Raw genomic sequence first — 125,125 nt, 5'->3', positions numbered from 1 at the left:
ACAAATGGGCATAAAGAATGGGTTGAAAAAAACAACAGAAAGCGGCAAAAAAGTGCCACAAATGGGATCAAGGTGGCAAAAAGGTGTAAAAGTGGTCAAATTTGGCAAAATGACAATAAAGAGCTTTTTGGTCATCAGACCTGACACTAGTTTTGGCACAGCACCACAAAGACACCATCCCCACTGTGTAGCACAGTGGTGCCAGCATCATACTGTGGGGAAGCTTCTCAGCAGCCAGCCCTAGAAGGCTCATAAAGGTAGATAGGAAAGTGAATGCAGCAAAAATGTATTAAGAGTGGAAAAAAGTAGCAAAAATTGGCTAAAAATGTGTCAAAGTGGCAAAATGGGTGAAAAGTGGTACAAATTAACATAAAAAATGGCAAACATGGATTTAAGGTAAAAGAAAGTTGCCAAAAAAAAGTGACCAAGGTTGGGGATAAAAGTGACCAAAAGGTGGCAAAGTGGGCAAACAGTTGTAAAAAAAATTTTTAAAAGGCAGATGGCAGCAAAAATGGATTTAAAGTGGTAAAAATGGGTTCAGAGAGGAAAGATGGGTGAAAAGTGGTGAAAATGTAGCAAAAAAAAGTAGCAAAAATGAGTATAGAACTGCAAGAAAAGGTAAAAAAAATTGGCCAAAGGCACAGAAATAGGGAAACGGTTGAAAAAAAGGGTCATAAATGGGCTGAAAGCAGCACGGTGGGCTCAAGGTGGCAACAAGAAGTGAAACAAATGGCTGGAAAGTAGGGAATTATTTAAAAAAAAAACAGTCTGTGGTGAGCTGGATCAGACCCTGGAAAGTGTGCCAGGTGTTCAAAGAAGCATATGTAGGTGCCACTCGTATCCTTCAGCTGACCCGTCTTGAGGGTGGCATCATTAGACAGACGGTCTAACAGCGACACCCACAAATGTGACCAAGAGAAGTCGTCACAGAGGAGTCCAGTAAGCACTTGAATGTTTTGTGTCAGCCAATTAGAATTAGAATCTTATTTTATTTCTAACTTAAATGAGACATTCTTTATTGAAAAAGCTAACAGAAAGCCAAGATGCTTGCTGAGAAGACCTTTAACTCTGCTTCTTGAAAAATATGAGTCATGACCAAAATTAACTGTTGAGGCAAGAAGTAATTTGAACGTGAAGGGTCTTCATCCTTCGAGATGTTCCGACTGATAAAGCTCTCCTCTGACTCCTACTCCCTCTGCCTCTGGCTTCAGTTTGGCAGAACAAGTATGCATGTCTGCAGGAAAGTGTGGGAGTGTGTCGCAAGTGTAACAGGTTTTAACGGGGAGTCTTAATTCCTGAACAACGAGACCAGACACGAGTAAAGAGACACAGTCAGTGTTTTTGTCAGTAATCGAACAATGACTCAGTCTTGGATCATGTTTTTCTCTTAGGCCTAATAAAACATGTTTATTTCTTATGCTATTCAAAAGAAAACAATATGGCTTATTTTACAAAAGAGATAGAAATATATTTAAATATATTTCTTTTAAATCACTGCACACATTCTTATCCTAGAAATAGTATTGCCTATTGCTCTTTAATAATAATAATAGTTGTTATTATTATTATTATTATCTTCCCCTAAACTGTAGGTCTCTCGCAGAATGAATAAGATTGCCCTCCAGTATTTTTCTATATTTTGCTGCATTCATTTTACTCTCTACCTTTACAGGCCTTCCAGGGCTGGCTGCTGAGAAGCATCCCCACAGCATGATGCTGCCACCACCGTGCTTTTCAGAGAGGATGGTGTCTTGGTGATGTGCCAAACATGACGTCTTGTCTGACGGCCAGAAAGCTCCATTTTGGTCTCATCAGAACATAGAACTTTCTTCCACATGCCATTTCATGATGATGGACTTAACTGGGGGATGTTAAGAGCCTTGAAAATCGTTTTATATCCATCCCGACTTATAATTTTCAGTAACCTTTACTCTGAGTGTTCTTTTGTCTTTATGGTGTAATGGTATCCAGGAATTCAGATTGACCGGTGACTGGACCTTCCAGACACAGGTGTATTTATACTACGACCACTTGAAACACGTTCACACACTCAAGGGATCCCCATTTCACTAAGGCTATGTTCACACTGCAGTTGAAAGTGACCTGAATCTGATTTTTTTTGCTCACATGTGACTCATATCTGATTTTTTTCTGACAGTGTGAACAGTGCAAGTCACATTGAATCTGACCAGTTCAAATCAGATTCAAGCCACTTTCGTATGTGGTTCGAAATCAGACATGTATCTGATCTTTTGGAAGTCAACAAAACTGTGTTTTGTTTGCCTGTTCAAGTGTGAACGGGCAAACAAAAAATTCAGACCTGAAAAAAGATCTGAATTGTGCATTAAGGTCTGCAGTGTGAATGTAGCATAATAATTAGACTGCAAGCACCAAATGGCTGGACCTCTGTTCATTTATATCAGTCATTTTTATTACTATACACTGAAAACTGAACTTCTAAATTAACATTAGCTCTATTTTAGTGTTTTCAGCTACTTTTACTCCGCAAAATCTGGACTGAACACAACATTGAAATACTTTTCAAATGGCATAAAATTAACCCCATGCATGTTTTAAAGAGGGGTATACTGTTTAAAGAAAGTGTACTGTCTCATCTATCCTGAGCACAAGAGTTTAATGAACATCTAAGAAACAGCATGACAACAACTACTACGAACGAAATTTATTGAGACAAATGAGTAAGATCTGAATAAGCATCATACAACATGCTCTGGTATGCATCACATGGCCTCCTGCCTGGAAATATACAGTTTGTTCTCCAGCGACTTTGGAAAAATCTTATAAAAATTGGCGTGTCATCACTTGTTCGACATATCTGCAGTATTAGTTTGAGAGCACGCCCTTTAGACTTCAGACTATTCAGTGCTGCTGCTCTTGTGCATATAATCAAACATTCACACCCACATCTGCCAACACAAACCTGTTTGATATTTCACAGCGACCTGTGCAGTAATTATGGATTACTATAGATTATTACAGAGTAAATCAGAGTGTCATTAGCAGAGAGAGAGAGTTCACACAGGGTGATTTTAGAGCTGTAATCACAGCAGAGATGCAAAGAAAGAATCCTGACAACAAAAACATTTCCTTTTCGTAGGGTTACTCCTACACATGCTGTAACATGCTTTAAGATTACGCTTTAGCTTTATTGTATACAGTTATGCTGGATGGTACGGACGCCCACTGCAGACATGTGCTCCTACAATTTTTTACACTGATTCCCAGTTATAATGATTCAACTGTGACTGTGGTCTGACGATCTTTACTTACTTGTCTTGTATCATTGGATTTGTTCACTGTACCCCCATTTGCCTGTTTTAGTCTGATTATTAGTAAATTAATACATGGAAAACAAGGTTCTTATTTCTAGTTAACGAGCTTAAGGAGTTTATAGCAAGACACAAACAAAGGTAGTTTTGATAGAATAATAGTATGGTATAGAGCTCATAACAATATGCTGATGAATATGACAGGTCAGATGTTCTATAACTACAATTCCAAAAAAGTTGGGGCGCTGTGTAAAATGTCTATAAGACCAGAATGCAATGATTTGCATATCTCATAAACTCATATTTTGTTCACAGTAGAACATAAGCAACATATCAGATGTTGAAATTGAGACATTTTACCATTTCCTGAAAATATTAGCTCGCTTGAATCTGGTGGCGGCAACACTTCTCAAAAAAGTAGGGATGGGGCATTAAAATGCTGTTAAAAGTAAATGCTGCTGGAAAAAAACAGCTGGAGGAGCATTTTGCAATGAAAAAGGTTTAACTGGCAATAGATCAGTAACATGTCTGGGCGTAAGAGAGGCATTTTAGAGAGGCAGAGTCTCTCAGAAGAAAAGATTGGCAGAAGTTCACCAATCCGCAAAAACTGTGTCACAAAAATCGTGGAGAAATTTCAGAAAAATGTTTCTCAACATAAATTTTCAAAGATCTTGGATGTCCAAGATTCTAGACTACATTTTATCAAAGGTTTAGAGAATCAGGAAAAATCTCTTTGCGCAAGGAAAAAGGCCAAAGGTCAACCCTGGGTGCTTGTGATCTTCGGGCCCTCAGGCAGCACTGCATTAAAAACTCTGCTGAGCTCAGGAACACTTCCAGGAATCACTCCGTCAACACAGTTGGTCGTACCATCCATATAGCAAGTTAAAGCTGTTTCATGCAAAGAAGAAGTGGAAATTATCCAGAAACGCTGGCATCTTCTCTGGGCCAAAGCTCATTTAAAATGGACTGACACAAAAATGGAAAACTGTTCTATGGTTAGATGAATCAAAATTTGAAATTCTTCTTGGTAACCATGACACCAGATCATACAGACTAAAAAGGAGGGGGACCATCCAGCTTGTTATCAGTGCACAGTTCTAAAGCCTGCATCTTTGATGGTACGGGTTGCATTAGTGCCTATAGCATGGGCAGCTTACACATCTGCAGGGGCACTACCAACGCTGAAAAGAAGACAGAGGTTTCAGAGCAACATACGTTCCCATCCGGTTGTCTTTTCTAGGGAAGGCCTTACATTTTCCAGCAAGACAATGTTAAACCACATACACAGCCTTTCTTAATGACACCAGCAGCACTTATATAAAAATACTACAGAATTACATTTGTTACTTGCTGATAATTGAATGAGTGCATTATTAGATCCAGAAATATTCTTAAATTAGCACATCCTCTACACTGGTAGCTATCCAGACTCACACAAATTAAGGTAACTTTACTTGATAATCAAGTCGATGTACTTATACTAGGTTGAGTGAATGGGCCCTCCCCACTTGTGATTTACTGATGCTGTCAGTGCATGTGTGTTGGATCAGTAGCCTTGGTGCTAGCATCCTTTATATACTTCATTTAAAAGCTGAAAGTGTGTCAAGCTATAATTGGGTTCTGAATTTCAAATGGTCAATTCATGCCATTTTTAACTCCTTTTTACAACTGTTTCCACCCATGCCACATTTGTTACCAAAATAAACCAGTTTTTGCCATTTTTATCAATTTTTTGCTTCTTTTAACCCTGTTCACCGCTACTACTAGCTTCCTATTTTTGCCACTATTTAACCAATTTTCACCATTTTTACCACCCATTTTGACATCTCTATCCAATTTCTGCCACTTTTAACTCATATTGGCCACCTTTAGAACTACTTTTCATCTTTTTTACTATCTGTTTTTGTCCTTTTTGTTCTTTCTCAACCCATATTTGCTGCATGTCCCTTTTATTTGCTCCTTTTAACCTATTTTACCTACTTTTGACATTTTTGCCACTATTCAACCACCTTTCACCCACTTGTATCTGCCAATTTCTGCCACTTTTGACCCATTATTTTCATTTTTTAACTGCTTTTTACCAATTTTACCACCAATTTTTGCCACTCTAAGCCAAATTTTGCCACTTCTAACCCTCTTCACCACTGTGGCTGTCAATTTAAGCAACTTTAAATTCATTATTTGCCACTTGTAATCCATTTTTGTCACCTTTAAACTGCTTTCACATTTTTTATGCACATTTTGGACACTTCTCCTGTCTTTACCTACATTTCCTGCTTATCCATTTTTTGCCACTTTCAAGCTTTTTTAAGCTACTTTTACCATTTTTGCCACTCTGTAACCACTTTTCACCACTTATATCTGTCCATTTTTGCCACTTGCCACCCATATTTGCCATTATTCAACCACTTTTCACCTTTTCTACTGCCTATGATACTTTTTTCCTTTTCTTAACTCAAATTTTGCCTCTTTAAACCTTTTGTAGCAACCTTTATCAATTCTGCCACTCTTTCATCACTTTTCACCACTTACATCTGCCAATTTTTGCCACTCATGACAATTTTTGTCACCTTTTTAACTGCTTTTCACCAATTTTACCACCCACTTTTGCTACTCCAAGCCATTTTTGCCACTTTTAACCCATTTTCAACATCTTTTAACTGCTTTCACATTTTTTGCTGCACATTTTCAACACTTTTTCCTTTCTAACCCATATTTGCTGCTTAACTAATATTTTGCCTCTTTTAACCTTTTTAGGCCACTTTTACTAATTTTGCCACTCATTAACCACTTCTCACCACTTGATGTATATTTGCCCATTTTTGCCAATTTTAGCCCTTTCTTTGCCACTTTTTAATTGCTTTTCACCTATTACACTCTCTGTTTTTGCCACTTTAAGTCAAGTTTTGCCACTTAAGAACCATTTTTTCACTCTTCACCAGTAATTTCTCCCCAAATTTTGCCACCTTTACCCATGTTTGCCATTTTTTGTTGTTATTCTGCAATTATTTAATCATTTTTTTCCTGTTTCAGCTCCTTAGACTTTATTCTCTAGTATCCTGACATTTGTGCACATCATGGCTTAGCTATGAAGTCTTATATTACTCTCTAAATGGTTTAGTTGAGTGTGCCCATCCACACTGTTAACATTATAAATAAAGGGTAATTCTGTTAAAAGAAAATGGGTACACATTTTGAAAATGCTTTATTGTAGTACATGGTATAAATGAATAAAATTAATTGTTTTTTGCATTAATAGAAGTGGTTATTATTCAGGTTAAATATAAAATAGGTATTACTTGTACTCTTCACTTAGTCTGTGGTGCATCTCACATAATTTATCAACTGTTTATTACAAAGTATCCAAAGTTTTAAAATAGTTTTTGTGAATGTGTCACAAAATATCTAGTTTACATTACTGGGCTCAAAAAGTTATTTTAACATGGCTGTTTTAATGGGACAGGTTTGTGTGATTTTTTTTAAAGTAAGGCTTACTAATGAGGTTTTAAGGGGGAGGTTTCAAACAACACCGCAAACGTGTTTACAGAAAGCCAGTCAAACCACACTGACAGCAGCAGTGTCTGGATAAACTGCCACATTGTGCAATGGCCCTTTAATAAAACAACAGCTCAGCTGTTGTCATTGTCACTATTCATCTTTTCATTGGCTGTTATTTTGTTCTCATAATTTGTGTCAGTAAAAACTGTTCAGTCACTCTTACACAGAGCTCAAAGGTTACTTTCTTCCCTCTTTTTTTGCTTTTATTAGTGCAAACAGAGCTCACTGTAAAAAGTGACCTCAGCTAGGACTAATAAAGCAAACTAGCTTAAAAGGTGTGTTGTGTGGACTGTGTGACTCATGCACATACCTTTTAAAACACACCTAAGCTGCTGAGAATGAAAACCTATACGTACAAAAAGTAAACGACAAAGTGTAGGCTGCACAAATCATTGTAGGTATTAAAATAAATCACTGCAGCCTCATTAACCAGATTATTATGTTAAAAAAATCACCTAAAATATTTGTAAAGCCTATAAGTATACAGATAAAAATTAATAAAAGGAGCTGAAGTTTAACAAAAGTCATAGTTTCTGCTCCAACAGTAGCATTAATTGGTGTTTCCAGTGATTTGTTGGCAGATGTCACCCTGGTGTTGTTACTGGCACCATCACACCCACACATCAAAGAGAGACAGGAAAAGCAACACTCACCTAGATATTGACAGTAAATCCTGAAGGAGTAAAGTAGTAACCAGGAGCTATAAAAGAAGTCCAAATGTGTCTAAAAGCTCATGCTTTCTTCTTTTCTACCCTCCTTTCTCTCTCAGCTTCCCCCCCAACACCTCTCCTTCTCCCTGTCGTCCCATTGATTGATCTGTCATGCCTGCTGTAACATGCACTGTAGTATGAGGGAAAGGTGTGTCCACATTACCTGGCCTGCCTCTGCCCTGGCAGTGTGTCAACATCTTCACATGTCGAGAGAGGAATTCCATCTGTGGAGTGTCGGCTTAAAGGGCTATTCCACCTAAAGTAAGGTACAGATTTCTAATTGTAGCAACAGTCAGCAAGCTTCTGAGCATCCTCATTCTACTAGAATAATAACTGTTTCAGTGAACAGTTCTACTAAATTCATATACATGCATGTTTAAATTACTTTTCCCAATTTAAATGTATTCTTATGGTACATTTTAACTGACCCCTGGACCTGTAGAGCTTGGTAAAGAGATCAGACTTCAGCAGACTGGTTTCAAAGTCCCGGAAAGGACAACCATCACTGCAGTCCTCCACTGATCTGGCAGAGTGGCTTGACGGAAGCCTCTCTTAAGTGCAAAACACATGAAAGCCTGCTTGGAATTTGCAAAGAACCACCTGAAGGACTGTGAGAAACAAGGTTGAACTGTTTGGCCTCAGTTCTAAATGTCCAGTCTGGAGGAAACCAGACGCCAATCATCACCTGCCTGGTACCATCCCAACAGTAAAGCATGGTGATGGCAGCATCATGCTGTGGGGGTGTTTTTCAGCAGCAGGTACTGGGAGACTGGTCACGGTTGAGGGGAAGCTGAACGGAGCAGGTACAGAGATATCCTTAATGAAAACCAGATCAATAGTACTCAGGACCTCGGACTGGGCCAAAGGTAGATCAACCTTTTTCCATGCTGATGACACCTAAGCTCCTGTCAACAGTGTTGTTATACCGATTTATGCCACTCTGTAATAGATATCTGCATTAAACTACAGCAAACAATCCATTATACAGTAGACCAAAGATTCAGACACAAATATGCTTGACATCTCAAAAAAGTAGGGGCAGGGCCCCATTATGTAGCATCCCCACTTCTTTGACGACAGTCTGTAAATGTTTAGGAAGTGAGGAGAACGGTTGCTGGAGTTTTGGTAGAGGAATGTTGTCCCATTCTTGTCTGTTGAAGGATTCTAGCTGCTCAACTGTCCTGGGTCTACTTTGCTGGGTTTTTCGTTTTATGATTCACCAAATTGTTTTCTACTGATAAGGTCTGGACTGTAGGAGTCTTCTATTGTGAAGCCATGCTGTTGTGATGGATGTGTTGGATGGATCGTTTAGCATTGTCTTTCTGAAATAATCAAGACCTTCTCTGAAAGAGACATCATCTGGATGGGAGCATGTGCTGCTCTAAAACCTCAACCTACTTTTTAGCATCGATAGTGTTTTCACAGTTGCGTGAGCTGCCAACGCCATGGGCACTAATTCAACCCCATACCATCCCTTTATGAACTGTGCACTGATAACAAGCTCGATGCTCTCTGTCCTCTTTAGTCTGCAGGACATGGTATGTGTGGTTTCCAAAAAGAATTTCAAATTTTGATATATGTGACCACAGAACAGTTTTCCATTTTCCCTCAGTCCACTTTAAATGAGCTTTGGCCCAGAGAAGACAGGGGTGTTTCTGAAACATGTTCACATATGGCTTCTTCTTTGACAGCATTGTCTTTCATTTGTGGATAGCCCAGCAAACTGTGTTGACAGACCATGATTCCTGGAAGTGTACAGAATGATGCCTGTTTTTAGTGCAGTGCTGAGGCCCCGAAGATCACAAGCATCCAATATTGACCTTCAGCCTTGTCCCTTATACACAAAGATTTCTCCAGATTCTCTAAACCTATTGATATTGTGTACTGTAGATGGTGGGCTATTCAAAGTTTTCACAGTTTTACATTGAGGAACATTTTGTAAAATTGTTGCACATTTTTTAGAAAGTTTTTCAGATTGGTGAACCTCTGTCCATCTTTACTTCTGAGACTCTGTCAATCTAATATGATCCTTTAATACCCAGTCATGATACTGACCTTTTGCAAATTAACTCATTAGTTGCAAAATGCTCCTTCAGCTAATGCTCATTAGTACAACTTACTTCTCCAGCATTTTGTTGCAATGTCCCTACTTTTCTGAGATTGTTGCTGCCATTTAATTCAATATGAGCTGATATATTTCATGAAAAGGTAAAATGTCTCACTTTTAACTTCTAATATCATGTTTATGTCCTTTTGTTAATAAAACATGGGTTTATAAGATTTGCAAATCATAGCATTCTTTATTTAAATTTTAAACAGTGCCCCAACTTGTGTGGAATTGGGGTTGTGCAAGCCCATTTTGGTTTATTACAGTACTTTCTTAAACATCATCAAGGTATTCTAACTTGGCCAAGTATTTCATTAAATCTTATTTTATACCTCATTAACTCAAATGCAGTTTGAACATTTACCAGCAGTCTTCCTCAGCAAGTGGAAAGTTTGTTTTAGGGAGCCCCCTGCTGTTTAAAGTTTGTTACTTCATTGGTAAAATACATAACCCACAGCCTCATATAAAACAGAAGAGAGAATTCAGAAAATTAGTGTTCAGCCAATGATTTTATTGTTGAAATCAGATTCAAATAAATATACAAAAGCCAACAATGAGGCTACAGAGTTCACAAACAACCACATAGATTACGAAATCACCTTCATTAATTATCAAGAAGACATGTTTTGTGCTATATCAATATAAAAAGATGGACTATTCCCAATGATCTTACATATTTCACTCACATATTTTAACAGTTCATTATATTTTGAGATTTCCCTCCACCTTCATTATTGTAATGCATGCCTTTTCTTTGTTCTTCCATTGTTTCTCTCCCCTAAAGCTGTACTTTTCTCTTTCATAAAGTGCATCAAGTCACCATAAATTATGTAAACCTTAATCATAGTGTCAAACATGTGCAGCCTTATCACCAGATTGCAAATATCATCAGCTCAATGATTTTAGCCTCTTGAAGTTTAAAAGTTTTCCTGCCTCATCATGTAGTTTTAATAGAGAAAAACTGTAAGCTACCTGCCCTGCACCAAGTAATAAAAATACATATAAAATAGCCTTTTCACACATGTACGAAACTCCTGAAGAGCTCTCAAAAAACATTTTGGGTGTGGTGTGTGACATGTGTGAATGAAAATGGACACATTTTTCCCTGTTCCCTGCCAGCTTCCTCCAAAAAAATTCTGTGTGAAGTCTGGTTGAGTTGTATGTACAGTAAACACAGCAAAAAATAATCAGAAAAATTCAACACAACTTAGTTTTGAAGGTAATGCGGTTTAAAACGTACCCTTTAAGTAAACATGCGTTATTGTGCAGGTAATGAAGCTGCTTTTTACTCGACAGGACGTTCTTTTGTTTAGCATTTGGTTCAGACCTTGACAGTGATGTTAAAAGGTACTTTATTTCGACAATATGAAGTTTTAGCACAATATATTTGATCAGTATTATTCATATTGAATGTGTTCCCCTTTACAAAATTAAAAGCAATTTCAAGTCAAATTTGTGCATAAAAATTTATAGTATCAGAAATAAAGTTAATTGACGGGACACCCGAGCCCCCAAGACCCTTAACTATAATAATTAAAGTAGCTAATCACATACCATAATCACAAGTAAGAGGCTGATTGTGGGCAGAAGTAATTGTAGCAGATGTTTCATGTTATTTTGCTGGACACTGCATTTGTCGTCTTTTTGTCTCTTCTTATGTGTAGTTGATTTACTTTGCTGTGTACATTTATATCCGGTATAGCGCTTCACTTACACTAGCACTACTGTGACTGCTATATCGAAGTGGGCAACTTACGTGTAGTTGATTTACTTTTCTGTGTCCATTTGTATCCAGTGCAGTGCTTTCTGAAGTTGATACACTCCTTAGCCATGGCATTTTGTTTCTCAATGTCACTTACATGTTCTCCACGCTTTCATATAATCAGAGCCGGCCACTTGCATGTTGCTGATTTACTTTTGCTGTGTCCATTTATATCCAGTACAGTGCTTTCCGTTACATAAACACCAGTGGCAACAGAGCTTAAAACAGATGGCTCTGGATTAAAATCAGCCAAGATGCCAGCCATTAATGCTTCAAGACAGCCTTTCCTTTCTCAAGAACTGCATTGACTGCTCTGGTCATTGCCTCCTTTGGTGTTTTGGCTCCCTCGGCTGCATCACGCCCAATAACCCCACCGATTGCTGCGCCTGCTCCAGTCAAGCCCACTGCAGTCACACCAGCCACCACCCCTACAGTTGTCAGACTTGCCGCCTCCATCCCTGCTACTGCTGTGGCAGCTGTACCTCCGACTGCTGGCATTTTTTTCATGACATTCAGTACGGTTCTAGAGTTTTGCACAGCTGTGATGACTAGTCCGACCATTGCTGCCACACCAAAAAAAGCCCCGATCAACACTCCTGTTGCAGTGCCAGCCAGCTGGATCATAAACTTCTCAGAAAAGATGCTTTTTGCTGCTTTTCTGATCTCTTCCACTGGCATGTCACCCTGAGACTGTTTGATATGCTCTTCCTCTTTCTGAATTTCTTTCTCTACCTCTTGAAACATCTCATTGTCATAAAAGTCTCCATTGTTTTCCATCACCATTGCATCTATTGTCTTGAGCAGCTCCTCCACATGGAGCTGGTTGCTCCTGTAGTTATTCTGCACTTTGTTCTTCCAGTATTTATTATCAATGACGTGGCATCTTCCACTGCACTTCTTCACGAGATCACTCAGATCTTTATTCTGACTGACAAACTCCTTGATTTTCACCCCTTTAGGGAGCTGATCGCCATGTGTGAAGACAATGACAGCATATTTAAGAGCATCTTCAGAGAAATACTGGCATATTTTAGCGATGACAGCCTGCTCGTGCTCAGTGAACTTCTCCACTTTGAGAACAATGAGAAAAGCATGATGCCCAGGAGCACACTCTGTGATGCAGCTCACTATCTCAGGCTTTATCTCCTCCTCAGACCTTTCTGCATCGAAGAAACCAGGAGTGTCGATAAGCGTGATGCTTCTGCCATTGACAGATCTGGTTTCTGCTTGGCACCGTCGTGTTCCAGAGTTGGGGGTATGGTTGGTGGTGAACAACTTCTCTCCAAATATGGTGTTCCCGAGGTTGCTCTTTCCAGATCCTGTTTTTCCCAGCAGCACGATTCTCTTTGTACCAGACACTGTAACAGAATATATACATTTATTTTTAGTATGTTTGTCTCACATTAACTTCTGCACAAATTAAACATTAGGTCCTCTTATCTGACAATAATTTAAATGATAACACTACCTTTGCTAAACAGAGGTGCCAACATCACCGATATTTCATCAGCTCGTACAAAGCATTAGTCAAACTTACGTTCCACAAAAGTTGGGACATTTTATAAAAGGATAAAAAAGAAATGAAAACAGTGATTTGCAAATCCTGTATAGCCTTTATTCAGTTGAATAAATAGTGCAGAAACTACATGTTTAAGGTTTAAACTAATAAAATTTGCTTTTATGAGAAAACATAAACATTCTGAATTTGATGCCTGAAATATATTCCAAAAAAGATGGGACAGGAGTCTAGATTACATTGTCTAGTACCCTCACTTTTCTAATATGAAGCCATGCTGTTGTGCAGAATGTGGTGTGGCATTGTCTTGTGATTTTAAAAAGGGATGTCCCTGAAAAAGATGCTGCAAGTACCTCTCAGTGTTAATGCAGCCTTCACAGCTGTTCAAGTTACCCATGTCATGGACACTACTATACCCCCACACCATCTCAGATACTGGTTCTTGAAATTAACAATCCAGATAATCCTTTTTCTCTTTCCTTCAGAGAACTCAATGGTCTTTATTTCCAAAAACAGTTTGAAGCGTGGAACCATCAGACCAAAGCACACTTTTCCACTTTAGTTCAGTCCATCTCAGATGAGCTCAGGCCCACAGAAGCTGGCTGTGCTTCTGGATGTTTCTGATTGTGGCTTAACTTTGAACTCTCAAAACTCCTTGCAATACCAAATTTAGTAACATTGTTCCTAGACTGTTGGACTATTTACCCATGCCGTCTCACAAAACAGAGAATAACTAAATCTTTGAGGAGTACCTCTTCAGCATGCAATCATGGTACCATCGCCTCTTACCAATTAACGTTCTTACCAGTAGAATGTCCAAGGTAAGTTTTGAGCATTCCACAACTTCCCCCAGTCTTTTCTTGCTGCTGTTCCAACTTTTTTGGAACATGTTACAAAAATCAAAAATAGAGTGTTTTTATTAGAGATGCAGTATTTTATCAGCATGATCTCATCAGATATTAGTTTAAAATAGTGAAATGTCTATATCAACAGTTACAGAAAATTTCTGCTGATATTTACAGCTGATATATGAGCTGTACATATCTGCAGTATAAATTATATAGTGGCCTCAAATATCAGAAAAATGTAAAGTGCAATGTAAAGGTGGTCACCTAAGGTGAAACACACAAGTGAGCACATTATGAACCCTGAACATTTTGAATGAAGCTCCAAATGTAGAAAAAGTACCAAACTATCTACTTCCCCGGAAATCATGTCACATATAGGCAAAAATCCAATATTGTGCATCCCATGGGTGCATTCAGAAAATAACTTAAGTTTATCAGTTTGAGTGTTTAGTATCTTGCCTATTTGCTACATTCAATTGAATATAGGGTTAAAAGGATTTGCAAATGTTTTGTTTTTATTCACTTCTTTCATCACATCCCAACTTGTTTGGAATTTGGGTTTGTCCTGATAGTCTATAAAACATTGAATTTATCATTTAAAAAGGCATCCTGCAACACTGGCACTGTAATGACAGCTTCAAGCAACAAAAAAACATATGCAGTATTTGCATTTTCCACTATTGTTGCAAAATAAATCCTTTGTTGCATTTTAACCATGAATTGATACACTTGAAAATGCTTCTCCAATGCAGGCTTCAGTTAATGCTACGTTAAATAAAAAAAAAAAAAAAAAGTTATACATACATAAATATTGTTGCTAATGAACTGAATTCCAATACTTTGATGCCACCTGAAGTGTACACCCACCTCTGCGTTGTCGAACTTTGCTTTTAATGTCTTTGGGCTGAAAATCTTCTTGGATTGACTTGAAGACCTGCAGAGACATGGCAGTATAAAGATCAACTTAATACAACAAGGATTATTCTGCTTAATTTTGCCTAAAACAAGAAACAGTGCCACTTAAATATAAGGTATAATCTTTTTTTTAGAATATCCAGATTGAATTGAGATAGTTTTTAAAAAGTCATTACAGCTACAGGTGGCTGAGGATCAGTGGTAGGGCTACTCAACTGAAAGGACATGGGCTCAATCCTCAACTCCCTAGTCAGATCTCTTGCTAGAGGTGTCAGTGCATATGAATGTAGGAGTAGGGCTGAACAATTTGCAAAAATAATATAATAGCTATTTTTTTCGCCAATATTGCGATTGTGATATAATATACGATTATTTTTATGTTCTTCATCTTATATATTTTTCCAATAAAGATAAGCAAGAAATCATTCCAAATTATAATGAACACATTATTAGATATAATATACTAGGGAAAACGAGTTAAAACAAATACATAACTGTGATTATTTTGGCACTATTGCAAATTTGATATCAACTGCTATATTGAAGAGGATAATCACTCTCATATCACTTGCATTTCAAATAAGAAAAACATATACATTTAGGAAAGCAGAAATTTTTATTCTTAAAAAAATGTGAATGTTTGCATTATGTGCATAAAATCTCTGCTTCAAAAAGTATTAAAGAAATGGCCTAAAGTGCATCCACATCCACATGGTGTGGGTTTGCTCAAAGAAAATAATTGTTTTGATGCACGTCCGATGGCACTGGTGTGTTTTGGGCTTCATGCCTAATGGTATAAAGGATTTTCTGCACATTTTAAAGGGGTGGGAAACACCAGTGGACCCAGGATACCTCCTCCCGAAATAGAATTTCAAACATTTGGCGATATTCTAAGCATTGCAATTACATATACTGCAATATATTATAAAAAATTTTATACTTGCAATTGACCTATTAATAAATACATGTACATGGCAGACATGAGTAGATGCAGCAATGTCATGCAAAATATCACAATACAAAGCTATATTGATTTTCCCCCCCTACCAAGTTGGAAGCAAGCTTAATTGTGTAATGAAGCCAGGTTAATGGTACTTTAATTGATCATACTTCTTACTAAGATCTCAGAAAAAGATCAGACTTGGACCCTTTTGACTTTTATAGTTAGTATCATAAGTACATATTTTTAAAAATTACCTCAGCCGTCTTTTCCTCACTTGGGTGGATGACGACCCGGACAACAAATGGTGTTCTGCTGCCTCGCTCTTGTTCAAATGTGCGAATCTGCTCCAGTAGAACCCTAGCCACTAAGCTCTCAGGAAAATGCAGAGCAATCCCAGCGCCCAGGACAGGGAGAGCAACAGAACCAAATCCTCTATCGTCACAGGAAGTTAGGATTTGGTTGATGCCCATTCTCAGAACCTGGAAAGATCAAGATTTAGCTTCTTTTTTAGGGAGAAATCTGGAAAAGGACCCTGAAAAGGGCTCTGACTGACACCAAAAGATGAGAGAGGACTGAGAAAACCTCCAGATTTTTACCTGAACTGCAGTTCCTTCCTTGTCATTATCCCAGGGAGCGAGGTTGAGGAAGAACACGGCATGAAATGGAAGTTCAGACAAGTCCTCGACCAGGACTGTGTCACCAGGCATTGTTTCCTCTCCTGCTTGCTTCCTAAATGTTGCTGTCAACTCAGGTCCGGCCATGTTGAACAAAGTGTTACCGATACGTGTGGAGAGAGGATCATGGCCAACCATTGCCGACACCAGAGCATCAACCTGGAGAGAGGAAGGGATGACAGACGTTGGGATGTTATCTTTCTAGGCTTCTGCGGGGATGTGTCACTGCTAACCCAACAGCCAGGTGGACTGGTTCATATATCAACTGCATGAGAAATGTCTAACATCTATCTGGGGAACTGTCAGCATGGTGTTTGGGAATGGCAGAACTTATGAAAAACCTCTTGGAGGGTGACTAGACAAACATTCTGTCTGTCTCATTCATAACTGACCAATCAGAGCAACAAGGCATATGTAATATGCAAGGCTAATGTAACAATGTAGTCCGCATGCACAGCTCTGAAGTGAACTTGCCACTACAGTTGAAGAAAAACTTCCGGCGCAGTTCTTGGCTCTTCTTGTAATAAAGAAATTTAAATTCAGTTCTGATAAAAACTGTCACAATACTACTGCTAATTGCCACACCAATCGCCATTGTATTTACTTCTTTGGTACTTATAAAGAAGCTTGAACTTGTATACAACTAAACCCAACCTCTAGCTACCACCTCCTTCTCCTCAAGCAGTCTAGTGGAATCTCAGATCAGGTACAGCTGTTACAGATTGGAGCTTTGAACAATGGTTTTCCATGACAGACACGGAATCTGGTCAATCCATCAATATTGGAAAGTTGTTTTTCACTGCAACTGATTTCCTACTTTGTTTAACTTTAAATTTATACTAATAGACCTGTCTAAAGGTAATAAACCCATCCATATTAAGCTTTGTTTATTTAAAAAATCTGTGGGGCAATAATGTCAGAATGGTTTGGTAATAGGTCGTTTCCACCAAGTGGTCCTGTTTAGTTTGGTACGGCCCAAAAAAGGGTCCCAGATAACTGATCCACACCAACCCACTTTTCGCACTCCACCTTAGGGGTGCCAAGCTAACCAATCCGTCCCAAAAGGTTGGGGCTACACACACACAGAGGGTTTGCATTGATCTCACTTTCAGTACTCAATTTGACTACTCAGTAGAGCTGAGTGGTCAAACATTACAAAACACTGCTGCCTGCTCAGTTGGCAGCGGCAGAAAACGAGACTAATATCAGTGTTAATTAGGGATATCTGAACTCAACAGAGATCTGTACTGTTTCCTGGACTGTGGACATTGATGTGTGGCCACAAATTGAGTTGCCTGACATTTATATGGACCTGATTTCATGTCCACAAAGCAGAGCCTTAAGGCACACAACAGCCCAGTTCATCAGTGATAGATGTAAAATTGAATTAATGATGCCATACAAAACCATACCAAAGCAAACTCAAAAAAACTGTACCACCAGGTGGATGCGCAACTTAAGTGGGGCTAATATCATCAATGCAAAGAGAAAAGCCTATTAGACAGAGCAACAGCTAGTTAAAGGCTACAGCCCCTGTTACTGAAAGGGGGTTTCATTTATGTTGTTTCCTCGAAGGGCCTGGTTCAGTTTGGTACAGCATGGTACACATTTATTTGCATTTCTATTATCCAAACTTGGAAAGGGTCCCTGATCACCAATCCATACTCTCCTACTTTTTTGGGACCCTTTCATAGGGGTGCCAAGCATTCCTTTCCAGGCCTGAATGGTGGAACCACACACACTGTAGACACACTGCAGTTTGCTGATTGGTTGAAAGAACTGTCACTTTCTGTGTGACAGCAGCAATAAATACAAACACTAACTGTTGTGTCTGGACCACGTGGATGTACAGAGAGAATTGGACAGTGCTTTAAGGAATGAGAAGGTGTGGGATAGCCTTGCCATGGGGGTATACCCTTGGGGTTTACCATACTGAACCATACCAACATGTACTCAATCATACCAGATCACCTGGTGGAAATGCTGCTACGTTTGAGCATCTGACCAGAATCAAGAGCCAACATACAGAAATATAACTAATCATTCAATAACTGGCAATTCTAGTCCTGACATGCCTGAATTATGACTTTTAACCATCAAATCAACTGAATATACACATTCCTAGTTTCTAATTCCCTCAAATTATTCGTGTTGTTTTTGACTCTGAAATTCTTACCTGTTGTGTCTCAATGCATCCCTGAATGATTTCCACATGTACTCCATCTCCAGGATCTCTTGCTTCGTCTGGGGCAGAAGCCTCCCCTAGGAACCCTTTTTCAATTGATGCAATTTTCCCAGTTGACACTCCTAGGAGAAGATTCTCACATGTTTCGTGCAATGCCCTCACTATTTCCTCTCTGTTATCAATCAGGATGATTTTCCTCAGGCTTCGCTCTTCATGACTACCAAACTCTTTAACGGCAGTTACAATCGCCTGAGCGCACACTTTAACAGGGACACCAAATGCCCCTGAGCTGATACAAGGAATGGCTATAGACTGGAACCCCCTGCTTTCTGATAAGTCCAAAGCAGAATGGACAGCTTTCTCTAGTAACGCCCTTTCTTTTCCATCTGATCCTCCACCTAACGGTCCTACAGCATGCACCAAGGCCTTGCATTTCAAGTTCCCCCCAGTGGTGATTGCCACTTCACCTGTGGGTATTTTCCCAAAGGACTTAACTAAGGCACTGCTCTCACGCTGCACTTCAGGACCACCTGCTCTGCTCAGTGCAGCAGCGACTCCACCACAATGGTCTAAATTTTCATTTGCAGCATTCACAAGAGCATCAGCTTCCTGTTTGGTGATGTCTCCCAGACAAACAAGCACCTTCAGCCCTCCTGTAAGACTGTAAGATGCAATAGTTGTGTTTGCTTCACTCAAGCTTACAGGTGCCAGATTCGCTCCCAAACTTGGGGGTTCATATCTCTGAGAGGAGATTTGGAAATATCCAACCGACCCATCATCATTGGTGGTGACCCTGTCCTGATCGAGAGAGTCCAAAAATAAATCCAACCAGGTCCTGACCTCACTTACTTTCCCTGATGGACCTTCCAGCACAACAACAGGCTCAGAGGAGGATGTCAAAGGGCGGATGGTAACCCCTGAATAGTCCAAGTAATGCTGCTGTAGTAGCTCTGGTAACTCCTGTGCTAACTCCGGATATGGCAAATACACTATACTTTGCACACAAGACTGGTCCAAGACAAACTGTTTAACAGTTTCACTGAGCACTTCAACTTCTTTTGTGTGACCAAGTAAGCACACCGTTTGGTCCAAGCTAAACACCACCTGAACTCTACATTGCTCTTGGTTCATCCTTACTGTCTGGCACACAAGCTTTTCCTGAAGCTCGGATGGAACAACAGAGCAGTTAGGAATATTTATACTGGTTTCCTTGAATTTTCCTGCAAGTCGTTTCTCTGTGTCACCCAGTTTATCGTGAGACATAGTGAAGATGCATAGCTCTGTGTCTCTGAACTCTATTTCCACCTCATCTCTGACACCTAAAAACTCAGCTAGCACCCCAGGATCTTCATAGGCCTCCATCAGGAAGGCCACAAGTTGTGGGCTTACACCAGAAACTCTTTCCAAGACCAACTTCTCCACATTTGAGATCAGATCTCTAGCCTTGAGAATTTCCTCTGAGGAACCTTCCAAAACTATTTGACCAACATCATCCTGAGTGGCCTTCACTTTTGGAAAATTTTGTCCCAAACGGTGCACAATCTCTTCCCAGAGGAGCCACACTTTGGCCTTACCAAGCTGACAAATGCTGGTTTCCTTCTCACTCACACTTGACTTGTCCTCTAAATCCATCAAGATGGCGCTCAGGTGCAAACGCCTCCCAACAGCAACAACTATCCCAACCTCTATGTACACCTTTACATCACCTGTGGTCTGAAGGGAGCTGCAGGACTGAAGCAGAGCTTTAACTTTGTGAGTATCAGCCTCATAGTGGCACATGTAGCCATCAAAGACTTTGTCTACCTCAGCTTTCCAATCTCCAACACCATCTGCAGCACCAGGTTGAGCCAATCTTGTGACTAACACCCTTCCCTTCTCTGGGTAAAGCCGGGCAGAGCAGGAAACAGAGGTGAGCTCTTCCTGTAGTTCTTTCCCAGCTTTGGGACATTCCTTCAAGTAACGGAGGATGTAAGCATCAAGTTGTAATTCATAGTTTTCACCTCTTGATGGAGGCAGTGAGGCAGGACTGGCCTGTGGGCTCTGTGAACAGAGATATTTTCAGAGATTTCTATCAACAGATTGCTCAGTTGATGATACAGTTTAAAGCCTCATTAGTATCTGTTGTGCACAGTGGGGTTTATTTGGTAAAAAGTCTGTAAAATACTATATATCTTGATAAAATAAGTAATGTTCTTACCTGTACTGGAGCTGCTGAATCCTGGCTCGGGGCTGTAGCTTTAGCAGCAGAGGTGTAAGGTTCAAGGCAGCTTTGGACAGTGAGCACCACTTGATGATCTGAAAGCTTCACAACATGCTTGGATCTCTGCTTGACAGCCTGCTGATCTACAGCAGAAGAAGTGACAGCAGTTATTAAGACCTTAAGGCAAGAGCAATTACTTTATCACCATACTGTTTTGCATGCTTATGTCATTTTACCTTGCACACAGAAACAAAACTATTTCACAAAAAACTAACAGGATCTAAATGATTAGTATTTTAGAGTTACCTCCAAGCTAATCAACACACAGGAGGCAGCTTTTGCTTTAAGTACAACTAAACCCCACCCATAGGTAGTACCTCAGACGATGATGACTGGTCCAAACAGTGTTTGGTTCAGCACAAAAGCTGATCAGTCATCATTTATTTTCTAATGTCTCTTCTTTATCCCACAACTATTGCCACTGGACAAAAACAAAAGGTGTTTTCACAAAGCATTACAGCAACAACGCTGTCTATGAAGCTTAAATATGGCAAGGCCAGCCATACGCTTATGTGACTCCCTGCTATGCTCTTTCTGGAAGGGTCTCCCAAGGCAAATTGGTCATGTGTGAAGTGGCACTTGGGGAGGCGAGTCACCTTGCCTGGAAGAGGGAAACCAGGGGTCAGTGTATTTTCGGCAGATCCATTTCCTGTGTCAAACTAGACGAAAACATCAGGAAAAATTCTCATTACTCTTTTTGTTGTTTTGACCAAATATGGAAAAAGGGAATAACAAGCCATTTTTCAGTTGTTGCGTTTTTGACCAAAAATGTAAAAAAAAAAAAAAAAAAAAAACGGAAAAACAAGCCGTTTTTTCATTCGCAAAGTCGCAAAAACAGAGAAACAAATAACATGTTTTAAAAAAGGGGTCAAATTTAGTTTTTTTTTTTTTCAAATTTATTTTGTTTTCTTCATATAATGAAATACTTGAGGAAAAGGAAATCATGTGACCATGGGGAAAGATGAACATGTCAAAATAAAAGCCTCCATGTCAAAATAAGAGCTTTTCATTGCATTTTACAGTATTATAATAAGTCAAAATGCTCTACATACAGTGTATGATAAATAATGTAAATTGTATATGTACTGACAATTTAATGGACTGTAATGTAATTACCTTTAATTATCTTACATTCTAATTTCATATATACGAATGGATGGATAATACGATCAGCATACTGTAAAACACAATGGATGGCTCATTTGACATAGAGGCTTTTATTTTGAAATGTTAACCTTACCCAACGGTCATGATTTCCTTTTTCTTAAGTATTTTATTAAATAAAGAAAACAAAAATAACAGAATTGAAAAAATTTGACCCCTATTTCGTTTTGAAATATTATTTGTTTTTCTGTTTTGTGGCCAGAATGAAAAAATATTTTTTTAAAAATTGCTTGTTTTTCTGTTTTTCCATTTTTGGTCAAAAACAGAATAACAAGAGTTTCTCCCAATTTTTGAGTCTGGTTTCAACCAGGAAATGGATCCACCAGAAAATATACTGACCACCTGGGCACCCTTCTGCAGGGGAGCTAGATGGTGAGCGTCTGGTGGCTGAGCCTCTCTACATGCAGCCAACAGAGGAAACATGGAGACACCAACCTTTGGGCCAACCCCTGCAGCATTGAGCAAAGGGGTCTGGTTCATTACAGCATGGGCAGCAGGCAAAAGTGGGGACCTGGGTGCTCTGACACTCAGCAGCTTTAATGGGGCTAATAATATCAATGATAGCAGCTAAAAGTGGTTTGCATTGCTTTGGCAGCTGTTATTTTTAATCAATTCCTCCTCAAAGCTGTGGTTGTTTTCATCTTTGATATATATGTCAAAGGTCACATAAAAGGGGCAATAAGATCTGTAATGGTTTTATCTTAGGATAGGTTCTTTACATTACAAACCTGAGGCAAACCTGAAATAATGGCCAATTTTTGAGATGTTACTTCACTGAAGCACTTATTTTTTTCAAGTGTCATGTGACTAATTTCAGATGTAAATGTTGTACTTTTTAAATCTCTGCATCAGCTAAAATTACTCAACATTTGCCTCATTTAAGCTTCCATAATGCAAAATGAAAAAGTCTGACCATGGAGCAGCTCTTAAGAATGCAGATGAATAATATATTTATATTTATACTTTAAAACCTCTTATAGTCACTGGTGTAATATGGTGAATCATCCAGTGGCATTAAGGCATTAAACTCCATAAATGGAGAATGTTTTGGCCAATTACTGATGCTACTGATTTTAATTATCTTGGCTTCCTTTACTGTTATGGCACCTTATTGTTCTTATTTGTCATTATTTTATCTTTCTTTTATTAGTATTTCTTGCCCCTATCTGTTTAGTTGTATCTGTCTTATTGCCTGTAAGTGTAGCACCTCATGTGTATTAAAATATGATTTACACAGACCTCTAATGAGCATTATCGTCAAACAGTCACCATAGCAGTTTTGCACCTGTTCAAAATCATTTAATACTTTTCTTAAGTTAAATAAATGCAGCACAGTTCTGGAAGTATTGTTAAGGAGTGGTGTTGCTTTGTTTGCAAACGCAAAAATCTGCCTTTTCATTGGCTACTAAACTGGTTTATTTTGCTTTTTTTTAATCTAGAAGCTACTAAAGCAAAGGGAATTAAGTTAGCTGATGTATTTTTACCCTTTAGACATATTTTAATTACATAAGGTAAAGCCTATCAGTATCTGGCCTCTGGCAGCAGTGACTTGAGTTTCGTTTTCCCCGGAAAGTGAAACTTGCGGAGCTCGCATATTTTCTCACCATTCCCTTTGATATCATTGACCGTCACCGTTATATTAAAGCATTTTAAGACCACACGATGTTTACTGAGCAAACAAATCAATTAAATTGTGTTTTAGTTATTCTAGTTCCCCTTAAGTTTACGTTAAGAGTCCCTCGTCGACGGTCTGCAAGATAACTGCCAATAAAACCTAGTCAACATGACTTTATGGATTGTTTTAGCCCTGTTTAAAGTTAGTTAGGCTGTTTAATGGCCTACCTTTCTTATATCTGAAGGCGACGCTGTAGACTGAAGCGGTCTCTCGCCTCAGGGGTCGACACTCCCCTCCGCCTGATCTGCGGCGGACTCGGAAATAAAGCTCTATTTTCTCCTTGTCTTTGTCGAGCAGGTCCTCACACTCAAAGAAAACGGGATATCTGTAAACATCAGCCATTGTTCAGCTCATTTGTAGAGCCAACAGCTACTGAACGTAAGCGGCGTCTGGTTTGAGAAGAAGTGTTTGTATGTTTCACGTGTCTGATTATAAAGGAGCGGAGGCTCCCCCTAGTGGTAGTAGAGAGGATAGGAAAATCTAAGTTAGAGGGCGTGGAGGCGAAGGGGGTTACAGACTACTCAGGAGAAGGAAATACTTCAAAAGACTTCAACCACTTCAACCACAACCACTGTTTCAACCACTCCACGGGGAGAGAGATTAAAAAAACTGAAAGAATCCACACGATACAAGAATGACTGTCCCACATTTATTGCAGTGGCTAAATGTCCCAAAACTATTAATATACATTTATATACATATAGCATAATCGCCTAAGTCCTATTTTAAGGCACTGATCGTCAAACCAGGCCCCTGAAGCTTCCTGTTTGCCCCCAGGAGATCATTAAATTCAGAAAATGTGAGCAGGAAAATAAGAAATTGTAGTTTTTAGGCTATCTTTTGGCTTTAAATGTCTGCAGCTGTTAAATCCACCCCAAAAAGATTAACATTGAAACATTTTACAGAGAATTACTTGTCACTTGACAGCAATTATAGGTGAAAATATTGTTTTTTAAATGAAAAAATGGATTAAGACTGGCAGATATTGCAAAAATGGCTGGATAATGTGGTGAAAAGGGGTAAGAAAGTTGAAAAAAAATGGTGATAAATGAAATGGGTTGTGTAGAGGCAAAATTGTAATTGGTAGGGAAAGTGGTAAAAGAGATTAAAAGATGGGGAAAATGGGTTCAAAGGGCAAAAAGTATCAAAAGTTAGTGCCAAATATTGCAAAAATGGCCTGGTAAAGAAGTCAAAAGTGGTAAAAGAGTGGCAACAATGGGTTTAATGGGACAAAAGGGGCATAAAGTATCAAAAACGGGTTAAAAGTGTCAAAATATTGCAAAAATAGCCTTGTAGAAAAATAAAAAGGGGTTAGAGAGCGGCAAGATTGGCGAAAAATAGCAGAAATTATCAAAAATGTGTTACAGGTGGCAAAAAATGTTGTATAAACGGCTGGATAAAGAGGTGAAAAGGGGTTAGAAAGTGGAAAATGGGTGGTAAGTATTAACGTGGGTTGTGGAGAGGTTAAAAGAGGCAATTATTGGTGGGAAAAGTGGTGGAAAGAGGTTTAAGTATTTCAAAAAATGTGTTCAAATGGCAAGAAAATCTAAAAAATTGGTCAAAAGTGCCAAAATATTGCAAAAATAGTGTTGAAAATTAGTGGAAACAGGTAAATAGTCACACAAAAGGGGAAAAGTTCGCAGCAAAGTGTCAAAAAGGGGTTAGAGTAGAATGATTGGTGAAAAGTGGCAAAAATTGTTTAAAAGTGGCAAAAGTCATTATGAATGTCTTAAGAATGGTAAAAATGGTGCAGAAATGACTGGATAAAATGGTGAAAAGGGGTTAGAAAGTGGCAAAAATGGGTTAATATTGATTCAAAGTCACAATTGGGCCCATCCTCTTTTTTTCAGGGCCCAGCCTTTTCTGTGGGCAAGCCTGTCTCCTTGTGGCCTGCTGCATTATGGGTAATAGGGATAGATACCACTGTTAATACCTAAAAATGATATGTGTTTTGAAAGAAAACACATTAATATGTTAATTAGGCTAAAATATTATTTTAATTTTTGCTTATTTCAAATCCGGCCCCACAGTCTCTGTCCAGACTAAATGGCCTTTGTGCAAATGTACAGTTGAAACCAGAAGTTTACATACACTATATAAAAGGCACATACACTTTTTTTTCTCACCATCTAACATTAAATCAGATTAAACTTTTCCTGTTTTTGGTCAATTAGGATTACCAAAATTATTTCTATTTGCTAAATACCAGAATAATGAGAGAGATCATTTTTTAGACAATTTTTTATTATTTTCTTGAGAGTCAGAAGTTTACATACATTTCATTAGTATTTGGTAGCATTGCCTTTAAACTGCATGACTTGGGTCAAAGTTTTGGATATGCTTCCACAAGCTTCTCACAATAGTTTGCAGGAATTTTGGCCCATTCCTCCTGGCAGAACTGGTGTAACTGAGCCAAGTTTGTAGGCCGCCTTGCTCGCACATGTCTTTTCAGCTCTGCCCATAAATTTTCAGTGGGATTGAGATCAGGGCTTTGTGATGGCCACTCCAAAACATTGACTTTGTTATCCTTAAGCCACTTTGTAAGCAGTTTGGCAGTATGCTTAGGGTCATTGTCCATTTGGAAAACCCATTTGCGCCCAAGCTTTAAGTTCCTGGCTGATGTCTTAAGATGTTGCTTCAGTATTTCCACATAATGTTCTTTCCTCATGATGCCATCTATTTTGTGAAGTGCACCAGTCCCTCCTGCAGCAAAACAATCCCACAACATGATGCTGCCACCCCCATGTTTCACAGTTGGGATGGTGTTCTCAGGCTTGCAAGCTTCCCCCTTTTTTCTCCAAATGTAACGATGGTCATTATGGCCAAAAAGTTCAATTTTAGTTTCGTCAGACCACAGAATATGTCTCCAAAAAGTAAAGTCTTTGTCCCTGTGTGCATTTGCAAACTGTAATCTGGCTTTTTGATGTTTCTTTTGGAGTAATGGCTTCGTCCTGGGAGAGTGGCCTCTCAGCCCATGTCGGTACAGGACTCGTTTGTTGATAATGACACACTCTTACCAGCTTAAGCCAGCATCTTCACAAGGTCTTTTGCTTTAGTTCTTGGGTTGAGATGCACTTTTCGGACCAAAGCACGTTCATCTCTGGGACACAGAACCCGTCTCCTTCCTGAGCGGTATGATGGCTGGACATTCCCATGGTGTTTATACTTGCGTATAATTGTTTAAACAGATGAACATGGCCCCCCTTAGGCATCTGGAAATTGCACCCAAGGATGAACCAGACTTGTACAAGTCCAAAGTTCTCTTCCTGATATCTTGGCTGATTTCTTTTGATTTTCCCATGATGTTACACAAAGAAGCAGTGTGTTTCAGGTGTGCCTTAAAATACATCCACAGGTGTGCCTCTAATTAACTCAAATGTTGTCAAAAAACCTATCAGAGGCTTCCAAAGACATGACATCATCATCATCTGGGCTTTCCCAAATTGTTTAAAGGCATAGTAATCTTAGTGTATGTAAACTTCTGACTTTGAAGAACCTAATAAAAATTGTCTAAAAAAATCCTTTTCTCATTATTCTGGCATTTAGCAAATAGAAATAATTTTGGTAATCCTAATTGACCAAAAACAGGAAAAGTTTAATCTGATTTAATGTTTGACGGTGAGAAAAAAAAGTTTAATCTGCCTTTTTATATAGTGTATGTAAACTTCTGGTTTCAACTGTACTTGATGGACCCTGTTTTAAGGTTTTCAGAAAAATAGGCACAATGAATCAGCAGCATTAGTGAAGTTAGAGCAGATATCACAATTTGGCGAGAAAAATAAGTTACTTTCTACCCCTGTCCACACACCAGGGGATGATTGCGGGCATCATGAAGAGGGGAGCTGGGAGGATACTGGGAGAGATGGGGCATGGGCCTGGATAAAGGCAAGAGCAGTACAGGATGAAGTGCTAAGCCAACACCTGCCCCCATACCTGCCCCGACCTTGGACGCTGTGGCTCAGCAGGTAGTTTGTCATCTTACAATTGGTAGGTCGTGGGTTTGATCCTAAGCTCCTGCAGTCACATTAGTCACCATAGGGAAGACTCTTACCTGCTTTGACATTGTAAAAGTGCATGAATGAAGTAGCTGATACTGATTGACCAATCTTTATCACAACCTCTGCCATTAATGTATGAATGTGGATGTAGGTGGGTAGAGGACCAGCCAGGGGGTGAGCCCATTTCTTAACAGTACAAGGGAGGCAGCAGGAGCCATGATTTTCTTAGGACTTTAGTTTGCTTTCTTGCTTCTTGGAAAATAAACTATCAGAAAGCAGATCTTTTGATGGACATTTGACTTCTTTTACCCGTGTACATTACATCCTCGCAGCACATCAGATACCGTTTGGTTTTGAATAAGTTTATTTTAACGAGTTTTTCTTTCACACAAATAGCCAGTGCACATGACTTGTCCAAAGTTTTTATTATAACATTGATTACACAGTGTAACATTGTAAAACAACAATCTTAACATCCTTAACATCAAATAGGCTTCCTTTTATTTTGACATCATAGGAAAACAAAGAAGTTTTTACAAGGCTCACACACTCACCTAAAATGAAACCTCCTACCAGATCTTGATCAGCTCTGCATAATAAGCTGTGCCTTGCTGAGAGCCATCATCCCTCAGCCCGATGCAAGGGTAGAGAGGCTCAGTGAAGGTGGTTTCAACTTTGTGGAGCAAAGTCATCTCTGAGCCTGAGACATTGTAAAAGTACAGAATACCTTCTGGATAATCAAGGAACACTCCAACTGTGGAGAGCTGAGAGCTCCACACATACTTTGTTCGGTTGTTGTGTCTGAAGATGCAATCACTTGTTAAACACTCCAAACTCCATGACCTGCTATCGTTTCCAAACACAGAGTTAAATGACGACGGTCCACTGTTGTCTTTGTAGGACACCGCCACACACCAAGTGTAACCAGACAAATGGACCTCCCAGTAACACCGCTTCATCAAACCCTCTCTGCACCACATCTGCTCAGTACTAGTAGTCCGTTTTGTTCTAAAATAATAGCCATCCCACATTTGCCCAGTTTTACATGTCATCCGCAGGTTTTCGTTTGAAAGGGACATATTTTGGGAGACCAATTTTTCATCTAGTTTCATAGGACAGCGATCTAAAAGAAGAGACAAGAGGGATTTAAAAATAACATGAACCTTATAAATCTGAAAGTTTTATTATTGTGTAATTTTTTCATTAAATTCCACTGAAATATTCAAAATTTTACTCACAGCGCATGAACTCCTCTCTGGTCTTTGGCTCAGGCTGCAGATAAACTTTAACAGAGGACACTAAAATTAAAGGAAAAACATCTGATTCAACTGGATTGCTATTAAACCACTTCAAACCTCTGGATTTTGATATATATAAATTATTTAGGTACCTTTGGCAGAGATGCTAGGCCATGTGTTCTCCAGGAGTCCCTCCATCTCAGTCTTCAGCTTAGACATGTAGCCAGTCACAGTTTTGAAGCTGTGTTTGGGACGGGCGACAGGACCATTGGGCAAATCTGGAGATTCACACGTGGCTAACAGCGACTGGAAAGTCTGGAGAGGATTAAAGCAATCAGAGAGAAGACTTCCATGATATAGAGATTACAAACCCCATTTTGAAAAAGGAATACAGTGATTTTCAAGTCCTTTTTAGGATGTGAATGTGCAGAATGTACCTGGCATTGTCTTGTTGAAATAAGTACTGACGTTGCTGAAAGAGATGCTGTTTGGTTTAGAGGAGATGTTGCTCCATAATCTGCATGTAGCTTCCAGCATTGATGGTACCATCACTCCCACACCATTACAGATGCTGGCTTTTCAACTCAGTGTTGATAACTGTTGGAATCGGCCTTCGTCTCTTTACCAAGAGGACTTCCTGGCCATCCATCCATCCATCTTCTTCCACTTATCTGAGACTGGGAGGCAGTGGCAGCAGGCTAAACAAGTCAACCCAGACATCCCTCTCCCTAGTGGCATTTTTCAACTCCTTCTGGGGGATCTCGATTATACTCAGACCAGACAAGATACATAATTCTTCCAGCGCATTCTGGATCTTCCTCACACCTGGACTTGCCTGAAAGACCTCCACAGGGAGACACCTAGGAGGCATCCTGATAAGATGCCCGAACCCCCTTTGCTGGCTCCTTTCCATGCAAAGGAGAGGCAGTTCTAGCAGACCGTAGGTGAGGGTTAAGAGGTGGACAGAAAGCATTGCCTTCTAGCTCAGCTTCTTCACCGGCACCACGCGCAGTACAGCTGATGCTGCACCTATCTGCCTGTCAATCTCAAACTCCCTTCTACACTCACTCATGATAAAACCCTGAAACACTTGGAGTCCTTCACCTGACGCAGAGATTCCCCACTCAAAGAAAGCAATTCACTGTTTACCCGCAGAGAGCCATGGCCTTGGACTCATGCTGACCCTTATCCCGACCACTTCCGCTCAGCTGCAAATCGTCCCAATGCCTGCAGGAGATCCCCTGCAAAACCACATCAGATGCAAAAAGCAGACATGAAATTCTGAGGTCCCCATACTGGGAACTCTCCTCCCAAAAATCACAAATAGAGTCAGACATAATGGGCAGCCCTGATGGAGGCCAACACGCATCTGGAGCGTGCTTGACCTTATGCTGAAAAAGCAGACACACCTTACACTTTGGTCAATGATGGCCCACCGGGACATCCTGATATTCCAGCAGTACCCCCTAGATGACCCCCAGAGGGACACAATCATAAGCCTTCTCCAAGTACACAAAACACATGTAGACTGGATGAGCAAACTCCAAAGCTCCGCAAGGGTAAAGAGCTGGTTCACTGTCTGGATGGAATCAGCACTGTTCCTCCCGCACCTGAGGTTCAACAATTAGCCAGAGCCTCCTTTACAGTACCCTAGATTAGACTTTTCTTGGGAGTCTGCCTAATTCAAGCACACTCTCCAGTCCCCCTTTTAAATGGCCAGCATTACAGCTTTTTAAAATTAGAACCACCATCAGGTAAAACTTTGCCGAGGCTGTTCTTTAATTGTGTCTAACTTCATATTGATGAAATTTTACCTATCGTCAGTATTTCACATTTCCTAAAAGTTTGCTCTGTGGCACCATAAAAAAAATCGTTTGCACAAATTTAAATTCTATTAATGGCCATTTGTACTTAAAAACTGCCACGTGGTTAAAACCTACCCCATTAGAAAGCATTCATTTTCATCACCACGTTGGCTTTTAAGAACTTAAAGTGAGCACCTTTGGGAGGCAACCATAAGGAGCTGGGGAATTTCAAATGCTGATGCAACCTGCTTTTGCACCAGTTACACCAAAAATCCTTGACTCAAGTACCTGACCTGATGGATAGTTAATGGTTGAATATCAGTGAATACCTGAATGAAATGGATGTGGTCATCAAAATGGGAAATCTCCTCTAGTTCTGTGTCTCTCTTCCTCAGCTTGGTGATTTCCTCCTCCAGCTGGAGCTGAAGCCCTTCAGCCTGAGCCACTGCTCTCTTCTCCTGGTCTAAGATCAGCTGCTTTGTAAAAGTCTGTTTTTTCTTTATGGAGGACACCAGCTCATCAAAGATCTTATCGCTGGACTTTACTGCAGTCTGGGTACGTTTCTGTTAAAAAAAAAAAAAAAAAAGTTACAAAATGTTAAAACAAAGGGTGTTTCACTAAATTTACTCTGTTCCTGTTGATTCCTAGCCGCTGTTCTTCACCTCCTGCCCCCCATCTAACTTTTGCACACCACTGAGATCATGAAACTACAAAACACCCTTGGAAATGAGTTTCAGTTTTCAACCACTCAAAATTTTGAAAAATCATCCGTTTTTGGAAAGACTCTTAAGTTTGACCAAAAAGTCATGACAGCAGACCTGTCATCAGATTTGGCTAAAAAATAGACCTTTTTCTTAACAAAACAAGATCTGACCAAGAAGTCATGGCTGTGGAGCTGTCGCCAAATTAAAAAAATATATATCACCCTTTTCTAAGATGACCCAAATTTGACCAAAAAGTCCTGATGACCTGTTTCCAAATTTGAGCCCCCAAAAGAAAAAAAAATCTACCATTTTTTAAATTAATCAAAATTAGACCTAAACGTCATGACCATGTACCTATTTTCAGATCTCAGATAAAATGACTCCAAATTTTATTGAAAAGTGATGACCATAGAGTTGCCTTCAACAAGGAAAAAACATCCATTTTTTAAACAACTCAAAAAATGTCCAAAAAGTCATGACTGGGACCTTTCACCAAATTTGAGTGAAAATCAACCTCTGAACAAATGGCTAAAAAATTTGACAAAATCACAACTGGAGACCTACTGCCAAATTTGGCCACAAATCAACCTCATTTGAAACTATAAATCTGTCCAGAAAATCATGACTGCAGACCTGTGATTAGATTTGAGCTGTCTGTTTTCCAGGCAGTAAACACTGAATCGCTGCATGTTCTATGGCTCAACAAAAAGGTCAGTTCTTAAAGGGGGGGGTAATAGTTTTTGCTTTTGTGAAATAATTTTGTTTCTGTGTTCAAAGTAAAACAATATAAGCATCCAAAGAAATAATGTAAAACTAATGTTTTTCTCTTTCGATACTGGCTCAGCAGAATGCTCTTAGGTTTAAGCATCCAAGTGACTGCCCTCTTAAGACAAATCCAGAATAAAAAGTACTGCATGAATTCCAACGTTGCATCTCTTGGATCGGCTGTTACAGTCGCACAGACCACAGCGCTCTTTACCTCTGGGTCCGCCGTGGTTAGGTCCCCAGGAACCAGAGTTTTTGGCCAGTCTTCCATGGGCTTGATAAGAAAGTCCGGCCCCTGTAACCAAGTGTGGTTTTAGATGAACTTCTCTGCTTTGAGTCCCCTGGAAGCGTAGTCGGCAGGGTTCTGTGAAGTATTAACATGCCTCCATTGATGTGGCTCAGAGATCTTCAGGATGGTATCCACGTGGTTAGCAATGAAAGTGCGGAATCTGCATGTTTTAATACAAATGTACTTCAGCACAGTTGTGCTGTCAGACCAGAAAACTGATTCCTGAAGTTGTAGTTGCAGTTCAGATTTCAGTATCTTGTCCATGCGGGCAGCCATTGTTGCTGTGGTACGGAACAGTGGGATAGTAACGGGATTTAGAGGAGCCACCCTGGCTTTCCCCAAGACAAACGCACAGTGGACTTTGTTGCTGCTGTTTTTCTGTAGCAAGTAGCTAACTGTCCTGTAACTGTCTTCACTGCAAAGTGGTGGAGTTGATGGAATACTTTCTCACCAAAGTCTGCAGGCTTGTAACACCGTGGGACACTAAAGCTCTATCTGTTGAAGCTGAGCCTTCCACGTAGACCGCTCATGACTGAGGTCATCAGGTATTAGGACGTCCCAGCCTAGCTTCCTTCTGCAAAGCTCTTGCAGGATTCTCTTTGCTGGGAGCAAAACTGGTGCCAGGATGCCTAACGGGTCATACACAGAGCTCACAATGGATAAGATGTTCCTCTTAGTGAGGTCTTTGTCCGACATTATTATCTTTAATCTGAAGTTGTCAGATTGGATACACCAATGAACTCCCAAAGCTCTCTCTGTGGGAAGCACATCTTGACTCAGATTAAGGTATTTAACCTCTGTTGCTTTCTCTTCTTCTGGGATAACAGACAGCATGACTCTGCTATTACTTATCCATTTGGTGAGTCTGAATCCTCCCTTCTCGCATACAGCTCGGAAGGTGTGGTACAGCCGCACAGCTTTTCCTTCTGACTGGACTGATTTAAGACAGTCGCCCAAATAGACGTTGTTGAGCACTGTGTCAACTAATTGGCTGTTGGACTGATCTCGGTTGTCTTCCGCACATTTGCGTAGGGCAAAGCTGCCAAAGCTCGGAGAAAAGGTTGCACAACAAGTGAACCACCATCTTACACTCCACTGTCTCCTGATTGATGTCACCTGATGTCCACCAGAGAAACCGGAAAAGGGCAGAGTCTTCGTCAGGCACCTTTACCTGGTGGAACATGGCTTCCACATCAGCCATGACCACCACTTCCTCTTGCCTGAACCTGGTGATGACACTGAGGAGGGTGCCGGTCAGATTTGGTGCCTGTAACAACTGATCATTCAGAGAAGTGCCTTTGTATGACGCTCCACAGTCAAATACCACTCTGAGCTTGGGCTTCTTGGGGTGATAAACCCCATGGTGTGGCAGGTACCAAACTTTACCATCATCCTGGCTGAGGTCTTTGTTGGATACTTTTATGGCATAGCCCTTTTCAATCAAGCAATTCATGGAGGCTGTGTACTCCAAAGGGAATGTAGGATTCTTTACAAACTTCCTCCTTAAGTTCAGCATGCGTTGCTCAGCTACTTCACGGTTGTTGGGCATCTTTACATCTTTGTTCCTTAGTGGCAGGGCAATGCTGTAATGTCCATCCACAAGTCTAGCTGACTGTGAGGATATTTCAAGAAACTGAAGATCTTCCCTTGACATCACCAGCTTCTCATCTTGCTCACACTCAGGGAAGTCACATTTGAACTGTTGACTTGTTCTTATAGCATATGGACCGCCATTTACGCTGGTGATGACCTGCCATAGTTCCATAGCTTTGGGAGTGTTAGTCCCAATAAGGAGTCCTATACCTGCATCTACCCCCCACCCCCAGGTGCTGGTCAGGGGGCAGAAGCAGTAGTGCGCACCTGATGCTGCAGGGGACAGAGAGCAATGCAGCTCTAGGAATTACAGGTGGAGAAGCACACAAAGCTACACAGAGTGGGATGTTTTCTGTATTTATTTTTATCTGAATGACCAATCGATTGGTTGGCGCCTGGTAACTGTGTGCACACTTAGCAGCTCATTTTCTGCTTGCATGAGCTATTCATGTGACCCCTTTTTAGGCAACTGAAACACCGACCTTTAGCTCTTAAGAAGTCAATCTTCTCCTTATGAAGAGACCTCTTCATCTTCCTGCACTGTTCCATAGTGTGTTCAACACCATTACAGAAGAGACAGGGTTTTGAAAATGCACACATTTGGTTGCCACTGACTTTATCTTCTGGCTTAGGCTTTGCAGTCACTTCCTGGTTACTGGTGATAATTGCTGCTGTAGTGAAGCTTCTCTTGCTACCACTTCTCCCGTGCAACCTTTCATCCACTTTACCTTTGCTCTTTGAGGCAAAGTCCTGTCACCAAACAGTGGGTGCAAGGCTTTCTTGGCCTGCTTGTTCACAAAATCCACGAGGTCACTGAACTTAGCTCTGCAATTTTCCCTGTCCTGAATTCCACAGACTAGGCTCCTCCACCTTTCTCTCAATTTGTATGGGAGTTTGGCAGTGATAGTGCACATGTTGGCTATATTGTTTAGCTCCTCCATGTCCTCCACATCAGTCATAGCATTACAACATCCTGTGAGATAGAGGGAGAGCTTCTCCATCATCAGACTTGATGGTTGGCCAGTTCAGTACTCTGTCTATATAAATTACTGAAATCTTGTAGGAATTTCCAAAATGTTCCTTCAGAAGTCTTTTGGCTTCATAATATTCACGTTTGGATTCCAAATTAAGACAGCTCCTTATCAGCTCCCTCAGCTGTCCACTGCTCCATATAGTACAATCAGTCCTTATTGCTCTCTGTCTTGTCTTCTACTCCGTGTTCAAAAGCTCTTATGAACAGTTTATACTCCAGGGGGTCTCCTTTGAATACAGGAATGTTCTGAGAAGGCAGGGTCGCAAATCTCTGCTGCTTGGATAGCATTTCAGCAACACCTAGTAGAGCCTCAGGCTGCTGATGATTGGTCAAAGTGGGTGAACTTTGGGCATTTTGTGGAACATCATTATTTTGTGCTGCTTGTCTGTCTGTGGTGAGCAAGAGACTTCTTTGACTAGGAGCTCACAAATCCCGAGCTTTGTTTGAAGTCACGTAGGAGTTCATTCCATCATGACTTGATGTACTGCATGAGAGTCCTTCAAACTCAGTCAAGATCTTAATCTTAGTATCATTTGCTGCTAAAGTAGTTTGTATCCCCAGATCCTCCTTTTCCCTTTTGAGTTTAGCTTCTTTTTCCTCTAACATTTGTTTCTGTTTTGATGCAGATGCTTGGACTAACAATGCAGCACGCGCCAATTCTGCCTTAAGACGAGTAGATGAAGCAGTAGATGATGCTCGAGAGGAATATACAGAAGGTGCCTTTGAACCATGCTTTCAAGGTACTTTAGATGCATTAGAAACACTGTCTGATGGCTGCACCTCTTCATTGCATTTAGCAGCTTCCACAAGACATAGATTAGCCTTATCTATCCAAACCTCAAAACTGTAAATTTCCTGTTAGCTTAGCTAGCTTGGCCCTCCGTGAGCTAACAGTATGCTTCACCGTTTCCTCCATTGCTTTAGCTGTGACTTTCATTGTCCTAGTATCTCCAACTGTAGCTGTTTCATCTTTTTCATGCTCCATGTTTGTTATGAGCGAACTAGATTTAGTTGAAGCGTTTCAGACACTGATACATATTGTCCACAGATTAGCTTGACAAAATATCAAACACCGTTGAAACACCGGGAATGCATAGAGTGGCATGGTGTAATTCAGAGTTACAATTTCCACTTTACCCACGATCTCTGTAACTTGAATCAGTCGAAATCCCTTCCTTGTGCTTCAAATCCATCCATGAATGTCCATTATTCTAGGTAAAGCAGGTTTCTTTACAAATGTGGTGGGTTGAAGATCAGATAGTCTTGGATTTACTAGTCTACGTTCACCTTAAGAGGAAAAAACTCCCACAGGAGTCCAAAGTAAAACTGACAAAACAAATTCCTTTAATTCACAGTTTTGTTAAACAATTTTACTGGATGATTCAAAGTAACTTGGCCCCTACAACTAGGATGTTTGGAGAAGTTGTGTTAAAGATTCCTTGCTCTGTTTAACGGCACTTGGGAAATACTTTTAAAAATGACATTTTCATGGGGGGGTTAATAATTTCATCCTTTTCTGTATTTGAAAAGAATCTGATTCTAATGGCACAACATTGGTGAAGCAAACTGGAAGGCCCAGTCCAACTATTAACCTTCTTGCTGTGAGGTGACAGCTGTACCCATGTAGCCTGGGATGAAAACCACTACCTGAGGCTTCATCTCAATTCTCAAATTATTCAAGATATCATCACACTGGAAACAAACAGAATTAGGGCTGAACGATTTGGGAAAATAATGTAATTGCAATTTCTTTACCCCAGTATTGCAACTGCGATTTGATTTGCGATCATTACTTAAGTTCCTTATATTGTGTTCTGAACCAACAAACACAAGAAATGAATCAGTCTATACTATAACCAGCACAACATTAGCTAAAACTAGAGCTGAACATTTCTGCAAAAAATCTAATTGTGATGATTTTGACTCGTATTGCAAATTGGATAGGAATTGATGTATTGAAGGAAGTTCTAATTATTATGTAATTCTTATATTTAATAAGAAAAGCATGCATTTTTTTTTTATTTTTGTAGACTATTCTAAAAAAACATGCCTGTGGATGATATGAAATGTATAACATCTCTGCTGCAAAAAAGGTTTTTAACTGCTTTTTTGACACAAATTTTAGGTTAAATATTGCAGCAGGCCATATCGTGATTTAATTTAATTTTTGATTAATTGCCCAGCCCTAAACAGAATCATAGGATTCTCCTAAAAGTGCTGCTATTTGCACAGCAACCTGGCCAAACCACCTCACAAGCTCACATAGATGTCTCACCTGGGCTGCTCTTCTGAAATATAAAGAGAAAACAATTAAATTTCCAAACCTTAAAATCCTTCAGAGTTTCTAGCAGCACCATCAGCTCCCTCTCTCTCTGCTTTTGTCTCTCCTGGATTTCCTTTTGGGTCACACTCAGCTGTTTCTATAAGAAATGGTTGAGATCAGACAGTTACGTTTATGACATATGATTTTTAAAAAAAGGGGATCAGAATATTTTTTTCTGCTCTTTCTTTCTACCTGCTGCACGGCCCTCTCTGCTGTGGCAGACACTGTACGATGGCGCTTATGCTCTTCTAGACCACACAAATAGCAGATACACTTCCTGTCCGTCTTACAGTAGACCTCCATCAGCTTGTTGTGCTTTGAGCACATCTCCTCCTGCAGCGGGACTGAGGCAGAGACCAGCTGGTGCTTCTTCAACACAGGAACTTTGGAATGAGACTCAAGGTGCACAGGACAGAAGGATGCCATGCACATCAGACACGACATGGTGGCTTTGTTGGGGTTTGTCCCACAGCAGAAGTCACAGGGGATGTCTGTAGGACCGGCACAGGCCTCAGCAGCAGCCACTGGCTCAGGAATAGAGGAGGAAGTCTGCTGGGTGTTTGTTCTTTTCAACATCTCCACAACCTATGGGTGAAACAAAGTAAGGTGAATACATTATTTAACAGAGACTCAATAGAATATTTTGGCATGTTGGTTTAAAACGTTTGTTTCTAATTTAAAAAAAAAAGTACAATTTCTGCCCAAAAATGTGATGGCTTATGGCATGATAAAGCAATAAAAACTAGGGCTGCAAGCAGCACTGAAGGGCCTTGTACCCCAGTGCAGGGTGGGGTGTGGTGCAAACGCCAGTTTGGGAATAGTAGGGCTGGGTTAAAACAAAACGATTTTCCGATTCAGATCGATTTTTTATTTAGATTTTGGGTATCGATTCATTTTATTCAAAGATCGATCTTTTATTACTGACTGTTAAGTTAGGTATTTTCAGGAAACATGTTTGGGGTCAGTTTTTAGTGTGAACTTTAGTATCTCAAATATTGTGCCTAGTTAGAAAGTTTCTTATAATAATACACAAATCAGTCTGATGTAGAGAGAGAAGAATAAAACGCCCCAAGTCTCTACAAAATGACTTGTATTGATAAACATGTTGAACTCATAAATGGATTTGATAACACAGAATTTCTCTTTTAGGCCATTTTAGATCAGTTTTTTCAACAATAAGTTACAAATTTTCTCTCGTAATTTTGATTTCACTCTCGAAGTGCCCGGCATAATTTCTTTTCTCCACTTGTGTCCCTTTTAAAACCAGCATTTACTTTACATTTTAGTTACCTCTGCCAGCATGTTGTTCCTCCCCGGAACAGGCCTGGGATTGAAGATTTTCCTGCACTGAGGGCAGCTGTAGTTTCCTTTCTCTTCATTCTGGTCCCAGAAAGCCTCAATACAGCCTTTACAGAAACTGTGACCACACTGAATACTGACCGGGTCCTTGGGTAAGTCCAGACACACCAAGCAGATGAACTGAATCGGGTCTAACTTCGCGTCAAGCCCCTGCTCCGCCTCAGCCATTTCAGACTTCTTCTTGGTTAATGAAGCACTGAAACCGTACCACTGAAGAGCCCATCGTCTCCATAGACTCAGGTGTGATTCATTAGCGTGAGGAGTCTTTGAGCAGTGACGCAGCTAGCCCACCTGGGATGCCTCCATGGTAATGGGAATTCTGGCACTTTCAGCAGGAGTGGGAAGGTAACATGCAAGAATTTATGTGTATTTGGATATAACTTAACTTTTAAGATTTGCAGGAAAAAACTGTTTTAATATTTACCTCGAGTACTTTCTTTTGTATCTTGTTATATATTGGGGTTCACTGCCTCCTGTTCATAAGATAGTGCGCCACCTGTTGGCAACAGTCTGATCTTACAGCTGTGTAAGACCCTGCTCCTGCTCAGCCATGGCATTACTATTGGAGTCTTGTCAGAGAGACAATAACAGAGAATCCTGCCTTATGTCTCTGACCAATTATTCTATCCTTCCTTCACTCACGCCGTTTCCTTGTGTTTTAGCTGCACCCAGCGAGGAACTGAAAAAGGAGAAGCGAGGAAGAGACAGAAGAGGCACAACTTAGTAAATGACAAATCCTTAACTTACCAGCCAGTCTGAGTGATGGCAGGTACTAATGATGAGGTGAAAAGGCCAATTCACCTCATAGCCCATTATGCAAGCCGTCAAGTCCCTGTTAAGGGTTTTTTTTTCTCTTAAGTCTGTATTTCAGGTTTGTTGTATGACAGCCCAATACACCATGAACCACCAGGCCACGTTTCAGGGATAAAAACATCTCTAAGTTTATGAAATTAATCTTCAAAATCACAAAAATGAGCCATTAATATTTGCTCTAAGGCAGTGATACTCGACGCCTGACTCTAGAGCCACATGTAGCTCTTTTGTGAAGATTTGTGGCTCTTTTGTGTCTAAATTTGAAGTATTATCCCCCCGTAAAATCTTAAAAAGGGAAACTTTGACCTCAGAATAATTCATTGCAGTTTGTTTTCCACACTTATACAGCAGGCTTTAATTGTCTAACTTAATTGTCAACCTTTATATTTTGTCTGTATATTTCCATTGCCCTTACTTGCAATTTTTTTTTTTGCCCTTTTTCACCAGTTTATGCCTCTTTTATCCTGCTTTTCGCAAATTGCACTTTTTCCCATTTTCCCACCTTTTTGTTGCTTTTTGCCAGTTTTAGTCACTTTTCACTCATTTTTTTGCCACATTTTTGCTGCTTTTTTTTTTACCATTCTAGCCACCTGTTAGTCATCTTTTTGTCACATCTCACCCATTTCTGCCACTTTTTCACTTTTCAACCTGTTTTTGCCATTTTCAGCCTTTTTTTCTCCATCCACCTATTTATGGCCATTTTTTTTTACATATTTTTTCAGCTTTAACTTGTTTTTATTGCCACTCTTACCCACTCTTCACCACATAGATTGTGGCTCTTTCAAAGGTATTTTTCAACAATTTGGCTCTTTGGTTGAGCAGGGTTGAGTAACACTGCTCTAAGGTGGTGTGGGAAAGTCGGTTGAATAAGCCAAAGCCACAACCACTCAATAGAAATACAATCCTCTCAGATTTAAAAAGAAATGCTTCAACCTGACAGGAGGAATCATCTCTACTGAATGTTGCAGCTCGATTTAAAGCACTAGAGAAACAGTCACATTTGTTATTATCTATTATTTGTCCTGACAGTTTTGTGATTAAAAGAGTCTCATCCAGTGTTTAACACTTCTGGTTTTCGTCATGTCTTAATGACTGAGTTAAAGTTGTATTTCTCTCTTGCTCTGAGTTCATAAATTCCTGATGAAAACGCTCCATTTCATGATGATGCTCTTCAAAATAAAGGTCTTCAGGGATGATTTGCATTGGAGACTTCTATTGTGACAGACTTGGCAGGAATACAGCATGTCTATCATCAGATATTTTACTGATATTTAGCTAACAGACAGGACGGATTGAACTGTGGCTGTTTGTCACAGTCTGCTCCTTTTAATCATCTAGGATTGAAGACAAGTGAAATATGGATTAAAACACACCTTCAGCAGGTAAGATGCTTGTTCCTGCTGCATCTAGTTCAAGCAAAAAATTAACAAGCACCTCAGCAATGAGCCTGCTCCAAGCCTCAATCTGATCAAAGTCCAGCTGCCTGGCTCTATGACAGCATAATTTTCAGTCGGTTTTTATTCATTGTTACTTTTGCCAGTTTCAAGTTAATTCAGTGACCATTGTGGGTTTTTCTTTAACAGAACAATTTTGCAAAGTGTGTTTGCCTTGTTCAGATTAAGGCCAAGCCAGGACAGAGGTGGAAAACTTTCCAGCAGTCTACAGCAGTGGTTCTCAACCTTTTCAGCCCACGACCCTCAAAATAAAGGTGCCAGAGACCGGGGACCCCCGCTGTACCTGAAGGTGGCTGAACACAATCATGCATGTTCAAGAATTAGGGAGGAAAAATGCCAAACTGGGGGCCAGCAAAATCATGGTCCACTGTAAAGTTAAGCTGTGGTATTTTATATTTAACCTAAATAATAACCACTCTTATCAAAGAAAAAAAAATAATTTGTGTAGTAAGTAGCCCTCTTAAAAATGTAAATCCTTTAGTTAAAAACAGAATTAAAATATGTTAAAAATAGATTAAATGGGTTAATAATGGCAAAAAATGGTGGGAAAGGTAGTGAAATTGGATTTTAAAAGCAGCAGAAATGGGTTAGAAATGCCAAAAAATAGATAAAAATGGCAAAAAAATAACCAAATAAATGGCAAAAAAAGGGGTTCAAGTGGCAAAAATTGGCATATTGAATGGTAAAAGGGGATTAAAAGTGACTGAAATTGCATTGAATAGGCAAAAATGGGTGGAAATTTGGTGAAATGAGATGAAAATTGATATAAACTGGCAAAAAAAGGCTTAGCTGATGCAGAAATAGTGAGAAACTGGCAAAAATGGGCATATCAAATTGTGAAATGTGGCTTAAAAAGTGGTAAAGGGGGTTAAGAGTGGCAATAATGGATCAACAGAGCCAATAATAGGCAGAGAGTTGCAAGATTTGGTTTAGAAGTAGCAAAAACAGGCAGAAAAAAAGTGGTGGAAAGGGTTTAAAATTGTCCAAAAATGGGTTTTTAAGTCGCAAAAATCGGTTAAAATTGGTGGGAAAAAGTGATAAAACGAGTTAAAATTTGGTAAAATTGGTGCAAGTAGCAATAGTGTAATTAAAAAAATGTTCTTAGTTTTTTTAAGGCATCTGGAGACCTCCTCTCAGTGTCTCGTGACCCCAAATGGGACCCCTCACATATCAGCAACCATTTTATTATATCTTCTCAAGGGACAATACTATGGAAATGAAACTTGGATATAACTGACAGTAGTCAGTGTACAGTTTATACAGCAGTACAGATTTACTAAACACTGAGAATTACTCAACACACACAGCCATTATTGTCTAAATAGCTGACAACACAAGTGTTTACACCCCAGTGGCCAAGGTCATTCAGCGTCTTCCAAGACAGGTTCAGAGGTTAAAGAAACGGAAGGTCAGCATGTCAGGGCTCAGACCATACACCACACACTGCATCAAGTTGGTCTGCGTGGCCATGGTCCCAGAAGGAAGCCTCTTCTGAAGCTGGCTCACAAGAAAGCCCCAAAGAGTTTGCTACAGACAAGCAGTCCAAAAGCATGAATTACTGGAACCATGTCCTGTGGTCTGACGACACCAAGATAAACTTGTTTGGCTCAGATGGCGTCCAGCATGTGTGACGGCGCTTTGTATACATATATACAAAGAGAGAGAGAGATACATACACACTAATTTTATTATTCATGGACTGGTCCAGACCAGAGGTGGAAAAAGTATGGGACTATTGTACTCAAGTAAAAGTGCAATTACTCTTGTTAAAATTTACTTGATTAGAAGTATAAGCACTGGTATATAATTTATATATGACTCTTAACTGCTTTGGCAGTGCTGTGTTTGTGTATGAATGAAGTCGCTGATACTGATGGCCAAGCTTCATAGCAACCTCTGCCATTAATGAATGAATGTGGATGTAGGTGGGTAGAGGACCAGCCAGGGTGTGAGCCCATTTCTTAACAGTACAAGAGAGGCAGCAGGAGCCATGATTTTCTTAGTACTTTAGTTTGCTTTCTTGCTTCTTGGAAAATAAACCATCAGAAAGCAGATCTTTTGAATGGACAATGGACTTCTTTTACCCATGTACATTACATCCTCACAGTGCATCTGATACTGTTTGATTTTGTCTAAGTTTCTTTAGCTAGTTTTTCTTTCAGAAAAATAGCCAGTGGATGTCTTGTCCAAAGTTTTTATTGTAACATTGATAACACAGAAAACAAGATTTTAAAACAACAATTTTACCTTTTTAATACAAGAACAGTCACTGAAATAAAGCAGAAATGTTACTAAAAAGTCAGCATATTCAGTGATGTAGGTGCTCTAAGTAAGAAATAACATAAGGTGACAAACACAAACTCAAACCATCTGTTTCAGAAATCAACAATTTAAAGCAAAATAATGAGTTGAGATATATTTCTTTTAATTGGAACAACAGTTAAATCTTTGGCAAAAAGCCTTATCCGTTGGAGTCTATAGTTTGAACTTTGTCCACAGTGACAAATGACAGTAGCTTTCTCAGAATAATCCAACCTTGGTATTCAAGCTTGGAAAACAAACATTTTTATTTGCAGCCTGATCAACTGCGAAGCTCACACACCCAAAATGAAACCTCCTACCAGATCTTGATCAGCTCTGCATAATAAGCTAAATTTGGGTCAGACAGGTCATCCCTCAGCCCGATGCAAGGGTAGAGAGGCTCAGTGAAGGTGGTTTCTATTTTGTGGAGCAAAGTCATCTTTGAGCCGGAGACACAGTAAAAGGACAGAATACCTTCTGGATAATCAAGGAACACTCCAACTGTGGAGAGCTGAGAGCTCAACACGTTCTTGGTTTGGTTGTTGTGTCTGAAGCAGCAATTATATTTGGAGCACTCCAAACTCCATGACCTGCTGTCGTTACCAAACACAGAGTTAAACGACGGTGGCGAGCTGTTGTTTTTGTAGGAAACTGCCACACACCAAGTGTAACCAGACAGACTGACCTCCCAGTAACACCGCTTCATCAAACCCTCTCTGCACCACATCTGCTCGGTACTGGATAGCCTTTTTATTATATAACCTCTGTAACTATCCCAAGTCTGCCCAGTTTTACATGTCATCCGCAGGTTTTCATTTGAAAGGGACATATTTTGGGAGACCGATTTTTCATCCAGTTTCAGAGGACAGCGATCTAAAAGAAGAGACAAGAGGGATTAAAAAATAACATGAACCTTATAAATCTGAAAGTTTTATGATTGTGTCTATTTTTCATCAAATTCCACTGAAATATTCAAAATTTTACTCACAGCGCATGAACTCCTCCCTGGTCTTTGGCACAGGTTGCAGATAAACTTTAACACAGGACACTAAAAATAAAGGAAAAACATCTGATTCAACTGGAATGCTATTAAACCACTTCAAACCTCTGGATTTTGATATATATAAATTATTTAGGTACCTTTGGCAGAGATGCTAGGCCATGTGTTCTCCAGGAGGCCCTCCATGTCAGCCTTCAGCTTAGACATGCAGTCGGTCACAGTTTTGAAGCTGTGTTTGGAACGGACGACAGGACAATTGGGCAAATCTGGAGATTCACACGAGGCTGACAGCGACTGGAAAGTCTGGAGAGAATTAAAGCAAATAGAGAGAAGACTTGCATGATATACAGTAATGGACCAAAGTATTGGCACCCCTGAAATTTTTCCAGAAAAATAAAACATTTCTCCCAAAAATTGTTTCAATTACAAATTCTTTTAAATACACGTTTACTTCCTTTATGTGCATTTGAACAACACAAAAAAACAGAGAAAAAAGCCAAAATTGACATAATTTTGCACAAAACAAAAAAAAGGCCGGACAAAATTATTGGCACCCTTTTAAAACTGTGGGTAAATCATTTTATTTCAAGCATGTGATGCTCATTTAAACTCACCTGTGGCAGTAACGGGTGCTGGCAATCTAGAAATCACACCTGAAGCCAGTTAGAATGTCTAAAAGTTGACTCAACCCTTGGGTTGTGTGCCTGTGTGTGTCACACCAAGCATGGAGAAAAGAAAGAAGAGCCAAGAATTGTCTGAGGACTTAAGAAGCAAAATTGTGGTAAAATATGAGCAATCTCAAGGTTACAAGACCATCTCCAGAAATCTTGAAATTTCTTTGTCCACTGTGCGTAATATAATCAAGAAGTTTATAACCCATGGAACTGTGGCTAATCTCCCTGGACATGGAAAATTGACAAAAGACAGCTCGGACCATAGGTCGTAATCTGAATGAGATGAAGCGCTATGGCAGGAAAGAAGCGAAGATTATTTTTGTTTTGACCTGGCAAAAAGTCCATTCTGCAGCCATGGATTATTAAAACCACTTTTAAGATGCCAGCAACTTCGCTCTTCGTATCTGCACATCTACTGCAGCTCAGAGGATTAAATAAGCTTGCGCTGCACAGATACAGCGGTTTATGAGTTGACAGGAGACTCTGAATGCCTTTGCACCTCCTCTCACTGATACTCACTTGTGTTCATCTGTAAGGTGAGTCACAACAGATGGTTTATTGGGTGAATTCTGATGATTTCCACCCTTTATTGAGGAAAAAGGTGAACAAACTGCCGCGCTGTGGAAAGAAATTTTGTTTTTACGATACAACGCTCTGTCCCGTATCCATGCGCAGTTGTATTCACATCTCATCCGAACCGTGCCAAAGTCCACTTGAATCGCGCCCGAGACCACCTCCCCAAGTAGGCCCAGGCGCGGTTCATTTGCATTCACACTACCAAAACGAACCGGACTTTGGGCTCAAGTGCACTTGGATCCGGGGCCGGACGCCTAGTGGGAAAGCCACTTAAATGGCCAGTATTACAGCTTTTTAAAATTAGAACCGCCATCGGGTAAAATTTACCCAAGGCTGTTCTTTAATTGTGTCTAACTTCATATTGATGAAATTTTACCAACTGTCAGTCTTTGACTTTTCCTAAAAGGTTGTTGTGTAGCACCTGGTGACATAAAAAAACTTGCTTCATAATTTCAAATTCTATTAATAGCCATTTATACTTAAAACCACCACGTGGATAAAATTTACCCCATTAGAAAGCATTCGTTTTCCCTCTGTTTTATTTCACACCAGCAGATAAGCAACTCCACGTTAGCTTTTAAGAGCTTAAAGTGAGCACCTTTGGGAGGCAACCATAAGGAGCTGGGGGATTTCAAATGCTAGTGTAGCCTGGTTTTGCACAAGATACACCAAAAATCCTTGACTCAAGTACCTGACCTGATGGATAGTTAATGGCTAAATATCAGTGAATACCTGAATGAAATGGATGTGGTCATCAAAATGGGAAATCTCCTCTAGTTCTGTGTCTCTCTTCCTCAGCTTGGCGATTTCCTCCTCCAGCTGGAGCTGAAGCCCTTCAGCCTGAGCCACTGCTGCCTTCTCCTGGTTTAAGATCAGCCGCTTTGCCAAAGTCTGTTTTTTCTTGATGGAGGACACCAGCTCATCAAAGACCTTATCGCTGGACTTCACTGCAGTCTGGGTACGTTTCTGTAAAAAAAAAAAAAAAAAACAAATGTTACAAATTTTTTAAACAAAGGGTGTTTTGCTGAGTTTCAGTTTTTGATCACAAGAATGTCTAAACAGATGAGGACAAAATTGTTAGGCCCCCTATGAAAATGTCATTCCTTTTCTAGTATTTCCAAAGTTCTGTTTAACAGAGCAAGGATTTTTTACTGTGTACTCTACCCACAACTGCTAGGATGTTTGGAGAAGTCGTGTTAAAGATTCCTTGCTCTGTTTAACAGCACTTGGGAAATACTTAAAAACTGAATTTTCATGGAAGGGGAATAAAAATTTCATCGTTATCTGTAAAAGAAGTTGATTCCAATGGCACAATAAGAGGAAGATTGTGCATTGGTAAAGCAAACTGGGCACAGAAACGGCCCAGTCCAACCATGAACCTTCTTGCTGTGAGGAGAAAGCTGTACCCGTGTAGCCTTGGATAAAAACCACTACCTGAGGCTTCATAAAGATCTCAATTCTTAATTTATTCAAAATATCACCACCTGGAAACAAACAGAATCATAGGATTCTCCTAAAAATGCTGCTATTTGCACAACAACCTGGCCAAACCACCTCATAAGCTCACCTGGTAGATGTCTCACCTGGGCTGCTCTTCTGAAATATAAAGAAAAAACTACTGAATTTCCAAACCTTGAAATCCTTCAGAGTTTCTAGCAGCACCGTCAGCTCCCTCTCTCTCTGCTTTTGTCTCTCCTGGACTTCCTTTTGGTTCACACTCAGCTGTTTCTGTAAGAAACAGTCAGGATCAGACGTTAAGATGAAACACATCTAATGAGAGTAAAATAGTAAATGTTTCTGTTGGTTTCTCTCTACCTGCTGCTCATCACTCTCTGTTGCAGCAGACACCGTACAGTGGCTCTTATGCTCATCTATAACGCACAGATAGCAGATACACTTCCTGTCTGTCTTACAGTAGACCTCCATCAGCTTGTTGTGCTTTGAGCACATCTTCTCCTGCAGCGGGACTGAGGCAGAGACCAGCTGGTGCTTCTTCAAAGCCGGGACACTGTAGTGAGGCTTGAGGTGAACTGGACAGTAAGATACCACGCACGTCAGACACGACATGGTGGCTTTGTTGGGGTTTGTCCCACAGCAGAAGTCACAGGGGATGTCTGTAGGACCGGCACAGGCCTCAGCAGCAGCCGCTGGCTCAGGAATAGAGGAAGAAGTCTGCTGGATGTTTGTTCTTTTAAATATCTCCACAGCCTACAGGTGATAAAAAGGAAGGTAAAGGTTATTTAATGAGGATTAAAATGTGTTGGTATGCTGGTTTAAAAATGCTGCAGAATGTGCCTCAGTTCAGAACCTGACCAAATCACAGATGTTATTGTATCCTGAACAACATAACTCCCTATTTTTAAATATTGCTTCATTAGCAGTATTTTGAAGACAGTGGTTAACTGACACTGGTTTCTCAGGAAATTCTGTGCTATCAATAGAGTGCAGTAAATCTGGAACAATATTATCACCTGCAATATGAGAACGCCCTTTCTATATCAGCTTTAAAACACACCTCATGTGAACACGATCCAGAAATGGATTTTTGTAATTCTCTGGGCCAAAGCTCGTTAAAAATGGGAAAACTGTTCTGTGGTCAGACAAATACTTCACCCGGCTGAGCCTGGAGCTTCTCAACTCCCAGAACAATAGAGAGTATTTTCAATTTGATGTCAAATTTCACAAAACTGTAAATATTAACAATCACCAACATCAATTTCCCACCTCAAAATTCCTGAAAGGTAGTTTATTAATGAAATGGTGCCCCAAAGTCTTTAAAAACTCTCCATCACTGCTGTGAAGCTTCAGATATTTCAGTCCAGAGGCTGAACTCACAAATATTGTAGATGATAAATGACCAGGTCACAAAAACTACATGTTTTAAATCAGGGGTTCTCAGCGTTTGGGACCCTATTGGGGGAGACACTGAGAGGGGGTCGCCAGATGCCTTAAAACAGGGGTGTCAAACTCAAGGCCCAGGAGCCAAATCCGGCCCGTGGTACAGTTACACCCAGCCCACCATATCAGATCATATTTTCATTATAACTGGCCCACTGGTTTGAGGTCTGCAGATTTCCTCCAGCTTAAAAATATAAACATAAACTTAACCTAAAATATCCTTGTTAGGTTATAAAAAAAGGGAAAAATTAAAAGTTAATATAAAATAAAAAGTCAAGAATGTGGAAAAAATATATTTCTGTTTTCATTTCATATTCTTAAGTTTGCTTCTTACAGTTATGACGCACAGTTATGGTTTTGACTTTCTATTCATTATTATTCACAATTTGGACTTTTATCTTACATTCTGACCTTTTGAACTCGTGATTTTTTAATTTTTTTTCTCATGTTTTGACCTTTTCAGCTCCCTACCTTGACTTTTATCTCACAATTTGACCTTTTAGAGTATCAATTTTAAATTTGAAGAAATATTCTGACCTTTAAAACTCAAACTTTATTTGTTTTTTTTTTTGTTGTTTTTTTCACGCTTTGATGGTTTTAACCATAGATTCTCAAAGTGCTGCCCGCAAGCCAATGGCGGCCAGCAGAAACATTTCTGGTGGCCCGCAATTGTTAGTTTTAATCCAACTGTACATTGCTTTGAAAGGATGAATCTCTGTTTCGTGGTCTTTAGTGGCATCTATAGGGATAAGCGGTAATTACAGGTGTGGTTTAGACCTCACTAGCAGCATCTATAGGGATAAGCGGTAATTACAGGTGTGGTTTAGACCTCACTCCCAGAGGTCCATGGTGCCAGGTTGAGCCTCATTTATTATTTAAATGTGTTTATTGCACATTACTGGATGCAGACCAATAAATGTAAACTGTAGAGATGCAACCTGGTCATTAAAATGATTACAAATGGGATTTTTTTTCTGTCTTTTTCCAATTTTTTTTTTCCTACGGCAGCCCTGGTTTAAACCAAAGATTTTGAATTTTATGTCATAACTGACTGTAAAACTCATGATTTCAAATTTTATCTCATATATTTGCCTTTTACAAACATTAAATGCCATGCTTTTCCCGCTAGTTGCATATACTAGCTTTCTTGAGCACAAAGTGCAGAAGCAGGCACCTGCTTCTCTTAACTTCTCACACCAGCTACCAAAAGGCTTAACTTTTGTTCCTATGTCTTCTATCCATGCCCAGTGCCATTTATTTTTTAATCCTTTATCAACTGGGAGGGCATCTTCCCCAGGATTCATAAATTTACTCTCCATCCTACTCTCCTTCGACATGACATCTCTCTACTCGGGCATCTATGCAGCATAGGAGTCGGTTAACACAAATTTTTCCATGACCCGCCCATCCTACTTCTGATTGGTTAATAATGCTAGTTTGAGAGCAGGAGAGTTGTGCTTCTCTCATATCATTGGCAGACAAACTCATAAACTCGAGAGTGATGGTGATGATATCAAGACTTTTTTTTTTTTTAAATATAAGACATTTTTATTATGTAGCCAAACGCTGCATGCCCGAAATCCGGCACAGTGCCGGAATACTTTAAGCCCTCTGGGGGTTGCAGGCTGAAAAGGTTGAGAATCCCTGCTTTAGATGTTAAAATGTGATTATCTAGCTACCAGATGATCACTCTTATTTTCACTTCACAAACATTTTCATCACTCAATATTTCAATTCAGACATTTTCATGCCAAATCAGTCAAATCACATATTTTCATCGCCTTAACTTTGATCAATTTTTGTGACTTAAACCATTGGGGCCTCTTTCCTTTAATGATGAATTTAAATGTTTGAGCTGTTATTGATAAATGATGAATGAAAAACAATCCAAATGCTATAAAACTGCCACTATTTCCATCAAATTGCAACAATTTTTAAACAAATCAAATCAGTTCATAATTTAACACCTCATTTTTTTAATTCAAGTGAATTTTTATTACTTCATTATTCATATAAGTTTTGGGCAGAATTCCAATTCTCCCCTTAACCCTCAATCTTAACCCTCAATCTTAACCCTCAGTCTTGTTCCGGCGAAGTGCGAGGGCTGTCCCAATTCTCCTGAAAGTTGAGTTGAGGGGTGAGATTGAGGGCGTCATTTCCCTCAATTTTGAGATTTTCCTGGACCTCCCTTGGTATTGAGGGTTATCAATCAAAGAAAGATGGCGATTTTGGAGATCTGTGCCATCCGTGATCAATAAAGTGCACACAGTGTCCGCTCGCTCTCCCTCCCTCTTTCTCTCCTGACACTCGCTGCACGGAAACTTGTCCAGGAAATTCCCCCGTTATTCTGCAACCTCTCTTGTCAAACGTCCACTTCTATCATTGTTTAGTTTGTGAATTTATGATAAGACTCCGTGAAGTTCCAGCACTGGTTCTGATCAGGAATTAGTTGACATTGTCAAACTTCCTTGCGCAGATCAGCTGTTTTGAAATCAGATAGCAGGTGAAATTAAGTAAAGACAACGAATATTTTAAGGTGATTCAACAAAAGATGATAACACTGAAGCAGAAACATAGAGAGGAAGAGAAAGAAGCAAAACGGATGAGCAGCTGTGTGTGAGAGAAGGGGAGATGTGCAGGGGTGTGTGTGAGAGGGTGTAAGGGGGGCCGCTGGTTTATATAATTTTTTATTTTGAGGAGAAGACCCCAACAGAGAGCTAATAAAGTGTGATTAATGTTATGATGAAAATAATTAACCCATAGCGACCACTTTTTTAGACAGATGGAAATTATAAATATCCTTATTACAAGGAATATGATCATTAAAATCAGTGATAATTTTACTAGCTAAGAACTGTCTTTTACATGCGACTAACTTGGGCTAAATTGCAGATTTTCTATTTCTTATTATTGTAGTAATATATCATTTAGTTATTTTAAGATATTTTTGAGTATTGTTAAGTGAATATGTTTGGGCCATAGTGGGGGGCGTCATATCAGAGTCTCCTTGGCCAGGGATGGTCCTGCTTCAATTAGTAGAGTATCTCAGAATCACAAAATTGTATAGTAGCAGGGAATACACTAGAGTCCTATTTGTTTTAATTATTCTTGTTTCACTAAGGGCTGCAAAGTGTCCTCCTTTTTGGTGCTGTGGAAATGGCCATCCTAGTTACAACTGGTGTTTGGCGTTAGCCAATGGCCGTGTTATACGGTGACTTTCAGCGGAATTATTATTTATTCATCTGTTTATTTGTCAGGGACAATACATAAGCATTGCTGCATTTAATTTCAGTGCAACCGATGCAATGTTTAAAAGACTTGGCTAATTTGCAGTCCTTGTCCCTGGTTAGGCTTTAGAGAAATGGCACACATGATAAAACAGAATAAAATGGACATAAAAGACTAACAATGGAAGTAGACATAAATGAACAACAAAAAAAATGCATAAAAACAGCAACAGCGAGGCAGACATATACATGATGTCCATGGTTGTGGTGTTTATGTGTTATTTGGTTGAATATTAACCATAGACTGTAGAAACGTTCTCGTTCTTCTTCTTCCTCTGAATCGACAGACTACATAGTTTTGGCACATTACTGCCCTCTACAGTCTGAAATCGTAACTGCTATTAAAGGGTGTTGCATTTCAAAGTCAGGAGATGACCCTTACACTTGGATTTGAGGGGTGAGTTAAGACTGAGGGTAAGATTGAGGGTTAAGGGTTGAAACGGGATTCAGCCTTTATCACCTCCACTATTATCATTTATTTTTTGTTACATTTCCCCCTCATAGTGGCACAACCCCAGCATGCACGTGGCCCAATGGTGCGGGAAGACCCTGATGTGACAGCTATAGACAGAGTCATAAACAAAGTAGAGCAGGCTTAATGTAGATATTTGTTGTAATATTAGAGCTGTCAGTTTAACCCTGATATTACACTGAGTGTCACAGTTACCTCTGCCAGCATGTTGTTCCTCCCCAGAACAGGCCTCGGATTGAAGCTCTGTCTGCACTGAGGGCAGCTGTAGTTTCCTTTCTTTTCATTCTGGTCCCAGAAACCCTCAATGCAGCCTTTACAGAAACTGTGACCACAGGGAATTGTGAGCGGCTCTTTCAGCTGGTCCAGACACACCGAGCAGATGAACTGGTTCGGGTCTACTTCCGTATAAAACTCCTCTCCAGCCTCGGCGATTTTATTCCTCTTCTTCTTCGGCATTTTAGATTTGTGGCGGGATGCGCTGATAAGTTTCGTTTTCTGTGCTGTGTGACGTTTAATCCAAGGCGTGGTTACTGTGATGCCTTCAAGGTAATGATGGGAGTCCTGGGACTTCCCGCATGAGTGGAAAGAGTAGAAAGATCTCGAAGCCAATTATGCGTTGTTTAATTAAAATGCGCTCATTTGCAAGCATTTGCCAAGGCATCGCAGGGGAAGGATAAAAAATGAACTAAAACAGACCACCATCGACCTTCCACAGTTAGTTACAAGACAGTATTTTCCCCTGATTTTTTTTTATTTGTAGAGAAGTTTGTTTGGGGAATTCAGGGGAAATCCACAGATGCAAACAGAAAGAGGGCAATAAAAGAAACACAATCTAAATGTGCATTTTTGGAACTTTTCTATTTTTTAGAGTGAAAGAAGACATGGATGCTAAATAGAGCAAAAGCTCTACATTGACCAGAACATTAAAACACAACGTTTTAACCTGTAGAGTCCTGTCTGAAACAACTACTGCATCATTTTGATACTAGGCTCCTCATCTAACAACTTTTAATCTACTAGATATTTAATATACCTGTTAATATACTTATTTAATTCCTGACAGACAGACCTTCAGGTGTGAAAGGTGCACTGAAACTAAGATCACGTCACCATTAGTAAGTATGTGCTTGTTTGGGGAGGGAATGATAATAATAATAATAATAATAATAATAAAAACATGATGATAATGATAATAGAAATAATAATAATAATAACAATAATAATAATGGATCATTAATAGAAATAAATTCTGCATTGTGTTGCTATAGAAGCTCATAACATTTACATTTTAATCATGTCTGCAGCACAATGCCATTTCCAATTTGTCAATAATTTTTGTGGTGATTTTTGTTAAGTGTGTGGTGTGTTGAACCCAGAGGTAGACAAGGATGACGAGTTTTAACAGATTAATTGATAGAATAATAGTGCAGGGAAGGTGAGGGAATCCACGAGTCCAGAGTAGTGAGGGGAATCCAGTGAGAGAGTGCGCTGGGTTTGGGGCTGACATGAGGCAGGAGTGAGGCACTGGACAAGAAGAGGAGAGTCACAGTTAAAAAAAAACAGGCCAAAAAACATTCACTAGAAAATTACTCAAATGATCTTGTAGTGTGAGCCTGAGTGAGTCGAAGTACCACTGTGAGAGGTAGACAGTTCTCTGGCGCTGAGGCACGAGACTGCAGCCTTCTTCAAGGGGAGCTTGACTGGAGAGCGGTCTCAGGTGTGCGCCACGGGGGAAGGGATCAGCCTCAGGAGAAGCAAAGTGAAGTTAGCCACCAAAACCCAGGGAAATGGAACTGGACATCACCAAAATAAAACACGTGTAGCCTGTTTTTTTTCCCAGTAAAATTAACAAAGTGAGCAGGACAGGAGTGCAGATGCAAGAAGTCTTATTGTTGCAACTAATTATTGGTGTAATTGTTGTTTGGAGGTTAGGTTGGTTTGCTTTTTTATGTATAGAACAGTCTTTTTCAGTTCAGTGTGAAGATTATGTTTATTTTAAAGTACTTTTCATTTCAGTTACATCAAAATAATTCAAAGAATGTATTATCTTGTGCAAAATTAATGTTATTATTAGTGCTTTTTTCTTTTTTTGAGAACTCTTAGTTCACCATGCCCCTCTCCCCAGTAGCTACAGTCAGTTATTCTAAATATTTACAAGAGACTGGTGGCATAGAAAACATGCATATAGTGTCATGGCTTATTGAAAACACACAACAAAAGCAGAAAACAAATCAACAAAAGCAGAAAACAAAACAAAAATCATTACTGCAAGAGCAGAAAATAAAACATCAGTTCGAAACATTAGAGGTAGATTCCTTCTTTTGTCATTATTTGAAGCTGAACTTTCCGCCTTTTTAACCAGAAGGCTAGCTCTTGATTTCAAAACATGAGCGCTTTCAGTGATTCAAAGTTGGTCTATGCTACGAAAAAATACTCTCTGCTTCTGCAGTCGTGTTTTTTGCTTTTATTGTTGTGTTTTTTATTTCGCAATTGTGCAAAGCATTTGTAGACTGAAATAAGACTGTCCTCCAGCAGTTTCCTTATTTTGCAGCATTCATTTTATCCTCTACCTTTATAAGCATTCCAGATCTGGCTGCTGAGAGGCATCCCCACAGCAAGATGCTGCCACCATTGCCTCACAGTGGCATTGGTGTGTTTGTGGTGATGTGCAGTGTTTGTCTGATGGCCAAAAAGCACCATTTTGCAGTCATCAGATCAAAGAACCTTCTTCCACTTGACCATGGAGTCGCCCACATGCCTTTTGGCAAAGTCTAGTTGAGATTTAATCTGAGTTTTCTTCAACAGTGTCTTTCTTTTTGCCACTCTCCCATAAAGCTTTGACTGGTGAAGAACCACAGCAACAGTAGTTTTATGGAGAGTCTTTCCAATCTCAGCTGCTGAAGCTTGTAACTCCTTCAGAGTAGTCATAGGTGTCTTGGTGGCCTCTCTCACCAGTGTCCTTCTTTACACATGTGCTATATTCCCTTCATTTCTTGATGATGGATTTAACTAAACTCCCCCGACTTTTACTTTTCAATAATTTTATCTTTGATTACTTTGAGTGTGTTTTTTTTGTCATTATGGTGTAATGGTAGCCAAGAATACTGATTAGCCAGTGACTGGGCCTTCCAGAAGCAGGTGTCTTTATACTACCATCACTCGAGACTCATTCACGCACTCAGCTTCACTTATCATGAGACCTCTAGAGCCAGTTTATATTTTTATAGTCCTTTTATTTTCTTTTTAATCCATAACAAGTTCCTTTTTCCATGTATAGCTTAATGTTACAATATTGGATAAAAGCAGGTCTGTGTCCAAACAGGAAGTCAATCTTGGTTTAAGACAGTAGAAAAATCCCAAATGACACATTAACAGTTATACAGTGGAATTTTACAATGTGATGCAAAGGTTACAATTAATTGCAATTAACAACAGAAATTCTGAGATTAATCAGGAAAGAAAATTTCAATCATTTGACAGCCTGAGTTATAATCCTGTAATGCTAACCCCTGTTCAGAAGTCTCCTTAAACCTCCATGGTTGCTGGATTTGGGCCTCTGATAGCCATGGAAAAGTTGGGTTTTCTTATTGTATGCTTTAAAAATACAAAATACTCATACCCTATTCTTTGACCAAAGTTCCCAGATGGGTTCCTCTCATCAGTTCTCATTTGTTGTTTGTAATCCCTGGTACCCCAATGTCCTTCCTCACAGCATCCATTGTCCTCTGAACAGCCTCCCCTGGACTCTTTGCTCCTTCAGCTGCATCATATCCTCTCAAAGCGCCCTTTCCCATCCCGCACAGAACATCTGACATAGCTCCTGCTTTTCCCTCTAATACCAGTGAGGTTGCCCCTAGCAGAGCTCCTAGTAATGCTCCTGTTGCAACACCAGCTGATCTGATCAACAACCAATTAAAAATGTCAAATTTAGCCTTCTGTTGAATCTCTTCATGCGACATGTTTGTTGATGTTTGTCTGATGCGCTCCTCCCCTCTCTGTATTTCACGCCTCACTTCTTTTAGTGTGTCATTGGTGTAGTAGCTTCCTTCGTTCACCTCGATCATCTTGTCTACTGTTTTGAGTAGCTCTTCCACCTGGAATTGGTTACTTCTGTAGCTGTCTTTCTCAACGCTTTTCCAGTATTTATTATCAAAAACATGGCATCGACCTCCACACTTCTTCACCAGATCACTCAGATTCTTATTCTGTCCAATGAAATCTTTGACTTCCATTCCTTCAGGAAGCTGGTCACCATGTGTGAAGACTATGACGGAATAATTAAGAGCATCTTCTGAGAAACTCTGGCATATTTTAGCAATGATAGCCCGCTCCTGCTCAGTGAATTTCTGCATTTTAAGCACAATGAGAAAAGCATGAGGCCCAGGAGCGCACTCTGTGATACAGCTCACTATTTCAGGCCTCATCTCCTCATCAGACCTTCCTGTTCCAAAGAAGCCAGGAGTGTCGATCAAAGTGATGCTCCGTCCATTGACAGAATTGGATTTTGCTTGGCAAAGACTTGTGCCAGGAACGGGGGAATGGTTGATCTTAAATGTATCCTCTCCCAGTATGGTGTTGGTCAGGCTGCTTTTTCCTGTTCCTGATTTTCCCAGCAGGACCATCCGCCTTGAAGTCATCACTGGAAAAGACCAACCACTGTGGGTCACCTTATAATATACTCATAATACTCCCTGACGCCCACCTTCTACATGTAAATGTAAAGGCAAATATTTATAGAACAACACTGGCATACACAATCTAAATTCCAAAAAAGCTGGGGCGCTGTATAAGATGTAAAGAAAAACAGAATGCAACATTTGCAAACCTCAAACCCATATTTTATTCACAATAGAACATAAAGAACATATCAGATATTAAGACATTTTACCATTTCATGAAAAATATTAGTCCTTTTTGAATTTGATGGCAGCAGCACATCTCAAAAAAAAAAAGAAGGGACAGGGCAACAAAAGGCTGGAAAAGTAAATGTTACTAATGAAAAACAGCTGGAGGAGCATTTTGCAACCAAGTAGGTTAATTGGCAACAGGTCAACAACATGACTGGGTATACAAGGAGCATTTGAGAGAGTCTGAGTCTCTAAGAAGTTAAGATTGGCAGAGGTTCATTAGTCAAGAAAAACGTGCAGAAAAGCTGTGGCGCAATTTCAGAAAAAGGTTCTACAAAGTAAAAATAAAATATCCCAACATCTACATTGCATAATATCATCAAAACCTTCAGAGAATCTGACGAAACCTCTGTGAACAAGGGACAAGGCCAAAGGTCAACACTGGATGCTCATGGTATTTGGGCCCTCAGGCAACACCACATTAAAAAAACAGGAATGATTCTAACTGGAAATTACTGCATGGGCTCAGGAACACATCCGGAAATAAAAGTCTGTCACCACTGTGCAAGTTAAAGCTGTATCATGCAAAGAAGGAGCCACAAACGTTGTTGTCTTCTCTGGGCCAAGCTTGTTTAAAGTGGACTGAGGCAAAATGGAAAACTGTTCTGTGGTCAGATAAATCAAGATGTCATTTTCTTTTTGGAATCCACAGATGCCGTGTCCTGCAGATTAAAGAGGAGAGGAACCATCCAGCTTGTGTTCAGCGCACAGTTCTAAAGTCTGAATCTCTGATGGTATTGGGTTGCATTAGTGCCTATAGTGTGGGCAGCTTACACATCTGGAAAAGCATTATTAAAGCTGAAAGAAGAGGTTTCAGAGCAACATATGCTCCCATCCAGACAACTCCTCTTTCAGGGCAGGCCTTGCATATTTCAGCAAGGCAATGCTAAACTACATACAACATCCATCACAACAGCATGGCTTCACAGGTAAGGAGTCCTGGTGCTGAACTGGCCTGCCTGCATCTCAGACTTTTCACCAATAGAAAGCATTTTGTGCATCATAAAACGGGAAATCCAGCAAAGAACACCCAACACTGTCGAGCAGCTAGAATCCTACATCAGAAAAAATGGGAAAACTTTCCTCTCCCAGAACTCCAACACAACGTTAAACCAGGCCCTGTCCCTACCTTTCTGAGATGTGTTACTGCCATCAAAATTAAATTGAACTAATAATATTCATAAAATGGTAAAATGTCTCAGTTTCTGCATCTGGTATTTTTTTTTCTATTGGGAGTAAAAAAATGAGTTTACATGGTTTAAAAATCATTGCATTATGATTTTATTGACATTTTACACAGCGTTCCAGCTTTTTATGGGGAATGAGGTTGTACAAGCATGTAAACAACAATTTACATACTAAAACAACTTCCATTTCAAACACGTGACACCAGCTGCTGGTTGTGGAATTTCATTGGCTGCAGGTCTAATGACAGTAGTAGGAAAATATAAATAGATGATACTTTTTTAATTATAGGTTTGAAAGCCCATAACTGATTTTATACAACAGTTCTTAGAACCATAAAAGTCATCAGGAAATTCATAGTCATAATAAAACTGGTTGTCATTTTTTCAGGAATCCAATACACCCCTGTCATGACTCTGTGAGGGCTGACGTGTTAAATGAACTAAATTAAAGAAACGTTATTGTCTAAATAATGGTATTTTCTTCTAAATGTTCCTTATTTTTAGCCTTTTGCAGTGAACTCAATCCCTATTCCCATAGTTCAATCTCTTTATGGCAAGCCACAAGGGGATTTAGATATTAAAGCCAAATATTTCCATTTGATGTGTTAGATGTGAATATGTTGTGTCCTCTTTGGTGAAAAACACATGAAGGAAACTGTTAGATTTATGCATAAATATGTTGTTTTCATCAAGAATGGTCCTATGAGTAAATTTATCATGCATCTTTTTTGCTAATAATGGTTAATAATAGTTTGATTTTTGTGAAACTGATCAAATATAAAGCCAATCTTTACATAATGTTTCAATCTCACTTGTTTTTTGAGTTACTTAAATATCTGTAAATAAATACAGCAATATATTTTTTTCCTCAGCAATTTTTCTGAATTTAAGGGAGCAACTCGTGGCTAGATGGGAAGCTGTGGGGGGCCTGATGTGTGATCAGTGTCATAAACAGTGTGGCTGTGGTTGTTGAAGATCCACTGTTTGTTTTAGCAGTAAGCTTTGATTTCATCCTCAAAATTTCTACTTTTTTCTTTAAATTGTATTTCAACTTTTTTTTCCCAAAATTTTGACTTTATTCTCCACATTTGGATGTTTTTCTCATCATTTCGACTTTAATCTTGAAGTGCACTGCATTATTTATTATTATTATTATTATTATTTTATGTTTTCTTAATAACCATTTAAAAGAATATTAAATCATTCTTTTAAGTGTTTTTTGGTCTAGCCTACTGTGTCGCTTTTTATTTAGCCCCTGAAATTTTCCCTTTTTTCACAATTATCGTTACAATACCATTTATCAGAATAGTGCAATTACTAATCTAGCCAGGTCAAAAATCTTCTCCAGTAAAGTTTGCTAACAGTGAGCTAACGCTTGGATATGGTGGAGGGATACATTAAAATCCCTGAACGCCCTTCGTCCAGTCAGAACGTGGATATCGACCGTTAGCACACAATCAATGAGGATGCTGACCTGTTGGAGAAAGTGGCGCCACAAATGGAGGATGTTGAGACGATAAAGAGGACGGGAAAAGAGGACTGTTTGACTTAGCAGGACATGCAAGTACTTTTCATGAGCTGACGGTTAACTTTTTCTTCCACATTTTGTGTCCATTTGCTTGGGCAAACATTTGCAGGAGTGATTTATCTGGCATATATTAGTCAGGGCAAACATCTCCAATAACGTTTTCTAACGGTAAGCTTGGCTGAGGCGGATGGATACATTAAAAATCCCCGAAGGCCCTTCGTTCAGTCAGACCGCGGATGATACCGACCGTTAGCACACATTCAATGAGAACGCTGTGGTGTTGAACATCAAATGAGGGATAGTGAGACCATGAAAAGGACGGGAAAGAAGTGGACTATTTGACTTAGCAAGACGTGGGTACTTTTCATGAGCTGAAGGCAAACTTTTTATTCCCCATGTTGTGTCTCCTTGCTTTGGCAAACGTTAGCCTTTAACTGGAGGTCACTAATACCTCTTAATATATAACACTATCCATTATGCTACCGTCATTTTGCTATGGACTGAAGTCGCTCACCTTTTCTAATAATTGATGTTTATCGTCATTTTTGCCGTTGTTTACATTAACAAGTCATGTTTGTTTTTGGTATTTCTACCTGGAGTTTAAACCTAAAGGTGCTAATATTAAGCCTATGCTAATACTGTGTGTCCCAGGTGCTGTCATAGTGTTGTTCAGCAGGCGCAATGGACGTCATAGTCAGTCTCCATCTAAGGTTTGTATGTCAGAACACTCACTATTGCTTTCTAGCATTGGAAAAAAAGCCTAGAGCTTTAAAACTAAGATTTAAGTTTAAAAAGTTGATAAAGCAAAATATATAGGTTTAATAATATAATATGATAATATATAATAAAAATGTATATTTTAGTAATATATAGGTTTTTGAATTTCATTTTTTGACTCAGTTTAGTGATGTTCATGGTCTCCAGTCCTCAGGCAGTCAATGAGTGTATTATTTGACAAGCATTAGGTTACATTTTTATTGTTAGTTTGTCCAAATACTTCCCAGCCCTGATAATAGAGATACTCTGAATAAAATGACTGTACTCCAGTCAAACAGCCACAAAATGTGAATTCAGCACTTGAAATCCTTTACAGACCTTTTAAATGCCTCATTTATCATGAAGTAAAGCAGATCCAGGCCACACCTGGCCATTAAACTGCTTGTAATTGTCCTGTGCTTTTGGGCCCCTGATAATGGAGGAACTCTGAATGAAATGGTTGTAATTCCTGAGTTGTAAATGCAATATTTCTGTAAAATCTCTCAAATTGAAGTTGAAATTCTAAACTTTCAGTTCCATTGTGTTGGTAAAAGGAGGCAAAATGAGAAAAGTTGTTTTGCAATCCCAGTACTTACAGACGTAACTGTACCCCCCTAGAGTCAGGTCATTAAGTCAGAAAAACTTAATTTTAGCACTAAAAAAAGAAAACGTGTCCTCAATAATGCAGTATGCCTCCATATTATATTTTTGGCTGATTCGTAATTTATGTGATAAAATAACTTTGGTTCAATTCAGAATAAAAATTATGGAATTATGGGGTTGTCTTTATTCTCCATAACTTATCCAGATGGTGGCGCCAAATGACAATATAAATACTCCTTAACCTGCTGCAACCAAGCACATGTACAATGTACATATGAGGACACTGTTTAAGTTTAGTTGTTTTTTTTTCTTTCTTTTTTTTTGGGGGGGTGGGTATTGTTTTAGAACTTTCATAGTAATTTTGGGACTTTTGGATGTTTGATGGAATTTATTTGTAATTTTTGGGCACTTTTATTTGTAATTTTGGGTGGAATTAGCTTGAATTTCTGGGAGAATTTGCACAACGTTTTTGCGGGGGAATTTTCATTGAATTTTTGGTGAAAATTTTAAGTATAACTATTTTTAGTCTTTTTCAGAAAAGTTTACTGAAATGTTTGAAGAATATTTAAGAATATTTGGGGGTATTTTTTAAAGAGATTTTTGGATTTTAACAAACATTTTTGGTAATGTCTTGAAAATTTGGTGGAATTTAGGGTGATTTTTTCAGATTTTGGAACTCTGTTTTAAATTGAATTTTCCAAGACCTCTAGGATTTGTATTTGAAATGTAGTTCATACCTGGCCTTACTGATTGAGCAACCCCATACCCATAGTTTTGATGAAAACTACTCTTTGTTCATAGACAATGCTTAGGTTTTAGACTTATCAGGTCCCAGTTATCCCAAATAAGAGGGAAACTGTAAAAATGCATTCCAAATAAAAGCTTAGGTCTCAAGAGGTTTGAAAGATCACTATTATATCACAGTGTGTGGTAAGTCTTTCAGTATTTCACTAGTTTTCTTTTTTTCAGATAAACTCTGTCATATTTACTCTTACTAGAGAGCCTAGCCCAATCATCTCTTTACAATCAAAACATCAACTGGTAACAAATTTTTCATTTGACATTAAAATTAACATCCCCTATTCAAACATAACCTTAACAAAAAAATATTTTATAAAGATTAACATATTTTCAAAATTGCATCGTTAGATTTTTACAAACTTAAAAATTCCATTTACTTGGACTGAATACAACAGCTTCATACTGTGCATACTCAGCTCATTGTCATTCATGGTAAAAGTCCTTGTTTTAGTAACTTTTGATCATTCCAAATGTAAAAGTCAAACATTTACAAAAAGGTAAAACTGCTTTTCCTTTATGAAATAATTTCAATCTTTCCTAATCACTGCATGTACCAGAAGCAAACTAAACTCACCGTCCATGTTGTTCCCCAGGCTGTTTGATGTCCTCGCTTTACCTCCAGGTCTCGAATCTTTCGTTTACTACTGGTTTGACCTGTCGATCAGCTGTAGCTGAATAGCAAAATGAGTGTCACATGTTCTTGAAATCACTTTTATGTAACAACAGATGCTTTATTTTAACCAAAAATTCCTGACCAATGCAAATTTTAAAAAAGTTCCATTAATTTTATGGACTGGTTACAAGTCCAAGCTTTAGGGATGTACATACGCATCAGTTTAACATTGATATCAGTAAATATCAGTCCTGTTGTTGGCTTTTAGCAACAAGATGATGCATGCACAGACAAGAGTAGTCAGTGTTCATCTGTTTGGTCTTTTTGGTACAGCACTGGTAGACACACAGCAGAATCAAAATAAGATATTTAATCCACACAAGAGGTCCCTTGTGGGACAAACTGATCCATTTTCACAGTCAAACTTGAGAGAAAATGTTGGCATAGTGGGACCTTCATAGACTGAAAAAGCAATGGAAAAACATGAGTATCTGCATTATATTGGCAGTAGGCTAAATAGTACAAGATGCACTCCTGGAGCTCTGCATCTGGACTGGTCTCACAGTTAAGATAATGAGGACAGATTTTGTGATATAGAAAAATATCATGTTATTGTCCAAAGAATTAATCTTGTATCATTTGCAATTAAACTGGCAGTTAAATAGTTACATTCCCAAAAAAATTCTGTTGAATGTTTATGATCAGGTCTCATATTACAAAAGAATTAGCCTAATGCAAAATGTTATTCAGGTATAAGAAGTACAAAAGTAGTTTTCAAACTAATGTAGTGCTGAGTGAAAAAGCAGGCGACACCAGGCTTCACTTAAATGTTATGTTAATGATGTTTTGAAGCACCACTAGTGGTGAAAAAAAATTGACACACATAAATTGGATAGTCGTACTTGTGACCAGAACACGTGCCACTCTGATGCTCAGAGAGACTAAAACAGTGTTAATTTTGGCAGCTATTTTTAGTTTTAGTCTTAATTTTAGTCTTTAAATGAAATGCATTTTAGTTTTAGTCACATCTTAGTCATTTCTATGCTTTTAGTTTTTGTCTAGTTTTATTTGATGAAAACTCAACATTTTAGTCTAGTTTTAGTCCATATAAAGTCTTGACATTTCAGTCTTTACTTTTAGTCCAAGCATTTATTTTCTTGCCTAAATTTGGCACCAGATCATGGTAGTATGTTCTCTGCACCCTGCCAAACCTGGGTCCCAGCTTTCTACAGCTGAGCAGCAGAATAGCTACAGAAGCACTGCATTTTGACAGATTTACAGTGGAGAAGTTTGACAGATTTTGAATATCTGCCGAAAACTAAATAACATTTTAGTCTAGTTTTAGTCGTCTTGAAAAAAACTACACTTAATTTTTGTCAGTTTTAGTCATCACAGTTCTATTTTTGTAAGTCTTAGTCTAGTTTTTGTCATGGAAAAAAGGCTGTCCACGAACATTTTTAGTCATAGTTTTAGTCGACAAATTTAACACTGGAGAAAAACACATGGCATTTAAAAATAGCAATGTCCAAATGCTTTCTTATTTTCACATTTAAACATTTTGCTGTTTTGATAAAACATCATTATCAGTTCACTGACTTTGTAAATGTCATTAATGAATGAAAGTATTGAGAACTTAAAAATAGCTACTGTAGACTCAATGCTGCACGTTGTCATACCTCTTCAGGGTGGGGTGTTTTGTTTCTAGGTGTGACAAGCTGAAAGATGTTTTCCTTTTGTGGTTTAGTGTGTTTTTTTTTTTTTTGGCAGCATCCATCCCTGACTTCTGGGAAACAACTCCACCAGTAACCAGAAAGAGAAACTTAAGCATTTAAAGTAAAGCCTAGCTCATCTCTCGTAAATGAAGACAGACCTCTGTTCAGAGCTGTATGCATGAAGCTTATGTTGTTTAACAACTGATATGTTCTTTTTCACATAGGAATTAAAAAATGAGTGGTTGAATCTAAAACACAATCTCATGAGAGAGTTGTTTTTCCCCTTTTACCACTTAAATGCATTTAAATGAAACCTTGAGTTGGAAACAGGGGCTGCACAGGGGCGCATGTTCTCCCCAAGCATACGTGGGTTCTCTTCAGGTTCTCAGGCTTCCTCCCACCACCAAAAGACATGCTCATTAGGTTAATTGGTGAAAGGGTTTGAGTGTGTGTGTACCTGGTTGTCTGTCTCTATATGTCAGCCCTGTGATTGACTGGCGACCATCCCAGGATGTACCCTCCTCTCGCCCAGTGACAGCTGGAATAAGCTCCAGCCACCCTGCGACCCCAAATGGGATAAGGGGTATAGAAAATGGATAGAGAGTTGAAAACATATGTCACCATGCTAGCATAACAAGCCCACTTGAAATATAAAATGACTGACTTCCCCAAAATAAGTCAATTAATTTTACATTTCAGATGTAAAGGAATCTTTTGAATTTAAATAAGCCATTACTTAGTTGAAATGATAAATCTAAAATGTACAGGAAAAGTCACAACTTGCCAGTCAGTCTATTTTATTGCTGAAATGAAGAACGTCTTTCCCAAACTTGGCTCTGTAGCATTTAAACAAACCCAGAAAGCATGTTGGCATTAGTCCCTTCAGGAGATTTAGCTCTTTATAAACAAGCTACATAAATGTAGTTTCATTCCTGGACAGGTCAGTAGATTGGGGATGATGCTTTACAAAGTGTGACTGAAACATGCAAATGGTGCTTTTGTTAGTGACTTTTCATGGTAGCATCTGTAGCTGCAGGCAGTGTGTCCATTATGTTGTCTTTTAATGGGACTTTTTATCGAAAAGAAAAAAATATAAATTGGATATCATTAAACTTCATTTTTAACAGTGTATATGAATAGTTTTCTGGGGAAAAAAGGAATGACATGTGCCCAATCAGAAGCTTTATTAGTGCATTATACAGGTAACAAAGCAAAACATATTGTTAGACATAAATTATAAGAAAAAAAGGATACATGGATTTGGTACAACAAATTCTTTAAAATGACAGACTTATGAAAAGAACATCGAGTTTGTCTTTGAAATAAGCACAAGATATTTAAGCTCTAAATTACTACAACCCAGAGACTGCTACAATCAAGGTATCTAGTCTTCAAGCCTAAATCCAAACAAGATGGTCAAGATCAATTGTTTTGCATACTTTTTAAAGCCCCTCATAGCAAATAGATGTTTATACTATTTATGCAGGATTGGTAGAAGTCAGGATGCTGAGCTGCACATGTGAAACTGGATGGCGCCACTTAGATTTTCTGTCAGGTTAATTGGATCAGAGGTTCAAATCACTTTTCATTTTTGATAGATATTGTTGCAATAATTCACATTTAATTTGCTTTAAATGTTAGATGTAATGTTAATCACTGTGTTGCTGGGAGTGAGCACAAAGCTTAAAGCACACAAACAAGAATTTCCATGAGGTTTCAAACCTGAATAGGTATTTATGAAAACTTCACACAAGCTGTGAGTTCTTTAAATAGGTACAAATACATAATACTGGTATTAGTATCTGTGCATCCCTACTTCCCCCAAAATATAATCAAGTAAAAGTGAAATTGCAGAATTTAAAATGTATTTTAAAAAAAGTCCAAGTGCACAAAAAGCTGCTCAGTTACATTAACATGAGTACATTTAATTAGTTCCCTTCCTCTCCTGTTTTTGAATGATCCTGAGGAGCAAAAATCACAAGTCTTAATGGTGCAGTGTGTAATATTTAGCCAAGTTGCATTTAGTAAAACAAACAAACTTGGTTAAATGAAACATGATGTCTATAGGTAGGTCTATCCAAATTAGTGTTTATCCACCTGAAAAAATGTGTTTTTTTTTTTTATATTAACTCAGAATAAGCAATCTATTCATACATGGGGAGGGTCCCCTCCACGGATGCCGCCATCTTGAATTTTTGCATTTTGCATGTTTCTTTGGTGAAAACTGTGGCAACCAGTGGAAATTTAAAAAAAAAGTGTATCTGTTATTTGGTCACTTCTGTGGCACCATAGAAACATGCAAAATGCAAATTTTTTTTTTTTAAGTTTTACTAAATGCTACTAGGCTAAATATTACACTCTGCACCTTTAAGTAGTCTGCAAGCATTTTAGTAGGTGTTGCTGTTAGGGATATCCCGATCAGACTTTTTCACTTCCGATACGATACCGATATTGCAGCCTTGAGTATTGGCCGATACCGATATCAGTCCGATATGATATCAGCACGAATCATACATACTTTTATTGCTTATTTTGTAGTATGGAATGTTAGAAAAGGCTTGATCATGTGATATTACTCAGAGAACAAGTCAGCAACAGTAGGTACGAGAAAAACTGACCCATTTATTATTAACCAATGGGTTACATACATTTTGACCTTAAACATAAGCACATTCTACAATTAAATAGAATAAATCAAAAATAAATTAGACAAGCCTGTCTATACTGTGTTTCTTTCTGTGAGCATGAATGTGTGGGGACAGGGTGTGAAAAGTCGAAATGCTTATCTTCTTAAAAAAGAATCTCCACATCATGCTCGGACTGCAGAGAGTGGAGATGGAGGAGTAGGAAGGGTTTTGTTAGGAATTTAGTTAACTGATGATTATTTGTTTCTACTCTTGTTATTAGAGTGAGATGTTTATTTTGAAATTGGAGCTGTAGACTCTTGACTTTGAGCAGTTGGACAATAGACGGTATTGTGGTTTTTTTCTTCCCTGCCCTCAGTTGTTCCCACCATATACTGGCAGTAAAAAATAACTGAGGTGAACTTCATTTGTTATTTTGCACTTTAAATTAAAGTGTGATTTGTTTTGATTGGTTTTATTGAGGTCATTTTTCAGGCTTGTCTAATTTATTTTTGATTTATTCTATTCAATTGTAGAATATGCTTAGGTTTAAGGTCAAAATTTATGTAACCCATTGGTTAAAAATAAATGGGTATAGTTTTCTCGACAATGTAGTGGCAGCTAGGCATAATGTAGCAAGGCTCGAGGTTCAATCAAGCGTTTAAACCCGACATTACTCACAACTGACAGGGGCTGGTCATCGATCTTTTCTGTTAAAGCTAATGCCTTGTTGCCGTCCTGTGGGAGTTTATCACGCTTTCCAAATGTTTCGGACAGCGTCGGTTGTTTGAAGGAGCCAGAGCCTTGTTGTTTCTTCGCCTCCGTGGTCTTGTTAAAATCCTCATGCTGTTTTTTGTGATGCTTCTTCAAATGCCGATGAGGTTGGTCGTACTAAACTTCCCCGGTTCTTTGCCCCCACAGGGAACTTGCGCATGACAAGTTTTGCAATCAGCTGCAACGCCTTTATCTGACTTTAATGAAAAATACTGCCACACAGCCGACGTCACTCCCACTTCTTGCTACTGTGTTAGCGGTTAGCACCGGTAAGCACTCAAGCACGCTGTTGTTGTGATCACGTGGGCTCTGCATGCTGGATCCTGCGGCGCTGCTGGATAGAAGTGCTGGAGCGGAGTCTGGAATGGCCTGCTTGTATCGGAGTGCTTAAATCGGAGATTTTTGATGTAATCTGATATAAACCGATAGTCGTTTCTTTGCTGATATCAGACCGATATCCATCCAATATCAATATCGGATCTGGACACCTCTAGTTGCTGTAGGAAATAGTCCATCTGAAGAGTAAAAGAAGCAGAACCCATGAGTCCTAAAGCCCATCTACCTTAGTGATAATCCGATATCTCATCCAGCCACTGGGCCTTAGGGAAGCATCCTTTCAGACCTAATTGACCTGTCTTGAGTTGCCAGCCTTTAACATTCATTTTCTCTGTAGGGTGTTAATAAAACAGCAAAAATCAGTGCAAAGGATTGTGAACAAGTTTTTCTGTAACAACAGTGCCAGAGTTTATACAAGAGGTTACCTTAACAAAGATGCATTAGAGCATAAATACTAACATTTCAGATATTTGAGCATTTAAAGAAAAGTACAAACATTCAACATAATCTCTCTTTGACTCTGATAATGGTTTCATTATCACAAATCCTTTAACCTTGCATATACAATGCTTAAAAAATTTATTAGACCACCCTAAGCCTAACCAAAGTAAGGTTTATGCCACAGCTGCCCTAAATTAACAACATTGTTAATTACCAAAATCATTTTTTATGTTCCTGCAATGGTTAATACACCAATATGTAGAAGCTCTCTAACCCAAATGATATTTTTAATGCTGAAATATAATTATTATTGTTATCCATGAATTTTCAAATGTACTGATTTACAAAAAACTGGAAAAATAGTAAAGCACATTATTTTTTCTTGATAATACGTCAAATTATAGTTATTTACTTGCATTCCTGCACAGCAAAATGAGTTTTAGTGGTTGAATGTTATGGTTGATTCATTTCTGACTTCTCAGAGAAGCCCAGTGAGCCGGCTCAAATTTGGGTGAATTCAGTTTGAAATCCCTCATTCCTGTTCAAAATGGTAAAATGTGGAGAGCTCACTGAAAATGAAAGAGTCCACATTAAAGCACTTCATGATGCTGGATGGTCTCTGAGACAAATATGACAGGTGGTCTAATACATTTGTTATGCACTGTACATCTTTTCAAATTCTTGCTATTATTCCATAGATGGATGTGCTTTAAAGCAGTTGTCACTATTTTGACTCATCAGTCTTGCCTCCCGGTATAATGCTGTGTTCCTTTTAACTAAAAAGTCTGAACTGAGACTGACATCACACCAGGATTGACAGTGTTTCAGATTCAAGTTGGTAACAAGGGTTACTGAAGTAGCTTCGAGTTTCCAAGCTAGAATTCTGAGTTCAAGGGGCATTCAAGGTGATGTGTCTGACTGACATCCAGAGATTTCTGAGATCATCTGGAATACTCCATAAAAACTGCTGGTGGTAGACTTTATAAGCTGCTAAGTTGGCCAACAAGCTAACTGATCTAGCCTTAGCCTGTTCAGATTTTATTCAAATGTACTGGCTGAACTTTTAGTATGTTTGGGTGACTTTAAAAGAGAACCCTGTTTTATGTCAAAAATACATAGTAACATGTAGGGGTGCACCGATCGATCTGTGCCGTTTTCCTTAATTTTAGGAGATCGGTGATCGGCCGATCTTTGTAAATAAGATCAGTGGATAAGATCGGTTTCATATGCCTCTACCTACTAAAATGTGAAAAAGGAAAGACTAAAGGAACTGATATAATGTAGTAGTTTGGACAGCAATGCTTTAAACTTTTAATTTATATTTGAGAGAACTACCTCATGTGCAGTTAAAACAACAAGTTTGTGTTGTTTCACGGGTATTGTTCAATGTTATTCAATAAAATAAGATTGGAACATAGAAGGTGTATGCCGTCAGTTTTTAAAAATCGGTATCGGCAAAAATCGGAATCGGCAGGTCAGGCTTTTTAAAGATCGGTGATCAGTGATCAGCCAGAAAATTGCAATCGGTGCAGCCCTAGTAACATGCATAAGTTTAAGGCATTTAGGGCGCTAAACTGATCATGGAAACTGATATGCACAACCCAGGGACACACTAGGGCTGTTAACGTCAACACATTAAGGCTCATGATTAATCTGGAAACCTTAACACGTTTAAATGGTCTGCTTAACAGCAAATTTTTGTTTAAAAAGTTGCTGAATGGAAGTCTAGATCAAACCAATATTGTGTGTTAGCAATGGCGCTAACATAAACACAGAATCAAGCCGTGGTCATCAACCTATACTTCAAAGCAAGCAGTTTACATTCTCTTTGCACCAGAAGTTATTTTGTACTTGATGTGTTTGTCTGCTGATTAAGTTTGTGGTTTATGGATATTATGGCTCATGCTATTACGACTACGCTAAGATGTTAAAGATAAAAAACAATAGTTTACTATACCTTTACTTCTTTTATCTCAAACCAAAGTGCGAGTAAATGGAAGTATTTTAAATGAAATAATGTTTAACAATGTTAACGAGTTGTTTAGTATTTCAAACTATTTGCAACCAGTCAAATAAATGTACTGACCTCATTAAAATGATGTGCTATTTGGTTTCAGAGCAAATGTTTGTTTGGCTAGCTAGTCTGACATGCTAATGCTTACAGCTAACATTAAAGTGCATCTCATCTCATTTTATTCTCTCATTTTTAGACAAAAAGTTACCCTAAAAAAATCGCTGAAAGCAGTCATTTTAGAGCCCCATACACACTCTGCATAGCTGCTACTGGAGGCTATGACTGTAGAATCCCTGTTAGGCAGGAGTTTGGCTAAGATTTGATCCATCATGTCAGTGTTTTTAAGGTAAGTATAGAAGCATGAATGTTACAGTCACACTGCTTCGTTTCAGGTTGGGAGTTGTATAAATATAAAAACCGGTAGTCATGATGATTTTACAGAGAGACTATGTGAATTAATCTTAAGTATGCCTAGTTACTCAGCAACTGAGAAGACCACAAGTTAGGCTCCATCTGGAGGTAAATTTGACTGCTTTTGGCCACAGTAAAACTTATTTGATATCTAACGCTGTGTCCCATCAACATGCAAGCGCCAGAAATTGTGTCACACAGCATCACAATACTTCCATAAATATTTAACTCTGCCCTGTAAATTTCAGTTTCCCTTCTTAAAAATATAGTATGTAGCACTTTTATTTTGAAAGGGTAGAGTAAAGTCTGGTGCTTTGTATTGGCAACTGTTTGACAGTTTAAAGATGGATAATTTTGCCTCTGTGCTGACACCTCAAGATTAAAACAGTAAAGAAAATCCCTTGATTAAACCACAAAATAAAACCGTGCACAACACAAAAAACTTAATTTTTTACTAAATGCTCTTTAAAAAAGACATAAATGGCACTGTGGCATTTGTACATTGGAAGATAACCCTCAGTGCTAACTTGATATTTCAAGCTTTAAGCATTATAAAGATAAAGTAGACCCTGGTAAGGATTTTTTGTTTCTGTGAAATAATTTTGTTTCTGTGTACAGAATAAAAGAATGTAATCATCCAAAGTAAAACTGGGATGTTTGAAAAATCTCTGTTTAACGGAAATACTTGCTTACATGATGCAATCTTGGGATTTCTGATTTTGTTTAGGTGTTTGTAGTGTTTGATTCCTCCTGTCAGACAATATTTGGATGGCTGTGCTGACTGAGCACACATTGATCAAGTCGAATTCAACCCATAACTATTTTTTTTCTTCATCAACTAAACATTGATCTGATCCTGAAAGCCATGAGTCTGTGCAGTGATGCTGCTGACCCTGGGTGGGTCTGTCACCCAGCAGAGATGTTAAATACAAAGTCTCATTTGTTTTGGGGGAAAAAAATCTCTTAAAGAAAAAAGAAAAAGATAACTGGTGTCATTTTAAACAAACTAATGTGGACATACTTTAACATGTGGATATAGCTGTGTTTAAAACACTTTAGTCAGACATGAATCATGTAGAATAAAAGATCTAGAAGAGAGGAGGTTAAACTTCTATTGATGATTTAGCTTGGCTTTACTATGTTTCTGTTGAAGTGTGAGCTGACTGTAGACTGGAGTGGTTAAAATCAGACAGAAAACGACCATTTTACTCTATAATACATTGGCTGTTATGAAAGTCTGGATTTAGTTTATAATTTTTCTGGGATCTTATACAGAAAAATACAGGGGTGATAGTAATCCGGCACCATGCCTAAACTATGGCCTGTGGGCCAACTGTGGCCCTTGGTCCTTTTGAATTGGCTTGTAAGGAATCCATTAAAAAGACCCACATAAGAACATAATACTATATATGTCTTAGTTTGACTAGGAATGCACAATATTGGGGTTTATACAATATGGGGAGATTTACAAATTAAATCTAGCTGATATCAATACCAATATATAAATGTAGTTTAGACCTAACACGTCAGGCTGTTTGCCTTAGGAAATTTTAAGGAATTTCCAGTTTGTCCCCCCAAAAAAACAATTCTTCTGTTTGATGCTGAAAGAGAATAATGTTACATCGTAAATACTTTCAATTATTTTTATTTTGTCTGACAACACACAAACAAGAAATAAACACATGTATCATATTGAAGTGTTGAGAGTTAGGTTGGTATTAGTAGGTCAACTATATTTCTCAGTAACTTTGTGGTATCGTCACTGTTTCTCTGAATTATGGAGCTTTTCAGCAGCGTAACTTTTTGACTGAGTGGTACAGTAGTCTTAACACGTGGCAACTTCCTCAGACAAACATGAAAATCATCTGTGGCATATTTTAGTGGTTCGCCAGTCCAGTGGTTCTCAAACTGGGGTCTGGGACCCCTGAGGGTCTGCGAGCCACAGCTTCAGGGTCCACAAAATAATTTGAAACAAATTATTTAATGGATATAATATTGAACGTCTTTTTATCCATTTTAATCGAATTACTATCATTTATTACCGCTAGCTCCAATGCTAACCGCCATATTGTTTCTCTCTGTCAGTGTCTGTCAGCCAATAGCAGACTGTTCCGTAATCACATGACTCTGCACAAAATAACAGAAAGGAGAGAGAGAGCTCAATGCATTTGATGATTTATACAACTGTATACAGTAAGTACATATCTGTATACAACAGTTGTTAATATGCAAGCTGTAAGTTTTATATTGTATTTGGAAAAGTTTGTATTTAAAAAAATAAGAGAGTGGTAGAGAGCGGTCTGATATGAGGTAGACGGACAGACAGTGAGGATGGAGAGAGATGAGGAGAGAACCGTTACAGTAGGAGGAGAACACTGCAGCATCAGAAAGCATGGGCTGTTACAAACTGTGAGAGTAAATACAAGTTTAGGTAACAGGTTTACTATTAACCATTTAACTTTAATTTGACCTTCTTATTAAGTTACTATCACTGTGTTTGAGAGAATAGAAGGATTTCTTCATTTACATTATAAACATCAGTTAGGATGAAATTATACACATGAATGTGTCTTGACTGTTAAAAAACAGAATTCCAAAAAAACATTAAAATGGAAAAAACGGAATTTGGCAAAAAAATAAAACAGATTTCATAGGGCCCTACATATATTTTGCAAGTAATTCTGGGCCTCCAATTTCCCTTCATGTCTTTTTTACTTTTTTGCCCGTATGGATGTGAAATGGGTCTTAAACTGTATTTATTATGGTCTTTAAAAAGTTTTAAATTTGACTTGTTGAAACCTGCAAAGACCCTGACTAGAGTGAAGCATTTAACAATAGCTGTTGACTGTGTTTAAAAAATACAGAGCCAAAATTTTTCGTTCATTTCAAAAGCTTGATTTGAAATACAAAACGGCGCATGTACACGTATATACAAGGGTAGGATTTTCAATAAATGAAGGCTAATGTATTATTACTATTGTTATTACTGTCATTGTTATTATTATCATTATTAGAACTGCAGTGAGAGCTTGCTGGTCTGATTCTGATTAGTTAATACTAGGGATGTAAGGATACACTCAACCCACGATTCGATTCGAAAATCTTTTTTTTTTTTTTTCTTTTTTAACTCATAAATCAAAGATTGGGATGTATTGATACACTTGACCCCTTCAATTTGAATACATAGATTGAGTTCATATTTTTGAAAAATTAGATTAAAGTAAAAATACAGATTATTCTTTTATTTCAATTCTCTAACATTTTTGACAGATTTTCCTCTTATGTCCTTCTCACAAACCAAGTATTTTGACAAATTCTTAGGTTGTGTTCAAGTTCAAACACCAAAATATAGTGCACATTTCTTCATGTATCACCTTGAAAAGTTTTGAAGGGAGGACGAGTTTGTAAAACAAAACTCGCCATGCCCCACTCACTTGTTATCATATGAGCCATAATAATCAGGTAACTCTGGGTAGCGTGGCTAGTCCAGCCATCTGTTGTTATTACAATGCTATCGGCATCTCTGCGTTTGGACCACCGTTTGTTTTGTTTCCGTGTGGAGTGCAGGCTTAACAGGCTGGCTAAAGTGTGGGTGGGAAGGGATGCAGTGTTTTGGCTCCAACATGTTTACTAGCTGCCGAAATCCCTTGTTTTCAACAACGGAAAACGGCCTTGTATCTTTGGCAATAAAAATACTAATACACTTGGTTATTCCACTTGTTTGTGACAGGGTCTAACAAATCTACCTCGGACTTACCACTGCCACAGCTCTGACTTAAAACTAAATGGGGCGTCCACCACCGCTAAGTCTTCACCCGCTGCTGCCATGACTGAACTCAGGTCAGTGGGAGAGACTGTGACGTCAAAACAAGTGGCACTAAAAACAGACAGCACCCCCTATTGTTTAAGCAGAGTATCAAAGCACATATTGTGCTGTATCGATATTAATCCCCATTATTTATACCAATTTTTAGCCGATTTAGGATATATCCTTACATCCTGACTCTCTGGGCCTGTTGGAGGAGGAATTCTTGGATCCTCAGCAAATACATACTGTACCTCCTGTGATAAAGCTCTGTGTGTAGACTAATAAGGGGCTGAAAATCATGCAGTATGAACGCTCATCATGCAGCAGATTTAAATTACAAACATAAAGGAGACAGCAGATTGAGACATAGCATAATTAGTAAAGTAACCTGAACACCTACAAACACTCAAACTTTAGGCTTTATGAGTTTCATAACCATGTGATGCTCTTTTGTATCCTTCTCCAGAGTCTCCAGGGTAGTTTTGCTGGCAGCATTTCTCTGGTATAGTAGCCATCATTGTTGTCCTTTATCATCTTGTCTATTGACTTCAGGATCTCTTCAACCTGGAACTGGTTGCTCCTGTATTTATCTTTTGACTTGTTTTTCCAATATTTATTATCGATGACATGACAGCGGCCTCCACACTTCCTCACCAGATCACTCAGACTCTGATCCACGCTGACAAAGTCTTCAATTGTTACTCCTTCATGAAGGTCATCTCCATGAGTGAAGATGACTGTTGAGTAGTTGAAGACTTCTTCAGAGAAGTACTGCTTTATTTTATTGATGACATCCTGTTGATGCTTAGTGTGTATCCCCATTTTAAGAACAATGAGAAAAGCATGAGGACCAGGAGCAAACTCAGAGATGCACCTCTCTATCTCACCCCTCAGCTCATCTTCAGGTTTGTTGATATCAAAGAAGCTGGGGGTGTCAATCAGAGTGATGCTTCCTCCATTGATGGATTTGGTGTCTGATTTGCATTTAGTTGTTTCAGATTTTGACGTATGGCTGATCTTGAACCATTCGTCACCAAATATGGTGTTGGCCAGGCTGCTCTTCCCTGCTCCAGTTTTTCCCAAAATGACAATTCTTCTGTTTGATGCTGAAAGACAACAATGTCATTCATTGATACTTTGATTTTTTTTTTTTTTGTCTGACAAGATACAAATAAGAACTAAAAATCATAATACATTGCAGTTTTAAGGAGTAACAGTGATATTAGTGCTACATTTCTTAGTAACTTGGTGGTATCATCACTGTTTCTGAAGTAGAGCTTTTCAGCAACATTCACCTGAGTAGTGAAGAGGTGTTCACAGGTGACAGTTTCCTCCATTACAGACAAGTGACTATTCTGTTTACCATAATTTCCATACCATTCATCAAAACCATTCTGTGTACCTTAATTTCTAGATTGAAAGGTTGTACAGTTAATGTTTGAAATTCTAGGGGGACCCAATTAGGGGAAAAACAAGGGGACCCAATACCTCCCTGCTTTGCACTAACCATCAAGGGTTGCAATGGTGGGGCAAGATCACCCCCAACAACCAATTTCTCAAACGGATTTTTGAGACAATGAAATCAATGAAATATATTACATTATTATTAATTTCCATATCCATTTTTTGGATGGATCAAAAGGGTGCATATCTAGAAACATTTAATACAAATATTGAGGGGAGTCACAACTGACAGGTAAAACTGATAAAAAGGGCATCAAAGTGTGTGAACTTTCTAATACTATAAAAGTTACTAGGTCAATTAATCAATCATTGTTTGTATAGCACCAATTCGTATCAAAAGTCTGGAGGGCAGGTCTAGACCATATTCTCTGATGTGGCCTATTAAAATAGACCAGTATTAATTATTCATATTATAATAAAGACCATTCCCTTTTATAATAGACCAGTATTAATCATGGATATTAAAAGAAAGACTATTCCCCATTGTAATAGACCAGTATTAATCAGCAATATTATAATAAAGACTATTCCCTATTAAAATAGACCAGTATTAATCAGTAATATTATAATACTCTTCTATTCATAGACAAGGCTTAGGTTTTAGACTTGTCAGGTCCCAGTTATCTCAAATAAGAGGGAAACGGTAAAAATGCATTTCAAATAAAAGCTTAGGTCTCAAGAGGTTCAAAAGATCACTATCATATCACAGTATGTTGTAAGTCTTTGAGTATTTCACTAGTTTTTTTTTTTTTCAGATAAACTCTGTCATATTTACTCTTACTAGAGAGCCTAGCCCAAACATCTCTTTACAACAAAAACATCAACTTGTAACTCATTTTGCATATGACATAAAAAACAACAGCCCTTATTCAAACATAACCTTAACAGAAAAAAAAATTAAAAGATTGTAACATGTTTTCAAAAAGGCATCGTTCTATTTTTACTATCTTAAAAATTCCATTTACTTGGACTGAATACAACAGCTTCATACTGCACATACTCAGCTCAGTGTTATTCATTCAAGTCATTGTTTTAGTAACTTTTGATCATTCCAAATGTAAAAGTAAAATATTTACAAAATGTTAAAACTACTTTTCCTTTATGAAATAAATTAAATCTTCCCCAATCACTGCATGTACCAGAAGCAAACTAAACTCACCGTCCATGTTGTCCCCTGGGCTGTTTGATGTCCTTGCTTTACCTCCAGGTTTCAAGTCTTTCATTTACTACCGGTTTGACCTGTTGATCAGCTGTACCTGAACAGCAGAATGAGTGTCACATGTTCTTGAAATCATGTTTATGTAACAACTGCAACAAGATGATGCATTCACAGACTAGAATGGCCGTCTGAGGCAGCAGACCCACGCCTAAGCAGCGCCAGTGCCTTGTACACTTACAAAGAAAGAAAGATAGAAAGATATAGAACCCTTTACATAATGTCGTTGTGTTTTTTTCTTTTTGCAAAGCGTTTTGAATTTGCATTTGTGTGAGACCTCTCGGCCACCGTACATGTCGAATCATTTGCAATTAAACTGGCAGTTAAAGAGTTACATTCACAAAAAATGAATGTATAAAGGAATAAAATGAGAAAAAGATTGACATGTCTCATCCAAAGGAAAAGTAGAGAGACAGAAATGCCTTATTTAAAATGAGAAAATGACTGAACACTGGATGTTATTCAGGTATATGAAGTACAAAAGTAGTTTTTAAACAAATGTAGTGCTGTATGACAAGAAAGCAGGCAACACCAGGCTTCACTCAAATGTTGTGTTCATGATGTTATGAAGCACCACTACTGGAGAAATAAAAATCTACACAGATAAGCTGGATAATCTCACTTGTGACCAGACAGTGTGTGTCTCTGATAATCAGAAAAACAGAGAAAAAAACATTAGAAAATAGCAATTTCCAAATGCAGTTGTTTTCACATTTAAACATTTTGCTGTTTTGATAAAACATCATTATCAGTCCACTGACTATGTAAATGTCATTAATGAATGAAAGTAATGAGAACTTAATATAGCTACTGTAGACTCAATGCTGCACCTTGTCATACCTCTTCAGGGTGGGGTGTTTAGTTTCTAGGTGTGACAAGCTGAAAGATTTTTTTCTTTTATGGTTTAGTGTGTTTTTTGGCAGCATCCATCCCTGACTTCTGGGAAACAACTCCACCAGTAACCAGAAAGAGAAACTTAAGCATTTAAAGTAAAGCCTAGCTCATTTCTCGTAAATGAAGACAGAGCTCTATTCAGAGCTGTATGCATGAAGCTTATGTTGTTTAACAACTGATATGTTGTTTTTCGCATAGGAATTAATAAAAATGACCGGTTGAATCTAAAACACAATCTCATGAGAGAGTTGTTTTTCCCCCTTTTACCACTTAAATGAATCGAAATGAAACCTTGAAGAGTTGGAAACAGGGGCTGCACGGCAGCGCAGGAGTTAGCAAGAAGGTCCCTGGTCAGGGTCTTTCTGTGCAGAGTTTGCATGTTCTCCCAGTCCACGTGTGGGTTCTCTCCAGGTTCTCGGGCTTCCTCCCTCCATCAAAAGACATGCTCATTAGGTTAATTGGTGAAATTGGCCACAGTTTGAGTGTGAGTGTACCTGGTTGTCTGTCTCGATATGCCAGCCCTGTGATTGACTGGTGACCAGCCCAGGGTGTACCCTGCTCTCACCCAATGACAGCTGGAATAAGCTCCAGCCACCCTGCGACCCCAAATGGGATAAGAGGTATAGAAAATGGATAGAGAGTTGGAAACATATGTCACCATGCTAGCATAACAAGCCCACTTGAAATATGAAATGACTGACTTCCCCAAAGTAAGTCAGTTAGTTTTACAGTTAAGATGCAAAGGAATCTCTTGAATCTAAATAAGCAAGTACTTAGTTGAAATAATGAATCTAACATGTACAGGAAAAGTCACAAACAAACAAGCTACATAAATGTAGTTTCATTCCTGGACAGGTCAGTAGATTGGGGATGATGCTTTACAAAGTGTGACTGAAACATGCAAATGGTGCTTTTGTTAGTGACTTTTCATGGTAGCATCTGTAGCTGCAGGCAGTGTGTCCATTATGTTGTCTTTTAATGGGACTTTTTATCGAAAAGAAAAAAATATAAATTGGATATCATTAAACTTCATTTTTAACAGTGTATATGAATAGTTTTCTGGGGAAAAAAAAGGAATGACATGTGCCCAATCAGAAGCTTTATTAGTGCATTATACAGGTAACAAAGCAAAACATATTGTTTCATAAATTATTATAAGAAATAAAGGATACATGGATTTGGTACAACAAATCCTTTAAAATGACAGAGTTATGAAAAGAACATCGAGTTTGTCTTTGAAATAAGCACAAGATATTTAAGCTCTAAATTACTACAACCCAGAGACTGCTACAATCAAGGTATCTAGTCTTCAAGCCTAAATCCGAACAAGATGGTCAAGATCAATTGTTTTGCATACTTTTTAAAGCCCCTCATAGCAAATAGATGTTTATACTATTTATGCAGGATTGGTAGAAGTCAGGATGCTGAGCTGCACATGTGAAACTGGATGGCGCCACATAGATTTTCTGTCAGGTTAATTGCATCAGAGGTTCAAATCACTTTTCATTTTTGATAGATATTGTTGCAATAATTCACATTTAATTTGCTTTAAATGTTAGATGTAATGTTAATCACTGTGTTGCTGGGAGTGAGCACAAAGCTTAAAGCACACAAACAAGAATTTCCATGAGGTTTCAAACCTGAATAGGTTTTTATGAAAACTTCACACAAGCTGTGAGTTCTTTAAATAGGTACAAATACATAATACTGGTATTAGTATCTGTGCACTTCTACTTCCCCCAAAATATAATCAAGTAAAAGTGAAATTGCAGAATTTAAAATGTATTTTAAAAAGTACAAGTGCACAAAAAGCTGCTCAGTTATGTTGACATGAGTACATTTAATTAGTTCCCTTCCTCCCCTGTCTTTGAATGATCTTGAGGAGCAAAAATCACAAGTCTTAAGTCGTCTGCAAGCATTTTAGTAGGTATTGCTGTAGGACAACAGTCCATCTGAAGAGTAAAAGAAGCAACACCCATGAGTTCCATCTACCTTAGTGATAAACAGATATCTCATCTAGCCACTGGGCCTTAGGCAAGCATCCTTTAGGCTAAATTGTCCCGTCTGTAGTTGCCAGTGGAACTTTAAACCAAAACCAGAAAATCAAAAAGGAACCTCCTGATGTCTTGTTTTGTATTTCTAAATATCTGTTGTCCGTCCATGTGAGAGCGTAGAATGTAATTCTTAATCGAAAGTCCAATGTTCAAATAAACGGTCATCAAAAAAATTACACAATATTTTGCAGTGTTAAAGTAAAACTTAAATATTTAGATGTAGTTTTGTCTATGGTTCCACCCCAGATTGGTGTTTAATTAATTACCTCTAAAATTGAGTAAACCTTTTCAACACTTATTTTCTCTGTAGGGTGTTAATAAAACGTATCTCTACAGGTTTGCCAACTCTGAAGAGTGTACAGTTTATTCCCAGTTGTGTTTATAATCTACTCTTTGATACTAACAGATCAACTTTACACAGAGAAATCATCAGTGGTAATTCATCTCCCATAGTGTTAAATTTAACCGTGGGTCCAGGCTAAAAACAAACATATTTACAGGCATATAATAAATCCATTTACATTTACAAGAAAGCAAGAAAGAGAATTAAAATCATACTTCACACAAATCCAGAAACTTAAAATATCCATTGAACTTTACAATAATTTCTGTAAAAAATAAAGAAAATATCATCCACAAAACATTGATACAAAGGTTAAAATAAGAAAACTACAAACACTATGTGCCTAGTGTCCTACAAATATGATATGCCAAGGCGTTTTTTAATATGAGTTTTTAAAAAACAGATTTTTGTGTTAATTTAGTCTCCAACAGTGGTAGGGAATTCCATCATGCCTTCATTGCTCTGTACGCTACTGTACATTTTAGGAAATGAGTGTTTGCTTTTGGTAGTGGAAACTGTCTATTTGTTGCTTGTCTAGTGTTCTATCTATATTTAGTTTTAGTTTCCTGTATTGTGTTTTAGATTGCAAAAGTTTCCATGTTGCCAGTAGTAATGAAGCAGTCATCTTGTCCTCCACCTCTAGCCAGCCAGGACTTTGGTGCATGCTGTTGATATTAGTGTCATATGGACATTGAGAGCACCAGGCATGCTGCCTTGTTTTGTATGAGCTGTAGTCTACTTAAATCTTTCTTTGTCACATTCAACCATATTAATTGACAATAATCTAGCTGTGAGAGAACAAGAGTATTCAGTACAAGTTTAGTTAATTCAGGGGTAAGAAATTTTCTGTTTCTCCTTACTACAGCCAAACCCCTCCCATTTTACCGACAATAGTTTCTGTATGTTGGGACCAGGACAATTTGTTGTCTAAGGTAACGCCCAAAAGTTTAATTTCCTTTACTTGCTCTATAGGTGAATTATTGATGAAGAGTTTAAGCTCTGGCATCTGCCTCAGAGAATGATTTGACTCAAAACTATGCTTTTTGTCTTGGATGTATTCACTATAAGCTTGTTTTTTGAATCCATTTTCCTATGATATCTAATTCCTTGTTCAAGGTGGTGGTCAAATCATCGGGTGTAGTTGTTGATGCATATACTGTAATATCATCTGCATACGTTATTGATTCAGCAGGAGTTAAATCGGCTTAACACTGAGATATCAGCACTCTAGTTTTTACTGTGTATCTCATGCTGTAGGTTTTGAGCACCTGTTGTGTACAGCTGGAACACACCAAACAGTGTGCCAATGTAAGTAATATCTGATTAATGAGCAGTATTTATTCAAATGGATTCCAAGGATCATAAGTTGTTTCAAACAAGGCTCTACATGTGTCAAAGATGGTCTCAAATGTCTCGGGTATGTCCACTATGGGTTGAATGAAATCTTCAACTGCTTCAGTTATAACACTGACTGCTGGAGACACATCAGGAACAACATTGGCTATTTCTTCAACCACCGTTGCTATTGTTGTTGCTATTGGTGTTGCTATTGTTGTTGCTATTGGTGTTGCTATTGGTGTTGCTATTGCTATTGGTGTTGCTATTATTTCTGTGGTATTTTCTGTGATCACCTTCCCAGCTTTTGAGCCAAATAACACAGCAAAGACAGCAGCAAGTATCCCAGCAATGGCTGTAAAACCCACAAAACCTAGGAACCTTGTTTTAAGTGGATGTTCTGTCATGGTCTTAAAGACGTTGCTTTTTGCCTGCTGCCTAATTTCTTCCTCTGATAAGTTTCCAGATGACTTTCTGATTCGCTCCTCCTCTCCCTGTATCGCTTTCTCTACTTCCTTTAGCATGTCATTGCTAAAGTAACCTCCATTTTTCTCCGTCACCATCTTGTCTATGGTGCTGAGAAGTTCTGCCACCTGGAACTGGTTACTTCTGTAGCTGTCCTCATCGTTGGTCTTCCAGTATTTATTGTCAACGATGCAGCAGCGGCCTCCGCACTTCTTCACCAGATCGCTCAGACTTTCACTTTGGTCGATGTACTCTTCAATTGTCATTCCTTCAGCCAGCTGGTCACCATGAGTGAAGACAACTGCAGCGCATTTTAGGGAATCTTCTGAGAAAAATTTGCATATTTTAGCGATGACAGCCTTCTCATGCTCTGTAAACTTCTCCACTTTGAGGACAATGAGGATAGCGTGTGGCCCAGGAGCGCATTCTGTGATACACCTCACTATCTCAGACTTCATTTCCTCCTCAGAGCTTCCAGCATCGAAGAAGCCAGGAGTGTCAATCAATGCAATGCTTCTTCCATTGACAGATTTGGTTTCAGCTCGAGAGCGATGACTTGGCCGGCCACTGAGGTGGTTTATTTGGAATATGGGCTCTTCAAAAATAGTGTTGGCTAGGCTGCTCTTTCCAACACCAGTTTTTCCCAGGAGGAGAATCCTCCACACAGCAGAAGCTGTAAGAGAATAATAACACTGTGTGAGTTTCTCAGAACATCTTTTTCAGTTACTAACCCACCCATTTGGTCTTGAAGTGTATCCTCACTGGCACGACAGAATACAGTAATTAAGTTTGGACTTTTCAGCACACAAATATGCTAAATTAGGAAAGACAGAAGAATTGTATGTTTCTTTATTTTGCATTTTTAAGCAATTTAGTACTGTCGACTTAAAGTTTATCGATGATCTTAACTTCAACATTTTAAATTATGAACTAAGTATGCACAGATGCATCTGTTTAGCTTTGATATTGATCAGTATTAGCCCTCTGGACAAACATCAGAAATTAGTAAATAATGTGGCATGAACCAATGTCAGTAGCTGATGTTTATCTGTTATGTCCAGTCAAATAAATGCAAACATCTAGTATACCACCTGAATCAAAGAGGTATTTTGTTTTGTTAGGCAAAGAAGTCACCTCTAGTGCAGTGGTTTCCAGACTTTTTTGGCTGGCCTTCAAATATTTTCAAGTTCCCTCCATCCCTCACAATACACATCAAACAGGCATTTATCAAAATGAGTACAAACAACTATCTCACACTGGTAGATTTGGCAAAAAGAAGGGGTTTCTGTAAGACCAATTGTACAAATAAAGCAAGAGGCTAGCTATGACTTACCATCAGAGACAAGTTACTGATTACATTTATTCATGTTACTGTACTTAAAAATCTGTGTGTACTTTCACTTCTTGAGTATTTTTTAAGATCAGAATCTACTTAGGTGTACTCTTGGGAAATACAGTACTTCACTACATTTTAGATAGCATTCGTTACTGAGTAAAAATAAACACTATAGGACAAAAAGGAGGTTGAAGCTTTACTGATGTTGCATCAGGAACATTAAAGGTCATCTGTAGGAAAAAAATTCACTGCTACCCCTTGTTACTCTGTTTCAAGGGACAAGGGTAGTTCAAAATTGAATGATAGGGATAAAAACTGGATATGGGACTGAAGCAAAGTTTGCACTGCTATGAAAAAAGTTGTTTCATTTGAAGGCAGACATTTCAAGCTATCGAAACTTTCCATATTCAGAATGTGCACTATTCAGAAAGACAGTGGGGAATTCGTGGACAAGAGTATTTATATAGCACTAAGATCCAGTGAGTACCTTTGAACATCAAGATGGGAGCAGGGCTGGACAGAACAGATTGGGCGACATCATGTGTTTATTTTCAGCGTTTGTGATGAGCATTTCAAAGGAAGTGCGGTTCAACACTATTTTGATCTAGAAAAAGGGATAAGGTTGTCCAGAGGCTGTGTCAGGTTATGCTAACTGAAAACCAAAGCACTGAGGGACAATATTCAGCTCAGGAATGTGGACGTTAACCTGCAAAGAGATTTAAGGCCTGCAATGCTAACACAGCTAACATTAGCAACATCCTGCATAACAACTTTGCATTATTACGGTGTAACAATGATTCACCACTTTAGTCTAAAGTTGGTTAACAGAATATTTTACTTGAAAGTAATAATTAAAATTACATTTGGTGGAAATTATATGCCTCGGAACATCCCTACTAATATATATCACAAAGATTATGGTGTCCAAAAATGTCTGCTGTTTGTGTTGAAATTGACATGCTTAGAGAGAGAGACAGAGAGAGCCCAACCATAGATGACCAACTCTGACATTAATAGAGAGAAAGAGAGCAAGAGGTAGTAGTTAGAAACCAAGTGGAGAAATTAGACATTTTCTGATTGTTTCACCGTGGTTAAACTCTAAAAATGTTGAAACACATTAACACCGTGTTCAGAAAAGTGCAGGGTTTGCTTAGATAAGAATACCACAGGCTTTGTCGTGTTTGTCTCTGCTCCACCCTCTGACTCAGTGCGATGCATGTATCCATTTTTTCCTTTAAACAAATCCATGTTGCATGCTACTTGGACATCACTGTGATATAAAAGCACCGTATTTTAACAGTTTTAATGATAAAACACTGTAGGTGCTGATATAGAGTACAACAGCTCTTGGATTTCATTCGATGTAATTTATTGAAGTTTAATTAAATTCATGTTACATAGCTGATCATGCTGGTACCTCAATATTACACATGCCACCAGAGTAGCTCTCTTGACTTTGTGATAAATATGCATTATACAACCGATGATCACACATTGACAAGGAAGCATGAGAACAGAAACATTTGTGTTGCTTGGATGCCGTCAGCTTTAAAAAACGGGAAAACTAGCCGTCTTTGTGGAGGAAAAGAGTAACTACAAAACATAAGTCAGAGGTATGCATAACAAGGAAACATGGAACAACAGCTGCTGCTAGAGCCACAAAATTATAATTTGTCCTAAAGAGTTGCCCTTATTTATGGATTCAAAAGCTGAAAAATTTCAGCTTAACTTACCATCCATGCTGTCAGATACAGAGCAGACATCAACTGTGCAAAATACTGAGACAGATCATTGACGTGTCTCTACTATGAGTCATTTCTCTCACTCCTTTGCTCTAACTTGCTTCTTGTTTTGACTTGTCTGACTTGTTTCCCTTCTGTGGGTTGATGGAGTGATCAACAAACATTACGCTTCTCTTTATAGAACAGTAATCATTTTACCACAAATGGCTACCAATAATCTCTTATTATAGGCATACTTAGAAGTGGCTGGAAGACATGTAGAAAAAAATGTTTTAAAAAACTTATGACAATGTGAGGATAAACAGCTGTTAGGGGTTAATAAATGCAGATCCGCACTTTGTTTTATGCTGATATACCCAAATGTAAGCATGCATTGAAGATTTTTTTTCTCTGCTGTAATGACCTGGATATTTTGCAAAATGTAGGTCGTGGTGAGTCCCAAATGAATTATTCAGCCCTCATTGCTCTAAAACAATATAAAAGCACAGAGCACTTTTTTGTTCTGTCTTGTCAGTGTGGGGTGAGTTTTCTTGAACTCCCAGCCATGGTGGTGGAAAGGTTATTAAATGTAACATAAATGAGATTTACAGCTTAAATTTTATCCCAGACTTCTCCCTCTCCAGCTCTGACACAGAGGCAGCTGCGGTCTGAGACCAATGGTGCAGACTAATTGCTGGCTTGCCTGTGTCAGTGTTGCTTGAACCCAGCTCATGCTGAAAATATGTTTAAACCAAAATCTTACTGGTCTAAAGACCCGGAAGACTAAAAGAAGAAACTAAAAGTTTCTAATTATAGCATTCAATTTCTGCCAGATGAATCACACTAAAAGCCTCCACTTTTCATTTTCATGTAGGACTTTTGTTTGAACCAGCAATAACAGAATAAGGAGTGTATTTAGCATACATTTAATAACGAAGACTTCTTATAAGCAGACATGTAACACAAATTAACAGAGAAAAGGAAACCTGAACTATTTAAATGAGACAGACTTTATATCACTAAACTGTCTGCTTGTGATTACATGACTGTGACTGTGGCTCAAACAAAGAGCTGATAGGTCCAGTAGAGTAGACAGACGAGTCCTTCATTCAAGTTGTATTTGCTGTTTCAAATTTAGGGGAGGGTTGTTTTTCTCATTAGTGCATGTGAAATTAGTACACTGAACTAGGAATGTGCAGTATTATTGGTTTGATATTGATTTAATTACATTTCTGCTATTTACAACCAATATTTTATCTGCCTATATCAGCTGTAAATATTGGCCTTACAAATAATTTAGTGTAGTTTATAATTTACTGGACCAACAGACCTGTGTCAGCTGAGGACTTTTGCTTTATTCATCGTCATTCCTTACACTTTTAAGTGTGTTAATTTGTTCATCCTCAAGCTTTAAATTGTGTGTTTAAGGACCAAAGTTTTGGGTGTGAACTACTTCTAAATATCAGTATCAGTTTCCGTAAAATTATGTTGTAAATATCGGCATATCCTATGTCAGCAAAAGTCCAACATTGTGCATCCCTACAATCAACCCACACACCTACAGCATCTATAGCAGATATTACGGCCTCATTTTACCTGGTTTTGAAAGTTAATTTTATAAACTTAGAAAACAAAAGCAGCATAGTAAAAAGATATGTGACAGACGACAGCTCAGTTTGAGTCAAGTCAGCATGCTTTGCTCTAATGGCCAAGTGCAGTCAGGTAGCTAAACAACGTCACCCACTTGTGTCAGAATAACATGCAGAATAGTAATCAGGTAACATGTGTGTTGTCTCCTTTTCAAGTTTGATACCTGTAACAACAGCATAAAGCAGAGTCCTCATTTTGAAGGGACTATGACATAAGCTGCATGCTACAGCTGTTTGACTGTAGCACAGTGCAGCAGTGACCTGTATTATAAAGGCTTAAACAACTGTTTAAAGATGTGTTTTAATTCTTGTTTCAAGTCCATTATTTTAACTTTTTGGCTTTAAATTAGGTCAGAGAACCAGCTCTATACTAGCCAAAGCTAAGTTAAATCAATGCTGACCTATTTACAAGTTAAATTATTACAGGACTTTTATTTGTTTTCTAGCATTTTGTCCCTCTTTTTGTTTCATGTCTTAGAATATGACACAGGGACTTTAGCCAGTCAATAGCAGGTGAAGGCTCACAGTTGAATGCAAGAAAATACAAATCCCAGAATGGTATTCCCTGAAAGGTACAGTGAAGGGTATGTGACAGAAAATAATGACTATAATGATTTTTTTGGGATACTTTTTCAGAAAAAGGAGGCTTTAAAGAATCTACCACACCAACTATTTTTATGTAGTGAACCATTACACAAAAGTAAATACTCATAGAAATACATGAAGAAATAGAATTTTATTGTGACGTTATATTTTTTTGTGACACAGCAGACATTAGTGAAACCCCAAAATCAAGTTACCACAAGCTTGCATATAGCCCACATTCACCCATTCTCAAAAAATAGGAGAAAACATTTTGTCCCCTAAACTACTAAATGAAACTGTCAGCACACCCTATCAAAAATAATTGTTCTGTAAATATAAAGACAATCTTATTTTTGTCTTTTGTCAAAAATTAGATAACTGTCCTGTGTTTAAAAACCACAGTTAAATTCACAAGTAGCAGCAGAGCGCTGAAGTTTTGTGGGTTAAGGTGTGATCAACCAATCAGAGACATTGCTGAGACAGTCTAGTATAGTTCCCCAGGATCAGGAAGAAATCACAATTTTCAGACTTTTTACAAAATTTGTCTTCTACAGAACCATAAATCATTTCACACTCAGGTAGCTTGTCATAAGTCTAACTTGAATGTTCATGACATTAGATTTGATCGATCAAGTCTAAAAAACAGCATAAAGTGAAAGATTAGCAAAAACTGCTCTGGAACGCAGACCAGGGAACACTGATTAAAAACTACATGATTCTGTTTGTAGCTGCTAAACATCATCACCAGATGATTCCGGTTGCTTGACTGCTGTTGCACCACCTGTTGCATCAACCCCTGCTGCTACCCCTGCAGCCGTTCCTATTGCTACGCTTGCTAGCAACACTACTGTTGGCCCTTCTTGGTTCATTAACTTAACTGCACCACCAAGAAAGGCTCCCAACAGTGCACCAGTTGTAACACCTGAAAATCTAACCACCAGTTTTGCAAACACTTTGGCTTTAGCATTTTGCATATTCTCCTCTGGTGACATGTTTGCAGATGATCGTCTGATATTCTCTTGTTCTTGTTGTGTGTCTCTTTTCACAGCTTGTAGCATTTCATGGGTATAACAGCCTCCCTTATGCTCTTCAATCATTTTATCTATTGTTCTGAGCAGCTCTTTCACCTGCAACTTGTTGGTCCTGTATTCATCTTCCTGGTTGTTCTTCCAGTATTTGTTGTCAATGACATGGCACCGGCCTCCGCACTCCTTCACCAGATTGGCCAGAGCTTCACATTGTTTGACATACTCCTCAATCTTCATCCCGACATCAAGCTGGTCACCGTGGGAAAAAAGAACTGTTGCAAATTTTAAAGCTTCATCTGAGAAATACTGACGCAGCTTTTTAATGACCTGTTGTTCATGCTCGGTAAATTTCTCCACTTTGAGTACAATAAGGAAAACGTGAGGCCCAGGAGCGCACTCTGTGATACACCTTACTATCTCAGGCTTCATCACCTCCTCAGTTCTCTCTGTGTCAAAAAACCCAGGAGTGTCAATCCACATAGTGGTTTTTCCATTGATAATTTTGGTTATTGCTTGACATTGCGTCGTACCAGACTTGGCTGTACTGTCTGTTTTGAACACAGCTTCTCCGAAAATAGTGTTGGCGATGCTGCTCTTCCCAGCTCCAGTCTTTCCCAAGACAACTATTCTTCTTGTTGATTCTGGAAGACAATAATGTTGCTGGTTCAGTTTTTTTGGGGGGTATTCAAGAAATCTTTCTGCAAGGGAATTTGCTGATGTACATGGTGAAAAGTATTTGGCCTCATCTGTTAATTATTACATTCAAGTGTTTCAATTAGACAAGGTTGCCACAGGTGTATAAAACCAAGCACCTAGTCATGCACTTTCCATCTGTGATACAAAATGTGTCGTTCTGACTTAAAGCGTGGTACTGTTATAATGCCACCTTTGCAATAAAATGGTTTCTGAAATTGCATCAGATGGAAGCTGTCAGCCCTACAGTATGTTATCTAAGGACAATAAGCCGAGAAATTTTCTCAGGTAACAGATCTTTGTTGTATTTTTATTTTGCAGTTTGTGCCATCTCAAGCTAAAGTTACTTCACCTCCTGTTTTAACAAAAATCTGCTTTTATTTTGAAAGAATATAAGGAACCTCTGACAGATTGAAAGTTTCAACACTGGCATATTCATGGAAAGAAAATTTGATAAAAATATCTAAAGGGAATGGTAAAAGGAGAAGTTTTCTATCACAAAATGCAAATTATGTTGTCCTCTGAACTGTTTGGGAGTTTTTTTTGTGGAATAAAACATTTATATGCACAGTAATTACAGTATTTTCCAACACTGTAAGAGCAGGAACATGCAAAGGGCAGGGGCAGCAACTTGGCAAAGAGCACTGCCAAGTTGCTGCCCCATATTGGTAGCTTAACTAGGGTGTGCCTTAAAAGACAAAATAACGTGATTAATTTGTTTAAAAATACAATGAGTTGATGTCTGGTCTGAGCTGCATTGCTATTCACATGTTAGTGTTGGCAGCCTAGTTTAGCTCTCGAATATGGCTTGAAATATATCACTTAAGGCCTCTGCACACTGTCTGTTTTTTTTTTTTTTTTTTTTTTTTTTTGGGGGGGGGTGTTTTTTTTGGGTCAGAATTTTTTGCATGCAAAAAAAAAACTAAAAAATAAGCTCATGTTGTTCTAATCATGTTTGCAAAATGATGCAATTCGTTCATCATAATTTTTTTTAGGACAAATTTGATCTAATGCAAAATTTCGCATCAGTCCAAGTCATTTAAATGAGTCATTGATGATTCAAAACAGCGTCCACTGCTTCACTCTTCCTTGCTCACCACCGCCCAACCCCTCTCCTCTCTCTCTCTCCAACACACAGAAATCTCACTTTAAACATAGTTTGCCGGTGTATCAGTGGATATCAACTATGGATATATAATTAAAAGATAAGGGCATACGTTTGTAGCCATAACAGATAGTGAATTAAAAAGTTTCTCTCAAACTTGGCTTGGTGCTATGATGCATGAGTGTGTCCCGTATGAACCTCTCTATGAGGATGAATCCAGCAGGATTTAAAAGCAGTGACAGAGCCACAGGCCTGCAATACAAAACAATTTGCCACATTCTATGAATTTTCATAGAAAAAGCAATAAAAATGCAACAAACTCAGTGTGCAAGGTCCGAGTATGTGATATTTTTTCAGATTGCACATCTGAAAATAATGGACCCAGTGTGTAAAGACCTTTAGTCTGTATGCTTAAGCATGTCATTGCATGTTTATGTCTCATGCATGTTTGACTAAAGTCATTAATTCTAAGAGGAAAACATTATCCTAACTCAGAAACAAGAAAAAAAAAATACTTGCAGAGCAGCAAAACTTGCATACTAGTTTAATGTTTGCTTTGTTACTTAAATGCAGTCGAGCGTACTTAAAGCCTAGATAATATGAGATGCAAGTACTTGGCAAAAGTCTTGTTCTGCTAGTGATTCATTTTAAAGTACTTTAGTTGACAGAGTGCATCATTTACTTATTAAAAAAGGTAACCTTGCCAGGTTATCAATAAACAAAAATTGATCATGATGTCATTTATTTTCATTAGAAATTAAAAATGAACATTAGACCTCCCAATTTTAGTTAAATATAAAACAGATCGTTTTGTTTCATTCAGAATAACTGAGAATAAGCTGTCATAACTTACCATCCATGCTTTCGAAATGAGTGTAGGGTTTTAGGATGATTCTGATCTCAAGCCTTTTGTGACAGCGTCTTAGCCTGTGCCTTGATTGAGTTTCTTTTCACCTAGTTTTTCCACCTGTTTGACCTGTTTATTGGCAGCAGGCTAATGAAAAGATAATATCACATGGTTCATTTCTATTTTTACATTAGTCTGCGTGAGAAAAGCCAGTTCTGTTGCATGCCAATGAGCTCCACCATTCAAAAAGTATACAAGTCAAGTATAATTGTTTCCTTTCTTTAATACTTCAGTTATAGTACCAAATCAGAACAACTAAAAAACTTAAATTAATATCATGTTCACATTACTGGAATAATACTAAATCATGATCCTTTTACATAAGTTCCTGCTTTGTTTCTTTGCATGCTAAACTCTGAAAATTAAAAACACCCCAGTTCCAAAAAGTTGGGGCACAGTGGAAAATGTCAATAAAAACAGATTTCCAAATCACCAGACAGACACATATTTATCAAGCATTTTTAAACTTATTAAAAACCCATGTAGCACTCCATGCAACTGCTTTTTCACTCTATTAAACCCATATTTTATTCACAATAGAACACAAAGAACAACACCAGGGCTTGACGCTAACTTTTTTCCCAAGGAGCACATGTGCCCCTAAATATTTTTTTACAGTTCGCACACACCTATTTTTAGGCGCAAATGCAAGTGAAACGCCCGCACTGTCGAGCCCTGAACACATTTTGACATTGAGACATTATACCACTTCATGAAAAATAGTAGCTCATTTTAAATTTAACAATAGCAACACGTCTCAAAAAAGAAGGGACAGATCAACAAAAGGCTGGAACAGTAAGTGGTACCAATGAAACAGCAGGGGTAGAATTTGCAGTAAATAAAGTTAATTGGCAACAGGCCAGTAACATGGCTGTGTATAATATGGCCATTTTAGAGAGGTAGAGTCTCTCAGAAGTAAAGATGGGCAATGGTTTACTAATCTGTGAAAAGCTGCATCAAAAACTTGTTCCCCGATGTAAAATTACAAAGACACCATCTACAGATCTACAGTCCTTGATATCATCAAAGGATTCAGGGAATTTGGAGAAATCTGTGCACAAGGGACAGAGCCGAAGTCATTATTGAATGCTCACACCTTTGGGCCCTCAGGCTGCACTGCATTAAAAACAGGCATGATTCTATACTGGAAATTGCTGCATGGGCTCAGAAACACTTCCAGGAACGTGCCATCTGCAGATGAAAGTTAAAGCTGTATCATGCAAAGAACAAGCCATATGTGAAAACGATCCAGAAATGCCACCGTCTTCTTGTCATGAGGCAGCATGTAAAACTGTTCTGTGGTCAGACGAATCAAAATTTGAAACTTATTTGTGAACCCTATTTAGACTAAAGAGGAGAGGGACCATCCAGCTTATCACCATAGTTCAAAAGCCTGCATCTATGAGGGTATAGGGTTGCATTAGTGCCTATGGTCTGGACAGCTTACATATCTGCAATAACAACAATCAATGATGGAAAGTAAATTGAGGTTTAAGAGCAACATATACTCTCATCCAGACAACGCCTCTTTCAGGGAACATCTGACGTATTTCAGCAAGACAATACTAAACCACATACTGCATCAATCACAGCAGTATGGCTTCACGGTCAAAAAGTCCAGGTACTAAACAGGCCTACCTGCTGTCTGGACCTTTCATCAATAGAAAACATGTGGTGCTTTAAAACAAACAAACAAAAAAAAAAACACAATACAGACCCAGGAGTTCGTTTCCCAGGCATCTACCTACTATTGTTAAAAGAAGAGGGGATGCCTCACAATGGCAAACATGGCCCTGTCCCTACTTTTTTGAGATGTGTTGCTGCCATCAAATTCAAAATTAGCTTATGTTTTTCATGAAATGGTATTTGTCTCAATTTTAATATCTGACTTGATGTTTTGTTGCTACACTGGTTATTTTTATGCAGTGATACACCCACTGCAAAAATGAAATAAAGACTCTGAGAAACACATGAAGAATTTGCTGTTTATTGTCACATTATATTTATGTGACAAAGGAAACATTACTGAAACCTCCAGAATTTTGCCTACCTTTGCCCATGATTCAATTATCAAAAATACACCTAAATATTGACAAAACACTTTCAAAATACCTCCTAACAAAATTCTAAATATAAAAACAATCTCATAGCAGAAACAAAATTGCATTTTACCTTTGATTTAACATGTTAGCATGTTTATCATAAAAACAAGAACTTTATATGCATTTTAAAGGAAGTATAAAACCAGAAAAATGTATTACATGTAGGTTTGGAGAAAATTATTCATCCACATGACATACTCAGACTCATGATATTGACTAAAATGTGGCCCTAATATAATTACTCATTGTTTTTAAGGGGCATGTATCCTGTGCATTTTTAAAATGGATAAGTGCTAAAAATCTCATCAGTTGGCTGACTTAAAAAAAAATGCTAAAAATGACTTAAATAAAATGAACTCCATCCACATCAACCGCACTGGACACATTATTTAGAGCCCTGAAAATCTAAATCAAAAATGACATTCTGATCTTGTAAGTTTGGCTCTGATGCACATTATAATAATCATCTTGTTTCCTTTTCAGATTGGATGCATGTTTGTTGTGTGACAGCAGCGTCATGGCTTGATTTTCATTTTGGTGTGCATGTTTACAAGTCATTCTCACTGAGAATGTAGGGAATGGAAGGCTTGCTGATCTCACCACAAGTCACACTCATGTCTCAGCCAAAATAGGCAAAAGACTAACAAAGAAAGAGGCATAATTATTTATTGCAGATATGTATGTCCTTGTAGTAGAATATATTTCCATTGTGTTTCTTGGGGACCTTGATAAAGACTACAGGTCAAAATGCATCTGGCAAGTTGTTCTCTAAACTTAAACTCCCTGGAACTATCAGTTTCCACATCAGATGCACACGTGTCCATCTGAATTAGCTTCTTCATAGAGATAAAAACTTTTAGAATTATTTAAAAAACAAGGTGTCACTTTTATTTGCTCTTCTCAGTCCCTGTTCATGCATCAAAGATCATTGCTTTGTTTTGCAGTGTCTGTTTTAGTCTTTGTCTAAAAATTCATCTATTTTATCTTGGATATACTTGGCTCCTTTGTAGACATCATCTGCTGCTGCCTTTGCTGCTTCCTGTGGTGTTTTGGCTCCCGGAGCTGCAAGACATCCTGTAACACCTCCGGCCACTGCTCCCACTGCAGCAGATGCCGCTAAAGCTTTGACTGATAATCCTGCAGCACTTGATACTCCCTTCTTAATTGATTTTCCAATATTTCCTGTATTTCCTGCTGCTGGCTCTTTTGTTTCTCCTGCTCCTGCTTTTGCTCCTGCTAAAACTGCAATTCCTACTAGTGATTTTGCAGCCTTTTTAAAAGTCTTTAATGATTTAAGAACTACTTTTGTCATTATAAATACACCAAACAAAGCTCCTAACAGTATGCCTGTTCCTGTGCCTACCAGCAGATTCAATAGCTTCTCAAAAATGTTCTTTTTAGCTCTTTCTCTGATCTCCTCATCCAACATGTTTTCTGATAATGGTCTTATGGTTTCTATCTCATGTTGAATGTTTTCCTCCACCACTTGTAGCAGCTCATTGGTGTAGTAATCTCCATTGTTTTCAGTCACCATGTTGTCTATTGTCTTTAGTATCTCTTCCACTTGGAACTGGTTGCTCCTGTAATCATCCTTTGGCTTGTCTTTCCAATATTTGTTATCAATGACATGGCAGCGCCTTCCACACTTCCTGACCAAATCAATCAGCTTTTCATCCTCACTGACATAATCTTTAATTGTCTGTCCCTCTTGCAGCTCATCACCATGAGTGAAGACAACTGTCGCATACCTGTAGACTTCTTCAGTGAAGTATTCTTGCATTTGGTCGATGACACTCTGCTCTTGCTCTGAGTATTTCTCCTTTTTAAGAAGAATGAGAAAAGCATGAGGCCCAGGAGCACACTCAACAATGCTCCTCACTATCTCACGCCTCCGTTCATCTTCAGACTTGTTGGTGTCAAAGAAACCAGGAGTGTCGATCAGAGTGATGCTTCTTCCATTTACAGACTTGGTTTTTGCCCTACATTCACTTGTTCCAGATTTTGAAGAATGGTCAATCTTGAACAGTTCCTCACCAAATATGGTGTTTGCCAGGCTGCTCTTCCCTGTTCCTGTTTTTCCCAAAATGACAATTCTTCTGTTTGATGCTGAAAGACAATAATGTCACATCATTAATAAAAAAAAAAAAAAAGTAAAAATCAAAATGCAGAAACTGGTTTGCAGTGTTGAGCGGTAATCTCTACCACTACCGACGAGTAAACTCCATAGAGAACTGTATAACACAAACCATGGCGACTGTAGACATGTCAGTACACGACTTTTGTCGTTTTTTAAAAGAAAACAACTTAATGCTCTTCTTTGTTTTACTCATCAGTGTCTACATAGTTTCTGACCTAACTTTTCCTAGCTTGTTGCATGTTTCCACTATTGTTTTTTAACAGTACATAACCTGCAGTCTGCCCTACATTTCATCCCCACTTATGTTAAAATAACAAACAAAGGGCATGGCTGTAACTTCATCTAATCACTCAAATACTGAGAGGCCTACATTGAGCCGTGAAATGATTTTGATCAGTGCGCTTTAGGGGTGTAACGATATCAAAATCTCACAGTACAGTAGTGCCTCGGTAACAAGTCCACAGTGGGGTATTTATTGCGTTATCAAAAATACAACAAAGACTTGGAAAACAAGGTGACATCAGCATGAAGAAAACACTTAAAATATTAGAAATTGTGCAAAAAAAGTGCCGTATATCTCTGTTAGGCTTAAAAATATACACTTAAACTTGGCTCCAGCATGTTGACTAACCCTCCAAAACCTTCACTGTCCACCACAAAAACAGCTGTAGGACTGTATATTCACCTACACACCTTGTCATCTGTTGAGCCCTTGCGCTGTTGTGTGGAAGAGGGATTATGAACAGTGGATTCTGCTCCTCACATCGTCACCAGTCTTTTTGGGGGTGATGAATTGCCAAGTGGGTCCTCATGTATTCCCCAAGTGTATCTCCACAGTCTGGCAGTGTCTGCATGTTGTTTTTGTTTGTGTCACCTTTTCTCATTTATTGACTCTGAGAAACCAAAATGCTTTCACACATCAGATTTAAAAGTCATTGGAGCCTAAAAAATCTCAAAACACCTCGGTCCCTGGGGTCTCCCCACCAAAAATCCTACACTTTTTACCCTTTAGACCTATTGTTTTGAAACCCAAGTCAGGCGTGCTTAGAGATAATAGCAAAATAATTGAGGACAGAAGAAAAGTCTGTTCACTCTCATAGAGACATTGTCACGACGGGCTGTCAGGAAAGAAACAATTTCAGTAATGAGACGGTCGTACAGTGAGTGTGAAAAAGATCTCTGTCCATGTGTTCATGTGTTCCTAATGTCTCTTTCGTGTCTCTTTCCCTCGCTTATGAAAGCAATGTTTTATAATACTAAATTATCATTGGACAGCCTGGCTCGCTTGAGGGAAATCGTCTCAATTGTTCATTTTTACTTAATTGTTGCAAAAAATGTACTAACATATCCCTGTTCAGGTCTTAAAAAGTCTTGAAGTCTTAAATCTGATTTTAGAAACTGTGTAGTAGTATAGTAGAAGTTTAGGGCTGTTTTCCAATGCCAGTAAACACATGTAAAAGTACTTTAAATCAATTTTGTATCATATTACCAGAAGTACCTGTGGCCTCCATTATTCTCAAATGAAAGAAGTTTTGCACCACCAGTTCCTCTTCCAAGAACTGGTTTCGTGGTCAAATTGACCAATTGTGTAAGAAGAGCGTTAGTAAGAGAGGTAACCAAGAACCTGATGGTTACTCTCACTGAGCTCCAGGGATACTGTGTGGAGATCAAGGTTGTTATAGTTAACTATAACTAACTAAATGACTAAAACTACAGTTCAAAAATCATTTTAGTTAATTGAAACTAAATCCAAACTAAGCTTTACCAAAAAACTAAAACTAACTAAAACTGTATAGTGTGCTTACAAAACTAACTAAAATAAAATAAAAATGGAGACAAAATATCCTTAGTTTTAGCCTATAAAAAGTAAATAAAATGATAAGTGAAGCCAAGCCTGTTTAAATATGTTTTTTAAAATGTCTGATCACTCATCCCCGACATCTATCTGTAAAAAATGAAAACTAACACTAAAACTAATAAAAACTAAATTAAAATAAAACATTTTTGCAAAATAAAAACTAAACTAAACTAACAAACCAGCAGTCAAAACTAATAAAAACTAAACTGATTTCGAACACAGAAAGTGAAAATGAAATAACAATAGAAACTAATGAAAAATCCAAAACTATTATAACCTTGGTGGAGATGGGGCAAAGTTCCAGAAAGACAGACATCACTGCATCCCCTCACTAATCTGGCCTTATGGCAGAGTGGCAGTGTGTGTGGGCTGTGCCCCCCTTACAAGCCACTGTGCCCCTCAGTTCAACTCTGCAGAACTTCAGAGGCTATATTTTAGCACTACTGATGGGGTGGGAGAGATGGATTTCAGATTAAACAAGCACAACTAACAGCTGACCAGTGCACTTTTGGCACTGAATCCGGAAATGGACACTTTTCTTGAAGTATAATTATGAAGCACATTGTAGGCCTTACAGCATCACCTCTGGTTAAAGCAGAGTATGACACCACTGAAGAGTTTTTCAGCACACAAACAATCACAAGAAAGTGTGAGAGACAGGACAAAACAGCACACCAGTTTGTTCACCACATTGGAACTTAAATGACAGTATGCCAAACGAACAGCAGATGTTTCGTTTGAGAGAGCAGAGGAAAAAAATGCAAGAAACAAACATATTACCGCTGAATTTGTCTTTAAATGACTGTTAAAACAGATACAAGAGGCATTCAGCTTACCAAACTCAAAGAGTACATGTCATTCACGCAGGCAGTAACAAGCTTCTTTGACACAGATTTAAAGAATAGAGCCTCTAGCATGAAACGTGAGCATAATATGGTGTATATTACTGCCTAGCAAGTTAGAAACTTCAGATCAGAGCGAATAGTTTGTACACATTTTAACTTACAGTCCATGTTGTGAGAAGAGAAGTCGGTGAAGAGTAAAAAATTGTCTCCCAGCCCTCTGCCTGTGTCTGCTCTTCTGTGGTCTGACTCTACAGAACTCAAGAGTGACGTGTTCGGGTATTTCCCCCTTTGAGGTCAAACACATTTAAACTCAAGACTGACATCAAGTGTCCAAACGGAATAATGACAGCAGCATTACAGGCCTTCTTCCCTCAGCATTGCATGTCGGTTCCCTGGCTTCCTCCCACAGTCTTTGGGTTTACATGGTGACTGTGGGCACCCAGACAAAGGACAGTCCTGATGAATGAAGTTCTTTAAAAGAAAGAGAATCTATCTTAAAGGGATATTTTGAAGTCTGAGGTACTTCGCTGTAACACAACCCCGCTGTTTAGTAAGGCAGGGATGGAAGTGATTTGGACTGCAGACATGTGAGCCGCTATCCTTGAAGAAAAATTCCCACTGTCCACAAAAGTTTCTCTCCTCTCTCTTTCTGTTGAGTCTCTATCTGTAGATAAATATGAATATCCCCTCTTATCCACAGTAAACAGCATGTCATTGTCACTCATGTCAAAATCATTGCAGTTTAGTTTCTTCTTTCCTTACCCTAACAGCTGTTCAGGTACACTGAGCCCTTTTGCAAAATGGTGCCAAGCACAGCAGCTTTCTGGGTGAAAAATGAAAACCTACAAAAATGCCCAATATAATGGGCAATTGGGCCACCTTTGTTTGGGTTCAGTTTTACCTTAAACTCACTGAATTACAGAGATAGATTATACCTGTAACGGCACTATGTAGCCTAGCTTCTAAAGCGATTTCTTACTAAAGGGGAAATGCATACCAAAATCTCTGGAGGCTGATAGCACTACTATCGCCAAGTTCCTCATACAACCCAACTTAAAAACAAGAAATATCCCTTTAAAATAGATTTTTCACTAGGGAACAAAGTACAGTGCAGACCGCAGCTCTGCAGACCACTAGTGTGGACACTGCATCTGTGAGGATGGAATGGGGCTGAACAATTTGGAAACATAATCTAATTGTGTAACTTCTTCCCCAATATTGCAATTTAATGTGCTTTGATTGTTTTAGGTCCCTCGTCTTGTGTTTTTTCTCAGCAAAGAAGCTATAATTTATTCTATACAATAACGAATGTGATACTTGGTTGATTGAACTGAGGCTGAACAATGTTGAAAGATTTCAGTTATTTTGGCTTGTTGTGGAAGTGATACAGATTATTGTTTTGAAGGGAGTGATGATTTTATTTCTCATTTTTAATGGGATATAAATAAAATAAAAACGAGGAAAGAAGGCTTTATTTTTGGAATTTATTCTAGGAAAAACTCACACTCGAATGTGTACATACTGTGTTGAGAATAACATCTCTCTGTCAAAAATGTCTAAAACTGCTATTTTAAGACACATTTTATGTCAAACAAACAAACATTGCACCTTCTGCATTTGAAAATTGCAGTGGAACATATTGTGAATTAATTTAAACTTCGATTAACTGTCCAGCCCTAGGATGAAATTTTAAACCTTTCAAAACAAAACTGTATTAAACCCCTGGTTAGTGTTAGGGTTAAAGAAAGGGTAAGAATACCAAATGTGAAAAATCAATAACCTGACCAGCAAAACCTAACAAAACTTGACATAAGTCGACTTCACAGTTTGCTTACAGGAAAATAAACCTTGGCCTTCATGAAAACACGATAACAGATCTAAGACTAAAGCTATCAGAGCTGTGCCAGTTACCTAGTAAGATTATTATAGTTAACTAACTGAAATATGTAAAATTAATAAAAACTAGCTTACATAAAAAAAGCTAAATAAAAAGTAATTCTGTGATTTAAAAAACTTTATAAATTAAAATTAAGTTAGAGACAAAATCTCTAGTTTTATTCTATGACAACAGCAGAATGACTGACATGTACACCCAAGCCTCAAGAGTGTAAAATGTCCTGGTTTGATTGAAGACAACTTCAAACAATGGCTAAAACCCTAAAGTCTTAAGTGGCATTTGCACATCAAATTTGGATAAATGCAATGAAAAGTGAAAAGAAGCCTATTTGAATGTTTTTTTTTTGTTTGTTTGTTTTTTTAAATTGGATGATTGTTCATTTTTCTGGCTCTTTGGGTCTCATCCCTGACATGTATCCCGTATTGCTGAAAAACTAAAACTAACACAACAACTAATAAAAACTGTATCATAAAACAACTTTATAATTAAGACATTTTCAAATTCAAAACTTAACTAAAACAAACCAGCAGTAAAAACTAAACTGAAATATGTAACAAAAAGTAAATATTCAATGAAAATAAAAACTAGTGACAAATCCCAAACTTTCATAACCTTGCTACCAGTGTAATTTTGTTCGACTAAAACTACATGTCGACAGCCTTTTTTCCATGACAAAAACTAGACTAAAACTAACAAAAATAGAAGTGCAATGACTAAAGCTGACAAAAATCTATGTTTAGTTTTCGTCAAGATGACTTAAACTAGACTAAAATGTAATGTAGTTTTCATTGGACATTTAAAATCTGTGATATTTGTCCATTGTGGGTATCTGTCAAAATACAATGCATCTGTTTCTACTCTGCCTCTCAGCTGTAGAAAGCAGGGACCCCAGGTTTGGCAGAGTGCAGAGAACACAGTACCCTGACTTGGTACCAGATTTAGGCAAGAAAATAAATGCTTGGACTAAAAGTAAAGACCAAAATGTGAGGACTTTTTATGGACTGAAACTAGACTGAAATGTTTTGACTAAAAGTAAAAAGGATAGAACTGACTAAAATGTGACTGAAACTAAAATGTGTTTCATTTAAAGACTAGAACAAAAAAATTAAAATAGCTGCCAAAATGAACACTGCTTGCTACGCATGTCATGTAACTGAAGACTATACATGTTTTACAGTTTTTTAAAATTTCATAACCCCATATTTTATTCACATGAAATAGCTATATAACTAAAGCCAGCTAAGCTACATTAGCATGTGCTAAGTTTGCTAAAGCTAACATAAGTACATAGCTATTATCCTGTGTTGCCAACTTAGCTGTATTAGCATTAGCTAGGTTTGCAACAGTTTATGTAGATATACTGGCATACATAATAATAACTAGGTTGCTAGAAAAGCTATTTCAGCTTACAAAGCTAAAGTGAGACACTGTTCATGTTACTACATCTAAAACAAACCTATACATGATTAAATCCCAGATCTTTATTCTGATATCTATGACAGGGTGCTTATTTGAAATGTGGTTATTTCATGAAAGTAACTGCTATACTCTGTTTGTGAATAAAGTCAAATAAACAAAAAAGACTTCTAAAAGGGAAAATACATTGTACTGGAAAATGATGTCAAGTATGTCCTGACAGATGCAGAGTCCCTCAGCAGTGATCTGAGAGAGTGGGCCTCTGAGAGCTGCGGTCTGCAGCCAGATCCCTCTTGGTCATAGTGCAACATGATGCTGGATGGCAGGTGGCTTCGTTATACAACATTAGATGCAACTGACAAAGTGCTATGTGAAAGCTAACTGAGCTAAATTAAAATTAAAATAATGTTGAAATTTCACTCTGAATCTCATCAAGTCCACCAAACTCTATATGTGACAGGGGTCTGAGAGTTTCTATGACATAAAAAAAAAGCATGAGTATGTGGCTATACCAGTCTATAATGAAGGATAATGAAGAAGCACAGCGAGGATTTATGAACAGAATCTGTTGTTTTATTATCCTTTTGTTTAACATCAGATCTCAACATTTTCAGAGTAAGAAAGAATGAAATGTTACTGAAAATCTCTTGGTCAGCTGACAAACTCTTCAACAAAGAATTTTAGATTTACATTTGAAAAATTACATTTCATGCCTTCCTACTACCACTAATCTACTTTAGTAAAACAGAAAATAAAGCTTGATTTAAAACCTTACATAGTTACAATTTCAATTTATGATCTTGTATACAATTCATGCATTAGATAGAGGGATCTGAGATAGAACTATGCAGATAAATATATACGTTTTTAATTAGTAATGATTTGGTTATAATGATGCTATACACTTCTTTTCCTGTCACAGTTCCCAATAATTACATTGTATATTAAAAATATGGACTGTAAGTGCAAAATAAATTAATGAATAGTGCAGTTAAGATGTAGTCACTCTGTCTTGGACGGCTGTTTCAAGGCTTCCAGTCTGGCATTATGGTTGGAGTCACCTTGATATTCAGGAGCCAGGTGTGGCCAATTTTGAACACAATGTCTGAGCTTTTTAAGCTTTACTGGAACTTTTGAGATCTGATTGTAAACTGAAATTTTACTCAAAGAAAGATTCTATTTGTAGATGTCACAGACTGTAGTGTTCTTATTCATCAGACCTATAAGCTAAAAGAGCTTGTGTGCTTCTGACCTTGAAGCTTATCCAGGGGAGTTGAGGATGTTTTCACACTGTTAGCCTGTTCAATTTTCACAAGAGGGAAGAATTTTGTGAAAGACTGGTGTTACAGATTAACCAGGGATCATGCTATCTGGTGATAGCTATACAGTATGTGTCCAGGTTTATAACAGATATCAAAAACTTAAAGTTGCAGTGTGTAAAACTGAATATCTACATCTAGAAGTGGGTTCTAGATTGCATTTCTCTGCTGGAAACTGTGGCAACCAGTTGAATTTAATGTGTATCTGTAATGTGAATACAATACAATACAATACAATAACTTTATTTATCCTTTTTTGCTTTTCTTCTCTATGTTACCATGGAAACATGTAAAAATCCAAGATGGCGGCATTCATGGAGGGGTTCCTCCCTATGTATGAATTAAAGGTTTATTCTGAGTTGTTTTTTTCAAAATAGCTATTTTTGAATTTAGATGACTAAACACTTATTTAGATAGACCGTCTTAGAAATGTTTTGCTTTATTTTACCAAATTTGTTCAGCTAAATGCTACTAGGCTAAATATTACACACTGCACCTTTAAAACGCCTCTTTGTTTCTTTCCATGGCATTCATATTTTCTAAGTATATAACAGACATAACAGAAGATATTTAGTGTTTTAACAGTTTTTTTTTAAATATGACAATCATTGACACTTTAAGCTGAAAAGTCACCAGTTAACACGGTCACGTATCAAAACATAACACCGGCTCTTCTACAGCATCCCCAACAATGAAGGCATTAGATCATTGTTTTTCTCTGAAAAGTTTCTAATACATCTACTGCTTAAGCCCAGACATTTTATTCATATCAGATTATTTAAGCATTAATTTATATAATCTTGAAGATTTTACTTTATTTACATTAATGTAATCAGTTAATAGAAATGCTACAAATACGCTAAAAAAGCATTTTCTTGAACATATTACAAAGCATATCACAAAGCTTTTCATGCCAATTTACAGCTCCTTTGTTCACAGCAGACCAGAGCAGATGCTGAAATGATTACAAAGAAAAATGAATGTGTTGTTTATGGAGAATCACTCTGAATTGAAAATCTGTTATGAATCGAATCATAATCCTCGTAACCAAATCAAATTGTGAGATTCTGAAAGTTTCAGATCTCTAGTGAACATTCACCACAAATCTTAAAACTCAGGAGGATGCAACTTTATGTTTTAAGTAGGGCTGTCAATAGATTAAAATCTTTAATCGCGATTAACCTCACAAATTCCATAGTTAACTCGCGATAAATTGCAAATTATTCGCACTTTTTTGTCTGTTCTAAATGTACCTTACAGTACTTTTTCTCAAGATTTAAATACCCTTATCAACACAAGCGGACAAAAATTCTTTCTTTATGCAAATGTTTGTTCATGTCAACAACCCAAAACAACAACAGATAAAGTCCAGAAAATTCTCTAGTCTGAGCTCAAAGATACTGAACGCTGCAAAAATATGCTGAGAGCATAACATGGTAAACTCAAGCCACAACAGATGGAGATACTGACCTTAATGTAACATTACTGAATAATGCCTCAATGTAGAGTCAAACTTTAGACTTCTAGAAGTTACTCCTCTGTTCTCAGCAGCGGAACATAGAACAACAGATCTCATCACCACACATGGACATAAAGAAGTCAAGTCTCTGCTGAGAGCTCAGCAGTAAGGCACAGACATCCATTTCTGCTCGCATGTACCGCATCACGACGGCGCCACTTCCTGGTCTGGCAAACTACGGGATGGGTTGAGGGTCATACAGAACGCGCATGCGTCAATCGTGTGACAAAAAAATTGGCAGCATTAAAAGTAATTTGACAACCCTAGTTTTAAGATTTGGAAAAAATGTGGTATTTCATGGTGTACCTTTTTGGGGATTTTTTTTTCTTCCACAGGGATTTTTGGTACATTGCCCCTCACGGGTGTTGGATTCTTGTAAATCTGAGAGTGAGGCTCTTCTATAATAGCACTAGTAATAACACTAACACTGCAAACATTAGTACCACTCCTAATATAAGGAGGAGGGTTCCAAGAATTCTGATTTGGACACCAAATGATAAGAGCAACATTAAGTAAAAGACGACCACTAGCAATAGGATCCCCATGCGTCTTAGTTGACTCTTTAAGAACTGTATAAAAGCTATAAAAGCTACTCCAATTGCACCAAGTAATCCAGCAATTGATCCAACAATTGATCCAATGATTAATCCAATGATTGATCCTACAATTTTTCCTGCCACTGTTCCTGCTGCTGCTGCCGCAAAAAGACCTATACCTGCTGCAGATAGTGCCCCGAACCCTCCCAATAATGCTGCCCCTATCCCAAAAAAGATCCCGAGACCACCTAGAGCTGTTAAAAATCCACTCCCTCCTGCTCCAGTTCCTCCCTGTCTTGCTTTTGTCCCGTTTTTCGCTTCTTTATTTTTTGTCACCTGTTCATCTTCTGCCTTTTTGTCTTTTTCTGTTACTTTTTCTTTTTCTGTTTCATCAGTTTTTACAGGTTCCTCTGTTTCTGTTTCTTCCACATCTTGTTCTGTTTTTTCTTTTTCTTCCACATCTTCTCCTTTTTCCTCTTCTTTTTCTTCTTCATCTGCTTCTACGTCTTCTTCTTGTTTATTGTCTTCTTCTTTTCCCTCAGCTTTCTGCAGAACTACTATGGCTGTCCCCAGGAATGCTTCTGCTAATAGTCCTGCTGCAGGGCCTGTTAATTTGATCCATGCACTCTGAAGGACACTCTTACTGGTGGCCCATTGCGGTGTATATCCTTCACCTTTTCCATGCTCTCCTTCCTCTTCTACTGCCCTCTCTGCTTTTTGCGTCTTATAACAACGTCCTTTGTTCTCCATCAGTATCTTGTCTATTGTTTTTAACAGCTCTGCCACCTGGAACTTGTTGCTCCTGTAGTCATCCTGTTGGTTTGTCTTCCAGTATTTGTTATCGAGGACATGGCAACTGCCACTGCACTTCTTCACCAGATCACTGAGACATTTATTCTCTTCAACAAACTCCTCTATTTTCATTCCCTCTGGGAGCTGGTCACCATGAGTGAAGACAAATGCAGCATGTTTGAAAACTCCAGGGAAATACTGAGATATTCTCTTGATGACATCTTCGTCCTGCTTTGTGAATTTCTCCACTTTGAGCACGATGAGAAATGCGTGAGGCCCAGAGGTGTTTTCTGTGATACATCTCTCCATTTGTCTCAGTTCCTCCTCACTTCTGTCAATGTTGAGAAAACCAGGAGTGTCAATCAGAGTTATTCTTCTCCCATCTACAGATTTTGAGTCTGCTTGGCATTCTGCTGTTCCAGAGGTAGGGTCATGTTTGATCTCGAACACATCCTCTTCAAATATGGTGTTTCCAAGGCTGCTTTTCCCAGCTCCCTTTTTCCCCAGCAGGACAATCCTGTATGTTCTTAGAACTGAGAAAGAATAATTGTATTAGTGACAAGACTGTTTTATAGACCATTGTTGGTGATGGTTGCAGCTGTCTAAACTGGGCAGATGTAGCTTGAATAAGGCATTCTGATACATTCTGACACCAACAAATATTACTTCAAAGTAGACCATTCAATTTGAGATTATCTTTGTTTTTTGACTTCTCACATGGAAACTTTAGCCTGTAAACACCCCTGTCTTCTCCTCCCTGCACCCAGGCAGTACTGTCCCTCTTGCAGAGACTGATTTATTGTGTACTGACAAGGGATTTATGATATTATCGTCCAGATATCGGTATCGGCAGATATCAAAATTTTTGCCGGTATTTACATCCAATATTTTGGCTGTACATATCAGCATATATCAACTGTAAAACTTGGACATATATACTAATAAATTAGTGGAGTTTTAGGCTGAATCAACAGACCTATGTAAGTTGAGATCTTTTTCTTTACTCATTCTCATTTTTTCAACATTAACCCCTTAAAGCCTTTTGTATCATATTTCATACATACTTTTATGATACCTCTATCTAATCAGTATGATCATAAATTATTTTAAAAAAGCTTCTGAAAACAATCTGATAAATGCTAAAAATGCCCTTAACATTTCAGTTCCAAAAAATTTGAATTTCCTGGCTATCATTTGTGTTTTCAGGCTTAAATGAGTTAAAGAGTGTTTTAAGAAAAAAAAAGTTTGATTCGTTTTTTATCCTCAAACCTAAAAAGGATGAAATTTTTAGTTATGTAAAACATATTCAAATATCAGTATTGAAATCGTTATTGGCTAAAAGGAATCTATCCGATATCGGCAAAAATCCAATATGGTGCATCCCTAGTACTGACTTGACAATTGAGAGTCATTGCTATGGAAACAATGCACTGTCTTCTGTAGTCACAGTGGTGTGAACTTGTCAGCTTCTAGAATGTTGTGGAGTAGTGACCAGACCAGTTGCAAGGTTCAACCCTTATCTTTGAGAGTCTTCAGTCTGAACTGGGCTTTACTTGCCCGCTCACAGTCTAAACATTTTGTCAGGAAGTAAACACAGTGCCAATCTTAAAAACCATATCAGAAGTTGAAACCAATCTCATAAACCCATGTTCCATTCACAATAGAACACAAACATCGAGTTAGATCTTGAAACTGAGACTTTTTACCATTTCATGAAAATATTAGCTCATTTTGAATTTGATGGCAGCAACACATCTAAAATAAAAATTAGGACAGGGCAAGAAAAGGCTGGAAAAGTAAGTGGTACTGATGAAAACATCTGGAGGAGCATTTTGCACTTAATTAGGTTATTTGGCAAGAGGTCAGCAATATGACTGTGTTTAGAAAAAAATAGCATTTTGGAGAGGCAGAGTCTCTCTAGTGTAAAGATGGGCAGAAGTTCACCAATCAGTGAAAAACTGTCTAAAAAGTGTGGAATAATTTCAGGAAATTTATTCTCAATGCAAAATTGTGACTACTTTGAATATCCCACTATCTTCAGTGCATAAAATCATCAAGAGAATCTGAAGAAATCTCTGTGCCCAAGGGACAAGGCCAATGGTTAATAATGGATGGTTGTGACCCTCAGGCCCCTAGGGGGCACTGCATTACAGACACACATGATTCTGGACTGATAACGCTGCATGGGCTCAGGAACAGTTCCAGAGCCTGTCAAGACAGTTCACGGTGCCGTCCACAAAGGCAAGTTAAAGCTGCATCGAAGACTGCATCCATGTCCTGCAGACTAAAGCTTGTTATAAGTGCACAGTTCAAATCCTGCATCTCTGATGGTGTGGGGGGTTGCATTACTGTTTATGGCGTGGGCAGTTTACACATCTGGAAAGGCTCTATCAGTGCTGAAAAGTAGATAGCGGTTTCAGAGCAGCATGTGCTCCCATCCTGACAGTGTCTCTCTCAGGGAAGGCCTTGACTATTGCAGCAGGACAAAGCTAAACAACATAAACCAGCCATCAAATTCAAAATGAGCTACCGTTTTTCATGAAAAAGTAAAATGTCTCACTTTCAACATCTGATGCGTTGCATATGTTCTTTTGTAAATAAATACAGGTTCATGAGATTTGCAAATTACTGCATTATGTTTTTATTTACATTTTACACAGCTTCAAAACTTCTTGGAACTTGGGTTGTTTACGAAAACAAATATATTTATATCTTTCTTGCATTATTTATAAATCCAGAGAAGAGTGACTGCTAGAAATGTTCAATGTAAGGTTCTTCTTTTGATGAATGAACATTTTTTTTGACCATTTTCATCATCTTATTCACGAGTCATTTCCCACTATGTTCAAATCATTTTGTTTAGTCATCAAGTTTGGGACATCAATAGGCATCAATAGGGTAAAAAAAAAACTACTTACTAGAATGGATTATTAGTTTTACTAGTTAGCCAACACATTTTTTGGATACAATCCCAATTCTTGAACTTTCCTCTTTAACATACACCTCAGTATCTCAGGCTATAGGTTATTCTACTACACTTGTGTCATCTTTGAAATTTGTCTCAATACTTATCTTTTACCTTTGATGCTTTTCCCCACTCCAGCTGGTCCTGTGATGACAATCCTTGATGACGGCACTGCAGAGAAAAACATTCAGAGTAATTTGTACTGAAAAGCTTTTCTCTTATGGCATTTTTACAGACATTTCTGAACGTTTTTCACAAGCTTGGTAACACTTAAAACGTGCTCACCATACTGGGCATATGACTACCGTGTCCTGCATAAACAAGTTCTAGGCTTCATTATTATTTTATTTTGAGAATGAAAAAGAAGTTGCCCCCTGTACATGGAAATAAAAGTCACTAACTGGACTGGTAAGCACAAACCAGGAGCAAATGTTCCTGCTACAATGACCATCATTTATTTTGGAAAATCTCATTGCTCCTTTTGTGAATAGGCAGGCATGTCTAATGTCGTGTTTCCGATCAGATCACAGATTCAGGTCATAGACTGGATGATCAGTCAGATTCGCCAAGAATTACACAAAGTAAAATAGAGAGATTTATGAAAGACTAGAGCTGTAAGCACAAGTGCATTAACTGTGATGCAATTAAGATCTGAAACCAAAGAATTTGTTTCAAAAAATCCCTTTAACAGCATGCTATTTGTTCCTTTTTGTGCAGCGTACTTAGGGTAACGAAGTGTTTTCCTGCTTTCACAGTGAATTGGCATACACAAATACAGCCCTGCGCTTTTCAGTGTCTTGTTTACCTTCAAAACAAAAAAGTTCCAAGACTGGTTAGTAGATATATTAAGTAATATGCACTTCTAAACTCCTAACATTTCACTTTATACCCTTTAGCTTTCTAATTTAAGTTTCAATCTGAAGCAGGTTCATTTTTCCATGGTTAAGCTATCAATCTACATGACGTTCCTGATATTCGTTTAAAACAAAAGCTTGTTTTTTTTCCTATCACAAAGTCCCCTTAGCTCAAGACAATACAAATTACCAAGTGTAAATGTGTTAGTTATCGTATTAACCCTGGATTTCTAGACTTCAGTGTGCCATTTTTTACATGCACACCAAAGACATTGGTCATTTTGATGATAACTTGTAACTATTCTTGGACTTTTACTTGTATCAAAATTAATAAGAAGTAATGACCGTTTCTGCTGAATTGAAAATTTACACGTAAAATTAGCATGACTTAAAAAGTAGATTGATCAACGATTATTTTTACCTGTTAGTGTTTTTCCCGGTAATGTTGTTTCTTCCTGTCCAGGTACTTCCACAGCATCTCTATCAGCTTCCTCTTCTTTTGGTTTTGGCAGTTTTTCTGCAACTTCTTCAGCTGTGTCCTCTACTTCTCCTCTTGATTCTTTATTGTCATGCAAAGCTACAAAAGCTTGCTCAGAGAAAGCTTTCAACAAGGGTTCGGCTGCGGGGCCAGTCACTTTGAACCAAGCATTATTAATGTTGTTCTCTTCCTTCAGCATTATTCCTGCTGACTTAATTTCTTTTATAACAGCACACACGTCTTCTTTGGTGTGGTCTTCTTTGGTGTAGTTGGCGTTCTTTTTCAGCATCATGTTGTCTATTGCGTTAAGCAGCTGTGCCACCTGGAACTGGTTACTTCTGTGGCTGTCCCCTTTGGTCAGCATATCTTTATCATTGACAATCTGATAAATCTGCATGCTGTCACACTTCTTCACCAAATCACTCAAATTTTTGTCCTGACTGACAAACTCCTCAATCGTCATTTCTTCAAGAAGCTGGTCATCACGAGTAAACACAACTGCATCATAACTAAAGGTAGACAAGAACTGGAACATTTTCTTTTTGACGTCTGCCTCAGTGTTTGTGATTTTCTCCACTTTGAGTACAATGACAAAAGCATGAGGCTCAGGAACGCTCTCTGTGATACATCTCAATAGTTCGTGGTGCAGCTCCTCCTCAGGCCTTTCTGAGTCGATGATGTCAGGAGTGTCAACCAAAGTGATGCTTCTTCCTTTGGCAGACTTCGTCTCAACTTGAAATCCACTTGTCATGGATTTGGAAGAATGGTTTATCTCAAACACAGAGTCTCCACATAGAAGGTTAGCCACGCATCTTTTCCCTGATCCTGCTTCCCCAAACAGGACGATCCTTGTAGGCATCATGACTGGAATAGACAAATGGGATTGTGTCATTAAAACTGTGAATTTTTGTCTGAAATGATATATTCACAACACCAGAATGTCAAACCTTGTTCTGTAGTGTAGAAGTTGTTTGTCAGTGAGTCTGCTTGTCTATACTGTTGTGATGCAAACGTTTAGAATAAAGTAGAGAAGAAAGTAGAGGTTGAACATAACTAATTACTTTTACCCAAATTATTGAAACTGAAAAGTTTTTTGGGGTACTTTTTTAGCACATTTTGAAATTAGTAATTTTACTTTCACTTTAGTATATTTTGGGGAATCATTCTACTTCATTACATAAAAAAAGACAAGTAAAAAGATATCAACTAAAAGTAAAAAAGGGGAGGTTTTATCTTTCTGTCCACATCATGAAACTGGCCAGTGTTTTGCTAATGTAGCCAACATAGCTTTATTTTCTTAAGCAGCATTAGCTAAAGCTAGTACTAGCTAATACTGGTAGAGATTAACCTGACATAGCTATGTAGCATATGTTAGCTTTAGCAACATTTGGTTAAGCTAATGTTGCTAATGCTAATGTAGCTATGTTATAGTGTGTCTCAAATCGCATACTTCTGTTCATATACTGTATTACAGTACACATGCAGGACAGAGCACTTAATCACAGCAGGTAAGAACTAGAGCTGAGCAATTAATCGAAAAATAATAGAAACTGACATTTAGAGCCTCTAACCAACGTAAACCTGCCATGTCAATTATTTCAATTTTTTTCCCTTTTCTTGGAAAACTTTGACTTTTTACGAAAAAGCTTTTCATTTCAGCTGATAAGTTTGTTTGATTTCAGATATTTCAATAAATCATAAATTGTTAATCTGTGCTTGTTCCTCTCTGTTGTTAATTTTAAAATTATACAAATATTTACAGAGCAAACAGAGGCATAGGTTGGGGTGGTGTAATTGTTCATTAATCATAATCGAGGTAAAAAGTTCAATTAATTGTGATTTTGATTTTTGCCATAATCGCCCAGCCCTAGTAAGAACTGTACCAAACCAGGCACTAACAGGAAGTGATGACAGTTTTACTGCATCTGTTTTCTTCTACTTCTTTTTTTAAACAGCAGACACCTAACAGACATTAGGCTATCATAATTAAAATTTGACAGCTTTTTTCACTCACTGTTAGATTCATGTGACCTGTATTTTGTGTTAACTTCAGTAAAACAAACTTAATTGCCTCAAATGACATTTTTTTGGTTGAAATCTGCTGCTAGTAACACGTTAGCTAGCTAGTAAATGCTCGGGTTAGCTAGAGTGCTATCTTGCCAAGAGTACAACATCCAACGTCACCTCTATGATGTTCACTGAGGGTGCAAAGTGTCCATCATTCTACACTCAATCTTGGACATTTTTGAGTGGGCCAGTAAGTATTCAAGTACACTTCTCAGTTTGAACACACTTTGCACTTTTGTGTACTTAAAGTATTTAGTTGAGAACAGGGGTGTCTAAACTATGGCTCTGGGCCAAATGTGGCCTGCAGTTTATTTTTGATTGGCCCACAAAAAATTCTAAAAATAGAATGAAATCTGGCCCTTTTTAGAGTATGAAGCTTGTGCTTGAGTGTATTGTATGTCAACACTAGGAGATGCTACTGTGCTAAATCTTCAAGTAAACATTTTACAAGAAGAATTACTTGATGTGCTTTTTTATGTGGCTAAATTGAGAGTACTGAAAATGGTAGACATAATAATATATTGATTTATTACTGTATGCCCTGATGGATTATGACAGCAAATAGCAGTACGAATGGCCTTCTTTTGCTCTATGTGCTCTGCTTCAGGTTCAACTTACAAAGCATGTCATGCTAATCATCTTTACAAACACTTTAAAGTTTGGCAGCTTTGTGCAGTCTGAATGTGGAAATGAGCTGTCAGTGTCTCCCTTCTGATTGGTCTCCCAAATATCCATCTTATTGATAGGCTGTTTGCCTTGCCAGCCATTAATTAGCCATTCACTAAGCAAATCTTAACTTATTGTGGGTTAGTTTTACTAAGATTAATATGCTAAAGGCAAGGCATATGAAAGTGGCTCCACCATCCTGATATTTTTCTGTATGTGGCCCTCAGTGGAAAAACTTTGGACACCCCTGGTTTGTCACATACATTTTGTGATGTAGTCTTCTATGTCATAAACTTTATATTAAAGATAGCATGTTAACGCCTCTGACCAAAGTTACTATTCAGACACTGCTCCCATCCTCTCCTGCACCAGCACTGCCTCAGTTCCTAGAGCTCCAGCTTCAGGTTAGGCCGGTGCTGGAGCCAACAGGCTTGGGACTATCATGGTGCACCACAACACTATTGTCACTTTCCATTTTCTCTGGTTGGTGAATGCAACTATCACTCCTGTGCTCCCACCTTATCTGGAAAACCCTCCCACTGGGAAAATACCACTTTTTAGGAATTTTCCAAATTCCTGAAGTGGGCAGAGTGAGCTGTGAGGTGGGAGTTAACTTACACTTAAAAATAACTGAATGAATTTGATTCAGTATGACACAAATAATCCCTCAAAACACTTTGCAAATAATTGTTTTTTGACTGACTTATTCAATAATAGACTCATTGTTGTAGCTCCATGTGACCCTTTTTAATTTTGAGCACCACCCCTCTAAAGGACTGCATGGGCCTGTGAAGTTTCACTTTCTGTTTACTTCTCTCTCTCTCTCTCTCTATTATTCCTGATGAAGGTTTTTGCATGAAGAAAGCTGTATTTGTTGCACCAAAAACCTTTTGAGTTGTCAACCTAAGTGTTCAAGTAGCTGTGAAAAGCATGCAACAGACAAGTGGTGTTAGATTAAAAATATGGAATACATTTGACATGAAAGACATGCTACATCATATTAACAAGCATTAACAGGCTTAACTGCTTCATTTTATAGTGTAGAATTTTAATGAAATTCTTCCTCCTCAACCATATGAGATTGAAGTTTCAAAAGATTTGAAATATAAAACACCAACTTACCGTCCATGTTGTAAACAGAAGTCAGGAGAGATTAGAAAACGTCCTCTCTCCTGTGTGTCTGCTCTGACTGATGTGCTTTCACTTTCGTTCTGACACATTTGAACAGACTTTTCCACCCTTGCAATTGGACAAACATAAACCCAATACTGCCATCTAGTGTCCACAACCTTGAATTTGTTGAAAATGAGCAACAAATTTTAGATTTATGCATTTTTCTTTTTTTTTCTTAAGATTTTAACAATTTGTTACACCCAGGGTGCACATTTACCAAAGAAATGTTTATATGAAGATTAGAATTGAGTTAACAAAGTTAATTATTACAGCCCTAAATATGTTAATAATGAGCAACAACTTTGATTTCTGTGCATTATTTGCTCTTTGTTGTTTTAATATTTTAACTATTGTACATACATAAATAGCTATGAAAATACAACACACTTTAAAATATTTTTCTTCTTTTTTTTCTTGCAGTTATTTCCAAACCTAGGTATGACCTGATCGTAAATATTAAATAATGATTAGGAATTTAACCCTTTCAGGGTTGGTTTAAGTACAAAACAACCTCTGATGTTTGTAATGTAAAAAACACCCACAAATATAAAATATATTGATGTACTACAGGCAAACGGAGTTACTTGAAAAGGAGTAGCACAGCCTTGAATGTGTTTATAATAACCAACAACTTTTGATTTCTATGCATGATTTTTGTTTGTTTACCGACTTTAAGATTTTAATATTGTTACAAAAGAGCCCCTGTAGGAAACCAGGAAAAAGTCAGAGTCCAGAATGACTCCAGAGTCAAGTCTAATACCATAATTGCCTTTTTTTTTTTTTTTTTTTTTTTTTTTTTTTTTTACTGCAATGGCTGGAGGATGAAAAATTGTGGTTTCAATCAGGCATTTTTGGTCAGGAACACCTTCAGTGTATACAAAAAGTATGCAGAGCTTATTATTCTCCTGTTATGGGTTCTGGTAATAAAATTTCAAAATTCTACTGAAATAAAAATTCTTCTAAAATGTCTGTTGTGCACATTCATACAAGGGTAGGGTTTTTTTTGCACTTTCTAAATAAACCAATAAATAAAAACTATTTTATTGTCATTATTATTAATATTAATTTTATCATTTTTATGATTATAACTGCAGTGAGAGCTTGCTGGTCTGATTCTGATTGGTTAGTATCCTCAGCAAATACGTACTGTACCTCCTGCAATAAGGCTCTGTGTAGACTAATAAGGAGCTGAAAATCATGCAGTATGAACGCTCATAATGCAGCAGATTTAAATCAGAACCATAAAGCAGACAGTATATAGTAACTTAGCACAATTAGTGAAGTAACTTTAACACAACCTACAAACAGAAAAACTTATGACCTGTTTAGTAACCATGAGATGCTTTTTTCTATCCTTCTACGTACTCTCCAGTATAGGATTGCTGGTAACATCTCATTGGTGTAGCGGCCATCATTGTTGGCCTTTATCATCTTGTCTATTGACTTCAGGATCTCTTCAACCTGGAACTGGTTGTTCCTGTATTCATCTTTTGGCTTGTCTTGCCAATATTTACTATCCATGACATGGCAGCGGCCTCCACGCTTCCTCACCAGCTCACTCAGACTCTGATCCAGGCTGACAAAGTCTTCCAATGTCTGTCCTTCACCAAGCTGATCACCATGAGTGAAGACAGCTATTGCACAGTTGAAGACTTCTTCAGAGAAGCATTCTTCTATTTTACTGATGACATTCTGCTCATGCTCAGTGTGTATCCCCTGTTTAGGCAGAATGAGAAAAGCATGAAGACCAGGAGCACACTCAGAGATGCACCTCTCTATCTCACTCCTCAGATCGTCTTCAGGTTTGTTGATATCAAAGAAGCCAGAGATGTTCAGAGTGATGCTTCCTCCATGGCTGACCTCAAACAGTTCTTCACCAAATATGGTGCTGGCCAAGCTGCTCTTCCCTGCTCTGGTTTCCAAAATGACAATTCTTTGTTTGATGCTGAAAGAGAATTATGACAACCATTAATATTATGACATAGTATTATCAATACCATGATAGCAGTAAACTGGAAAGACAGAACCACCAACAGTAGCCCAGTGGATGCAAAGACTCAGACAATGACTTAACCTACAGATGGAGATGGACATTTTTGTGTAAAGATGAAGCTATAAAGAGAGCTATAAAGCCAGGTACTAAATGAAGTACTAATGCATTATAAACTACGCTCTTCTGGAAATATCCATCTCCATGTAAAATGGCAGTTTTTATGTCTATTTTTATTCATTTATCTTATTTCTTAAGATTTGTAATTTTCCTAGATTCTTGTTTTACTTCTTCTATATGTACTTGAGAAATAAAGTCATATGTCACAGAATGTTATGTTCTATTTTATAAAATGTAAAATAAACAGTTAAAACATTCTAAAGTTGTTTGCCAAATTGGTTAGAAATTAAGATAAAATAGCAGATTTTGGTGTAATTTTATTTTATTGGGCCTTAATTACCTGGTAATTTTACAGAAATAAATGGTAAACATCAGTCATTTCTCAAGAATAAGGTTGTAATTAATTAAGAGACTAAGTTGGTGTTTTAACAAATTATAACTCGCTAATATTAAATACTTACTATATGATAATGTATTTCTTACCAACTAACTCCTTTTAATAGTATGACAACTATCTGGTAGATTGGTGGTAACCCTTACCCTTGTAATATTGTGGCAATTATCTGGTGATAATGCAGAATTTTACCAGGTAGTTTCTTAGAAATAACATGATAATTTCCTGTGTAAGTTACTTGATCATTTATTTCATGTCACTAATTTAAAGTCAATCCGTCATGAAATATTATTAAGTAAGTTTAAGAGTAAGGGTGAGGGGGTTAGGGTAAAATACCTCTTAATTACCAGAGAATTGCCACTATAATACAAGTAGTTACTTGGTAATTAATGCAGTATTAGTAGGTCAATTCTTATTTAATTTTACAGTTATTACTTGATAAAATGTGAACTTACAACAAGGTAATTACCACCTTATTCTTTAGAAATCACTGATAATTATTTTGTTTTACTATAAAATTATCACTGACTACTACTACTATTTCTTCCTCTTATGTTACCTGATTGGTGAGTGTACTGGCCATGTTGAGAAAAGAGAAGTCAACAAAGAGTTCAGGCTGTCTCCCAGTCTTCAAGAGTGGCATTTACAGACATGTCCCCCTTTATAGTCAAACACCCTGAAAGAAAAGACTCACGTTAAGTGAACTTGATGAGGACAGCAGTATTACAAGTCACTTTTATCTAATTAAACAGGACGGGCAGGACGATTGTCTCACAGCTCCATAGACATTGATAAGAGCAGTCCAGCACCACCGCCTACTTCCCTGGAATAACCAAGCCCCAATTAGGGTGAAAACCAGCCCAGAGACTAAACAGTGGTAGATTAGCAAACAGTGGTAGCCAAACTTACCTCAGTATCATGACACGCCCACCCCCCACTCTTGGCATTTCCAGTGAGTATACACCAGTATTGCACAGCATTGCTTGCTTCCTTGTCAGGCAACTAGGGGTGTAATGATCCACCACTGTATTACCATAAATAGATAAACTGATTAATTATATAAGTTGATCGATATACGGTCAAAACATTGATCCACAATGTCACATTTTAGCTATGCTGTTATTTTAAAACTCCTCCTGCATGCTCATTTACAGATTCTGCACCTCTGTATGTCCACAACAAGTTAGCAGTCACTAACAATTAGCAGCCGAGTTACACATAACATCCATTCCTCTGTCGTCTTTGTGGACATACACTATATTGCCAAAAGTATTGGCTCACCTGCTTTGACTCGCATATGAACATAAGTGACATCCCATTCTTAATCCATAGGGTTTGATATGACATCAGTCCACCCTTTGCAGCTATAACAGCTTCAACTCCTCTGGGAAGGCTTTCCACCCGGTTTAGGAGTGTGTTTATGGGAATTTTTGACCATTCTTCCAGAACCACATTTGTGAGGTCACACACTGATGTTGGACAAGAAGGCCTGGCTCTCAGTCTCCACTCTAATTCATCCCAAAGGTGTTCTATCGGATTGAGGTCAGGACTCTGTGCAGGCCAGTCAAGTTCATCCACACCAAACTCTCTCATCCATGTCTTCATGGACCTTGCTTTGTGCACTGGTGCACAGTCATGTTGGAACAGGAAGGGGCCATCCCCAAACTGTTCCCATAAAGTTGGGAGCATGGAATTGTCCAAAATCTCTTGGTATGCTGAAGCATTCAGAGTTCCTCTCACTGGAACTAAGGGGCCAAGCCCAGCTCCTGAAAAACAACCCCACACCATAATCCCCCCTCCACCAAACTTTACACTTGGCACAATGCAGTCAGACAAGTACCATTCTCCTGGCAACTGCCAAACCCAGACTGGTCCATCAGATTGCCAGATGGAGATTCGTCACTCCAGAGAATGCGTCTCCACTGCTCCAGAGTCCAGTGGCGGCATGCTTTACACCACTGCATCTGACGCTTTGCATTTTACTTGGTGATGTATGGCTTGGATGCAGCTGCTCAGCCATTGAAACCCATTCCATGAAGCTCTCTACACACTGTTCTTGAGCTAATCTGAAGGCCACATGAAGTTTGGAGGTCTGTAGCGATTGACTCTGCAGAAAGTTGGCGACCTCTGCACACTATGCGCCTCAGCATCCGCTGACCCCGCTCCATCATTTTACGTGGCCTACTACTTCGAGGCTGAGTTGCTGTCGTTCCCAATCGCTTCCACTTTGTTATAATACCACTGACAGTTGACTGTGGAATATTTAGGTGCAAGGACATTTCGAGACTGGACTTGTTGCACAGGTGGCATCCTTTCACAGTACCACGCTGAGCTCCTGAGAGCGACAAACCTGGCACGCCAGATGGATGTGTGAAATACATCCATCTGGTAAACCACTCATAGAGAGTGACTGGGAAAGGGCAGAGCGTTTTAAAAAAACTTGGAGGGTGACTGGATGAACGTTCTGTCTGTTACATCTGTAAGGGCCAATCAGAGCAACAAAACGTGACGTAGCTGCTTCCAAGCTGCACCTGTACCGAGGAGTAGACTACATACAGAACTGCATAATCCAATCCATGGACTATAGACATGTCAGTACTCAATTTTTGTCATTTTTGAAAAGAAAACAACTCAGTGCTCTTCTTTGTTCTTCTTTTAACAAAGAAATGTCAAGCTCTGACGCTTTAGCGGCATCCACACCAATATCTTCTGTCATAATGCACCAGCCTCTTGTTGCTGTTCGCTTATGTCCCGACTCTGCCGTGCCTGAAAGTACTGCCACTCGACGCTGATTGGTCCTGTCACTTTCTAACTGGGCCCAAATGGTTCAGACAGGAGCTTTGCAAGTGGATTTGCCAGTGAGAAACATGGAAATGGGCATATCCATCAGCTTTGCAAGGTTAGAGAGTGACCCATTCTTTCACAAATGTTTTTAGAAACAGTCTGCATGCCTAGGTGCTTGATTTTATACACCTGTGGCCATGGAAGTGATTGGAACACCTGATTTCAATTATTTCGGTGGGTGAGTGAATACTTTTGGCAATAAAGTGTATTTCGGATAGTGACTACTTCATGAAGGGCCTCTTGCCTTAATTTGCTGACTACAGCTATATTTTTTTTCTGTAAACCACCGCCTTATGAGAGCAGTCACAGATAAAAATCTCTCTCCCCTCACAAGTGGTGTCTGATACAAGCTCTACAGCTAAACAAAGAGGGAAAACTCTGCGGCCTCATGCCTCCTTTGATACGCTGATTGAAGTCTGCAGTCTCACTTAGATTTGTAGCTGCCTCCCCCATAAAAAATGTGTTGTGTCATCAAAACTTAAGACCCTATACACTTAACATTTCAACAAACGGCTTCTTTTTATTGATTGCTCATGTTTACTTTGTAATACATTGGAATCAACATTTGTTAACAATTCACATCAACAGTGTAATGCAACATTGATTTATATTTTAATTTCTAATTTTTCAGTAGGAAAAATGATTAATACTGATGGAAAAACAACCAACAGCTCACAGTTCTGATTTATAAGTCAACAATTCTGCACTGTAAGATACATCTACACATGATTAGCTTGTTAAATGACTGAGGGTTACAAGTCCATTCAGTAAATTGAATCATTTTCATAAGAAGAATCTGTTCAGCGTTCACCAGCTTTATAGGATTAGATTTTTCAGTGATATTCAATAGAGATGGCTTCTCAGTAACTGTAGGCAAGGTCAAGGTGGGTGAAGGGGAGAGCTTTCTGGGGCCCAGCCAAATGGAGGGCCCATGGAGGTCAGCAAAATCATGGTAAAGTAAAGCTTTATAACCATATTTTTAAACCTGAATAATGACCACTGTATCAAAGCAACATAAACTTTTTAAAATTAAATTATGCTGTTGTATAAAACCCTCTTCAACAGAATAAAAATGAGCTTAAAAACAGCAAAAATGGGTTAACAGGGGCAAAAAGTATGGAAAGCGGCAACAATAGGTAAACAGAGGCAAGAATGGGCAAAAAAATGGTGGAAAGGGTTCTAAATGTGTCAAAATGACTTTAAAGTGTAAAAAGACAGCAGAAAAGGGGGCGAAAAAGAATTTGAAATTTGGAAAATGGGTTAAAAGAGACCCAAAAAAAAGGAAGAATGTGGTAGAAATGTGTTAAGTGGCAAGAACAGGCAGAAATAGTAGTGGAAGGGGTCTTAAAAGAGGCAAAATGGGGGAAAAGGTGGAGATTTACAATTTTAAAGTAGGGATCCAACTAATGACTATTCCTATAGTTGACGAGTCGCCGACAACTGAAACGATCAGTCAACTTGTTGGGTGCCATGCTGTGGGATCCCTTGATAGCTTTGACGGCTCAATTTTTATTTTTATTTTTATTTTTTATTTTTTTTAAAAACAGCTTACAAAAGAACGTCAACATACTTAAAAACATGTATGAACAAAAAATATAGACAAAAAAAGTGCACGGACACAGCAAACGAATCATCGAAAGTAAAATGTGTCTCAGACGGAAGTCATTATTGATTATTGTCGACAACAGCAACAAATTGTTGCATCCCTATTGTAAAGTTTCAAAAATTGGTCAATTGTGGAAAAATGAAAAGAAAAATTGGAGGCAAGAGCTCTTAAAGTGGCAAAATGGCTTCAGTGTCAAAAATATAAAGAAAAGGTTGGGAAAGACATTCTTCAGCTCCAAAGTGAAATAACTTAGTGAGGATGCTAGCCCTTATGCTAAACACACATGCCTTGATAGTTTCAATAAATTACAACTGGGGAGGGCCCGTTCTCTTGGTCTATCAGGGGTCTTTTTTTTCTGATTTTTCGTTCTTTTTATGTAAAAGCCCTCTGAAGACTGACTGAGCTTCGTCCTTGACAGCCTCTACTGTCTTCTTTGCTGCCTCCATTGGGGAGTCTGCTCCCTTAGCTGCCTGATGTCCTATAGCAGCTGCTTTTGTCACTGCTTTGACAAGTAGCCCAGGGCTCATTTTCTGTTTAACTACTACTCCCATTACAGCCATTATTGATGTTGATAGACCAAGCAATGCTCCTAATATTACACCTGTTGCTACACCTGCCAGTCCGATCAAAAGCTTCTCAGTTGTACTTTTCTTAGCCTTCTCTCTGATCTCGTTCTCTGACATGTTTACTGATGATCGTCTAATAACTTTCATGTCTTCTTGTATTTCTCCCTCCACTGCTTGATACATCTCATTGGTGTAGTAGCCATCCTTGTTGGCCTTTATCATCTTGTCTATTGACTTCAGGATCTCTTTAATTTGGAACTGGTTGCTCCTGTATTCATCTTTTGGTTTGTCTTGCCAATATTTGTTGTCGATGACAAAGCAGCGGCCTCCACACTTCTTCCACACATGATCGGTGAGGTACTGATCCAGGCCGACAAAATCTTCCAATGTCTGTCCTTCACCAAGCTGATCACCATGAGTGAAGACAGCTATTGCATAGTTGAAGACGTCTTCAGAAAAGTATTCTTGGATTTTATTGATGACAGCCTGCTCATGCTCGGTGTACTTGTCCACTTTGAGCAGAAGGAGGAAAGCATGAGGCCCAGGAGCACTCTCAACGACACATCTCACTATCTCAGCCCTCAGTTCATCTTCAGACCTGTCGGTGTCAAAGAGACCAGGGGTGTCGATCACAGTGATGCTTCTTCCACTGACAGATTTGGTTTCTACTTCACATTTAATTGTGTCTGATTTTGGAGTTGGGTTATTTTCCAAGGAATCCTCCCCAAATATGGTGCTGGCCAGGCTGCTCTTCCCCACTCCGGTTTTTCCTAGAAGGACAATTCTTCTGTCTGATGCTGTAAGAGAAAAAAAAAACTCACGTCATAAAAACATCAAATTATTTTCCATTGACTTTCAACCCTTAGAAGACCGCAGGCTGTTTTGCCATTTTGTTCACACTTTTCTTTAGACTATCTAAACCATCCAAGAAATGACAAAATCCTGAAATTATGAAAAAATACCAGTGCCAGTCCTGTACCATATGGTCCACTGTCCCCTATGTGCAACATTATTTTTATATCAAATTCAAATGATATTTCCTGTTGACTTTACCTACTGAGATAAAAACAACTGAAAGAAATCTTCAAACTCACACTTTCCACACTAAGGCATTGAAATGCAAAATTTTGCTCTGTCACAAAAATGGCACATGATCATGCCAGCTTGATAGTGAGCTCCTAAAAGCTAAGATACATTTTTTTTTTTAAATGATCAAAATTGACACTGACACTACAGATCGCAGTGTCTTAGTTACAATTCTTGGTGACTTTATTGTATAATTACCGATTTCTGAATCATATAGAGTTAGATCTAGGTGTGATGCCTATAAAAAGTGTTTCCCCCCTCGGATGTTTTACCCTTTTATTAAAAAACAATTACGGTCAATATAATTTGGCTTTTTTGAAGTTAAAAAAAAGAAAACCTTTTTATTGTTAAACAGAAACTGAATGTAAGGTAAATTAAGTAACTGGGCTTTGACTCTCATTCAACTCATTGTTGTCTTTAAACCATTGCTGTGTAGCGTTCACTGTATCTTCAGGTCAATTTCTTGCTGTAAAGTAAATTATTTCTAAAACCATAGTTCTCCTGTAGACTGAATAAGATTGTCCTTCAGGATTTTCCTATAATTTGCCCATTCATTTTACCCTCTACTTTCTCAAGCCTTCCAAGGCCTGCTGTTGGGAAGCATCCCCACAGCATGACGCTGCCACTACTGTGCTTCATAGTGGGGATGGTGTGTTTGTAGTGATGTGCAGTCTCTGGTGTCTGCCAAACATAGCGTCTTGGCTGATGGCCAATGGCCAAAAAGCACCATTTTGCTCTCAACAGACTAGAGAACTTTCTTCCACTTGACCATGGAGTCTCCTGCATGAACTTTGGTGAACTCTAGTCGAGGTTTAATCTGAGTTTTTCTTCAAAAGTGGCTCTGTCCATGCCATTGTCCGATAAAACTTTGGCTGAAGTGAAGATATGCCCAGTGAAGAACCTGGCCACCATTTGTTGTATGCAGAGTCTCTCCCATCTCAGCTGCTGAAGCTTCTAACTCCTTCAGAGTAGTCATAGGTGCCTTGTTTTTTGTGAGGACGTCCTCAGTTTGTGAGGACGTCCTGATCTAGGCAGATTTACATATGTGCCATATTCCTTCCATGTTTTTGTGTCCATCACCTTAGTTGTACTTTCAATAACCTATTCTCTGAGATACTTGGAGTGTTCTTTTGTCTTCATGGTGTGATGGTAGCTAGTAACACCGATCTTCCACACACAGGGGTCTTTATACTACCGTCACTTGAGACACATTCACTGCCAGCTGTGGGCTGTTTGCTCATTACTTCAAGGCTTCCTCCAAGAGATGAACTCGTTAGGCTAATTTGTGTCTCTAAATTGCCTATATATGTGATTGTGCTTTTTTGTCTCTAAATATCAGCCCTGTGATTGACAATTGTGGCCAAAATACAACACCAAACATAGACCACACATAAAAAAAGCCTCTGAACAAAGCAAGCACAGCAGACTGCTCCTTTAAATTCAATTTTCTTATCTCTTTTCATGACTACTGGGGGCAAACATCTAGTTTAAAACTTACATTTCATTAACTACCCAGCACTAATTAAAGGTATATAACAAAAATGTACATATGTTGACAGTTTGATGTGTTAGAAATCTAAAACCTTATTTCATGTGTTAAAATGGCTCTACAGACTGAGAGATACACATATAAGGAATGCACCTTTAATTCCTCGTTGGATTAATTTTTCTATTAACACAAACACATTAAAGAGTTGGTAGACAAACTGTCCCAACATAGAGGTGAAAAATTAAATGACATAAGGCAAATACACAACAGAGTTTTTGTTTGAGAGACAGCGAGGGAAAAAAGAAAAGAAAAATAAAAAACAATGTTTTCCTTCAGATTTTGTTAAAACAAAACCAGTATGGGATTCATTCAACATATCAAACTTAAAGGTGACTCTTTTTTTTTCAGAGTTTAAAGAACTCTAGATCATAGTGAACAATTTAAACACATTTTAACTTACTGTCCATGTTGTGAAAAGTTGGCTTCTAACTGCCTCCCAGTCCTCTGTACCTCTGTCCTCTGTGGTCTGACTCCGTTACAGAACTCTAGTGTGACATACAAGGGCATGCCCCCCTTTAAGATCAAACAAACTAGAAGCCAAGACTGACATTGAGTGTCCAAACTTGATAAGGACAGCAGTATTACAATTCACTTTAAACTAATCAGACGGGGGGGGGGGGGGCTGAGCGTCTCACAGCTCCATAGACATTGATAAGAGCAGTCCAGCATCACCACCTCTTCCCTGGAATAACCAAACCCACAATTCCATTTAATTTTTCTCCAAATTCCTTTTTTCCCATTTTAATTTTTTTTTTTTTGAATTTGGTTATTCTGCCTTTATATCAATTTTTACAATCAGCGAGAGTGTCTTGTTTATGTAAGGGAATAAAATGTTCATTAATTAAAT

General features: G+C 38.3%; 10 protein-coding genes across 11 annotated transcripts; all 10 read right to left on the bottom strand.

The window, feature by feature from the left end:
* Positions 1–10,169: 10,169 nt before the first annotated feature.
* Positions 10,170–24,012, bottom strand: LOC121504670 (protein mono-ADP-ribosyltransferase PARP14-like). The gene is made up of 7 exons (XM_041779671.1): positions 23,775–24,012; positions 20,706–20,851; positions 18,500–20,548; positions 16,246–16,482; positions 15,904–16,128; positions 14,659–14,725; positions 10,170–12,785 (listed from the first exon to the last, which is right to left on the bottom strand). Exons 1-7 carry the CDS (start codon positions 23,947–23,949, stop codon positions 11,692–11,694), a joined length of 3,993 nt encoding a protein of 1,330 aa, XP_041635605.1. The 5' UTR covers positions 23,950–24,012; the 3' UTR covers positions 10,170–11,691.
* Positions 24,013–28,011: 3,999 nt separating this feature from the next.
* On the bottom strand, positions 28,012–38,947 carry LOC121504165 (tripartite motif-containing protein 16-like). Of its 2 annotated transcripts, none has more exons than XM_041778808.1 (7): positions 38,646–38,947; positions 37,548–37,940; positions 37,357–37,452; positions 30,978–31,211; positions 28,996–29,158; positions 28,844–28,888; positions 28,012–28,728 (listed from the first exon to the last, which is right to left on the bottom strand). In XM_041778808.1, exons 1-7 carry the CDS (start codon positions 38,880–38,882, stop codon positions 28,175–28,177), a joined length of 1,722 nt encoding a protein of 573 aa, XP_041634742.1. In that variant the 5' UTR covers positions 38,883–38,947; the 3' UTR covers positions 28,012–28,174. The 2 variants fall into 2 exon arrangements, with proteins under 2 accessions (XP_041634742.1, XP_041634741.1); XM_041778807.1 differs by having other exon boundaries at positions 28,844–28,903; positions 38,646–38,945.
* A 4,214-nt stretch (positions 38,948–43,161) lies between these two features.
* On the bottom strand, positions 43,162–52,681 carry LOC121505069 (tripartite motif-containing protein 16-like). Its single transcript, XM_041780199.1, has 7 exons — positions 52,385–52,681; positions 47,348–47,740; positions 47,165–47,260; positions 46,265–46,498; positions 44,423–44,585; positions 44,271–44,330; positions 43,162–44,155 (listed from the first exon to the last, which is right to left on the bottom strand). Exons 1-7 carry the CDS (start codon positions 52,643–52,645, stop codon positions 43,599–43,601), a joined length of 1,764 nt encoding a protein of 587 aa, XP_041636133.1. The 5' UTR covers positions 52,646–52,681; the 3' UTR covers positions 43,162–43,598.
* Positions 52,682–55,854: 3,173 nt separating this feature from the next.
* On the bottom strand, positions 55,855–68,009 carry LOC121504300 (GTPase IMAP family member 7-like). Its single transcript, XM_041779012.1, has 3 exons — positions 67,908–68,009; positions 62,617–62,642; positions 55,855–56,815 (listed from the first exon to the last, which is right to left on the bottom strand). Exons 1-3 carry the CDS (start codon positions 68,007–68,009, stop codon positions 55,855–55,857), a joined length of 1,089 nt encoding a protein of 362 aa, XP_041634946.1.
* Positions 68,010–75,133: 7,124 nt separating this feature from the next.
* On the bottom strand, positions 75,134–75,814 carry LOC121504299 (GTPase IMAP family member 7-like; the record flags this gene model as incomplete). Its single annotated transcript, XM_041779011.1, has 1 exon — positions 75,134–75,814. A coding segment is annotated over one exon (681 nt), but the record flags the coding sequence as incomplete, so codon positions are not given.
* A 3,548-nt stretch (positions 75,815–79,362) lies between these two features.
* LOC121504847 (GTPase IMAP family member 7-like) lies at positions 79,363–91,480 on the bottom strand. The gene is made up of 2 exons (XM_041779920.1): positions 91,446–91,480; positions 79,363–83,148 (listed from the first exon to the last, which is right to left on the bottom strand). Exons 1-2 carry the CDS (start codon positions 91,450–91,452, stop codon positions 82,013–82,015), a joined length of 1,143 nt encoding a protein of 380 aa, XP_041635854.1. The 5' UTR covers positions 91,453–91,480; the 3' UTR covers positions 79,363–82,012.
* Positions 91,481–92,009: 529 nt separating this feature from the next.
* LOC121504846 (GTPase IMAP family member 7-like) lies at positions 92,010–98,687 on the bottom strand. The gene is made up of 2 exons (XM_041779919.1): positions 98,603–98,687; positions 92,010–95,707 (listed from the first exon to the last, which is right to left on the bottom strand). Exons 1-2 carry the CDS (start codon positions 98,607–98,609, stop codon positions 94,554–94,556), a joined length of 1,161 nt encoding a protein of 386 aa, XP_041635853.1. The 5' UTR covers positions 98,610–98,687; the 3' UTR covers positions 92,010–94,553.
* A 5,955-nt stretch (positions 98,688–104,642) lies between these two features.
* LOC121504816 lies at positions 104,643–114,133 on the bottom strand. Its single transcript, XM_041779881.1, has 4 exons — positions 114,073–114,133; positions 110,161–111,081; positions 109,000–109,056; positions 104,643–106,453 (listed from the first exon to the last, which is right to left on the bottom strand). The coding sequence occupies exons 1-4, from the start codon at positions 114,077–114,079 to the stop codon at positions 104,991–104,993; spliced, it is 2,448 nt and encodes an 815-aa protein (XP_041635815.1). The 5' UTR covers positions 114,080–114,133; the 3' UTR covers positions 104,643–104,990.
* A 1,304-nt stretch (positions 114,134–115,437) lies between these two features.
* On the bottom strand, positions 115,438–117,547 carry LOC121504297 (GTPase IMAP family member 7-like). Its single transcript, XM_041779010.1, has 2 exons — positions 117,537–117,547; positions 115,438–116,068 (listed from the first exon to the last, which is right to left on the bottom strand). Exons 1-2 carry the CDS (start codon positions 117,545–117,547, stop codon positions 115,438–115,440), a joined length of 642 nt encoding a protein of 213 aa, XP_041634944.1.
* A 2,791-nt stretch (positions 117,548–120,338) lies between these two features.
* Positions 120,339–124,754, bottom strand: LOC121504943 (GTPase IMAP family member 7-like). Its single transcript, XM_041780062.1, has 2 exons — positions 124,679–124,754; positions 120,339–122,440 (listed from the first exon to the last, which is right to left on the bottom strand). Exons 1-2 carry the CDS (start codon positions 124,683–124,685, stop codon positions 121,416–121,418), a joined length of 1,032 nt encoding a protein of 343 aa, XP_041635996.1. The 5' UTR covers positions 124,686–124,754; the 3' UTR covers positions 120,339–121,415.
* Positions 124,755–125,125: the final 371 nt, after the last annotated feature.

Source organism: Cheilinus undulatus, linkage group 22, assembly GCF_018320785.1.
Source record: "Cheilinus undulatus linkage group 22, ASM1832078v1, whole genome shotgun sequence".
NCBI classification, from domain to species: domain Eukaryota; kingdom Metazoa; phylum Chordata; class Actinopteri; order Labriformes; family Labridae; genus Cheilinus; species Cheilinus undulatus.
This window is presented reverse-complemented; position numbering and strand designations above follow the sequence as displayed.

Excerpts from the sequence above, each read along its gene's own strand:
- LOC121504300 (XM_041779012.1), bottom strand. The coding sequence starts at position 68,009 with ATGCAGAGCCCACGTGATCACAACAACAGCGTGCTTGAGTGCTTACCG. Across the intron at positions 62,643-67,907 it reads GTGACGTCGGCTGTGTGGCA|CTACAGCTGATCGACAGGTC; the intron begins GTATTTTTCATT and ends TTTGCTATTCAG. Across the intron at positions 56,816-62,616 it reads CTGATCGACAGGTCAAACCA|GCGGATGGTCCTGCTGGGAA; the intron begins GTAGTAAACGAA and ends GATGACTTCAAG.
- LOC121504816 (XM_041779881.1), bottom strand. Across the intron at positions 109,057-110,160 it reads ACCGGGAAAAACACTAACAG|TGCCGTCATCAAGGATTGTC; the intron begins GTAAAAATAATC and ends TTTTCTCTGCAG. Across the intron at positions 106,454-108,999 it reads AGTGGGGAAAAGCATCAAAG|TTCTAAGAACATACAGGATT; the intron begins GTAAAAGATAAG and ends ATTCTTTCTCAG.
- LOC121504165 (XM_041778807.1), bottom strand. The coding sequence starts at position 38,882 with ATGGCTGAGGCGGAGCAGGGGCTTGACGCGAAGTTAGACCCGATTCAG. Across the intron at positions 37,453-37,547 it reads CAGAGAGGGCCGTGCAGCAG|AAACAGCTGAGTGTGACCCA; the intron begins GTAGAAAGAAAG and ends CATTTCTTATAG. Across the intron at positions 31,212-37,356 it reads AAACTCTGAAGGATTTTAAG|AAACGTACCCAGACTGCAGT; the intron begins GTTTGGAAATTT and ends TTTTTTTAACAG.
- LOC121505069 (XM_041780199.1), bottom strand. The coding sequence starts at position 52,645 with ATGCCGAAGAAGAAGAGGAATAAAATCGCCGAGGCTGGAGAGGAGTTT. Across the intron at positions 47,261-47,347 it reads CAGAGAGTGATGAGCAGCAG|AAACAGCTGAGTGTGAACCA; the intron begins GTAGAGAGAAAC and ends TGTTTCTTACAG. Across the intron at positions 46,499-47,164 it reads AAACTCTGAAGGATTTCAAG|AAACGTACCCAGACTGCAGT; the intron begins GTTTGGAAATTC and ends TTTTTTTTACAG.
- LOC121504670 (XM_041779671.1), bottom strand. The coding sequence starts at position 23,949 with ATGGCTGATGTTTACAGATATCCCGTTTTCTTTGAGTGTGAGGACCTG. Across the intron at positions 20,549-20,705 it reads ATTCAGCAGCTCCAGTACAG|AGCCCACAGGCCAGTCCTGC; the intron begins GTAAGAACATTA and ends CTCTGTTCACAG. Across the intron at positions 16,129-16,245 it reads AGGAAGGAACTGCAGTTCAG|GTTCTGAGAATGGGCATCAA; the intron begins GTAAAAATCTGG and ends TGATCTTTCCAG.